This window comes from Telopea speciosissima, chromosome 10 (genome assembly GCF_018873765.1).
Source record: "Telopea speciosissima isolate NSW1024214 ecotype Mountain lineage chromosome 10, Tspe_v1, whole genome shotgun sequence".
In the NCBI taxonomy this organism is placed as follows: Eukaryota; Viridiplantae; Streptophyta; class Magnoliopsida; order Proteales; family Proteaceae; genus Telopea; species Telopea speciosissima.
This window is the reverse complement of record NC_057925.1, coordinates 59,561,607-59,687,244: the sequence shown is the minus strand read 5'-3', so window position 1 is coordinate 59,687,244 and position 125,638 is coordinate 59,561,607. Positions and strand designations below refer to the sequence as shown.

The window sequence follows — 125,638 nt, the reverse complement described above, 5'->3', positions numbered from 1 at the left end:
TCTTGTCTTTTCTGCCGACACCGTGGGGTTGTCTGTAGGTTACATTTGGATGCTCCCTGGCTGGCGGTTGTCGATCTTAGTAAGAATTGTATTTCTTGATTCTATTTTCTTAGTGTGAGAAGTAACATTTGGTTAAGTAACAACATTTGAAAATTCGAGCACTACATTTATTAACTATAAAAAGGATTAAGTTTCCCGCCATTCATAGAGGACGGTTCATCCATTATTATAGGGTTCACAAACCCCTTTCAGGGTTTTTGTGCATCATTCTATATTTATATATTGGAGAAAGAATGTTAGTTGGTCCGGTGCAGTGTGCAACTCTGTATCCAGACATAAAGACCACATGAAATGACCACCGCATCCCATAAAAACGTGAAAAAGTGAAAATGTGCACCGCATACAATCAAGTAGCATGCTCTTTCCCTAACTTTATATATAATTAATGTAGTTTTGATCATGTCCTTGAGAAGGCTGATTAGACCTCTGCGGCGTATGAATTATGATTTTTCAGGATGTCTTCAAGAAACGAAAGGAAGGGAATTACAGCAAGACCAACAAGACACATAGGAGATTGGATGGCAGGAAATAGAGATTTGGATTTATTGCAAACCATTGGTTGATTGGCTGGTTCTGGATCCTCAAATCTCAAACAAAGTTGTTCTTGGGAGTTAGGCTGGTTCATGATCTATCCTCAAATAACAAACATGTGGTCCTGGGAGTTAGTTGGTTTATTATTATACTTGTCTAAACTAATCTGTGTTTGGCTATGTCACTTTTATAAAAAAAAATTTAAAATATAGAACTATAATCTCACTGGCTCATAACTTATTTCTCATAAATAAATAAATAAATGAAGCTCAAAAGCAAATAATAAGATATTGTATGGATATATGTAGAATGTTGTGACATTTGTAAATAGAATTTCAAGGGGATGTGGATGGTAAGAACCGACATAAGCAGTCTATGGACTCCGTCCTAGCTAGTGGGTTTACCTGGCCGGTGAAGGTGTATTGTTTCTTGTATTTTTTTTTTTCTTTTCTTGACATCCAAACATATCCCGAGTCAAGAAGAACCTAACAAATTTAAGAAAGAATGGGTCAAGTCAGAATCTGGTAAACGTTTTATATAAAAAAATGGACATACATGGGAAACCCAGCCTGGACAGTGGACTGGACACCATTAATGACTGCTTTATACTAACCACCTCGACCTCAAATAATGTTAACAACTAACTAACCAGTGCGAATGCTGACGTCATTGATGATCGATCTGCTTTCTGGGTTTGACATTTCGGAGATCAGATCCTATCGGATTATTGGCAGTTTTTGACTTCTAAGTTGTATTTGCTTTGCCCTCTCATTCCTCAATATTCCATGGGAGTCAATCTTAATCAGAATTGATAAATATCTCTTAATTTTGTTATTCTAAGATCAACTTTTTGGAACATATAAAAATCAGGAACGGCAATATGGGAACATCTTTTACAGAATTAATTCGAGAACTCCATTTACATTATGGCTTATGAAACTACCTAATATTTACAGAAATATCTATATTATGATTTATAAAATTATACCGCACAAGGATAAAAGAAAGACTAGTGGGAGCTGGGCAATTGAATTGACTTCTTTATACAGAACATAGATTTTTAGGTAGAGATTGCTTTGTTTGATCAATTTGAAAGATAATAATAGGGTTGGATTTAAGGGGTCAGGTTCAAGAGGATGGATCAAGTGAATTTGATTCTGTAGGTCAACATTGAAATTTTGTCACCCTTGAAGACACTCCAGGGTCCTCAAGGAAATGTAATGAGAAAATGGAATCTGATTGGCATTTATTTCTATCTTATTAGTTTTCTAAACGTATACAGGTTGCAGGACCTTTAGGATTATATTAATATTCAACACTTACAATCGCAATCCCTTTTGCACCTATTTGAAACCTTCATAATGACCTATCCTTGTCTAAGTCTCAACAAGTTACCATTCTTTTTGTTATCGTTATTACTTGTTATTTCATTTGCTTGGCTAGGAATCAAATTACTTTTCTTCTTCAGTCTCCATTTAAACCCAACACTACTACTTCATAATATAAGTAGTTGGGTGATTGAATCTAAATATATTTCCCTCGCTTACTTATTCTTCCATTGATAATAAATTTCTTTTATCCCATTATGACAATTGGTGATTAATTTCTATGGATCATCTAATATTTATATGTGATATAGTTTTGATTTAGTCATTGAGGAGACTGGTTGTGCATCTGTGTTACTAAGTCACAAACAGTTTGTTTTGTTAAATAGGAATTTTGATTTTTTAAGATATCCAAGGGATTGCAGCAAGGCCAATAAGACACACAAGACTACAAGAGATGAGATGATAGGAATTAAAGATTTGGACTTGTTGTAAGGCATTGGTTGATTGGCTGGTTCTAGATTCTCAATCATATCTCACACATGTGGATCCCGGGAGTTATTTTGGTTTATTATTGGACTTGTCTAAACTAATCTATGTGTTTGGCTATGTTACTTTTATTAAACCATTGTAGAACTCTAATCTCAGTGGCCCATAACTTATTTCTCTTTAAAAAAAAAAAAAAAAACTGACGCTTAAAAAGCAAATCATAAGACTCACGTGTATTGCATGGATATATATAGAATGTTGGGACATTTGTAAAGAGAATTTCAATTTTAATTCTCTAATAGTTGGTAGGCCAGCGATAGGGAGATGATACTTATTAGATCTCTCTCTCGGAATTGGATTCTCTAGGGTTTGGGGTTGAGCTGTCGTCATGTTGCGCTTAACTCACAAGCCGTCAAGTGAAGTAGATGTCAACTTAATAAATGGTTAGCATTTTTGAATTTTGAGTGATAATTTGGAATTGTGTTTGTCTAGCAATTATTGAATTTACATCAAATCCATGTGACAATCCGAACACTGCATGATAGCGGCTCATCCCTAGGCCACAAAGGTTCCATCTCTCTCTCTCTCTTTCTCTCTCTCTCTCTCACAGATGGGATAAGGCTATAGTAAAGGGTCGTTATCAGCACTTTGGCTGCATGCATGGTAAGAAGTAAGAACTAAAGAACCGACAAGAGCAGCTAGTCTAGGGGATTCCGTCCTACTGGGTTTACCTGGTGAAGGTGTGTCCCTCATTTTTTTTTTTGTTTTTTTGGTAAGAAGGTGTCTCCCTCATCAGACTATCAGATTCAAGAAAGAACCTTAACTAACTAAATTTAGAATGGGTTAAGTAAGAACCTGGTTCACGTACGTTTTGTATAAAAATTTGGACATTTATGGGAAGCCCAACCAGGACACCATTACACACTAATCACCTCTCAAATAAAGTAACAACTAAATAACACAAGTTCTAATGCTAAAGCCGCCATTGTTTTGATTTCTGGATTTGACATTTTAGATTATCAAATCATATCGGGATTTTGGCAGTTTTTTTGACTTTTTATCCACCCAAACAATTTTATAAAAAATTTAAAAAAAAAAAAAAAAAAATCTAATGGTGGACTAGTCAAAGTAAAATCGAAGACTTTTGACTACCTAAGTAACGTAGCGAACCACCATACTCCCTCTATGACTAAAACCCTATACCCGACAAAACTAATGGCTTCCAGACCAGAATGAGCTGATAAGTTCGGATACATCCCATCCAACTGTCCCCACCAAGTTGCTCCTTCTATAAACTATAAATTCAGAAGCTCTCTTACAACTCTGAAAATACTCACACATCAGTCTCCACGTAAAAACTGAAAGAACCCCCCAAAAAGGAAAAGAATAAACACAATGGACACCCGATTCTTCTCTTTTCTCATCCTCACTCTCTTCCTCCTCTCCTTTCTCCCAACGCCTTCTTTTTGTTCTAGATCTTTGGCCACAACTGTTCGCTGCAACAAAAACGACTACACAGCACTGATGAAGATCAAAGCAGCACTTAACAACCCATACCACTTAGCTTCATGGGTTGCCAACACCGATTGCTGTGATTGGTACGACGTCGAATGCGATTCCAACACTAATCGTATCATCCAGCTTACCATCTTCCAAGCAAACATCTCTGGCCAAATCCCTGACGCTGTCGGTGACCTTCCATACCTCAACACCCTCGTTTTCCGACACATTACTAACCTCACCGGAACCATTCCTTCCACCATCACAAACCTCAAATACCTCACAATGGTCCGCCTCAGTTATACCAATCTCTCCGGTTCAATCCCTCCCTTCCTAAGCAAACTCACCAACCTCGACTACCTTGACCTCTCTTTTAACCAATTCACCGGTTCCATCCCTTCCTCCCTTTCCTCCCTCCCCAATTTAACAGTTCTCCACCTCGATCGAAACAGTCTCACCGGAACAATCCCCAAATCATTCGGGAATTTCAAACAGTCTTTAAACCTCTACCTCTCTCACAACCAGATCTCCGGTGAGATTCCCACAACGTTAGGGAAAGTGGATTTCGTCACGATCGATTTAGGTCGGAACAAGCTTCAAGGTGACGCTTCGATGTTGTTCAAGGCAAATGGGTCGACGACTCAGACGATTGATCTGTCGAGGAACATGTTTGCCTTTAATCTATCAAAGGTGGAATTCGCTACGAACTTGCAGTATTTGGACATTTCACACAACAAGATCTATGGGAGTATACCAGAGGCGATAACTGGATTGGATTTGCAGTACTTGAATGTGAGTTATAATCAGTTGTGTGGGAAAATCCCTCAAGGTGGGAAAGTTCAGAATTTCGATTCCTACTCTTTCTACCATAACAAGTGCCTCTGTGGTTCACCTCTCGCCGCTTGTACGTAATATGGTATTTAGGTATTGTATTTATTGGGTGTTACAAGAGACATAGAAATGTGTAACAACCATTGGTTAGCCACCGTCAGTTCTTTTTGGTGGGACCGTGGGGTCAGAACTCAGATGGGTTCTACTATTATAGATAAGGTTGTGGTGATAGGGTTTCTTGATCCAATAAATTAATTAGTTACGAGTATTAATGTAATGTATACATACGTGCGGTGCACGAGAGTTTGTGGAAAATAGGTGAATAAAGGAAGTTGCATGGTTTATGATAATATGAAGTCTTTCTCTTTTGCTTCTAATGCTTTTCTTCTGTAATGTTTTAACTCCGATTTGCTTGAAGGATTACTTCGGGAGAAAAAAAACAAAAATGTTACCTAGGAGCCACCAGACACAGAAGTGTGTAAAAGTACCATTCTTTCTCCCATGAAAACAAAATATGGCATCTGTGTTGATGTCTTTGTTTGTGCTCTCATTGGCATGCATTGGTGCACAAGCGCTATAGACCTAGACACCGATGTCCTACCCATATTTTATATGAGAGACCGTTCTCTATGGAGGAGTGTGACCCTTACATGTGTGTGTGGACCAATGAGAATACGCACGAAAGTATCATGACAGGTGGTATTTCCACCTTTCATTGGGGGTGAGTCAATCATTTCACCCCCAGTGTGTATATAGGTGTGGACACTACACTACCTCTCAGATAACTTTTCTTCATTATTTTATATATATATATGTAACGTATATATAAATGTAACGTGTGCCTTATTGGTTCTGACCCATTTTCAAAAGTCTGATGGCTCTGATCTGGTGAAGGTACCACCTTTACGAGGTAAACCCAATAGGACAGAGTCTAGAGTCAAAGTGCTAACCACCCTTATGGCCTTATCGCATTGATGTGAGAGAGAAAGGGATAAAGAATTGGAGAGGATCTTTATCCTACTCCTCCCCATGCTTGTATTGAAACATATGCCTAATCAATGGTAAGTGGAAATTGAAGGCAACCTACTGTTCCCTGTTTTTTCTCCCCCTAGGTTCCATCGAGAGGATTAAAGAGATGCTTTGGTTCATTATTTAAAGATTTCAAATGAAGCCCGAGTTGATGAAGAACGGGAGTTTTGTTCAGGGAAGAACGGCAAATTTTTCTTTAGTTTTGAGAAACATTGGTAGTCAAGAACAGCCGCAATGCAATCTTTGCCATGCCATCAAAACAGCCATGCCTGATGGAGCCACCTTAAGGCTTGAACTTATCATTGTCTGATTGAATCTATAGGAAAACAAATTGAGGTGGACGTATACACTGTTCATGGTTTTTCAAATTCTAAGAGAACAACTATGTCCAGATTCATATTTGTGTTCAAAATCTAAACAAGAAAAAGTTAAACATTGTTTCCAATTTTGATACCATCCAAATGCTCTTTTTAGTTGCCAATTTCGTTTCGTTTCAGTCGAACAACCCACAAAACGAACTAGATGCTTTACGTGGAAATTTTCAGTTCTATGTAACACATACTTCGGTCCATTTCAGTCAGTGATTTCAACTGAGATGCATACACCGGGATTTGACCAATTCCGATCCAGACCAGATTAGATTCGGTACACAATCAATATATTATTGAAGGGAAAAAGATCTCTACTTGGTGGTTTTTTTTAGAGGGCACTGTGAGATGACACCTATGCCCCATGGGTAGATTCCAATACATGCTCACCCATTGGCCCAGACGCTTGTGTAGAGACCATGCAACCAAGTAGAGATCTTTTGCCCATTATTGAAATATAGCTTTTTTTCTATACAAGGATTTGATATTTAGATGAGCCCGATCAACCGGAATCCAGATTGGCAATCCAATCCCAATTCTTGAAACCTTACGATAACAAAAATAACTCCAGTGAGACAAACATTAGTAATTATTCTCAAATAAATAGATTGACAGAGAAGCCCTTGATTGAAATCAAATTCTATTAAAGATTGAGAATTATAGTCAAACAATGACTGGCGGTAAAGCATACAACTATGACTAGGTATACTAGCTGGATGGAGATTATTATTAATAAACTTCCACCTATGCAAGCAACAATTTACCTTCTTGCACAGGAAATTTACTGGATCCCTTTTGGACCCAAAGCATTTGAACTTGAGGGTAAAGATCATAAAGAAAATGAAATACAAGATGGACATGGACACCTTCCCATACATAATGCAACAGTTAAGGATCACCGAAAGTCGAAAAAATATAGTTGATTACTGCTCTATTTGACGAAGAATGGTAGCTGGATGGAAAAAAATGGCAGAATAAATACCAAACTCACCTAACGAACCAAAACTTGAACCAGGATGCTTGTGCAATAGACTCCACAGATTTCAATTTGTATCTTTTGGTTTGGTCTTCTGCTTCTTGGAATCCAATGTAGCTAACCCCGTGCCTAATCCAATTGGAGCCCCATCTTGTTGGACTGCAATGGAGCCATTTCCTACAGCATCTCCCTCGCCATTTTCCTTGGGGCTATCAACCTCTGGCTTTGGCTCTTCTGATTGTCCACTGTTTGGAACTTCAGGGGTCATCCCTGAATTGATTATGTTGAGGAGTTGTGTAAGTGGTGGTAAAGCTTGTACAGGGACACCATGTGGACGCACAAGGAGACCCCTAGCTGCAGCTTTCTTCCTCACCTCTGCAGCTGCGCGGGCAGCCCGCTCATCAACTCCCCTTCCTCGAGGAAGGTTCTCACCAATAATTGCTGCACTAAGGGATTTATTGACTGATGCACCAGCATTTCCAGACCCTGCAGTGGTAGCAGACTGGAATGCCTGTATGAGGTCAGGATGGGCCTGTCATGGAAAATATTACGGAGGATATCCTGGATCAATACCAAGATAGAAAGAGACGTCCACAAAACAAAATAATATCATTTGGATAAGTTGAAAACTTTTTCCTGGATCTTATAAGCAGAGCTCATCTACAAATATCTAGCCATCCCTTCCCCCCCCCCCCCCTTCCCCTCTAAAAAAATAAAAAATAAAATTCCCGTAAAAGCAGAAGGCAAAACACCTTCAGATAAGAATGCATTGACGGATAGAGTTAATATAAGTTCTTATGCTTGTGGGAAATCTTTATGGGTTTACATTAATGAGGTTTAACAAGGGAAAAATTAAACCTAATATTTCCATTAAATGGTTCCAGAAATACCTTTAAGATATCAAGAGCCTTCTGAGCAGAGGCAGCATTCACTGCTTGCCCTTTCTGTTTCTGCGCATTAACCTACCAGAAGAAAGCTCCATCAGATTAGAGTTTAAAAACATTTGAGGGAAAATATGAAGCCCAAGCACTTCAGTTCCAGCACTCATTACCACAACCAGCATTTACCTGAAGTTCACGCATTTTAAAGGTTTTTATCCAGTTCTGTGAGTCACGTGTCCTTGAATCTTCCTCCCCTAGTTGCTTAACAAGTATATCGTATGTCTTTTTTTCATGCTGTCACACCAAAGGGTTGTTTCCGCAAAAAAAAAATATCATTTTTCTGGCTTCATAAATAAATCCCACCTGATACACCACCAAATACAGTAACAAGGACATGATACATGCCTGGAGTGAGAGTTTGTAGGCACCCATACAGTTGAATGCAATGGCAAGAGCATGGTAGCATACAGCAGTTTGAATGTGTTCCTCGCCTAGAAGCCGCTCATTCTTTTTTAAAGCTTCTTGCAAATAACGAAGAGCTATATTCATCTTTCCAATGTCCTGGTACATCATTGCAACATTTATGAAGGTAGCAGCAACATCGGGATGGTCTGGGCCACAGGATAAACTTAGCAAGAGCAATGTTCGGGACATGTGCCTCAGAGCAAGCTCCGTTTGGTTGAGGCCATGGTAGAAAAGAGCCATGTTGCCATAGCTGCAATCAGGCAATCATGGATAAAGTAAGCCACTGAGCAATCAAAAAAGGAGCAGAAGAAAATGGTAATCAGTTGAGTGCCTGTGAGCTGTATCAGGGTGATCCAAACCAAGGCAACGCTCATTAATGATAAGCTCTTTATGCTGCTGCATGATTGCTCCTGCCATGTCTCCAGCATGATAAAGAACCATTGCAAGGTACCTGAAAATTTAAACATAAAACATCATGACCAACTTTTTCATGTAGATCTTTCAACACCCTTTACGTTTGATTAAACCCTCAAAGGCCATGGTATCAGAATAATACCAGGAGCCTCCATTCTCTCCCCCTACACATCCCTCCTTTTGCATGTTCTTTAAACACACTCTCAAATTACCAATTAGACAACATTTCAGATTGGTCAATTTTACTCCCATTCAGGGTTTAATAACCCAGAATCAGGATCCAGATTGGAATCGGCCAAAATCGGTCTGGCAAACCCTAGAATCGGCCTGTAGATGATCTACCCTACTGATTCAGTTGGGATCGGTTCGATCCCTCTCCCATCCCTTTTCTAATATGTCCATGCATTCAACACCCCAGCCCCCACATTATTTTGTACTCCAATGAAACTCCAAAGTCCAAACATTTGGAGTTTTAGAAATTTAGCACAGGCAGTTCAATTCTTTGCCGTACTCCTAGTTCATTACATGGTTCAGTCATTACGATTTCATCACACGGTTCAGTCATTACGATATCATCACATGGTTCAGTCATAAAGTTACAGCCTAACTAGTTTCCCAGTCCTTACTTCATAACACTTTTGCAATTTTAATGTTTCACATGGCAAAATACAGACTTGTTAGTTAAATATTAAATTACTGTAACAATATGAAATTCATTGTTTTCAATAGTTAAATATGTGTAATCATGATTGAAGAATTTTATAGTCAGGTTTCCCCAGTGTCTCCATGACGAGAATACAGATTCTAAAGTATCAAGACACAGGAATCATGAGAAATTCATTGTTTTTCCATAGTTGATTATGTATAAATACCAAGCATAAACTGCAGCAATTATCTTGAGCTTATTTCTGGAATATCTATCTGAAAAAGAACATTTATGATTTATACACCGTAGATGTCATTCACAAAGATCGCAAATTGAGATTAAGGAGGAAAGAGCTGGCTGAGGAAATGACTATTACCGACAGCAGTTAGCCACCTCTCGATGCATGGGACCAGTAACCTGCAACCAATAATTAAGCAAACATCAAAACTCAAAATCAAGGGCAAGAAAAATAATAAACACATTGAAAAATCCAATAGTGTACATAAATGGAAAAGATCATACTTGCTGAAGTATAGAAAAAGCTTCAGAAAATAATGCGAAAGCTTCGGTAAGCAGTCCCTGGAAAACAATAAAAATGAAACTGCTTAGGGAGAGAATTTGTATTTTTCTTCTAATTATTTGATAAAAGAAATATATAACACATGCAGTTCAAATATCATATACGTTTAGGCTTGAATAATGTGAAGCAGATTGCATACCTCAGCCAATCGGATCTTTCCTGTTTCCACAAGATCCCTGGCTTCTGAACATACTGGAACTGAATGCTTTACTACAGGTTGGAGATTCAAGATATCTGATACTTGAAAGGGTGTTGCTGAATCAAGATCATATTTGCGAGCTGCAATTGTTATGCCTACCTGTTTAGGAAGATCAAGTTCAAGTTCAATACAGAACATAATACAGCACCACAGCTAAACATAATAACAGTGAGGCTACTACCATTTCAAGACAGCTCCTCACAATCTCAATCATTTATAACATTGTCTATAAAAAATGAAAAACTAATACTCAAGGAACATAAGCCCAAATATTCAACTTAGTTGGCAGAATACGAGGGAATAAACTTCATACCAACAGAAATACTTCTATAAGTTTGGACATGTCTCTTTCTTTTGGAAAAAAAAACTCAAAACCGGCTCATTGGTAAACCAATGGACTGCCAAAGGACTTTCTTAACTTACTTACAACGACTATTCAACCAATGAATTTCTTAAATTTTTAACCAAAAGTTCATTGACAAATCAGGATGCCCATGACAAGAAACTAATGATATAATGTCCATATACTTCTATAAACTGCAGTTCTTTGGAGAATCCAAACACTTCAACTATTTTCTTTTAAGATACATCAAACCATATACATCACTCTTACAAGCTTGACCGGGTCTCTTTTGGTATTCATAAAGTAAGGAATCCATGGCATTGTTAAAATGTTAAACAAAAATAGAGACTGAAGTATATTCATGAGAATTTGTTACTTGAATCATGTAAAGAATTGAAGATATACATGTTTACTCCCTCCAGCCCCTCAACTATCTTTCTAAGATCACATGAGATTAAATCCTTGAGAAACGAGCAGTGAGATATGAACTTCACTCATGATACAAATTTAGTGGAGAGCATCTTTCATTGTGTATTAATGCAGGGCAGCTTCTAGAAGATCTAATTTTACCTCCTCATAAGAGAAGTAGGAGCTCTTCACCAATCTCTTATTCACCATGGAGTAGGAGCTCTTCACCTTATCTCTTATTCATCATGGAGTCAATACAAGAGAGAAGCAAGTGTACCAAATAATTAACCTATTTGGGCTGTGAGAATTTCCCTTTTTTTCTGTTATTCAGAATCATAATTCAAGTTAGAAGGCTGGCCCAGTTGTCAAAATAGCCCGGCCGTCCCTTATGAGGCAAATATAAACTATGATGCCTGTTATAATCTTTTTGACAACAGACATGCATTAAAACCCTAGCCTTGTCACAACCCTAACCTGAATAATCCAACATGCATTAAACCCTAGCCTGTCACATCCCTAAACTGAATAATCCAGCATACAGAATCACTTGTACCATCTCATAAAATTTGAACTCTCTATAACATCCCCTCTTAGTAGGCTATGAAGCAAATGAAGCATTGCCTTGCAGCCTAAATCAGTGTGACAAATACATAGCATTCATAGATGGCCTTTCCAACATAACTGCAGAAGTTAGCATCAAGGTACATAATTTTATCTATAGATTGCGAGATTAGCATCAAGCTACATAATATTACGTATAGAATGGTAGACACAATATAGCTTTTAATGCATCTGCAATTAGTCAGGAAATAGGTAACAGTTTGAAACCAATGCTGGCACATAAACACCATATTTAAGATGGAAATATATCAAGATAGCAGAATACCCAAATAACTTTCGTTTTTTTGGGGGGTGTGGAGGGGAAAATCAATGTCAAAGATCAAGTGTTCACTTCATTACATATTGGTAGAAGTATCATCAGATGACAGTTGACAGCCTGCTGACATGAGGAAATTAAACTCACCTTTTGGCACAGATTGCGAAAAACTGAGACTTTTTTCACGCGCAATCTTGCATCCTCTGGCAATTCAAACTACATGAATGAAATTTTTATTAAAAGACAGCATAAAGTATGAATAGATAATTCGGACAATGATTCCATCGTGCTTGATGATACCTGATATTTAAATTTTGCAAAATCCACAATATCAGTCCATAGACCATCTGAGTTAATATGCAAATATGGTGATTGATTTTTCCTCGCATATGCTGCACTTTTCAACCTTGCATGCCCTTTAGAAGACTTGCTCGAAGCTTGCTGGCTTGCTTGGTCCTAATATAGTTATAGCCAGAGGTTAACCGCTAGGACAATTTTAAATTAGGGAAGAGGGGATGGGAACAAGGACAATTTTAAATTAGGGAGAAGGGGAGGGGAACAATGACCAATACATAGACAGCACAACCTTTGCACTAATCATCATATGACAATGTATTTATCATTTCACAAATTAGAAAAATATGCTACAAACATCACCAATTCTTTCCATAAAAAACAGTGGTAAACAAATTCAGAACTTGTTTTCCTTACATTATGTAGGATTGAAGTTTTTCTAGAGCTAAATGTTCCAAGAGTAGCTTTTTTCCCACATCCAATCATGAATCTACCTGGCCCTTCCTAAGAGGGCCTACGCAGTATTATATATATATATAGTCATTCCGGAAGTAGGAGCAGACCAAGTCATGTAAGAGTACCAGACCGGTGCTTGTAAGTCTGACCATTCCAGGGTCGATAGAGTCTACGAACGATGAGCACCAAGTGAGAGTTCACAAATTAAAAAAAAATAATTGCTGACCGAGACCATACGTGACTCTACGAAATAAATATCTCTATGCTGCTTTTACCACTTCAGCTCTACTTCATAGCCTGCCTTTGTATCTGCTATGAGTGAATTTATATATATAGAGAGAGAGAGAGAGTCTACGAACGGTGAGCACCAAGTGAGAGTTCACGAATTAAAAAAAAATAAATTTGCTGAACGAGACTATAAGTGAGTCTACAAAATAAATATCTCTATGCTGCTTTTACCACTTTAGCTCTACTTCATAGCCTGCCTTTGTATCTGCTATGGGTGAATCTATATATATTACATTGATCAAGGAAACAAGCAACTAAAACGGAAAAGCTGCTCAGAACAACATGACACTCAATTTGTAATCATGCAGTTAAATTCATACGATGTCAAAAAAAAAAGAGAGAGAAATGGGATAACAATTCAAAACTACCTATAATCACAAATATGGAACGACTAAATAAAACAAGGTAACATCAGATATTTGTCTCACATACCTTCTTTTGAGTTCTGGATTGCATACTGTTAGCACTACCTTTTGTCCCCCCAGATTGACAGTTTCCAAAGAAACAATTTAAGAAATGTGAGATTGCCGATCCAAGATCTTGATCTTGAGATTCCCGCAAAATATCCTGCAAAACCATGAAATAGACACAAACTTATCAGTCACCTATCATTACAACAAACATGAAATTATGGTTTTGCTCTCTCCATTTAGGGTGAAAGTCTCAAAATCATACTTTGTTCCAATGTACTCATAAAGTTCAAGAGTTCAGAAAAGATAAACTCTGTTCTTTCTTCGTCAACGATAAAATTTCAATGACATAAATACGCATGTTTATACAGTTCACTGTGCCTCGACCAAGATTATTTTTGACAGGTGCAAGGTGACTTCATTAGCGAGAAACAAAAGATTTTTTTGGGGGGGGATGAATACAGAAACCAAAAAAAAAACAAAATATTAAAATATAAAATTTGTTAGATGACGAGCTGTGCAGAATATATCGCCAAAAAAAAAATAGAAATGCTAAAGCCTTGAGTAACAGAAATGCAAGAAATTAAAATATGGCAAATAATGGAGACTATTAAAAATGCTCATGGAACTCAACTCCAGTGCTAGGCGAGCATTTTCCTCCACCCATTCCCAAATATCAAAGTCAGCTTCATTCACAAGTGTATGTAGTCAGAAAAATGTATATGCTTGTAGCCAAGCAATCTGACACAGCAATAGATTCAAATGCAGCTTCAAAGAAGACAAGCAATGTTGCGCACACGGTCAAGTTCGGCTGGGTAACCTGAACCAAAACTGATCCAACAGGAGGTTTCGCTTGGGTTGGATGGCCTGAATGTACTTCAGGTTGGTCCTGGATTTAGGCCTCTGGTAATCCACCCTTCATCCAGTCTCTTCTATGCATACAAACACTAGTGTGTTTATTTATGCAATTGAGCCCTCCCAAGCCTCGGCCAAGGCAGCAGGCCAACTTACCTTGGGATGGGCAATAGCTAACTGGAGAACTGCAACCCCCCCCCCCGGCTGGCCCCCATCCAAACCCCCCCCCCCCAAAAAGTCACAGCCCTAGCAGTAGCTTATAAACTAAGTGTGAGAGAAAGAGAGGGGTAGCTTCCATACTATAAGATCCGCATAGAAGAAAGAAGAAAGAAGAGAATCGTCTGGTATCCAGCATCAGAAACCAGAATGCAGGTTCACTCTCTCTGCTGCCACCAAGGGGGTGTTTAGCATGTCCACATAATGGAGAGGGTTGGGCCAAAAGGAAGGAATATCAAAGACTGACTCAGCTGCAACTCATGCATCAGGTACAAAGTGCTTCATTGTTGAAGTAGCATGCATAAAGCAGCAGGATCAATGTCACCAGAGGCTAGTACAAAATTGCTAGCAGACATCTAGGCAGTGTACCAAGTATAGATATGCATCGGTCATATCAGGCCGATACACATCGTGTTACAGGTTATGGAGACTATACAATCCGATAGGCCACATTTCTTCTTTTTTTTGTCTGCCTTGGACAATACGACCCAAGACTGAGATACACAGCTTAAGACACAAGCAAAGCCGCCACCGGCCCTTAAACACCGCCACAGCAACCATAGCAGCGCCAACGGCAGTTGAATGGACAGAAGAAAGGAAGAATATTGCAAAAGGTTTCCTTTTTTTTCATATGCATAACAACATTTATGTTTTGTTACTTCAAAAGTCAAATAAACAAGTAACTGTAAAAATTCAAGCCAATACATCACTATCTGCTAAAAAAATAAAAAAAATAAAAAAGAACATAAGATGTAAAAGTAGGTCAGGCTGATCACCTTGACAATATGTTTTGCAGACCTAACAATGATCTCACCAACACAGAGATCCCATATATGTGGTAAATGTTTGGTCATATTAGACACCTGGAACAAGATACAATAATGAGAGGAAGACAAGAAATCTTTTATAGATTATATTATATTATCACCAAATATATTTTTATAGTATTAAGTGTGAGAAAAAGAGAACATTCCAATGAGAAATAGATTATCTACAGACACCATCTTCAGATATGCTTACCTTTCCAATATACCGGACATTAATTCCATGAGCATGGAGTGCTTCTGTCAAAGTCTGGCCATCCATGGGTGAAACCTCAAGCGTGCAAAGATCTTGCACAAACTTAGGTAGCACAACATCTGTAAGATACAAACCAACCTTCCTCACATTCTCTTCATCTGCAGCTGTCTCCTGATGAACAGAGAGGCGAAATATAAGAATAAAGTAAGACTCACTAAGGACCTAGAGAAAAGTTGTGAAGACTCACCTCTTGACTTCCAGCCAACTTAAACTCAGTGAAAACATTAGGATTTAAAAGTACTTCTTCACATAATGCACCACTCTCAGCAGGTGAAGAATTGCTTTCTTTGGCATCCTTAATATTCTCTTCACCTTTTGTACTCTATGGAAAAAAATACACAAGCAACTTAATTTAAGAGCAAACAGTGGAGTACAAAGCCACTACCTGATTCATTACATGAGTGAGATGACGCACAAGATCGTGTGTCAAACATTATAACAAAAGCAAGAACAAAGACATTCACACAATTGAATAATAACATCGCAATGATAAAAAGAATAATAAAGTATTGGAGAAAAAGCTAAGAGCATTTCTGACTAGAAATAGATCAAAACTATATACCAGGTACATCACACTACTATGTCAACAAGTATTCTACCACACCTGTAACTGAGCCTAATGCAGAAACATTCAGGAAATTGGAACGCCCTTCTCATACAGAATTATACACAGGAGATTTACACTCAGCAACTTCTTTCCGGACCTCACCCTTGTTGAAGTTTCACTAAAACATTCGCAAAGGCATCTTCTGTCTTTACTGTAACAAGGAACCCTATGATTTTATCAAAATGCATGGACAGAGAGGGGATCTACTGCTATGGTCATCCCGTGTAACTGGGAATGGTTCAGACCATCTAATAGACCAGAATAACCAATATGGTTCTATTAAAATCCATAGTCGGAGCCTTATGTCATGTTCATCCTTTGGAACGGGAATTCCTCACACCACCTATGAGACCACAACAAGGAGGACCACAAATACATTGAACCACCTTTTTCCGATTTGTGCATTTGAAGGACCATAGCAAGGGCCACATGCCTGAGGGATGATGAGGAGCAATTACAGAGCAAAATGGCAACAAAACGAAAGTACTAGTGATAACGAATAAGAGATCATGTGAAACTAAAAAAAGCTGAAGTTTTTAAATATATACTGTAAGTGTTGTGCATGTGAAAAGCTGAATGAGAAAAACATGTACCTTAAACATAATAAGGTCACTCAACGTTATACGCAAGAATACATGCAGTCACCCACACAACAAATACGAGTGATTACGAGGCACGATGAGAAAAGATGGTTTAGGATACAAGATGTTTAAATAATCCACTAAAAATCTTGATGGAATTAGAAAGCAGTACAATAGAAAATAGACAAAAAATGCATCAACTATAAATCACCATGGCAAGTCAGAAACAACTAGGGATGACAATGTGGTGAGTTCAGAAAGGGATTCACCAAACCCTACTCCAAGCCTATCCTAATTTCTCAAAACCAAGACCCACCACAACCCATCAGGGTGCACCAAATGAGAATCCATTCCCCACCAATTCTGGAAAATAAAAAACCCACCCCCTGGCCCACACTGCTTCACTCTATCCTAACTTTTACATGATCTTTTATTTACTGTTTCCTGAAGCCTTTGAAAGGAGCTGCAAAGACATCATTAGATTAATATAAAATGTTAATGAAGTCCCTGTCCCCTTTCTCTCTCCAGCCTCTTCATTGATAATGCACTTCTTTGAAAAAGAAGTTAATTCCGTCCTCAACTAACTCAGAGTATATTGATATCTTAATTGCTTTAATCGTTTATTAGGGATCTTCTATAATATCACGACGGTGAGCCTCCTCCTTCATAAAAGATTGCTTACATTACATTGACATAGGACAACACATAATACTTAGGTGCAAGTACACCCTGGTAGGAGGGAATAAAACCCAACCCCATCCTAAACTTGCAACGCATTATGGGTACCAAACCTGGTACTGATACCCTAAGTTAACAATAGCAATATTCAGGATCAGAGTTCAGGTTGATCCCAATCAATACTGATGGGAATCAATCTGAATTGGCTTATCCTAGTGACTCATATATACATTCATAGATCCATATACACATGGAGCAATCCAGACAAGGATTGGCTGATCCTTAAATCCTTGGAGTCAACATAACATAGAATCACATTTACACCGAATTTGGCCAACTCGGTATTAGTCAATCTCGGCATCTAGTGGAATGAATTGATCAGATCCGCGACGAGGTCTAGTGCCTCATAAAAAGATGATCTACCTTCCAAGGCCTGAATTTCTAGCAGATCACCACCCATGAAGGGGCAAACTTGAGACCAAAAACGAGGGATTTGTTCTCAAACTAATGCCAAAAGAACACAGATTCCTCCAGAACATCCACAAAAAATGATAAATAAAAAAGAAACTGAAAGTTCAAAACAAAATGAACAGTAACAGTTCAACATTTATCTTTTTATTTTATTACCACAAATAAGAAAAATTATGATGCCAGTGGCAAGATATCAGTAGTTTACTTTCTCTGATAACGGATATCATAATCATATCATAAACAGAATCTTCACCTGAGGGTTTGAAGCTGCTGCATCTGCGTCTGTGCTTACCTCCAAACCACCATTAATAGCAGGAGAATCACTGTCTGCAGGGATCTGAACCTGAAAGTCTGAAGCTGCTGCATCTGCCTTATTGCTCACCTCAACACCACCATTCACAGCTGGAGAATCAGTGGTTGCAGGGGACTCACCATCAGTTGTAGATCTACCTTTCGACTTCTCTGCAGCTTCAGCCTTGCTTAGATTAAGCCATGCTAAAATTAGAAAGGGAACATAAGAATCTGGTCTCGAATATTATTAACATGTGAATAAATCTCAAATCACCTGGCAAAAGGCAGCAACAAGTTCGGGTCTCAACACACAAAATCGAGATCCAGGCCCAGTGTAATTTGCATCCCGAGGCGTTACTCTCATCAGGTCCAAAAGGTAATGCCTGCAAAAAAAAAATGTTTCGATCAGTTGGGGGGGAAGGGAAGAGGAGTAAGAATAGCTAGTCAAGAATAACATATTTTAACTTACAAGGTAAGAATGACGTTGATGATGGTTCAACTAAATAGCATGAAACATCGGATCATGCACAGAGTCGGTCTTTAACAATTTACATTGAAGCACTGCTTAAAACCTTCATTAGGTATTATATATAGGTTAGGTGGGAAAATATCTGAAGAAGAGGGTACTTCAAGAGGTTTTACTTTCATGAAACTGTTCATCTTCTAAAATGTAACTCTATAATTGTTAGTTTGTAACACGTACTCTAGGCCACGACTATGAGGGTATTTTCTTTTCCAATCTTGCCGGAATATATGGGAATTACAAAATATTAGGAATTCTGATGATTGATAATTAATTAAATCCTCATAGCTATATTATGTGCCTACGATAGTTCTTTATTGGTTGATAAGAGCGTGCAGCTGCAGGAAATTTTTAGCTACCAGGCTACCAGCAGGGTGAACTTCAAATATGAATGAAAATCCATCAATGGCAGGTTGTCGTCACATAAATGCAGGAATTAACTCAATGTATCTTGTTTTTAAATTTCTTTCACAGGGCATAAGTCAGGCTATAATACAGCCGGAAACCCTACCAGCTATGTTGGTTTATCTGCCACATGGATGTGTCTATTGGCACTCAAATTAAGCAGAAATGCTGTACACATATCATCTAATCACAGGACGAGATTCAGCCCTTACGACTGCCATGCATCAATATAATGCTGTGAAAATTGTTTGAGAAGTTAATTATATTTGGATGACAGGATCCATTGAAAAACAAGAGAACTATACATGGTAGCCATATGACTGAGATAGACCACTAAATTTGACACTGGCATATCCATTCACCACCCATCCACAGTCAAAATGACCAAATCATTAGTCCACAACACATAGCAGAATAGGAAACACAGCCAGAATGTCACGGTAGTGACATTTAAACATCCCAACATTTTGAATTTTAATATTTAAATGCACTCTATTAAGTAAGTTGTGACAAAATAAAATAATAAAAACACAACCCAAAAAAGATTCCAAGCATAACCAGCAATTCACTAAACTCAGCTAAGCTTTTTCCCAAGTCCCAACTGAATTTTGCTCCACAATTCAACTCTATTTAAGGTCATGTTAGTTGTCAAGCTTACGATATTCATGTTAACCAGCAGCATATCATAAATGAACTGCATGAAATATCATATGAAAAACAAAATAGGTGAAATTGGTGATACCTGTCATCACTACCAACAATTCCCTTGCACTCCACAGGAGCAGCTAGTTTGACAACATTTCCAGATCCATCAAGAACCGAATGTTCCTTTAAATGAAGGCGTTTAGCAGCTTCTAGTACCTAAAGAAGTATAAAATTAAACATTATAACAAGGAAAACAGTACCTAAGGAAGTATAAAAGTTAAAAACGATACCTAAGGAAGCATAAAATTACATTACAACAAGGAAAACACATAAGGAATAGTATAAGAAGAAAAGTTTTATGATTATTGCAAACACATCAAGTTCCATACTAAAGAAACATTAAATTTAGATAACAATCCCCAGTTCAATCAGAAGTATATCCATCAAAAAGGAGTGGGGGGAGGAGACTGTAATAAGCTTGCAAAATTCAGCTTATGAGAAATAATGCATCCTTACCTCGATATGGATGCATTCATATAACTGACCATATAATGACACAAACGAGGTAAACTTGGCAGTATTATGACAAGTCATAACTTCAGCCACTCCTAGATGTTTGTTTATGCTCACATTATTTCAACCAACTTGGCAGTATTGTGCCTAATTTCGAATCTTGTACGGGTCCATCTCAACTATAAGATCCATCATGTATTTGACTTTTCGCACTTGTAATTTCAACCATCAAAATATTGAAATTTATAGCTCAACAAAAAAGTGGTCTTTAATTGGCCACAGGGCTTAATGCTTTTATGCTGAAACATTCAACATGAGTAGAAGGTGAGTAGGTGACGTAGGCTACATGTGGAGTTGTGGACCTTCTGCCCAGATGCCAAAAATACCAAAGATGTATTCCAGCTGACTAGATAAGATGGGCCAAGCTGTGACCTAGCACGCCAGTTTGGTTAACCAATTTCCCCCCGCCCTTGACGCAACTTTTAGTATTATCCCAATAGGAAAAGGATGCATGCAAGAATGGAGAGGAAGAAAATATACAAGAAATGGATAAAAGTACTAAAAAAAAGGAACACTTCATGTGCAGGTTAAAAGCCCAATCATTAACTGATGCAGAATTTTAATAAAGAAGAGAATACGGGCCCATTGTTTTGGGCTTGGTTTAGTTTTTTGGGTCCAACTGAACCCATGGTTCATGTTTGGTTTAAGTTAGGCTTACTTTGAGTGCCCAATGGATTGTATGGGACACGGGATTAAATATTTTGGGTTTACAATTGTAATGGACTCATTCCATAAGCCTATTAGGGATTTAAGTCATATATGGGATTAAGTAGTTAATTTATATTTTGTACTGTTTTCTCTATGTGGGACATTGCTTGACCTGCGGCTCTAAAGTCTAGATCCTTGCTGGTTATTTATTGCAATCCTACCCATCAGCTAATTAGATGACCACCATTAACATATTAACCATACACCACGTGGTAAACATAAATAATTGAACAGCAACTTGATGTCATCTGAGAATCCAAACGAGTTGAGTAAAAGAAATTAGCACCACAAACAGTGTGTAAAGATGATTGTCTAGTAGTTAACACACCATTCATGGACTGCATGTATTTGATCCCAAACTTATGAGAGTGCAGGATATGTTGTAAAGAAATGAATAATGTCACTTTATTCACCTTTCAACAACCTTGGATGGTTACTACTTTCTTTTAAACCCTGCCCCCCACCCCCCAAAAAAAGCAACATATATAAATGAACTTCCTATAACACAAAAGGAGCAGGAGAGTTTTGGAATACAATAAAAGGAAAAAAAAACACAAACGATGATTAAAAAAAAAAAATTCCAAATGTGTCCTCACCTTGGAATGAAATGCTTCATTCCAGCAAATTTTCTTTCCATTGTCAACAGAACCATATAGAAGGGAATCCGACTTATCTCCCTGCAGGATGCCAGGTATAATACTCTGCACAAAATATATATAACAAATATGCATAAGAATAGAATATAAATATGACAAGAAGTACAAGGGGGAAAAAGAAAAGAAAAGAAAAGCTAGGGCATGAAGTTAACAAGGGTTATGAATATAATTGGAAGAAAAGATTTTTTGTGGGCTCATATCAAGTGTAGATTTTGGTATCTGTCATTGTGAGGGGAATCCCAAACCCATCAGAGATTCCCAGAGGAGGAGACAGAAGAGGGGAAATTTGGAAGATACCAAGCCTCCATTACAACTTAAGTTTATTATATTGCAATGCCGCGGCACCTTCCACTTTATCTTCATCTGCATTATCTACCTCTTCAAAATCCAAAGGGCTGTAAACCTCCCCCACTCGAGCCTCTCTCTTTCTAATCACAGCCCAAATTATACATACAACCACCATCAAACCAATCATATATGAATCAAAACATCAATGAGGATGCTAGGAACTTCTCCAGAGGATTTTCCTTTTTCTCTTTTAAGGAAAATATGTAGACAAAAGAGAGGGCAGGCCTTGGTGCATCGGTTAAGGTTGCTCCATTGTGACCTAAATGACACGGGTTCAAATCTGAAAACAGCCGCTCTGCGAAAGCAGGGGGTAAGGCTGCGTACATTATGACCCTCTCCAGATCCCACAGTGGTGGGAGCCTCGTGCACTGGGTACACCCTTTTTTTTATGTAGACAAAAGAAGGCTTGGCAACGTGCCAAAACCAAAAAAAGAAAGGGTCAAGAAACACATTGAAGAACTCAAAATTTAAAAAATAATACTAATAAGAAGGATAAGAATAATAATAACAATAGCAATAAAAGAAAATTTGAACCTGTGCTACTACTCTATGACCCCTGTAATCAATTATGGCCATAGCAAGATTGTACAGTCCAGGAACATTAGCTTCTTGGTATGCCTTGGTGCCTCTCAGATCATTATTTGCAGAAGCATAGGTTGCTTGCTCACTGTCAGCCAGCTGAGTGTCGGCAGATACATCAGGAGAAACATCTATGACATCATGCACCTCTGAATTTGAGCCATCTGATCTGTCTGAATTAGAAATACCACCAACACCAAGGGACACATCACTGGAAGCCTTTTCAGGAGAATCCAGTGAAGAGCCCGTGCTGTCAATGCTAACTTTAACATTTGATGAATGATTTTTTGACAATTGCCCAACGTCCGCGTCTACAGCAAAACTGAAGAATATATTGTTGTGCACATACCTACAATAAACACAAGACTAGACATCTTAATTCAAAGTGCTAAGGGTTCCTCAGGATTTGTAAGTAAAAAAAGCGTCAACAACAATGATGTGATCATGCTGAGCAAGAAACCAAATATATGGCATGCAACATGAAGATGAGATACATTACGACTATAAAGAACCAAAGGAGGTTAAAGTGAAAACTCTCTTTTCCTGGTAACTCTGAAATTATCAGTGACAAGTATTGTTGTTAAAAACAAAATGATTCCTGGACCGCCTGGGCCCATGCTGGCAGTACAGTTGACTGTCTGTGCCATGACATGGCAATCAATTAATAATAAACCTTGAGGAAATAACTCTGTGAGAAGTGAATACATTAATGAAAAGAAAATCATACGTATATATATTAGAGATTAACAGACAAAAGGAAGGCCTTTAATAATAACTACACCTACAAACATACATATGTACAATGATAATCCACTTTTTCTTTCAACATAAAAATTGTGTACTCCATTTAACAACAAACCATTTGAACACAAAGCAGCCTAACATTAAAGCCTCCTTCAAACCGCCTATGAAAACAATTACATAGTTTTCAAGCAGGAAAAACATAAAAAATCAAGTGATCCACAACTGCTATTCATAAAGATTATCCACACACTCAATTTACCAATTTTAGACATGTACCCTATATCTTATCATCATATCTTCTAGTTTTATTGTCTGCCCCAACATTAACCAAACAAAGGCCACAAAGCAAGAACAAGACATTTCAAATATCTAAGTATCTAACTCGAAATTTCAATGAAATATAAAAGAATCTGGCACGAAGCATTTGAAGCATCTAATTAGCACATCTAACCCATCAAGATCCCTATTTTCCAAGTATCCCTGCTATTCAACCCACTAGGCATTCTCACTCTTTGGAAATAGTCTCTTCACCCTAATGATGCACTGCATCACTTCCAATTGATGGTCTGGCTAACCGATGGCTAGGGAAACCTTATTTTAGGCCATGGATGGGTTCTATAGGCCTTTGGCTATTTGTTTATGGGGTTGATTTTGTAACAGGGCTTATATAAGCCTACAAGTGGGGGTGAATTCAGTACATGAGAGTAGTAATTAAGTTTGAGTTTGCGCTAGATTGGGAAACTTATTGATGCAGATCCATCACCAAATAGGGCTTGTTTCATTAGAAATAAGTCTAGCGTTGGGTTACATACATGTTGGGCCTTTGATCCCATGGGTTTCTAATGTAATAAGCCACTTTTCTGGGCCTAAAATAGGGTTACATAGGTTGCATACGGGATTAGCCCAATACTTAGTATTTATTGTGTGTTTTTAATTGAGCCGGTTTAAATTGGTTGCATCCAATTGGTTCAATTGGTCTAATTTAAGTGAAGTGATCCTATTGGCTAAGAGGTTCTTATATCCTATTGGCTACTGGGGAATCTTCTTTATTTTAAGTAGTTTAAGTTGTTTTAAGTCATTAGGACTCTATTTTGAGTCTATTTGAGTTTCCTAGTCAGTTTAAGTTGCCTAATAGGTTAGGGATAAGGTTAGGCCATTCCTTTTTAGTGTCTAAGTCTATTTTTTGAGTCTTCTATATAAGTTTGTAAGGGAGGCCAGCATTGTAGACGAATTTGATTAATAAAAATTAGCTTTATGCTTGCTGCCTTTGTTGCTGCCTTTGCTCCATCGTGAGTGTGCCTTGTGAGTAATATCAAGGTTGCCTTGTGAGTAATATCAAGGTTGAAGGGATTGGTGGATCTCCAATCGACTCCTTGCATTGTGAAGATCGGGAGGGTTGCTACTTATCTCCTTGCATTGTGAAGATCGGGAGACCCCATTGTTCATCTTCAAAGTTGTTGCCATTGAAGACCTGTAACAAGTAAGAAATTCTGCAACTATTCTTGTTCCTTCTAGAAGGTCACATACAAGGTGATTTTCGTGAGAATTCTGCCCAGCCAAATCTAACCATTAGAATCTGCTAAAAATTTGATCAAGTCTTTCTCAAACCCTATGAGAGACTCGACTTAAATTTCAGCACCATCCACCCAGCCGATTGTCTGAAATTACAGTTTTACCCCTCTCTCCTACTTCTACTAGGAAACCTCCATAACTCCAAATCTGTCCATCAGTTTCAAACCAAACTTTCAGCATACATCCCTTACATCATTGTTGACACTCCATCCAAGTTTCAGCCCCAAACTCCCACTTTATCCTCTCCATTCCTTCACTCCATTAAAACCCAAAACCTGCAACACAATTCTATCCAGAACTGCAGAATTTTAAAACCTTCCCAAATCCTATTATTTTTATACCATATTGACCCCCTAGACCTGCCCATTAATACCCTATAAACCCCTTTCCCAATATCCAACCCTAACCCTAGGAATTGACCAAAATCCTAGTGCTGTCCATTCGAACCAGCAACCCCTTTTGTTATTTGATCCTGTTGTTTGGCTCCTAGTAGGCCTCCTACCTATCTAGGACTACATTACTTATTAGTTAGATAAAGTTATGTTTTGATTCTATTAAGTTATAGTGAGAGTAAATATGAGTCATTTCATTAGACAGTTTATGAATTTCAAAACGCCCCCATCAATTGGACATGATTTGAGTAAAGAATTTTGAGTGTTCTTGAAGAGTTTAGGAGCCATTGAGCTGTGCATATGGGATTGGTATTCCAGATCTGTTTTCTTCCTTCTCCTACTTCTAGTTCTGTTCATCTCCGTGACCAGGTTTGATTGTTCATATCTGTTCTTTTATTCTCAAATTATGATATTTTCTTCTAGCCCCTCTACTTTCTTCTCTGATTTATGCTAATTCTCTTATCTCTATATATCGATTTCTAGTTCTAGCTATATAACTGTGAAACTGTATTTCTTCTCGCAAATATGAGTTTCCATGATCAATCAAAGTACTTCTAGATCTGCATATGAGATCTGATCATTGATTTCTGGCTTATTTTCTTAGTCTTGCTTTAGCTTGGAAAATATGCAGCCTGGAATACTACGCCCTGACCTGCTTTTCAAGAATTTTACGTCGAATGCTCAATCAGAGTTAATCCAGATCTAATCGTTGGATAATGAGATATTGAATTTTTCTTGCTTTCAGTCAATTATTTCTGTAACCTGAATCTATCGACTTCTATGGTGACTTGGTTGTTGTTCTTTCTTCTAGATTCCTTTCTAGAACCCAGAACTGCATCACTAAACCTTCTTCAGTTTTCACAAAAATCAGCTTATAATGCAGCTGTGGGGCTTCCAAGAAATGCCCAACAATAAGGTAGAAACAAAGAATTTACAGGATTCAACACCTAAAAAGTTTGAAGAGAGGTTTTCAGCCAACTAACCAACCTCTTTTATCTGGGTTCAGGAGCAACAAAATCCCACATCCACATATTTAAAACATATTGGGGGAAGAGAGGTGAAGGGTAGGGAGGGAGATAACATAAAATTACCAGCACTCTAATAATACTGATAAACCGAAAGTCAACGAAGTGCCATGTAATTCAATTAGGTGATGTTAGACACAGCAAATTTAATTATCTCATGCTTTAACCATTTTACAACAAACAAAATAATTAAAAAAAAAGGGGTTGCTTTGGAACTTTTTCATCCACAACTCACATGTGAAAACACTCTGGATCAGTTGGATTAATTGGTGGTATGCATCTGTTAATGACTCCAATTGCACCGCTAATTGCTGCATCTACAAAGTCTGAAGTCACCTTATAAAGCGCCCTATCACGCAAAATTCTGCAACAAGATCTTATCCATGATTAGAACAACCAAATTGCCAATAATTGATGGAGGCTTGTTATAGTAATTATAATTTTCAAATGAAAAATAACAATTGAAATTCGATCCTAAAAATCAGAAAAATGAGTAACATAAAGGATGACCAAGATACACCTTTCCTGAGGAGTTGAATGAGGAAATTCCCGACAAGACTGCAATTCCTCATTCCAGTCTCTCTGCATGCCTATTAGCTCACTGCCAAAAGTTAGATTCAGAGCATCCTCCGCTCTGGCTGCATCACGTTTATGATCTGCCAATGAAAGAAGCATAAAAGTTCATCCAAAACAGACAGGAAAGTAAATGACATCAAGTTAATCTCGATAGCTCCATGAATGAAATATCAACCAATAGGCACTTCGTTTTTTATCAGAAAAAAACAAATCAAGCAACTTCAACATTCTGATACGTTCACAAATTCCTTATTTGTAGCAGTTATTTAACATGTATTAGGTTCCTTATTAATAGTAGTTATTTCATAGTGATTACCGTATGAGGTGGTTACTTATCTGTAGGGAGTGAGTTTTACGGTTATCTAGTAGTAAACACGTAGTGGGGGTAGTTTTAACCACGTGTAATTACTATATATATTAAATAAGTAATGGAATTGAAGATATGAAGAGAATTGGATTCCTAAAATTACTCCGTTGAGTAGCAAAGGACAGCTTCCTATGTAAAGCCACGAGGTCCGGCTTCCTCCATAAAGCTGAATACCTCATTTTTATTTCTTGTTTTTCCACTCTATTTTATCTTTTCCCTATTGTCTCTCCCCTCATCTTCCGTGTGCCTAACATTTGGTATCAGAGCTCAGGCACAGCACCCATCGGTGGATTCCCTACATTTTCTCTTTTGACAAACAAGGTCATGGCTTCATCAATTAAGCCAAGAGAATACCATATGGGAGGATCTAGATGCCTTGATGATTCAATTTCCAACAAGTGGTCTTGAGGACAAGACCAAATTCAAGGAGGATGGAGATGATACGTGCACAAATTCCTTATTTGTAGCAGTTATTTAGTATGTATTAGGTTCTTACCAAAAACATAAAAAATTTAGTATGTATTAGGTTCCTTATTAATAGTAGTTATTTAATAGTGATTACCCATATGAGGTGGTTACTTATATGTAGGGAGAGAGTTGTACGGTTATCTAGTAGTTAACACATAGTGGGAGTAGTTTTAACTACTTGTAATTGCTATATATATTAGATAAGTAATGGAATGGAAGCATGGAACTAAATCTCGGGCGAAACCCGAGACAATTCGGTTCAGCAGCTAACCGAGACGAAACCTTGGGGGAGTTTAAAAAATACCAAGTTTCGACTAGTTTCAACAATATTTTTGAAATTTAGACCAGTTTCGACCAGCCCATCACATGTCAAGTTTTAGCCATAAAATACCAAGTTTCAACCAAATTTTGGTTTCTGGCTGGTGGAAACCTAGATTGGCACTGAAATCTTTATCCTTGAATGGAACATATGAAGTGATTTGGATTCCTAAAATTACTCTGTTGAGTAGCGAGGCATGGATTCCTATGTAAAGCCAGGTCCAGCTTCCTCGATATATCCAAGTACCTTATTTTTATTTCTTGTTTCTCCACCCTATTTTATCTTTCCCAATTGTCTCTCCCTCATCTTCCCGGTGCCTAACATTTGGTATCAGAGCTCAAGCACGGCACCCACTAGTGGATTCCCTACATTTTCTCTTTTGAGAAACAAGGTCATGGCTTCATCAATTAAGCCAAGAGAATACCATATGGGAGGATCTAGATGCCCTGATAATTCAATTTCCAACAAGTGGTCTTGAGGACAAGACCAAATTCAAGGAGGATGGAGATGATATGTGCAAATTCCTTATTTGAGAAGTTATTTAGTATGTATTAGGTTCCTTATTAATAGTAGTTATTTAATAGTGATTACCCATATGAGGTGGTTACTTATACGTAGGGAGAAAGTTGTACGATTATCTAGTAGTTAACACATAGCGGGAGTAGTTTTAACTACTTGTAATTGCTATTTATATTAGATAAGTAATGGAATGGAAGATATGAAGACACTTTGATTCCTAAAATTACTCTGCTGAGTAGCGAGGCATGGCTTCTTGTGTAAGCCACGAGGTCTGGTTTCCTCATTAAAGCCACATACCTTATGTTTATTTCTTGTTTCTCCACCCTATTTTATCTTCCCCTACTGTCTCCCTCATCTTTTGTGTCCCTAACACATTCCCATGGAACAAAATTAACACTCGCACAAAAAAGTTTCTCGATCATCGAGACATGACAAGAGTAATCTCAACCAGGAAGATTGAATATCTTGCAATGAACATATTGAGACAAAGACAATAATCCCATGGAGTGAGGAAGCTAAAACAAACAACATTAATTTATGAGAAGGGGTTCTTAGTTCCTAAATTAATAAATGTCGACCCCATTTAGTAGGGGCAAGGCTATGTTGTTGTTGGTTCTTAGTTCTTAAATGGTTTTAACATATTTCAAATGATCATAATAGAAATTTGCTACATTCTATTATTAAGAAAATCTTTCCAATCAGTAATGAGCATTCCAATCTCATCATACAGTTTGAAGACAGCATGTTAGATGAAATATTTTTCAAGTTACAGTTTCTGATATACATGCTATATACTCACACAAGTTATAAAGAGCAGAGAGCTAGGTGCTCAAGGTAAGCACAACATACTCTCAACCCTAAGAGCCATGTGCAACGAATACAATTTTTTTTTGGTAAAGGAATACAATTACTTATCATGGACCAAGACAAGGCTGGAGCCTAGACAACAACCAAACCATTAAACTCAGGCTAGATATATTCTTATTATCACAAATGGATATTTAGGGCTATTTGAGGATAGAAGCACATCTAATGTCCTTAGAAAGGTTAATTAGCTAATATCATTTCAATGCATTGAAGAAAAAGTTGAAATCTACACCTACAAATGCCCATACAAGCGATAGAAGTTTTTTACAGGCAAAGATACCTCATGTATTTTCACCATAGTTCAACAACTTGGTGAAATTTCGGATATTTTGGTACACAATGTTTCGACCCGAAATCCGAAATTTTGGTCATTTCGTTTCAGAATCTCGCTCATTTCAATCTAAAAAATGCACTATTTCGTCAAAATTTTGGTTATTTAGGTCGTTTTGTTTTGCTATTCTGCTCATTTCAATCATTTCGACTTTTTGAACCCCGAAATGGCCAACCAAAACTCAGAAAAAAATACAATGTTTTGGCATTGGAATTTCAGAAACTCTGAAATTTCGGTCCGGCCGAAATGGCCCTCTCCAAGACAGGATTTCAAAATATGATTTTCACAGGGGCAATGATGAAAAATAAAGTACGGCCAGATAAACGGTTGAGTCACAGCAGAATACCACTTTACTTTATAATGCTACAGAATATCCAATTTACTTATGTAGTGCACAAAACAAATGAAATAGAGCTCTGCACAAGTACCCATTGTCTTGCCAGATCATGTACCCACCCCCAATATCAAGTGTCAAAGAAAACCCTACTAGTCTGGAACAAAAAAGACAAAGATAAAAATAAGAAAGACATAGAACACCCCATTGCAATTCTAACCATTGGATAGAAAAGAAACCATGTGGATAATATTGATGATGATGATGATCAAATCTATGTTTTGGTAAGTAAAAGTTAGTGGGTCGCTCTATGCACCTCAATAAGCAAAAGACATGACCTGATTTCACAAAATCCAAGTTCACATACTATTCAATTAGAACACAGCATGACCAACTCTGCAGTTTTGGACATCTATATGAAGCATTCAGTTCTTTTTTCAGTGGAGGAAAGCACAAGAAGATATCAAATCCAACTCTAATACTAAAAACATAACTTCAGAGAACAAGACCCACCGATGATTTGGATCTAACTCAACTTTAGTGTCAAAGGAGACAATATTATGCTTAAGTAATACATCCTTGTTCCAGAAAGGAATCAAAAGAGAATTAACTTCAGAAAGGACCATGTTTCCACAAACCCAAAGATGATGGCTCCGTAAAGAAAAGAAAAAATTTCTACTGTATCTATTAAGAATTGGAAGTTACCAGGAACTGGATACTCTTCTAGCCATGAATTTGGAGGCAACAGAGACTGAACATTTTCAAAAGGGTGTGCAGAAGCTTTCCGCTCCAAAAGTTCACGAAAAGCTGCAAAAAAAAAAAAGATTAATCTGGAGGTTAATTGATGACTGTAACATTTAGTTAAAAACAATACTTCAGAACCAGAACAAATAATGATGCAACAAAGTACTATTACCTTTTTTAAATTTAGAACTAATCTTTTGCAGGAGGCCAATAAGGGTGGTTGCTTCAGATGAAGTTTTAGCTGGTCTTGGATCCAGGGTATTTCCTGTGCTTGAGTTCACATAAAATGTCCTTGTCGTTCCTGTGATACAAACTTTCTGTCCCTCCAAAGTTACCACATCCAGGTAGATTAGATCTCCAAGAAGCCTAGATATAACATACACACAGATGCCAAACATGAACTGGAGTAAGTGCTCCACTAAGGAACAAAATCTCAAAATTCAACTCATTTACATCATAAGCATATCATATAAGTAAGGATCACATGGGAAAGAAAAGAAAAAATCAAATAGGGATCAGGAAAAGATCTATATGAACATAGGAAAGGAGCAAAGATATTTACCTCCTATAACTTGGGGGAGGATTGAAAGAAGAAAACACAATACTCTCCACACATTTGATCTCCTTCGAGGAGGATGATAGCAAATTACCAAGCGAACCAGTAACATCCTCCATGAAACCCAAGCCATCAAGCTCTGGGACTACGATTTTTGCCGAATCTGGAGTTCAAAGTTCAGAATAAAGAAACATGTTAACAAGAGAGATGAAAGTGATGGGAAAATATTCATATAAATATGACATGACCCACGCACCCGAAAGCTACAATAACAAGAAGAGGAAGGAAATAGATTACAAAAAACAGGAACCCAAGCATACAGAACCTGCAGTTGTGTTTTGCGTTGTCTCATGCTGTAATGCAAGAGATGTTGATAGTGAGGAATGAAGTGTAGAGAGAGAAAGCAATTCTCTGGCACGGTGCACATGAGCCCGTATAGATCTATCATCATACAACCCTGTGGCACATGGATCCATATTAGGGGCCAAATTTACTTAAGAGTTACCTCCATTACAATAAATCAAACAACAACAATAAAGAAAAAGGTTGAAGTTGAAATAGCTTCAACATACCAGCAACCATCTCCAAGGAGCAGCCTCCCATAGTAATGTCAGCAACTTCAGAAATTTCATTGTAATCTTCTAGATGATGAACTGAGCCATCCTTTGTGTGCAGCATCAAATCATAGCAAGTAAAGAAACAAGTCTCTGGTGCATCAAGAAGGAACTGCCTCAAATCCATTACAGAATCACCTGGATTTAACTGCATATACAGAACCGATATCAACAGCATCATTAAGAGTGGCTTCATCCCTTAAGAGTAAGGAATAAGAAGGTCCTTCTAAAGCTTGAGCCTATTCAATTCAAGATAATGATCAAAGATGTATAGGAACAAAACAGACGGATCAAGATAGTTTCACAAGACAGCAACATTAAGAGCCATAAAATAAGGATGAGGATACCAAGGAAACTCATTTCAAGAATTATTGAGCTTCCACTTGTTATTTATACTCTTCATTCTTATTAATAATGTAGCAAATTATAATACTGTGAGCTAAAGTAACATAGTTCCAACCCATGGTAGTAGAAACAACTATTAGTCAATAAATCACTTTAGGTAGCCAAGAAATCTAGATGATAAAAGAAAGATCTAAATCTTGGATTTGCGGCCTCCATGTTCTGCTACCAACCACTAAGAGAAATTAAAGGCCATTTTAATAATGGCAGTGTCCTGAATTGAATTAACTCACCTGAAGCTCAAGCTTTTCACCAGATTGTGTTTTGACTGAAACGGGATAGAGATGAAGGTCACCTGTTACCCATAAATAAAATAACACAACAAAAAGGAGAAGGAAGAAAAGCAGTCAAATCATCTATTTTAAAAAAAAAAAAGAGCTTTTACCTAACAAAAGATTCATACTGTCAAAAAAAATATCAGCAATGTAATGCTTCTATAAGACAATATCAAAAAATTGATGAACTTTAACGTTGGTTTTGAAAGCTTAAGTAGTTTTGAAAGACAAAAAAACTGTTGAAAACATACAAGGGAAGTCAATAAACTGCAATCTATATTTGGATATTTGTTAAAAGAAAAGTTACATGGTCATCAATTAGCACAAATTTATCAAAAATACAAGGTGATTAATAAGTAAAAAAAGTTAATCATCCTCAATTGTCAAAAAGTAACAAACGGTAAAAGAGAAATACAAATGTCCACTAAATAACCCACAGGAGAATGAATAAGTGCACAGGTTTGTTAATTAATTTTTTACTATTTTTCAGTGGATCCATTATAAAGCTGGCAATGTGTGCCACAGCCATCTCTTTTAGGTTTTACTCTTAACAGTTCCTTCAAGCCCCAAATTATTTAATTACTTAAAAAGTAATGCATCCCCACCACATCACTTTGAAAAACATCATCCAGTTCCCAAAATAAATGAATACAGACACACACATGAAGGTGAACACAACTCAAAATCCACTTTGTGCTAAAAACACGAAGTACAATATGGCTCAGTTCTCAAAAGCTTTCCTTTATAGAACACCCAAAATCTTTCTCTGTTTCTTCCTTTGTTTTCTATTTTTAACCCCAATATATATTTCACTATCAAGTATATGGTAAAGTCACTATCAGAGCGTGGGGAAAAAACATGTGGTACAGGCTGTAAATTTTCTTTATGGCTTTGAGAGTATATGTACATGTTTATCAGGATTAGTTTTCTATCTAAAGAGGGTATAAATGTAAGAGTATGAATTGAAGCCACATAAATGTATAAGAAAAAAAATTCACAATCTGGGATAACTGAGTAATTACCTTCTCCCTGTTTTGAAGGGTTAGCTGTTGATGTGGCATTTGTTGCATCCAACTTCGTATCCACTGACTCTTCCTTTGAAGAAACTCCATTGGCATCAGCCTTGGAAGAGTCTAAAGTGCTTGAGTTATCTTTCAATGGAGCATCAGATGGAACCGCTGCTTCCAAAGAACTCGCAGAGTTCGCAGACCCTTTTCTGTTTCTCGCTTTGTTAGATTTCCCCGCCATTTCCGCTGCTCTAATTTAAAAAGGAAAATCGAGTTATGTTCGTTTCAGAAACATAAATCCAACCCTAAGACCTCTATTAATGCCTCTTAATATGTGGTAGTGAAAGGGGAGAGGGAAGAAAAAGAAGAAAGAAGAAAGAAGAAGGAACAAAACAAAGAGTAAACAAGAAAGGAAAATGATGAACATTCTAAAAACTACTACCGATGCTTCAAGGGTATATAGCGGAAAAATTACACTTCTCTCAAGGCCCCACCTATATTAACTGGAATAGGTGAGATTGTACCCTATTTTGTGAGAAATAAGATAAAATAACATTAGACAAATGATTGGAAGGAAAAACCAAAAAATCCAGAAACTGAAAATATTGCAAGCATTGAGCATGCTAAGAACTCCAATAATCTTGATCGAAACGGGAAGCCCATTTCACCACCAAATGAGAAATTCAGAAAACAACGATATGGTTTAAAAAAAATGTTGTCAATAACCTGGAGTTCATGCCCCCTCATTAGCATTATCTACCATCTACTCCACAACCAAATAAGTTAAGAAATTGAGGGGTTAGGGGAAAAGTTTTTTCTATTTTCTATCTACTCCATGAGAACTAGGTGAGTTTTTACCGAAAACCATTAAATTATGGAAAACATAATTCACAGGGCGGCAGGCGACAAAACAAAAGCGCACAACAATCAATCGGCAACTACGAATTATCAACAACAACGAATATTTGATTCACAGAGAATACCATATGAAGTGCAAACCCAAAAACAAAAATTACCAGATACAAAGGAATCAAAAAAGCTAAGATAAAGAACGACCTGATAAGTAATAGGGTGGCTTATTGAGAATTGATCGATGGCACACCAATCACTTCAATTCAATTGAAATACTTTTGTATCAGAGATCATCCATAGACGGCAGTAGCTCAGCCTCCATGCCCAGTTGTTTCAAGTTTTGGATGCGACGGGTGGAGGAGACTATATATTTGAAGATGGGAAATGGTGGTGGTAGAGTTAAATATGGCTGACTTCGTAGCTTAAACCCTGAAAAGATAATACACAACAATACCGAATGAGTGACATCATGCTATAAAGTATTTTCTCTCTTTTAGGGTTTCAGGGTTTTAGGGTTTACGGTACTGGGGTTTTCGTTGGCCATCATCAATGGGTTGGGGACTTGGGGTTCAGCTTTCTGTACGTGAATCAAAATCGTTGCTCTAGGAACCAATCCAAGGTTTAAAAAGGGTACGGAACCTCGATTCTGATTGGAATCGTACCAAAATTGATCAAAACGGTAGAAATCAGTACGACTCAATCGGATTGGAGTTAAATAAGATCAAATAGACTAATCCCGTCCCAATTTTATGAATCCCCATTCTAAGTTTCAAGTTCGAGGCCTATCCATGATTTGAGGTATCGGTAGTGGTATTGTATCATCCGATATGTATTAGTTTTGCTAGTCATTGATCGTGATACAATGCCAATACTGTATTAGTGAAACAGTACAGACAAGAAGTTAAATAGTCCAAAAAACCCATTTTTTTAGAAAAATTAAAGGTAGGGGTATGTCCGATGTAGTCGAACCATGCCGATACAATATGATATCATATCAGTTTTACAAGTGATCGATACCACCCATTTGTCTACATCTACGTTCGAGGATCGTGCTCCTCTCCAACGCACCCTCAAGCTAGTCGATGTCTAGTGCACCCCCAGAGGTCAACATGTGGTCGAGGTGCCATTCGAACTACAAGCACGAATGCGCACATCTGAGCATGGTGCACATGCGATGGAGAGAACAATTTCCAATTGGATTGGGGAAATCCATCCTCATCGTTCGAACAACATCTTGGCCATGTGTCGACCCTTGGGGGTGCACCGAAGATCTTCCAATAGGGTTGCAACAGGGTCGGGTTGGGCCGGGCCTTTTAAAACCACAGCCCAACCCTGAGTCCCCTTAGGTCGGGCCTGGCTAACCCTAATTGGCCCTAGCCATGGGGAGGGGGGGGAATGGAGATGCATGGGTTGGCCAAGCTAAGAAAGGGAGATGTATGGGCTAGCCAAACTAGGAAAGGGAGATGAATGGGCTGGTTAGGCTGGGAAAGGAAGATGCATGGGCTTGCCAAGTTGGCAAGAAGAAGAAAAGAAAGAAGAACGAATAAAGAACAAGAACAAAAACAAAAAATAGAAGACCGGGTCAGGTTGGGCTAGGCCTGAACCCTGACCCAGCTCAACCTTGACTCAAGGTTAGAAATTCCTGACCCTTCCCGCCCTCAAGGTCAAAGTATCTCAACCCAGGTCCTATTCGGGCTCAGGGCAGGTTCAGGCCGTCAGGGCCAAACTTGCACCCCGATCTTCCAACACCGCCCGCGCTATAGAGGAGCTCCATCCTACGTTCCTCCTACATGAACAAACCAGATCTTAGCCATTGTCGTCATCAACATCGACAGTGAGAACCACTTCCATTTTTTGGTTATCAAGTTATCAAAATGGAATATATTTTTTTGGAAAATGGAAAAATATTCCATTTTGAATTTGATAGATCGGCCACGAATCGGCTGATTCTCCCCAATGGGACCCGTTTAATTGGATTTTTTTTTTTGAGTATAATTTAATTGGATCAATAATAGAGATATGAATCAGCCATAAGAATAATAAAAAAACGAAAAACGATTAAGAGAAAAGTGGGTGGGCGCAAGATGTACGTGTTGCCAACTCTTTCTCGGGTTTTAATTGTAAAAGTAGATCTGGCATCATATTAATTTTAATGTAATCAAAAGCAAAAATAAAAAATAGTTATAGAGGACTACCTTTTATGGGACTTTGTTGTAACCTCTTATTTGGGTGCCGGAGGGAGATGCAGAGCAGTCGGGTGGGGCGAGGAGAGAGAGATGCAGAAGTCTAGATGTTAAAAGAGGTGGGACAAAGGGGGTTGTATAGAGGTGGGGCCGTGGGGGAAGGGGGATTCAAAGGCAGTGTGGGTCGGAGATGGGAATGCATAGGCCAGAATGGGAGAAACAGGGCAGGGCAGGGCAGGAGGGAGATGTTGAGAGGTGCGGCGGGGGCACGGATGAGGAGGAGGAGAAAGGGGTGTTGATTGTGTGGGAACCCAAGAAGGGTGAATTTTAAAATTTATAAGGGTAAATTACATGTCACCCCCTGGTTTTCAAACGAAACTTAAATCACCCCCGATTTTTGAAAATACTCAAATCACCCCTTGTATTAAACCCCAATATAACAAATTAGTCCTTATCGTTAGTTTTATGCTGTTAAGTGATGATGTCAGCCAGTTAAATAAATTTAAATTCCTAAAGTACCCTTGACATCTAAACATAGATTTTAAAAGATAGTATTGTAAATTTAATTCTAATGTTTTAGTACAAGGGTAAAGTAGTCCTTTCACACCAATGACTAACAACAGACTACCACAATTACTGTAGAGAGGGACGGATGAGTATTTTCAAAAATCAGGAGATGATTTGAGTTTCGTTTGAGAACCAGGGGTGATGTGTAATTTACCCAATTTATATTAATTTGACAAATTAAATATTTTTCCCAAAACAAAATAATGAAAGCAATGTTGTAAAATGAAATGCTAATAACTAAAGAGATACTCACAATTTTATATTGGTTCAGGAACTTACCTACATCCACTTCAAAAAGATACATTTGCTTTCCAAGTAACAATTAAACCCTTACAGCAATTTTCCTATTGGCTCACTCTCAACATTCAATTGTTTCCCGTAACACAACAAATTAGAGTTGTTTAGTTAATAAATAAAAGTGCACAACAAAGATCTCTTGAAAGGTAGATAAGCAATGGTTCTGATGGTGTTGTTAGTGGTCGTGGTTGTGCATTTGGGGAGAGTTTTAGCAGGTATTCTCATTCGGGTTCAACCGCATTGAATATTCCGCTAGTCGAAAAGAATCAACATTTTAGTCTAGCAGAGCTTTATTCTGGTCCTATACGGAGGCGGAGCCAGAGTCGGTATGAGTGCAGGTGCCAGAGCTCAAAAGATCGGGGAGGGATTTGGTATAGTAATATTTTAAGTTGATTTTACAAGAATTATGCCTTCAGTCTAACTCGGTAAAAGAATTGATAAGGGTGAAAAGATCGTAGTGAAATAAATTATTTCAAGGTCTTAGAAGATCTGCCTCCCATATCCAACATCCATTTCACCAAATATATATATATATATATATATATATATACAAGTGAAGTCTTCTTCAATACTAATGTTCTTCAACCTTCACTTCGTAAGACCTTGTGCGATGCTCTCCACATTACTGAGATGAAGAATTCATCCTTGTATCTGGGTACCAAACTCTGCCCCTGAAGACCCAAATATACGGACCTTTGATTCATTGTTGAGAGGATCAGATCCAAACTTGCCACCTGGAAAGCCCATCACCTCGTGTTTGCTGGTCGACAGGTTTTAATACAATCTGTGTTGGCCTCTACACCCTCTCACCTAATGACTTGTTTTTTATTTCGCAAAAAGACTTGTGCTGAGCTGGACTCTATCTCTAGCAGATTCTGGCATGCCCAGACCTCTGATCATAGAAAATTACAGCTTATCTGCTGGAACAAAATTTGTCAGCCCAAGGTCAATGGTGGTTTAGGCATTAGGAAAGCTGAGACACATAATGCTGCCTTAATCCTCAAGTTGGGGTGGCACCTTATCTCGGAACCTTCTGCCTTGTGGGCACGGGTAATTAAGGTTAAGTATTTTCCCCATCGCTCTGTTTTCCATCCCACAACCATAGCTAAGAGGGGATCATGGACTTGGAACAGCATTTGCTCCCCCGGCTTAAGACCATGGTCTCCAGGACAATTGGTAATGGTAAGTCAACATCTTGTTGGTTTGATCCTTGGATACCAGGGGTGACAGGTAATTCTCCATCTCTTCACCCCCCCAGACAATCAAATCTATCTCTGGTTAGTGATTTCATGAGTAATATTACTTGGAATAGGCACTTATTAACCTCTTACTTTGATGCTCAATCTGTTAATAACATACTTAGAATCAATATATCCAGTAATACTGATACATGGACTTGTACTTTGTCTAACAATGGCAGATTTTCCATTAGATTAGCTGCTAAACGACTTGCAACCTCTATTTTGCCAAATCCTCTGATTAGTCAATGGTGAAATTTTTTTTGGAAACTTACTTTACATCCACGATTTGAGATCCTCTTTTGGCGTGTCTTAAATGCAAGGTTTCCTGTCAGAGATTCGCTTTTGAAATGGAGACATGTTGAGCCTTCATGTGTATTTTGTGGCTTTCACAAGGAATCACTGTGACATATTTTTCTATCTTGTGATTGGACTAAGCAAATCTGGGCTTCTAGCCCACTTGGATTGAGAACTGAGCACTTATCTGCTCCCTCGCTCTTATGTCTGTGTGCTTCCCTCTTTAACTCCAGGGCCATGTAAAAACAATCTTTCCGTTGGTTTTTTTCTATTTTTATAATTACTTGTTATTCTGTCTGGTCTGTACGAAACAAAGTTTTATATGATGATTTTAAGGCTAACCCTATCCAGGTCATCCATTTTGTTAATAGGTGGATCACTGATCTACATTTAATTCCCCCTTCAACGTCTATTTTACTTCCTCCTGCACAACATACACTCCACCACACACCATGTCCACAACTTACTGATGATTCTATCATTAACCTTACTATGGGCTTGTCTGGTTTGCTTGTCGCAGGAGTTTTTAATCCCGAACTTGGAATAGCCAAGTGGACATCTTCGATGTTCCATAAAGGGAAAAGGTTTAAAACCAGTTATGGTCGAACGACTCCTAAGGATGAACTAGTGGCAGAGCTCTGTGGCATTCTACGTGGATGGAGGGCAGTGGTTGCAAATCATATCATTTTAAGGGAGATATGGTACTGCAACAAGTCTCTTTTTGACCTTTTGTCTAGACAAACTTTCTCTTCTATTCCTTGGGGTCGCGTACCTTAGTTTTTTGAATTGGCTGACTTGATGCATACCTTTTCAAACATCTCCTTTGGGTGGGGTGATACTATAAACACTACTGTATAAAGACTCTCTCTTTCTAACTAATATATATGTGTGTGTCCTTTTTCATCAAAAAATAAATAAAAAATCCATATTATAAAGTGGATATTCCTCGACGGAAGAAGGAGAAAAAGATGAAGTTGACTCAATAGGCCCAACTGATTCTCATATGTACACGAATCTTTCGGTACTTCAAACTCCACAACCTTTTAAGATTAATAAGACCTTTTTTTTTTTTTTTTTGATGGTATTAAGAAGAGCTTTTTGAGTGAAGAATTTAAATCAGATGCTAATAGCAAGAACAGAGATGATGTCTTTGCCCCCTATGATTATCCTACTCGAAAATTATTCCATACCCAATGGTGTGAATATATGATAACACATCATATTAATATTTCTTTCTTTACCTAGTTTCATTCCTTTTGTTCCCAAATTAATATTGTTGAAACCAATAAACAAACCACCAAAATAGAAACCACCCCTAAATCTAAGTTAGATTTAGAGAAACACAAAGAAAAAATGGTTTTATTTAAACCACACCCTAATTTAGGGTCATCTGCTACAATAGCCACCCCTCAAAAAATTGACTCAAAATTCGTCGATGCTTTGATCTTTAGGATTTTAGAATTAAACATAGAAACCTCAGCAGAAAAGGGAAACTAAAAGGAAACCTCAAGTGTTGGTACTATCGTCTAACAAGCACAATAATGAATTTTCGAATGATGAAATCTCCAAAATTAAGCAAGATTTGAAATCGATAAATCAGGTTTTGGAAGAATTTTGGATCAATAAATTAATGTATTGAAGGAAAACAATTCCTATTGCTCCCACAAACATCTATTATCCTAGATCTATAAAGATGTCTTTTTTGCCAAGATATTTACTCCTGTAGATTGCAATGCTGAATTTAGGAAGGAAATTTTTATATCTGACTTACCACCATTAATTGCCCTAAAGGTAATATATCGCCTTTATGCCAAACATGATGGGCAAATGCCTTATGACCAATATACTTATGGTGAACTTGTTGCATAAGTTTGTCTAGAAGGATTTAAAACTAAAACATTGTAAACTTGAAGAAAATAAAATTCATAATAGGTTTTTATGTACTTCTTTATACATATTGATCGATTACAAGTGATATTTTCATGAAAAAATGAACTTTGTTTGGGAGTGTACTGTACATTAACGCCCCCTAAATCTATCTCTATCCCTCTCCTATGAAATGACATATCTTCTCCTTTATTGTGGGAGGAGAGGGATAGACTCAGAGAGCACTCATACAATAGGCTCCTAGACAGATAACTCAATCCCTATTTTCATTTATTAGGAAATATCGATTACCACTTAGATTACATAATACATCCATATTGTTTGAGAAAAATATATTTACAATATCTAGAAAAAGAAGGTTTTTTGTTTGATATAGCCAGACACATGGGTGGCAAAATGACCACCCTGCCCCCCATATTGAATGCTTGGGCATGCACTCCCATTGGTCTCTGCATTGGCACAGGGGCCACATGACTAAGTAGTCTTCCCTCTCCCTTTTGTTTATTTTATCTATTTTATTACATATTTAAGTATGATCGATATTCAATATGAAATATTTCAATAATTTTAGAGTATTTAAATATATAAATATATGTTATTTTCAAATTTTTTTATTAAAGTTATCTCTTCCATTCATGGTGCCTTGTATACATTTGATTACTTGTTTAAATTATCTATTTAATGTCAATTATCCATGGTCAAAATTCATACTTGATTAATAATAAGATCACATCTATCTGGATGTTTCTAATACCAATTTTGTTAGATCCTCATGCATATTTAGGCATCGAAATATACAAAAAATTAAGGGGAGAAAATCCCCGCAATGCTGAAGTGGGAATTCCTTCGCAATCCCTCTCCCATAATGAGCTATGGGGTCAATTGACACTTTCTCTCCTCATAGAAAATTTGAGCCCATACTTAATGAATTCATGTCTCACTCTGGTGTCATGGTAACCAAATTGGTGAACTAAGAATTTATAACATTACTTTTGTACCCTATTAAGAATATATATATATAGTGAAATGTCAGGATACAACCTTTTTAAAAAATATATTTATATATATATATATTTCTTGGTTCAACATTATGATTACAATAAGTTGCACTTAAAAATTTTCTTATCGATTAAATAATTTATTTTTTCACCAATTAAAACCTAATCTATACGTTGTATTTACGAAACTTAAATGTCTTTGATCAATATTCACATACCAAATCAATTTTTGTAGTATATTAGTTTCCTCCAATGCCTTAGTCTTGTCGCTTTGAACTTCCATCATCATAATTTTTTCTCATATTTTAACAATATACATCTATGTTGAGAAGGAAAGTGAAAAAAAAAAAAAATGATGGTAATGAGAATAGTGAATACTTCTAGAGTAATGAGTTATCATAAACAAATATTATGCTAATAAGGTATGATGATTGTTTGCATCTTCTACTCACAATATATGCATGCCTTCTAAGTTCTAATACCGCTTCACACTTAACATGCATCCTATCAAGGTAGTGAAAACTTCTATTTATATTAATTTTTTTTAATTTATTACAATATAGTTTTAGTAAAGAATTCTTTAGAAGTACATGTTTCATTTTCATGATAATTTCATTATTTACCTTTTTGGGAAAAAAGTTTTTTAGATGGGTCTCAACGAATCTCCTTGTTGGTTATCTTAATATGTTAGAAGATAAATTATGTTATATGCGGTTATATTAATCATTCTTTTGTTGTTTGTTTTGATAATTTACTTATTGATTTTGAATAGTTAGATTTAATACAAAAGAGAAGATCAATGGGTCGGGAATGAATTACTTGTTGATGAGAACTTAAATTATCCATCAAAACATGTCAAATTATGGGATTTTCATTCTCTATTCCTCTCAAGTGGGGTTGACTGCCCAGTGCACCTCACTTGTGCATTTGACATTGGCCACTGCACTTGAAAGGATAAAAATCCGAGCACATGTTTTTGGCCATCGTCGGATACACAAGTGAGTGCTTCTTACTTGAGAGGATAAAAATTCCACATTATGACATTAGCAACTTGGGTCATGACTCATATCTCATGCTATATAAACTTATTAATGTCGATTGGACCTAATAAGTCTCTCATCAATTTAAGGCTCTACAATGTTCTGACCATTTAAGAAAACGGGCCTTGTAGGCTAGGGCATGGATACTCTTCTATTTGATCAGTCAATTACATAATCAAGCTCAAGGTATCATGCTAGTTGGGTTTTAAATGGTGTAATTGATTAATCGGGTAATAAAAATGGTCCTTAGATGGTTTATAATTGAGTCAAATGGGCTTAAAAGGTTTAATCAGGCTATAAATGGTCAGTCACAATTAGGCAACCATCAGACCACTTTGCACCATGAACGCACAATTATTAGTTGGTCAATGCTTGAGTCCGACACATTGAATAAATGATAGAGCCAGTTTCAGTTCTTAAACGACCAATTCAAGTAGGGCCTACAGGTGCATTCCAATTTTTGACATCCCTAACACCATGAATGTAAATAACGGTGTTAATCGATTCAATTATGGTTTAAACGCTTCGATCGGGTTTGATTCTTGTAGCAATTGACAAAAACTGAAAGTGAATGTTAATTGGTTTGGTTATTTAGTCTAATCAGTTTTATTGCTTCGTAAATAATTTTATTCGATATAACAGTTTGGTTATTATTCGATCCATCGATTTTAGATGATTCTAAATGATTTAGAATAAACAGTTTATTGGTTCATATCCGAAACCAAATTGATTTAAGTTGTTTGATTTGATTTCGATAAATAGTTATGCTTTGAAATTTAACACCCTTAAATGGTAGGACACATTCACACAAAAAAAAAAAAAAATCCGTGGTGGACTTTTGAGTTTAGATTTTTTGGTAACATACTTTTGAGTTTAGGCTCACCCGCAAGACCTGGATTTAATTGGTCTACCGGGAGGACGTTTAGTTGCGTACGTCACTGGGCAATCCGTTGGGATTTGGGAACGGACTGGATGGTTTCTTTCCTCTATTTAGGGGTGTCAACGGGCCGGTTCGGGCAGGTTTCGGTTCGGGCTTTTCGGTTTCGGTGTGACTTTTATACAAACTGAAACCAAACCATTAAGAAATGTTCGGTTTTGATGCGGTTTCGGTTTCGGTGCGGTTTGGTTTCGGGCTGGTTTCGATTTATGACAACGGTTTGGATTCGGTTTGGTACCGGTTTTATATGACTACTAAGATCCGATAAGTGCTTATTTTTTTTTCTTTCTCTTATAAGAACAACATTTGAATATTAGATAAAAGTTCATATCATATGGAAGTGGAACCCAAGAAGATTTTCAAATGCAATTACAAGATGTGACCCACTTAAAAGTCCATACAACATCTACTTAAAAATTCATGCAACATTTACTTAAAAGTCCATACAACATTGAACATCCACTTAAAAGTTTTAAAAGTTCAACATTTAAAAATTCATGCAACATTTATTTAAAAGTCCATACAACATTGAACATCCACTTAAAAGTCTTAAAAGTTCAACATTAAGAATTAATGTTCCCTTAAAATAATTATGTTCTTCATTCCTCAAGAACGATAACACAACATAAGACTTGAGAGTTGAGACCAAAAGTGAAATAACATGTCCTGCACACACAAGAATAAAAAATATATATATATTTAACTCCAAAGATCAACAATTGTTATATTTTCTTAAGAATCAAATAATAAATAGTGAAATGTGTGCAAATGCAAACTACCTTTTCAACAGGCTCGAGCAAATCCTTCTCTATCTATTATAACCTGAAGGCTCACCAGTCTCCGGTCTCCCTTTCAATCTGCAACCGTCCAAGCACATTTCCTAGCGCGTTGTCCAGATCAACGGGATCATCAACATGTTCAGCTACATACATAAGAATATAAGATAGTAATTTAGCAACTAAAGTAAGCAAAAATGAAAAATAACTTAATGGAAATTGAAAAATTACATCCGAAATCTATGTCAAACATCCAGTCTCGAAGACATATCAGTGCTTCAGCGCTGGTAGGTAGTAGTTTGCTCCTATATTTGTCAATAACACGACCCCCAGCGCTAAAAACTGACTCAGATGCAACCGTTGAAACTGGTATAGCTAAGACATCACGAGCCATCCGAGCCACATCTGGATACCTTGACCCATTCGCCTTCCAAAAAGCCAACACATCATACTCATCATCATGATCACTAAATGGAATCTTGGGTTCATCTAGATACACATCTAGCTGAGATTTAGTTCCATTATCGCCTCGAAGAATCACAGTTGCATAAATTCCTATAGAAATTGAAAAATATGAGTCATTAATAAGATTAGCAATGAATATGGAAACTTGCAACTTAAAAAATAAATCAAAATTACAAGAAATGTAAAATTTACTTACATTCTGGTTCTAGATTTCTCGGGGCGAGTGAACAGATTGGAATCTCATAATCACTTGCATTCATACTCTTGTATTCATTAAAAGCTGATACAAAGCAGATTTCACATTGTTTCTCATATCAATTCCAGTTGGGTCCAAAGGAGCAAGCTTAGCAAATGCCCAAGTCACAGAACTAAGTTTGTAACGAGGATCGAACACCAAGGCAATGGCCAAAATTGGACTATAGTTCCTCCAATATTTGTCAAATTTCTTTTTCATTTCAATTGCCATTGGCCTCATAAAACTAAGCCCATGTGATACCTCTTCTAACAAACTTTTGTGAATCTCCCAAACATTTTCAAAATACAAATTTGATGTAGGATACTTAGAACCTGAAAGCAAAACAGTGATTTCATAGAAGGGATGCAAAAAACCCATCAATTTTTCAATCTTTAACCATCAATCAGAATCTGGACAAGTTTTATAATTGTCCTCCACTAGTCCAAGGTTCTCAAATGCTTTCCGATAAAATAAAGCAGAATTAAGCATGATATAAGTTGAGTTCCACCTTGTGGTGACATCTCCATGCAACCCCTTACTACTTGGTAATGACAATTGCTTACAAATATCCAAGAATTTCATTTTCCTTGTTTGTGATCCTTTCACATAGGCTATACTAGATCGAATCAATGCCACAGACTCGTCTATGTGCTTTAGTCCATCTTGTACAATGAGATTGAGAATATGAGCACAACACCTATTATGAAAGAATTCTCCTTTACATAAAAGAGCATTCTTCAAATTCAGATTTCTCTTCAACAACTCAACAAAGCTGAAATTAGAAGTAGCATTATCCAAAGTAATTGAAAATAATTTCCGATCAATACCCCACTCAGACAAGATCTTTGAAACCATTTCACAAATATTGATGCCAGTATGCGGAGGTGGCATGATACAAAACTTCAATAATTTCATATGCAACACCCAATCCTTATCAATATAATGGCCAGTCAAAGATAAGTATCCATCATTGGTGATGGATGTCCATAGATCACTTGTCAAAGAAATCTTCCCATTAAATGACTTGAGTAGATTATGGATTCTACTGGACTCCAAATTGTAAAACTTCAAAATCTCCGCCATTTGTGTGTTGCGGGTAATATAGGTGTAGTCAGGAAAAATGTATGTGATTAATTCCCTAAACTCCTCATACTCAACAAAGATTAAAGGTAACTCATGTCTCATAATAAGCCTCGTGACCTTATCACGCACCCAGACTTGGTCAACCTTTTTATCTCTTAACATTAATTTCCCATCATTAACACCCAGAGTCATTTGGGTTGGTCCTTTGTTTTCCCGTTTTGGACAATGTAAAATATGTCTCCTAAGGGTTCCAGTTCCATTAGTAGTACTATCAGCCTTATAGATTTGCCTACACCTATTGCATTTCGCTCGTTCCTTCCCATCACTAAAACCCTTCCCCTCAAGAATTTCAAACTCCTCTCAAACAATACTCCTTCTTTTCCTCTTGGTAACATCTATTTCAACAGATTGTTGTGCCAAGAGGTTACGTTGCTGAAATTCCCGGGAATGTAAAGTCCATCATCGGACATCACATCGGCATCCCGAGCCACAATCGGGCTCATCTTCCATGTTGACTTGTGTGTTGGACATTTCTATAACTATAATTAATAGAAAAACATATAACAAAAAGAAAGATTTTAACAACAATATTTGTGAATTTGTGACAAGTGCTGTCATATAATGACTCAGAACTTGAACTTAAGGCTTAGCAAATAAAAATCTAAGATTCTAAGTAGGAAAAGAAAGTGTTGAAGTATCAAAATCAGAAGTTCAAGAAAGTTCCTATTGCTCCCCAATTCAACAAATAAAAGTGTGAAATAACAATAAAACTGCAATGTCCTCCAATCTGACTCAAGTCACTTGGAAGGGTATGAGATGGGACGAACTTGAGCTATGATTAGTTGATTACCCATAGGTCATAGGACTTTAAAAAGCCAGGCTATGCAAGGGAATTCAAAACTTTACCACTTTGAGTTTATTATCCAATGATGCACTCCCTTTGATCAACAAATGCTTAGTGATACAATCATTCCAGTTATGGGAGAGTAAGAGAGTATATAACCCACAAGACTAGAAGACACTTCATGAAATGTGGAGGTGTAGAGTATTTAACTGGACAACTTTAACCATCATTTTAAAATTAAATTAAAACATCTCTTTTCTTCAATTACATGATATCAGTAATCAACAGTTGAGGAAATAAGCATGTGGCTATTTATAACACCAACTAATTAATATGTGGACTAAGACATGTATGCAATACAGTCAATGGATTTTGCCAGGCTGGGAGTGTTTAGATCATTTACCTAATTTCCATTTTAACTCACAAATTGGTTCCTAGCAAACCAATCCCAAGTTGAACCTTCAAAGAGGTGAGTATATATTTCTAGAACAAGAGTAGTGCGAAACTCACACTCAAAAACCTAGAAAGACTGGCAAGGTTGGGGGGGGTGGATGAAAAGGGACAGAGGATAGAATCCAGATAAACAAAAGGAATCCAAAATAATTATTTCCGTAGACCTGCCAAATGCTATCCATCAAATATCATTCAAATCTCATGAAAAAGCAACATAACTACTCAACAGTACCAATAAATCCAATTTCTCGTAAAACAAAGATCACTGAGAATTAAAGAACAATCTTAAGTATAACTGTATGAGTATCACAAAATTTCAGAACCTCAACAGTCAGTTTGAATCTGAAGATCCAAAAAAATAAAAAAAAAAAGAAGTTCAAAAGAAACTAATTCCAAAAATGAAACAAAGCAGTGACACAGAAATTAGAAATGAAGAATCAGGAGTTGAGATTGGAAAAAAGAAGAAGGGATAATCAAAACCTAACTCCGGTGCTGCCAAGTGACCTTGAGCCCTTGAGCCTTGAGGCTTGATTGCTTGAACAGTTTAACTCTTGAAGCTTGAGTGTCGTTGAGGGACTGAGGAGTGAGGAGTGAGGACTGAGGACTGAGGAAGTGAGGAGTGCCGCTGCCGCTGCTGCCGCTGCCACTGAGAGTCGAGAATAGAGAACTCGAGATGAGAGAGGAGAGACTGAGAGAGTGAAAGAGATTAGGCCATTAGGGCATTTAGGGGGGAGTAAGTGATTTTTGGGTCTAACGGTTCGGGTTGGGTTCGGGCCTAACAGTTCGGGTTTGCGGTGCACCGTTGGTCTAGCCCGGACCGAACCGAACCCTGTTGATCTCTGGATCCACAAACCGAACCCAAACCACTAAGGGATCGGTCCGGTGTGGTCCGGGCTCATTCGGGTCGGTTCGGGCCGGTTTCAGCGGGTCGGGCTGGGTATTGACATCCCTACCTCTATTAATGGTGTACATGTTGACATCAATTTGAATTATTTATGGTTAAAAAAATGCTAACCCGTCGTGTAACCCCTGTATCAGTGTTGGGCCAATGAGTGTACATACAGATGGGGTGTGTCATTCATCAAATTCATCTTTCATCCGTGGGTAGGGATATAAATAGATTGGATTCGGCTCGGATAGTGCTATATCCGCATCCACATCCGATTAGTTTTCGGACGGATTCGGATAGTGCTAAACGGATACGGACACGGATTCGGATCGGATATTTTATTCGTTTACATGTAAATATAGCTTTTCGGATAGCAATAGCCTACCCGCATCCGCATCTGTTTAGCTTTCGGATGGATTCGGATAGTGGGTTTTCTCAAGGGATAGGTCGAAATTACGTTTTGGTCGCAGAAGTCTTAGCAGTCCTCATCGTGGAAAGCAATAATCTCCTTGTGATTAACATTCTAAATAATCACGTCCTAGATATCCCTTGGAAGATTTATCTCATCATTGAGGACTGTAGGGTGCTTGCAACGAACTTTACTCACATCAACTTTGTTCACACTCTTCGCCAAGCAAATTCAGTAGCGGATTCATTGGCCACCCTTGGAGCCTCATCCCAGATTAATCGTGTTTGGATTGATCCCCCTCCCCCTGATTGTATTCTCCTCCCTTTGTATTCTGACTCTTCTGGAACCTTGTTCCAGCGTTAATAAAACTTTCTTATCAAAAAAAAAAAAAAAAGTGTACATACAGATACATCGATTTGGATGGGGTTGAACCGTCTTTTAGCATGCTCTTGTGTCTAGACTCTGGACTCTAAACGCAATAACCGTGCGATCGATTAGCATTCTTTTTCCTATTATTTTTTAGGGGGGAGGGGGTCGGTTGTAAAATTTACATGAAGTTGAACCAATATGTCATCCTCTTCCCAAGTGGTAACCTCCTCACTCCAATCCCACATAGTCTCAGGCTTCAATCGATTGGTTCAAGTCAGGCCTATCGGTATGGGCTAACTTTTGACATCCCTACCCATCTACCATCCACTACCTTTTAAGACACAAGATGGGCATTCTTAGAAGCTAAAAGGACATGTTTCTACTGCTAAGCATAAGTGCAACGTTACGTACATGCAATGGAGGCACGCTCGTCAAAGAAACAGAAATGGATCACCTACCCGTATGTGTAAGCTTCATGGCTAAGAAGGGAGCCTTAGCTAGATCACCTACACATGTCTTTTTTCTTCGATAAGTATCCTTCCATTTTTTAAGGAGCATTTATGGAAACAAATGGACATGTGTCATCACCTAATTGTGCTTGTGCATGATGTAAACAATAAGGGTAGGTGATCTATCCCACCTGGAAGGAGGAACTCGACTGGTTGGTGGTGCACTTTAAAGGGGACAACTATATCACCGTGATCAGGAAATTTAGTCTCCAGTCGATGATCTCCCGTATTTGGGCATAGAGGAACAGAAGGGTCTTCCCGTAGAAAAGCTTGCCACCAGAGACTGTTCTGCACCAGGTTATTCAAGAAACAATGGCTAGGTTCTCGGAGGAAAAGGTCACCATCCCTGATTCCCCGATTCCGGGAGTAACAGGGACTTCTTTCACAGGTGGCGGTTAAAAGTGGACTTCTCCCTGCGCACGCCAACAACTTATAGATGGCCTCTACCTCCTCATGGTTGGTTAGCTCTCAACTGCGATGGGTCCATCAGAGGTGACCTATGTGGCTACGGCGCTCTTGGACGCAATGAGAGAGGAAGGGCTCTTTTCGCAATTGTTGGTGCTACTCGGGGCCTGAATATTATTGACTCAGAACTCTCTGCTATCAAGGCTGGCCTTGTGAAAACCCAATCTCTATGGGCTAGTCGGGTTCAAGTGCGGACCGATTCATTAGTGGCAGTGCAAATGATAAAGGGTCAGTTCCAGATTCCATGGTGTTCATGGGGACTGGTCGACGACATTTGAGATCTGCGGGCTTCTTTTCGTTGTAGTGATTTCGTGTTTCATGTCCGAGAAATCAAAGCCTGTGCCGATTTCTTGGCAGGGTTGCTAAATTCATGCCAGGAACTTCATCTGTGTATACATAGTCTCCTAGAGGCTCTTTCCAAATTAACACAAGAAGACGCAAATGGGAAGAAATTCTTTCGTTTGTAATTTTTACCCTTAACTACTATATATAAAAGCTCCTTTTAAACCCCCCCCCCCCCAAAAAAAAATAAGGGTAGGTGATCTAGGCTCGGTGTCACAATTGATGAATTGATTGTGATGTTACATAGATGTCTTCATAAATATTTTATTTTATTTAATTTTTTGTTTTTTCATTTAGTTTATTAATTACATATAATTTGTCGTAAATTGATAGAAATATTTAGTATTATAAAATATTATTAATAAAATAATATTTTTATAATCATATCAGATAATTTACCTTCCTAGCTAACAAATTTAGATAATTTTCAAAAAGATCAAACTTCTCTCCACCCACGGTGAATAAGGGATCCTATTTATCACGGAGTGAGAGCCTGGGAGAGGATGGAAAAGGATATCAAGAAGGTATTTTAGAACATACAAAAACCCCAGAAGAGTGGGTAAATGGTACTCAACGACGGGGAGGGAAACTTATTCCATTCTCAAATGGCCATATCGAATTTTCAAATATAAATTTCTTTAAACAGAAACGATTACGAATCGAATGCGACCATCTATTCATCTCCTTGCCTATAACTAGACAACCCAACCCCTCCATGGCTGCATCCCCACTCTTCCCCCAGCGGCCCCCCTCTTTAATTAGCTTGACCTTTTCTTGGGTTGTTGGATGGAGGATGAGCTCCTCATCTCTACTCTGTTCGACCAATAATTATATGTACTTCAATGTGAAAAAGGAATTTCCTCCAATAAAGGAGCTTCTCACAAAGATGTAATCTTCTAGAAGAGAATTCAAGTGTTGTTTATAGAGTGGAGCGGAGAGGGTTGATGTGTGTTCCACTCAATATTTTAGCAAAGCTTTTTTTTAAGATAGTTTTCCTCCACTAACGTGAAAGAAACACCCAGGTCATTATTACTTTGTTTTATTTTTTTCAGTAAAAAATATTTATATTAACCCGGAAAAAGGAATCTAAATACAATCAAGGAGACAAAAACTTGGGGTGAGTGACGAAAGGTCATTCTTATTTTTTCTATATCAATTCAATGTCCGAAATATTGTTTTTCGAAAAAGAGTTTTCTGTCCATGAGCATGGACGAAAACACGTGAGAAATTTGAGATTTTTATTTTTCTTAGGGAGTAGGTAGTCATTTCGAATCATCATATGTCTGGGGCACAGGAACTGCACTCCTCCTGGAGAGAGATCTTATGCCCTAATTTTCCCTACCAGTTGAATGTTTCAAATACCTCTTACTTTTAACACCCAGCCAATGACAATGATGGGTTTTGAGAAAGGAATCACTGAAGGTAAGGGTGTTAGAGTTCAGTTCGAACCAGTTGGATCGATTGAAATTGACCAGTTCAATCCAAACCAAATTGAATCAAATCCATATTGATTTGTTATTTTTTTTTGGGGGGGGGGGTGGTTTGATAGAAGCCAAAACCAAAATGTATCGGCCAAATGAATCGACACCGAAAAACAAATCGAATCTAATAAAAAATCGAGACCAAAGCGGTAGTAATCCAAAAAGATCCCAACCCCCCCCCCCCCTCCTCCAAAAAAATAATTCTTATTGATTTCTTTATGTATACTTATACATATAAAACTGACATCATATCGAATTGAACCCCATTACAAACCAATAATAAAAAACTGCAAGAAATCAGATTGAACCTGATCAAAACCAATCGAAATCAAAGATACTTAAACGGTTTGATTTCAAGTTGGTAGAGTAACAAACCAAAACAGCTTCAGCCCGATCAAAACTGGACCAAATCAACCAATAGATACCTTTATGTGAAGGGACTGCATCTTTTTTCTTTTTCTTGTAGGCTATGTTTGGTTGCAAGGGGAATTGAAGGGAAATGAAGTGAAAATTTTCAAACCTTAAAAAAGAATTTAATTACCCCATGTGATTGTAGAAACTACTTAAATTTCATATCATATTTAGAAATGATACATTTTATATGTAATTTTCATTTTACTTTTTAAATCAAAGGGAAATGTATGCAAAGTAAAGTGGAATTTAATAACCAAATATGGAATGATTTAGAGCAAGTGATATAATCAAATGGGGTAATCATTACAAAAGTTTCTTATTTAAGTTTTAAAATTTCACTTCCTTTCTCTTTAATTCCCCTTGCAACCAAATGGAGGCGGAGGGGAAAGTTTCCTTCATCATTTAGAAGGAAGAATTCTTTCTCCACCAATGAAATGACCATGTGCTTCAACTCTTGGATCATCATTAGCTCCCACATCTTGACGAATTTGATACCACCCTTCCCTAATGTAATCCCACCGTACCTGGCTATGGTTATGTGTTCTTCCTAATGAAGAAAGGGCTGTAGAAGTAACTTCCTTTCTTTGGTGGGTGTAGGTCTATTGATCTATCAATTTGAGGCCTACGGCAATGCCCTTAATTAGACTGGGGAAGGGTATTTCGAACTATTGTAGGAATGGGAGTAAATCATAAACCTATAGTCCAATCATATAACGCTTCATCACCATCGGTAAAGAAACTCTCTCTTCATCTTTGGTGAAAAACTTAAAAAAAAAAAAAAAAGCATAATTTGGAAAACGTGCGCTGTCATCTGATGATTTTCATCTGGTCCTCATTTGGTTAACATCAACTTGGATAACCGTTCCTTCAGTCCTTGCAACATTTTTAGCAATTTAGCCCTGAAAGTTAGAAGTAGGTGGTGGTCCAACAACAACAGATGAGGACAAAGAAATGAATGGCCTTCAGTAGGCAATGTACTTGTAGATAACCTTACACCTTAGTAATCTCTATTCAGGCCTCCCCATGACCTTAACCAGATCAGTTCTTGTGGTCTCTCCCCTCCTCAATAAGAATTTCCTCCATGTAGATGGGATGGGACCCAAGAACTCAAGAAGCTTTTGTTCTCTTGAACCGTTCCATATTCCAATGAAAATGAAAATGCAAGAATCCATAAAACCCAGACCAAGTTTGTTTTATCTCTCTCTCTTTCTCTCTCTCACACACACACATGCTAACAGAGGTCCCTTCTACTAAGTAGTGAATCTTTCACTGATTTGAAAGAAATGGCCAGATTAGGATGATTCATTTGAATTGGCTGAATTGGGTGGAAGCCAATTCCATTTCCTCCATATCAGAAAGATTTTAAGAGGATGGAAAGTGGGTATCCTTAAATTCATAGTTTGAATCCCATAACCAACCATTATTATTTTGAAATCAACACCCAGGATTCAAAATGACAACACTTCTCTTAAGTCTTAACAACCCCCACTGGCAACCCAGATCTCCATCTTAGTGTTTGTTACTTGGCAATCACTGAATAATTCCCTAACACTAGTCGTTGGTGATCAATCCAAAAGCTTTAATTTAAAAAATGAACCTAAATAATATATCTGAACACAGGGATGTGGAAATTATCAGATGTACTAATCTGCAGATTTAGATTTGGTTGGGGGGGGGGGGGGAGGGGAGAGGGAGGGGAAGTAATGCTGTCCAAGAATTATGAGTTGCAGGTGATTTTGAAGTCCAAATACATATAAAGATTAGCATCTAGAAATCAACATGCATGACACATCAAGTAGATTAATAATGTAATGACAAATGGATAAATTAGTTGAGTCTGGTCATTGACAATGAGAATATCCTAATTCCTAAAGCTGTTTGCTTAGCAGGCTAAGCATACCAATTTTCATCACCTACCATCATCCTACCTATGATACATGAAATTTTGATCCATTCATTTCTATGAAAACCAAGGGAAATCTCCTTTAAACATTAATCAATTTAAATCTGAGAGTTACAAGAAGTTGGTCCAACCAAGAAACATAGATGATGGAACAAAATAACAAATGAATGGTTTAGGGTACAGTTTTATACTTACAGATAACCTTACATTTGAGTACTCTATCCTGAACATAAAATCCTGGCATCACCATGACCTTAACACGAGCAGGAGTTTGGTGTCTTTGTTTCTCTGCAAAAATATCCTCCATGTAGATGGGATCAAAGTTTCTGTTCGCTTCAACCCTTAAGATCCCAAGCGGCGGATTGAATGAGAATGCAAGTAAATGTAGCAACCAGATGCACTTTGTAGCAACAAAGAAAGATTGAAGTAACTGTTCAGGCCATGGTCTTGTCCAATTCAGTGTAGAAATAATGCTACTCATCTTCTGATCACAGAACCTACTGAATTCTTCACTGTAATACTTGGTTCCCTTCCTCAGTACTTCATTCCAGCTCAAATTTCTCAGCGCAATAAACGATGAGAACTGTGCTTGGCGATCTTCGTTAGGGTCCAAAATTTTTGGTGAGCCATTCCTCTGGAACACACAGTTCTCAAAGTCCTGGTAGAGGGATTGGTTTATGAGAGCTTCTAAATGATACAGTAGTGCTTTTGAGTACTTGGAGTTTAGAGTCAAGTTATATGGCTGAAGAATCAAATTTAGCTTCTCCATCAAATTGTTATCAGTTTCTTCAATCTGGTTAACAAGAGTCTTGCAGAATTGTTTTACTGACAATCTTGCTTCTGATACTATCTGCAAGAAACCCTCAATCATGAATTCATGGCTTACAAGCATGGCGCTTTCACTGTTCCCATCAATCGATTTCCCTCCCTTCGGCAGATTACCAGACCTTTCGAGAACTTGGGTATCCCTTCCCTGCACTGTTTGTTTGACAGTCTTCTTTAACTCTTCACAATAGGTCTCTAAGTACTCCAGCTTCTGTTTCAACTGCCCCAAGGAAGATTTCATCTCTGCAACCTCCATTAAAGCTGCATCTCTGTTCTCATTGGCCTCAAGTAGTTCCTTCTTCAAGGATTCAATGGACATTATCCCTAAGTCCTTGAAAATCTGAGGAACTTCTTCGGCTTCTGATCTGTTTGGGGAGGTTTCGTTCTTGTGCTTCTTCTTTAACCGAGGAAACAACCATGAGAACATGGGTCCTCTTTGTTTTGATTGTGGCTGAGCTGGTAAGTGAGAATCTGTTAAAGGCATCACCGTATTAGAATTCTTGGTGTTCTTGGTTCCACTATCGGTTTCAGAACTGATAACCGCAGGTTTGCATTCATTGCAAGTCGTCACTGTCTTGAAGTCCTCCGAACCAGTTCTCCTGCTAGACTTGAAGAAATCGGTTCCGGGTGATGCTTGAAGGATTGCAAAGTGGTTTGCACAAGAACTGGTAACAGATTTAAGATCTTCAGATGGACAGATTTGGGGGTCTCTACCAAATGGACCAGGACTAAACCCCTTTATGCATGAGGAAGTTTCCTTTTTAATGTCGGAGGGATCAGCATCATCGTCTTCTTCCCCTTCTAGCCTGTAAGCATCCCAGTTTTCAGACAGTGTTCGGTTCTCTAATCGGATTTGTTGATACCCAGGTAATGGTTCTTCTCCATAACTCTGTTTAGAATTTGCCAAACTCAGTGAAACATGAAAAAACACAAGGGTCGTGAATCATGACCACTGCCATTAATGAGATTAAATTTTGCGGGTTCCATTAAATCATATGCTCAAAACATTAAAAGCTTCCATCAGTGGCAATAGTTAGCCGCCACAATTACAGTTCATTAAAGCTACCAGTATAGAAAACCAAATCAAAATTAAGTTTAACAATCAAAAGTAGGGACAGAGTTCAGAGAAATTCAAACTCACCGGAGTGAAAACAGGGTAATCTTGAGCGGAGAATTGAGAAGAAGGTCGTGAAATGGTAGGAGAGACACAGCCAGGCAATCTTAGATTTGCAGGGCTGCTCCCTTGCATCAAAGCAGCATGGAGAGCTCTCAGCTCGACGGCTTTCGCAATGGCAGCTTGAATTTCTTGCCGGCTTACTCCATTGTTGTTGTTTTGAAAAGTTTGAGCAGTAGAAGCAGCCATTAAAGAACAGAAAAGTTAAACTAAAACATAAAAATTCTGACTCAGAAGAGAAAACCAGATTTATTTGAAGAAATCATCAAGAGTAAAGGACAAGTGTAGGAGAAGATGGAAATGGGTATCTAACGGTTGGACTTGATTCGCAGAGAGAATTATCATATCCATTGAAGAATTTGGGGAACCAGAAAAAATGATCTGGAAGGAGAAGATTCTGAAATCTAACAAGTTTTTGTCTTTGCTCTCTAAAAGATGGGTTAATGGTAATTGGAATGAGAAGATGGATAGAAAAAAAATGAGAGCAGAGTGAGAAACAGAAGAGTAGTAACTTTTACTCCATGGAAGCGTGGTTGGATTCGATTTGCCAAAATACCCCTCAGTGCGTAAATTAATTATACGAAGACATCATGTGAATATGTGATGGCGTTCGCCCCTTTTTACGTTATATACACGTGGTGGCAATCAAACCAAAGTTGGTCCACGTTGAATCAGGACTAATTTCATGGGTCTATCCGGATTATGGATTGAGGAATCGGTATCGGATCGGCACGGTATCAGCCTCCTTGGCCGATCATAGGATGGATATCGGTATTGGTATCAGCCATTGGATCAATATCAGATCCGGATCAGCCGATCTATCCTGATTCAGATCACACGTACATTGCTTTTTGGGGGATTTTACCAAATTGGTACTTTTCTACTTTTTGACCAATCCAGGTCGATCCCGATACCTCAATCCCTAATCGGATTCAAAACCCTTTTTTATTATTCTAACAGGAATTACTAAGGGTATCAGTTGGTTTGGTTTATTTATTTATTTTGATATTGGTTCAATTTTAGGATACAATATTGACAAAAATGAAATTGAACTAAAACAAAATAACTTTCACTATCTCAAATCAAAACCGAACACTTTGATTCGATTTTATTGGATTTATTTTTTTCAGCTCGTATGAGATTTGAAAATGCAAGGTACAAAAGAGAAAACAAGTGTGCAAAATAATAGAAAAGAAGTGAGGAGTAAGAGATGAAGTGAACTAGAACTCGTGATTGATATTTTTGGGGTTTAATATGATTTAGATCTGGTTCATATTCGGTTAATGCTGTTTATACTTTATTCGATTTGATTAAGTTCAAATTGATAATTTTTAACCTAAAATTGAAACTGAACCAAACCAAATAAAAATTTACAGTTTCCAAAAACCAACAGAAAAAAGTTAGTTCGGTTTAAACGGCCGGTTTCAGTTCTTCTAATTTGATATGTAATTTAGGACATATCAGGGGTATTTATGTCCATAGAAAAGCCAACAGAATAATCACCAAAAGTGGTGGTTGTTCGGGTGGGGTGGACGGAAAAATCCAAGAGCTTCAAAACAGTGGCGGGCCACGCGGCATCGCTACTTTTCTCTGGACCTGAAGTGAAAAGTGAGTCGCGTGAAACTGTTGGAGGGGACCAAATAGTCCTTCTTCAAGTTACGAAATTGCCCCCTCACCTGAACATTATAATCTCTGAAGTCTGGAGACTAGGATAGGAGTCGTAGAGATTTTTACCCGCACCAGTTGAGGGTAGTTTGGAGAGAGAGAGAGAGAGAGAGAGAGAGATAAAGCAAAAGGTCCTCCCATCATGGGAGGATACCCTCTTTATATGAAATGACTTCATTGCCTTTTTATGGATTAAATCATTCATTGATTTACTATCAAAAAACATATCTCTTGCGATTCCCTGATCGGTACAGTTCCCTAGTGCCTCTAATATGAGGGGGTGGATCCCATCCAGGTAAAGTGTTCGATCAGAGGTGGAATGGTCATTGTGCCCCCCTTGTTAAGGAACCGTAGGAACTATACCAAGTAGGGAATTGCAGGGGATAAAGATCTATGCACTATTATCCTACATCGCTTACTCAGAAAATACTTTCCCCAAAGTGGTAGAGAAAGAATGCCACTTTAGGGTTCATATTTTGTGGGAATGATAAAAAAGGCTTAGAATTTTCATAATAGAATTTTGGGAAAAATTAATGTCCGAGAGTGCAGCACTTGTGCTCAAACACATGATAGCATAAAATGATTACTCTGCCGCCCATGAAAAAATAAAAATCCTACCCCTATTGATGTTTCCTCACGCAATTTTATTGACTTGTGGTAATGCAAGGCCACACTCCGAATAGAAAACTTTTCCCCTATAATTTTTTAGGGTTTCAAGAGTCCCATCCCATAGTCGGAAGGCGATAGTGAAAGAGATAAACTCCAATCAATTGATGTTTCCACTTTCTATCAATACTTGTTTTTTATATATATAATTATTTCTTTCTTACTTTTTAAATTTTTTAAACCAACCACCCCAAAAGGGGGAGAGCGGAGAGGTTTGTCAATGCTCATCTGCACAAAAAAAGCGTTCTCTTGTTCATTAAGACCACTCTTAGTGCATAAAGAAGACCAAAATGATACTAAACTTGACTATCCAAGTTACAACAGTCGCCATTGTTTAGTTATTGTGTGATAGTAGTATGTCTTAGAAGAAAAGAAGAAAAATAAAAAGAAAGACTATTGTTAGACCGGTTCTAAAATTGATGATTCCACGGCTTTGAAGGAATTGGAAAAAAGTTCAAGATAAGGTTAGAGCATAGTCCCCCACCCTCCCCACTTTAAAAAAACAAAAAATTGAAAAAGGGAAAAAGGAGAAAATTCATTTGGCAAAAAGTTTAGAGAAGAATCTCTTTAATAGGCACATTAAGTTTTACCATGTGAAAGATGTATTAAAGAAATTTGATCGGTGGATATCTAGGAAATAATCAAGGTTGAATAGACAATAATCAAGTGTTAATCCACAATGCGTTTAATCAGTACTAAACATAATCTCTTGTTGAAGGAACAAAAAACATGTATAATCTTTTGTAAGATTAGATGATTTAAATATAAAAAAAAAAAAAAAAAAAAAAAAACGACATGGTCGTATAGAGCATGCATCTAGATATAGGAGTGCGTTAAATTACTAACTTACCCTTCATGAAATAAAAAATTTAATTCATATCGATGTCCCTATGCACGCTCTCATTGATCCATTTCTAATGCAGGAACTAAAGGACCAAATAGTGATATCTTGCCCATACTTAAAAAACTTCATTTTATTGTTGCTACAAATGTTCTACACTATTACAATAATTTTTAGAACAAGATAAACTAAAAGCCACATGAAGATCAGTCAAAGTGTTAAAGAAGCTACCTATGTACCTCAGTTTACGGCCTACTCCACATCTTCATTATTACCATAATTATATGGCTAGAGTCCATTTTAAGTAATTTTACTTTACTTGAGCAAAAGCCTTAAACTAAAGTGGCCCTCATCCAACTATGTGGAAAGACATGTGGACAGGGTGGCAACGGGTCAGCTCGGGTCAATGTGGTCCGGTCTGGATGAACCAAACCAATTAAGGATTAAATATAGACAATCTGGACCCAAAAGGGGAAGAACAACAATAAATAGAAAGCACACTGATATTGAGTAGGTCAGCAGGGTGCTTCTTTCCTTCAAAAGCTTTGGGAGGGGGAAATATTAAATAAGGCTGATGTTCTCCGTGCAGCAGCGCAACCTGCGCCACATGGGCTGGGTATTCTTATCATTCAAGGGACAAGGTGGTCATTTTGCCCACCCCCATGTGTTTGGGTGCACCTTGCGCCCCCGGGACAGAATATTTGACCATAATTCTAAAAAGGCTGCCAGGTCACGTGGCCCTTGTATTTACAAGGACCTATGAGTCAGCACGGTGGGTTCACAGGAGTGGGGTGGTCATTTAACCTTTTTTTCTCTGGCACAACAGCCACATGACCTGGCAGCGATGTTCCCACCTTTGAAAAAAAAAAAAAAAAGATTCCATATTGTTGTGCTATTCAAAGCTTATCTAATTAGCTTAGATTTTCAGACTAGCCACCTATAGCAATTAGCATTATTGAGGTTAGTTTGGGTTGCCAAATCATATCTTGATTTAGTTTTAAACTATTTTTAAGTAGTTTGATGCAGATAATCCAATTTTTCTGAATAGGCTTACTTTTGAATACCCAATGGGTAATATTGGATTATGGGTCAAGTAATCTTAGGTTTTTATTGAAAATAGGCCAATGTAATAAACCTACATTGTGAGGTTAGAACCTAAACCGGATCAGGTGTCAATCTTAGTTTATCTTTTATGCTTTTATATGGTTTGAATTAGTACATAGTGAAAATGTAGAACACAATTTCAAACCTGTCTTGGTCTGGTCGACCTAGTTGATGAAGAATGGATCGCTACAACAGTTAGCACCAAACTATAGAGGGAAAAGTACAATAAAAAAAACCCCTATGGTTAGAAAAAATTACACTGATTCCCCTCAAAATTACATTCACCTCCCCTTTAGAGGGAGGTAGATGTAATTTTGAGAGGGATCGGTGTAATTTTTTCAAATTACAGGAATGGTAAACGTAATTTTCCCAACTATAAAAAGTGTAGAGGATATAATAGTCCATGTAATCCTCTAAGAGAAGGATGCATGTAGCAAACATCTTTGTATTGTAATCTAAGACCATAGAAAGAAGGACTAAGTTTCCCGAGGACGGTTCATCCACCATTCTAGGGTTTACAAACCCCTCCTAGGATTTTGGTATATTTTAAAATATCCTTTCGATACCCTCTGCTCCACCGTGGATGGGATCCCATTCACCATGGGTGGAGGGAAACTCGATCCTCAAAACATTGTTCACAAAATCCTAATGTTGTTAGATTTCTCCAATCGGTGGACTTTGTTACTTTTTTTTTCTTCATCATGAAAGTATGTTAAAAAAAAATTTCATATAAAAATCATTTTTTTCGGTAGTGATTGTATATGAATATTTTCTTTACATGAATTTTATCTATAAGAACGATAGTTAGTAAAAGCACGTTTAAAGCAGTGTTGCCGTTTTTACTAATTAAAACATCACTATTGGTTGTGTTGACAACAATGAGCAGCATCATAGCCAAGCCACAATGCTCAACAAGACTATGAACATTATGGTGCATGAACTAGGAATTAATATTGGATGATATGTCTTGGAACTTACAATAGGTTGTAGAATATATATATGGATTATTTTTTGATGTTATATATTTTTTTTGGTTAAAAGGAGCTTATAATTAGTAAAAATATAGAGATTACATCCTGTAGTAAAAATTAATATTGGATTATATTGTTTTGAACATTAGAAGCAAGTATTCTAGTAAAAATTCCTCAATTTATATGAGAAATGCTTCTTTTTTTTTTGAGGGGGGAGAGGTAATATATACATTTAAAACCCATACAAACAAGCTTAAGATCACATCATATCATTATATTATTAAAAAATAAAAACAAGAATAAAATATATAATACATCATTTGTAAGCTGGGTATGAACATATCACATTTGTACAAAAAATTATTGCTTATTAATTTTATTTAAAAACAAACAAAACCATATAAAGTCGAATTCCTAACTAAAAAAAGGTTAGAGATCCCCTCTCTATCTCTCTTTAGAACACACATACACACATCATATCTTCTATTTTGGTGCGAAAGAAAACAATAATAAAAGGACAAACAAGCTTAGGATCACATCATATCATTAAGTTATTAAAAATTACAAACAAAAATAGATATATAATACATCATTTGTAAGGTGCCTATGAACATGTCACATTTGTACACAAAATTATTGCTTGTGTATAAATATAATTTTATGTAAGGATAGGGTTAAATGGACATATCAGTCACATTATCCATTCCAAATTTAGACTTCTATAAGTTTCAAAATGTATTTAAAAAACTTTCCTCTACTGCATGTTCTGTGGCTCCAAGACTTGAAGTTTTAAATCCATGATCACCCTATAGTTTGCTTTGATAAAGTAAATGCAATAATATCATTTAGTCCCACATTGCCAATGAAATAGTAAAAAGATCAGATTAAATGTTTTACTTATGAGAATATAAGCGTAGTGTTTCTTGAAGAAAGGTATCTCTCCTTTATTATTTTTTTGGTGTTGACACCTGAGGTGCACTTCACATGCAATCCGAGCTGGAATGATACGGTGTATACTTGGGCCTAGGTGTGGTGCCTCTCCCAAGATTTCAAGCATAAGGAGAGTGACCATTTGGCGTGGCTCAACCCCATAGCAATCAATAGTTGCAGAAATCTAGAATTTTATTTCTAGATTAAATTACACCTTCAGGCAAACATTTCAAGAACGGCAAAACTTCGGAAACTGGAAAATGGGATACGTCAATATATGCGTATAAATTAATGATAGGGGAAAAATATATATATCTATAACTTATCCCAAACTCCAAAAATTAAGCACAAAAAATTTAATCTTGGCCCTAATTGTTTGCTTGAAAAAAATGGGATGACAAAAAAAAAGGGTGAGAGAATTTTATATGTTTCCATAAAATTCCAAAATTTGTTGTTCTTTGGATACCGGGGGTGGGAGAATTGCCCAGACAATGGGGAAGGTGAGGAGAAGGCTTGTTACTTAATGTTTGCCGTCTTTGTCATATTTATATCATATTTGGATGGACAAAAACAATGTTTTAGTTGAAAATAGATCTTTGAAACCATGATTCATTATACAGTGTAATTGATTGCTTTTGCAGAGAAGTTGTTTCTTGACTTGAAAGTCGTGACCACTTGGTTTCAATGGAACAATCTTACCGTTGCATCAATGCCTGCTACAGAGATGGAAAAGTTCAAAAAAGTTATAATATGGGTGTAATTGGCCGAGCCTAAGCAATTCTCATCAATTTAAGGCTCCACACTATTTTCTGTTTGTTTAGGTAATCAAGCCTTATAGGGCAAGGTATTGAGATATTCCTAATTAGTCGATCGGTTATCGCTCCATAATTTGGCTCAAGGTAATCAAATTAATTGGCTATAACCAGGCTTTAAACGGGTTAAATGACTATGCAGGCTATAAATGGCCCTTATTTATTTATTTTTTTTTGGTAAACTATAAATGGCCCTTATACAACCCATAAATGAGTTAAATGGTTGATTATCAGTATGTTACAGTATTTGACAGTACTTGAACTTGACACGTTTAATAATCGATCAGGTCAGTCTCAAGCTTCAACCAATTAGTTCAGGTCAAATCCAATAAACCAACTTTCTATACTTTATCCTCTTAGGTTCCCTGTCTGATACAGTGCATCCGATTCCTCTTATAAGAGGTGGAAATGACCACCTTACATCCTGCCCGGGTGAGGTCTACCCCCCTTCTTATTAGAGGCACTCAAAAAGAGGAGAATCTTATATACGGTCTTCCTCATCCAACAACACGAGGAAGGTTGGGTTTGTACGACACTCACCAAATGACAAAATGTGGGTTTGAGTGACTTGTTATACTTTACAAGTCACGCCCACCATATACTTGAGTTGAGAAATGTGTCCCAAAGCCTATGCGTCCAAACGAAGCAACGAACAAGATTTTGATGCTAAACAATAAACATTTATTAATCCCTAACATCATATGGACTAAAATTAGGAAGTCTTCCGTAAGCAACACTTGGCCTTTTGGCTAAGATCAAATGTAGTCAATTTAAAATATAGTATGATATGATACTAAATTAATTTTTATTGAGAGATGACCCACCATGGTAGTTTGGTTATTAGGATTCCCCATTAGCAAATTTAAATCGAATCGTTTAAATTAGAACCAATAACTCGTTTACTAATCGGTTGGTTTTTAGTTTTAAAAATGAAATTGTTTATTAAACAATTAGGTTTGGTATTGAATCGATTATAACTCATATTTTCTTTTGGCATTTTACATATACTCTTTAATATTTTATAGTGGGATTGACATTATGTACATTAATTTAAAATATTTTATTTCTTAAGTCATAATTTGGGCTTAGATGCTTTGTTCAAGTCTAACAATATTAGACTTTTCTTTTATTGAGATTAAAAATAAATTTATTCCCAAATAGCCTTAACTCAAACTAGCAACATAAACAAAATCGAAATTGAAACGATCAAAACTTTTTAGTAATTCGTTTGGATTTGGGATATTGAAATCGTATAATAAATGATTCAAGTTTAATTTTTATTTTTAATACTTCAAACATAATCGATTACTCATATTTGACCATACATTGCATCAATACCAAGGTTCATAATCTTAATATCGAGATTGGATTGAAGACCAATATCAACTAATCCAATTCGAGCCTACAAACCGTGATTTTTTTTATCTGAATCTATAATTTTATTACGGATCATTGTCGCTCGCGGGGAAAATCCTAGACCAAAAGGATTACAAACCATGATCACTACAACACGGAAACGTGTTTTGAAAACAATTGATTAGAAAAAATCCATTTTTATGCCGTATCTTAAGACGTATTAAACAAGAAATACGGGAACGAAGTTTTAAACGTGCACACAAGAAAATCACAGCTTTTCAAAAAGCGTTCCACTGTGCTAATATGCGCCATCGGCCCAAATAGTACAAAATTCTCCCGCCATCAAAAGTTGCGCTACCTAGGAAATTAAACTGGTTGCAGTACATAAAGGGCTATTTGATTTGTGCTATCGTTATTTACTTCAACAATGGAGCTTCCCGTCATCGATCTATCTCCATACTTGGAGCTCTCTGCTAAATCTGGCCGATCGTCGGCAAATCTAGAGAACCAATCCGATCCCCAATTGAAGGACTTATGCTCCGAGGTCAGTCGAATCCTGCGGGAAACTGGAGCTTTACTCGTTAAGGATCCCAGATGTTCTGCAGCCGACAACGATCGGTTCCTTGACATGATGGAGAAGTACTTCGAGAAGCCCGGCGAATTCAAGCGCCTCCAAGAACGCCCTCATCTGCATTACCAGGTTTCGATCAACACCCACAAAATTCCCTCTTTTTTCTTCTTCTGCATTTTTAATCTTTAAATCTACATCGTTGGTTTCAATTTTTTTCTGTTTCGTAATTTTAATCGAAACATGAGTGATAGTGAACTAGGGTTTCGGTGTTATTGAAGTTGATTACTTTATTAACTTTTTTATGGAATTCACGAGTTAGTTGCTTCTAGGAAGGCGGGTTGCCTTCTATTCAATAATTTCTTCCCTGTACCCGCCTCCTCCCCAGAAGAAGAAGAAGAAGAAGAAATCCAACTACTGTTCTTTCCCTTTTTAATGTATTAATTAATATCAATTTGATGTGAATCTCACCCTAATGATCATCGATTTTAACATTATTTTTTCGCTGTATGCTGTTTTTTGAAGTTAATCTCCATGAGTCAAATTTACTATATGCTAGTTGTGGATAATTCTCCTTTTGAAAGTGTCCAAGCCAAATGTATTGTGGTAGTGATATCACATATGCTGCATGTAGGTCGTAAAATCAATCATTGCTCAAATTGTTAAGAAAAGTAATCCACGTCCTTGTGGTTTCCGCTCCACTCTTTGCACCCTCTAACCTAGCTACTGAAATGCTTGACTAAGCAAGATAATTGCAGACTCTTCTTATCTGTATGACTTAATTGAAGATTCTTTCTTGCTGTGGTTGATTATCATTTTGTCAGTCAAATAGCCAAATCAACTGGTTCACTTATGAATTTTTGGTTGATTGCACTCTAATTTAACATCTTATTTGTAAGATCACCAAATGGGACCCATGCCAAGATTTTTTGCCCATATCTTGCTTGATTCAACAATCTGTCAAATTCGCAGCAATCCTCTCAAACCTTAGTCTTCTCAAGCTTTTATAGTTTCTTATGCACACCCCCCTATGGGCTTGGTGATCATCCTCCTGATAGAGTACAAGACATTAGTTCCTACCAATTGACTACAAGACCAAATTTGTGTGAGAAACACCGATTCTTAACAATATGTTTTTTCCCATCCTTGGGGGGATATGTCTTAAGCATAGGAGGCTTCTGAAGCTGTCTCGTGCAATAAAATTTGCTTCATCTATTCAAATGCCACACTGGGTATACAATTATACATGTTTATGAGGAGTCTTTTCCAGCACAAAATTCAGTTAGTTGAGTAAAAAACGTATATATATGGATGAATTAACTATATTTTTCAATTACCAGAAAACCGCATTTCTGAAATAATAGTTACAATCTTATTTAAGTACCTAAAATAGGGCCGGCTCATACTTATTAAGTCTACACTCTATATTACTTGTGCTTCGTCTTAATTATGTTTTCTTACTTTAGAGCCTGATTTTTCCATTTGAATGAACACACCTTTATCTGTTTATTATTCCCTTTATTTTTATTGGTTCCTGCCCCGCACCCTCGTAAAAAACCCTGTTTAGTACTAATTGATGAACGATAATGAAAACGAAGATAACCTTGTCCCCATGAGTGCTAACAGAAGCAAGGTTTCTTTATTTTCATCACTTGTTAGAGAGTACATATAAATGTTATGTAAAGAATTTTATTATGATCCTCCCCAGACCCTGCGGTGTCAGAAGCCTCGTGCACTGAATTCGCCCTTTTAAAGAATTTTATTTTATTGTGATATGAAATAACAGGTTGGTGTAACCCCCGAAGGAGTGGAGGTTCCACGAAGTTTGGTAGATGAGGAAATGCAGCAAGAATTAAAAGCAATGCCTAAGGAATCTCAGCCAGCTACTCCTGTGGGACCTGACCCTAAATGGAGATACATGTGGAGAGTTGGCCCTCGGCCATCTAATACCCGTTTTAAGGTATTTCTCTTTCTCTCCCTCCCCCCCCCCCCCTCCAAATTTAGTTTGGTTTAAATGGTTTGAATAATTCTGGTTGTTCCTTTTATGCAGGAACTTAATTCTGAACCTGTTATACCTGAAGGTTTTCTTGAATGGAAAGAAACCATGGATTCATGGGGCTACAAGATGATTTCTGCAATTGAGGTGAAAAACCACTATCCCTTCTACCTCCCCCACAATGATAATTTTCTCTTCCCTTCCTGTTTATGCACTTGGTCTACTTAAATTACTGCTTCAATTTCTGTTCAGACTGTTGCTGAAATGGCAGCAATTGGCTTTGAGCTGCCAAGTGATGCATTCTCCTCTCTTATGAACCAGGTAAGTAAATATAACAATTGAGGTAATCTGATTTCCTGTATGTCTCTCCATCTTCTTGTGTTATTTGTTTTTTTTTTTTATGAATGACAACAAAGTTAGCTCAAGAGAAGTATGTCAAATCTTTCAAGTATGATTGAACTTTTAAAATTTTCAATGAATTTACAGAAATTATTGTTTTGATGCTAATCCACCCAAACATTTCACACTGCAGATATACTCGTATTCTCAAACCAAACAAAATCTCAAACTGTATTCTTCATGCTTTATGATTTTGTACGATTTTTTTTTTTAGGTTTAACCACCTTTTCTTTAGGTCCTGCAGTAGTCTTTGTTCTTGCATGTGATTTGTGGGTTTAATACCTCAAAAACATGAAGGGAAATACACTCCCTCTCTTTCTCAGACAATGTCATTCTTAATGTTATCTAGCTTCTCTAATATCTCTGCAACAATGGGCAACAATATGATTGGAATAAGATTTATGCTGATTTTAATGAATGATGGTTAGTGTTCTTTGTCTAAATATATAAGAGTTGGAAGAGGAAATATTTTCAAAGCACAGTCAAATTAGCATACATTGTCTCTCAAAATTTATCAGCTTTAGTTTCATTGAAATGATTATTCCAAGGTGCATTGCAATTATCATTTCAATTAGGGAGAAAAAGGCATGGTTTTTCTTACAATGTTCATTCTTTTCATATAATACCAGGGACCTCATCTGCTTGCTCCTACAGGAAGTGACCTTCAACGTTATGGCCAAGTGGGAAAGGTGTTTGCTGGATATCACTATGACCTCAACTTTTTAACCATCCATGGCAGGAGCAGATTTCCTGGTCTCAACATTTGGTTAAGAAATGGGCAAAAAGTTGAAGTTAAGGTTCCTGTTGGGTGTCTACTCATCCAGACAGGAAAGCAGGTAAGGCTATAACAAACTTGTATTTAGTGGTTGGTCCCTAATGAGGAAATTGTAGTTCTGGTATAGTGGTAAATAGTAAGCCAAATACACTGGATTGATAACCAAGGAGGAAATTCAGAATACAGTAGATTATAGAAATGGGATATATGTGTATGCATGGAGGTGGGATTTCTGATTCCTAGGGAAGAATCACTGCTGTTCAAAGTCACAGGAGTGTGTTTCAGACAGTTAAATTGGAAATTGCAGCTAGAAGACCCTAAGATTCACACTAAAATTGTCATACAAATCCCCCTCTAAGGGAGAAAAGGGGGAAGAAAGAACAAAGTTCACCACAGCATGTTGTTAAAGTTATCAAATCATAGCAGGATTGCTATAGTAGTCCGTTTACATGCGGCTATCATATCATAGAGCACTTTATTTTCTTCATTTGTACAGCTGACTAGATAATCTATTGTCATGCTTTATTTGATCTTTTTGCTCGAGCTAAGAATTGTGTCCACTACATATGTGGTACTTGTCTCAATAATTTTGCTGCGGTTCTTCACAAAATTCTATTTCTGCTAGTTTCACTGAAATCAACTCACATTATTTAAAATCTTAGAAATTTACAGGGCAAAACGAATTTGCCTTTAGTTCCATTTAACTCTGAAGCCATGAAAGGAAGGTGCAAGTGTGTGACTCTAACTTGGAGTCAGCTGGTGAAAAAAAAAAGAAATTGGAGACCGTTAGTCAGCTGGGATCTTGACTGTTATTGAGGAAGAGATACCTCGATAGAAGGTTCACACCTTGGCTGATCATGTTTGTGCAGAAGTATTACTACACATAAACCTGATTTTATGTGATAAGGAATCATATCTTCTCAATGGTGCCTATGCTAGTTTCTTATCTATCTCTTAATATGTTTCTTTGACCTTTCAAGGTGTAATCATGTTATTTTTTCCCTTAAAAATTTTACATGTGAGGTTTAATGGAAACTTTTATGTCTTTTTAAACATTACCTGAATATTTCTGTAATTTCCTTAAAAATCCATTATTTTGTATTAGTGTAGCGAAACTTTAAAATTTCTATAGTTCCCTGTGGTGAATATCCATCAACATCAAAATGTTGAACCGTGGTGATGATAACTACATTGTTTTTGTGTCATGTGCGTAATTCAATTTCTTGAATCCTATTTTTGATTAATTGATTCTGTTCTATTCAGTGGCTGGTTATGATTTTGGAATTTAGATAATTTTTTGTTATGATTAATCCTCCCTCTGAAACTGTGTGCAGCTAGAATGGCTGACTGCAGGAGAGTGTAGAGCTGGCATGCATGAGGTTGTTGTGACTGACAGGACGATGGAGGCAATCAGACTAGCACAACAACAAAATAGGAGCCTGTGGAGAGTTTCTTCAACAGTGAGTGAAATCAACTATCTATTCCTTAAGAAAAGGGCATGGCTTTCTTGGATGGCACATCCAGGAAGGAATCTCTTGGCTGGCCACTTGAGAGCCATCCAATTGACTTGACAGCTCCCCTTCTCCTCCTTCATGACTCTGGCGTCTGCAACTCTAGTGTCTTCATCTTCTCCCACGACCTTCTACTCCCACATTTTCTTCTCTGGAAAAATCATTGGAAATGATTCCACGGGATCATGAAATCTTAAGACTCCATTAAAGCCACTGAGTCAGCAAAAATCTCCATGAAACCATGATGAACTTTAAACCTTTGACCCTGAAATCTGGTTGTAAATGATGCAAGCATTAAACCCAACTCTGAAATTGGTTGCTGGAGGAGCTGCCAATGACTAAGGAGGTTGCTGGAGTTTAGAGAGCCATCAGATTAAATCAGATGTCTGTCAGGCTGTCAGTTTAGTAATACCTTTCTGTGTTGCCATCCAGTAAATCTTTTGCCTTAAAACAGTTAAAATTAAAAAAACATAACCTTTAGTTTTAAGAGTTCCAAGTACACTATTTTTGTTGGAACACTATTATTGACTTACTGTCAAGTTCACTATGTTTTTTTACTATTATTGACTTACTGTCTCTCCTGGGTAACCAGTTGTTTGCACATATTGCATCTGATGCTGTGCTTAAGCCATTGGGCCACTTTGCTGATTCCCCACTAGCTGGACAGTATCCTCTCATATGTGCGGGCGAGTCTGTTGAGAAAGAGCTTGCGGTGATAAATCTGAAAGGAAAGAAAGAATAACATTGATAAACTGTATCAGAGGAAGCAGGTTTCAAGGTCACAAAATGAATCTAATGGAACACAAGTGAGATAAATGAGGTCTCTCTGTCGATTGACCAGGAAAAAAAAGGGAATAAGGAGATAATTATGTTAGTGATTTTGCTTCTGATTATTCATCTGGGATATTCCTAGATTGTCATAATATGTATTCTGAAGTATGGGAATATCCTTAAAAGATACAGTTTTTACCTACAACAGTTATCATATATTGAGATGTAATTGCAAGGAATGGTCTTTGGAAATAATGGAGTGAAATTCTAATCACATTCCTCGTGTGAAATTATGTGTATTTAGAAAATACTCCCGATTCTAGTTTCATGTAATTATCAGATCCTTTCTATTTCTGCATGGTTGAAGTTTATGAAAGGTACTTTTGAACTTCAGATTTACCAATTTATGAAAATATCGTAGAAAGACATTTTTATGGACTTTAAACAACAAGTTCAACTTGGTAAAGTTGTTTCTTTGACCTGGTACTGTTTAAAGGAACTAGCCAAGTTATGTTCAACACCAATGCAGTAAATGCAGATTTATCAAGATTTTATCCCATGTTCCTTGCCCACTTTGCTTCTATTATCATCTTATTGAATTTCACTGGAGTTCATATTTGTTTAATGAATTGGCCAGTTTATGCAAATCTGAATTCGTAATATGTAGAATGCTTTAATGTAAAATTTATATATGCAGTGTGCCACATGATTTATCCCCTGGAAGGAAAGAAGTCATGACATTTGATTGAACAATGGTTTTTGTTGGCATGCTTAATGTATTTCCTGTTACTTTCTTGTGATAATCAGCTCTGAAGTAGAGCTAGCATGAAAACAGCATGAGTCTGTAATGTGGACTAGGTGAAGGTGAAGGACTTCGTATGAAACCTCACCTATCTATAAATAAAACCTCACCGAGGACCATCCCTGGAGATGTTAACGTTTATAAAGGATAAAACAATAGAAGGGGAGCAGCTTAGACATGAAGGTTGGTGCTAGGAAGCTGGTGGCATGTTTGTTGTTCATGGTGGCTATGGGAAGCATGGTGGAGCATGGAATGGCCCAGAGATGTGGTAGCACATTCTTCTCAGTTCTTGTTAAGCTGATACCTTGTAGGCCTGCTGTTGCCCCATACAGCTCCATTCCACCTAGTGAGGCCTGCTGCAATTCTGTCAAGATGCTTGGACAGTCATGCCTGTGTGGTCTTGTAAACGGACCATCAATAACGGGTGTCGACCGCAACATGGCCATGCAGCTCCCAGAAAAATGCATTGCCAACTTTGAACCATGTAAATATTTATATTTCATTGCCTTTCTTCTTTCAATGTCCTTTTCATTTTCTCTCCTGGTTCAGCCAAATTTTAGCATATAAAGAGTTACTATGGATCTCAAAACCACCATTGGGTGCCTGAAGGTGTTCACTGCACTAATGCTAACCCATGCCCTTCTTTGCTGTAACATTGATAGTTCTTAAAACTTTTCTGTAATGCAGGCGATCTTCGGGTGTAGCGGATGGGTGCCAACTCTGTTTCTTAATAAAGTGCATAGAGAGCTATAGGAGATGTTTTCTATGTACCATGGTACTAAGGCAGCTAATAATAAGAGTGTATATTTGGGTGCTTCTCAAATATATGACAGCTTGTTTCTCTTCCCTAGGGGTAATTTCTTAGTGCGTAAAAGGTTTAGGGCTTGAGTCTTGAGGGTGGCCACTTTGTATAAAAATACCGAAGGTTAGGAACTACTCCAAACTCACCCCTCCCTAGATCCTACATAGAGGGGACCAACATTGGGTAATGGCCCTTTTTGTTTCTCTTGCTTGTTATTTCTAATCTGCTAAGTGTTTTTAGATCCATTTTTACCTTCACGTTTATTTTGAGAGCAATTTACAGTCTTTTGTATCAGAATATGGTAATTCAGCAATAAGAGAGAATCAATGGCTTTTATGTTACATCAAAGAGCATGGAAGTTTGGAACCGGTCCATGTCAACAAGAATTGAAATCCTTCTTTCTACACAGATGAATTTTTATCCAAAAGATGAAAAATATTTACCACTATTTTTTGGAATTGGGAGCTTTTTTTTGGGGGTAGAAGCCTTAGTTAGTAAGTTCGGGAACGGCAATTGAACGGGAACGGATACGTACGGCAATTAAACGGACTAGACGGTAATAATACTTTTTAAAAATTCGGCTTCATAAAACGCATACTGTTATACCCGTACCCCGGGATATAATTAAATATCATTTCTTCTCGTGACGTGTAGATACCGCTGCCATGTATGCTGGTGACCTGTTCTCCATGATGGTCAAACCTAGCTACAAAATCGTTGACCACGACGACGGTTTGCTGTGGAGGAAAGATTCCTCAACCGCCGATGGGGAAAGTTCGTTGTGGCGACTTCGTCGACTACCCTCCAAGTACCGGGCCGGGAAGCGAGGAGTTCGGGAGAGAGCATCCTGGACCGTCACCTCACGATATTTCGTTCGGTGATGAGCTTAGCATTGCCGTGGCGAAGCTGTTCGGGGTCATGGGTAATAAACCATGACAGGGGAAAAGGTAAGTTCTAGCCTCAAGTCTTACTAATTATTTTTCCTTTGGTAACCTCGAAGTGCGGGTCCGGGCTGGAACCGCTCGAGCTATTTCATGAGAGAAGGGAATAATTTAAGTTCGGGTCCCGCGTACCTTTAGGAAGTACATTGGGGACTTAAACCCATCTCATATGAACCCATCTAAGAATGGGCTTTTCCCTAATTAAGGTTGTGGGCAGGCCCATTTAACCTATTGGCCCAATGATGGGTTATTCCATCCACTTACCCACATAGGACTAATGGGTTGACCCATTAGGCCTCATGACCCATTTGACTAAGGGTACCCATAGACCCATTTATTATAAATGAGTCCATGAGGGAGAGAGAGAACATCACTTCTTCTTCAACATCCTCTTCTACCCTAAATCGTGGAGGAGAGAAAGAGGAGAGAAAGAGGAGAGGAAGAGAAAGAGGAAGGAGAGAGAGGCTTGGAGGAAGGTAGAGACCCCATCTCTTGGGCCAGAAATCGTGGAGCTCTCATCTTGGGGGTAGGTAAGCTTCTTCCTTCTTCTATTTTTTGGATTTCAAAAAGGGGTTGGGTAATGGGAGAGATTGACCTAGATCTCTCTTGGAACCTAGGGAGTAGATGGAGCTTTAAAGCCAAGCTATGGTGGAGTTAGTTCACTCCATTATGAGGTCTAATGTGAGGGTTCTCATTGCCATTTGGGAGATTTAAGGTTGGACCCTAAGGAGCTTAGGATAGAGTTTTCTAGAAGTCCTTGTGCCTTAAAAATCACTTGAAATGGGGTCCTTGGAGGGAATCCTTCGGTTTGGGACTGAAGGTGTGAGGTTACATGTGATTTCGACTGCAAGAAACCCCCGAAATTACCTTCCGAGAAGGATTCTGTGAAGGTCGGATTTACACTCGGATTGATTTTTCGAAACCACATCTCGCATCCGACCTTGACAAAAATTGTCCTGAGCCTCGTGAAGCTCGGATTTACACTTGGATTCAGATTTTCAAACCACATCTGCATCCGACCTTGACTAAAACTGTCCCGAACCCCGGTTTCCTAGGATTTACATGTGGTTGCGAGAATTTGGGCATGAAACCACTCCCGCAACCACTTCGTCTCGAAACCTTATACTTAAGTGTTTATGGGAGATCTTTTGGGGATCCGTTCCTTTCGCTCGTGTAACCTTATTCCACTCTTTGTATAGGTTAAAATATTCACTTTTGTGGCTTATTGCCCGATCGAGGAGACAATCGATAAACTGGGTGCTTGGCATATACGTGGTGAGTGGGTTTGGTTGTATGGGCTTGTTATTATTATTGCATTATATATTATGTACTCATTATAATTAATAAGCATGATTGCATATTGCATAATTTTATATCTATTTGTTATAATGTTGATTGGTAATGTTGTATCTTGATGGGTCTCGGTCTGGTGGAGTGCAGGTCTAAACTCCGAACTCTATAAACATTTATGAAGAAATTATGTTGAATGTCATGTTGAATGTACGCGCCGTCGTCTTGTGTAACGGGCACTAAACCGGATGAAAAGTTGATGCGCCGGATTACCTCTCGGGGCGATAGGACTTGCATGTAGTATATTTGTGGCTAGGATTTCACACCCTTATGCTACGACCCTTACCAACAGGGGTTTAGGTGTTGGGTAATCAGATCACGGATTACGTGGAGGTGGGAGAGGCCGATCATGGTAGTATTGGTTATCGAGGGTGCCTTGAGTGGTCTTGGAGGCTTCGATCGGCGTAGGTCCCACGTGACAATTGAGGTTTCATTGTGGCGATAAGTTAAGTGACCCACAGTGTCTCCGAGTTGTCACGATAGCATATGCCATTGACTTAGTTGTTTGTTAGGTGGAAAAATGGACTTAACATGTGCATGCATCATTGGACTATGTGAATTGTGTGTTGTGCATTCCCATCCCCTCACCGCTCGTGGAGCTAACCCCCTCGTGCGCACATTTTTTAGATTATGGTGCGGTGACGGATATCTCGCGGGACTTGGAGTTCAGCCCTCGGGATACGATGAGATCGGTGAGGAGGAACCGGAGGCCGTGTTTGAGAACATGGCGGCGGTGTCCTTGCGATGATTGTGCCTACGGGCCGTGAGGATATTCGGGACTCGATCCCCTTTTGATTACTTTTGAGGCTAAGGCCAATGGTGAAATACTTCTTGTAATACCATTTTTGATAGTTATTAGATGATCATTGGAAATGTAACTAATTCTGTATTTATCATCTAGCTTTGAACATCTTGTAACTATTCGATTTATACGCTTCGCAATACTACGATCCTTGGAATGTAATATTCCTCTTTTACGCATTCTAATGTTACATTGTGTTAATATTGGATATGATCGTGCGTTGGGACACTGTGTCGGTGATCCGGGCGGTTTAGTAGGATGACACGCGTCGTCCTAGTCACCCTTTATATGATATTATATTCCTTATGCTGAATAGGGCGTGACGGTGGTATCGGGCGAGATGCTCTGCACTACCACGATCTAGCGGATTTGTGATTTACTCTCCACAATAGGTTGCTAAGTTAAAAGCTTCCAACAATGCATAATTGGAATGTGTGTGAATGCTTAGGGAGAAGACTAGCTTAGGGAGAAAGCGAAGACAATAGCAAATAATAGGCACAACAGTGGAAGGAAAAGACATGTGTTTATATTTATATATATATTCCTTAATTCATGTGAAACATTTCCATAAGCCAAGCGAGTGATTACAACAAAATTCAAATTTGAATGTAGACTTCAAATTCTTACAACCAAGAAAAAGAAAAATAAATTTCTTTGCATGGTAAGACAAAAAGCTAGGGGTCCATTGAGAGCATGGTGGGAATGGACGGAGGTCTCTTGCTCCATCTCATCATCACTCTTGGGCTCGTCCTCTCGTGCCCTCATCATGGAGGTAGGAATGCAAGTCCTCCATCTCACTGCTCGAGGCTCTCCATGCGTGCTCGATGCATCGAGCCTAGTGTTCACTCCTTCAAACCCCGAGCCATCTTGGTGCTCATCGGCCCGAGTTGCAAGAATCCTGTCGATGTCGGACCCACTAGGAGCGATCTTGGGATGAAGAGGCCGCATGCATGGCGAGGAGGAGGCTCCACGTGCCGAGGCTCGGGCCCATGACCCTCTGCTGGGACCAATGGCTCCCCATCACTATATGCATCCATCGCATGCATCCTCGCCATCAAGCGTTACGATCTAGAGGTGGATCTTCGGTTAAGTCTTGATCCTCCTCACTCAAGTCAACTCCAAAATGCTTGGAAAATAGTAGTGAGCAACCTCCCATAGGGTAAATCTAAGTTCCTCCCGGGATTTCACCCCGCATGATCCATGGTCCGCATGATAATGTAGGGCGGCGGATGGGGATACCTTTGTAGAGGTGATAGGCCACTAGCCTACGAAGATGGAAGGCATGGTGCGGTGGCCGGCTATAGGCACGATGTTGTCTTTGCCGCACAATCCGGCTCAATATCCTGGAGAATTGGCAAAAGAAGTCTCGGGCACTTTCTTCTCGAATGCCCCACGTGTAAGCTCCACGTATAATTCCCCTGTATGCCTCTCTCGAGAAAGGAGTAGGGATTCTTCCATGGTGCGCATGAGGTCTTCTCTCCCAGGATAGCTACATTGAGGATGCCCGCAACTGTGCCCTGTGAAGGATATGGTGACTCCCTTGACATAAGAGAGGATCCAGGTAATCTCGCGTGCCTAGGTTCTCGGTGCAGCGGTTGGCGTAGAAGTGACGAACGAGCTTGGGATAGAATGGCTGGGAAGGTTGAGGAGGTTGGACCACCCCAGTTGCTTCAAATCTCGGCCCTACTTTGTAGGCCTTGAGGTCTTCCATACCACATCTCTCCCCTCCAAGATACTCTTAAAGCGAAAGTGGTCTTGGTACATCTCCTGCTTCTCTAGGTCTTGGAACCATAGTGCATCCAAAGCAGTGGGCAGCTTGTTCGCCCGTGCGCGCTTGTTCTAGGAGCCATTTAGATTCCCTAACCTGCAACCAAAGAAGGCCGAGAATACAGAAACATATTAAGTCCATGCTTGGATATTAAGGTCTAAGTAGATATACAATGAAAGGAGACAAGGAATTAGAACCTAGAACTTGATTCCTACAACAGATTAACCACATTACAGTAGGAAATGTACTAGGACAATTTTGTTGTGAATGGTCTAAGGAGTTAGGGAAAAGGGGAAAGCATGGCCAACATGTAGATGCAATCATAGAGGATAAATGTACATGGCCACATTTATGCTTGGAGAAGCATTATATCATACAAGCATTTAGTTCAAATAAAATTGGACTGAATTGATAAATAATATGCGAAGAAATCCAAAGAGGAAATTTTCAGAATTTGGTTGGAAGTTGAATGACATGGTAAACAATATACATACATGGCCATAGTACACCTAACACATGAAGTTTATACTAAATACCTAGTTCAAGCAATATATGGAGCTAAATTGTGGTAAATAATGCTTGAATCTCTAAAAGAAAATTCAGATGTGATTCTTGAAGTTCCAATTTGCAAGAAATAAATAAGTAATGGCTTGAGACAACCCCAAATTATATACACCAAGCCTACCTAGCAAAACCGAACTTGAATTGGGCAAAAAAAGACATAGAATTTCGGTTAGGGTTTGGGGATTTCTCCAAAATCCAACCCAAACCCTTGGTGATGGTGCAAGATTGGGGGAAATGCCCCAACTAGGTTGCATATGAAGGGAAACGAAGGTAGGATGGACAAAAATCCATCTAAATAGCTAGGAGAAAACAAAAAAACCCAAATCTTGTAAACCCGAAATGGATTTTGGGGTTTCTCCATAATAGAAGTCGAAAGGAGAAAGAGATAGATCGATAGAGAGGGAAGAGGGCATACCTGAACTCGATCGGATCTGTTGTGCGTGGATTGAGTGCCAAAAATCCACCTAGAAGGGAGAGGGAGCAAGGAACGAGTGCGGTTTTGGGTTCTCCAGAGCGAGGAGGAGCACGCAGACCATCTTCGCCTAGTATTGCAACGCCTAAGGGAGAAACAGTTGTACGCCAAATTCAGTAAGTGTGAGTTTTGGCTACAACAGTGGCATTCCGGGACACCTTGTTTCTCGGTAAGGGTATAGAGGTTGACCCTGGCAAGGTGAAGTCGAGAGTTGATCGGGCGATACCCAAGAATGTGGCGTACATTCGTAGTTTCCTGGGACTAGCGGCTATTACAGGAGATTTATTGAGAACTTCTCAAGGCTCTCCGCTCCTATGACACGACCTGACCCGAAAGGGAGTGAAGTTCGAGTGGTCCGATAGGCGTGAAAAGAGCTTCCAAGAGCTCAGCGAGGTTGGTTTCCGCTCCAAGATTTACCATTCCTAATGGTACTGGAGGGATGGTAGTCTATAGTGATGCATCTAAAATGGGCTTGGGTTGTGTTCTAATGCAAGATGGGAAGGTAGTGGCCTATGCTTCTGGCAATTGAAGGACTATGAGAAGAACTACCCGACCCATGATTTGGAGCTTGCTTATGTGGTTTTCGCTCTAAAGATCCGGAGACATTATTTATATGGTGAGAAGTGCGAAATATACAAGTGATCACAAGAGCCTCAAATACTTCTTTACAGAATGAGCTCAATATGAGGCAAAGACGGTGGTTGGAGTTGTTGAAAGATTATGATTGTACTATCCATTACCACCTGTGCAAGGCAAATGTAGTAGCGGATGCGCTGAGCCAAAAATCTCGGTCCTTGTCACTGGCATCACTAGCGACGTGAGAAACTCATCGAGGAAGCTAGAAGGATGGACCGAATTATTGGTTGATGGTGTTACCTTATCTCTATCGGCTTTATCAATACAATCCACACCGGTAGGGCGAATTCAATCAGCCCAGGCTTCATGAGGAGATTCAAAAGGTTATTGAGGCTATCAAGGGGGACACGCAGTGAACTGGATTTTACTTTAACAGAGTGGTGTTCTCATGTTCGACAACGGCTATGTGTTCCTAGTAACCCTCGGTTGAGGAAGGAAGTGTTAGCGAGGCCCATGACTCTCCCTATTCTATTCATCCAGGTAGCACGAAGATGTATAGAGATCTGAAGGAATATTACTGGTGGAGTGGAATGAAGAGGGATGTGGCTGAGTATGTGGCAAAATGTCTTACTTGTCGCAGTGAAGGCGGATAGACAATGACCTCATGGCCTCTTACAGTCATTGCCTGTTCCAGAGTGGAAGTGGGAGCATGTTACCATGGATTTTGTCACCGGGTTGCCCCGCACGCCTAGAGGTGTCGATACCATATGGGTTGTCGTGATGATTGACAAAGACGGCTCACTTCATCCCCATGAAGATTACCTATTCGATGGACAAGCTGGCTCGCTTGTACATTGATAATGTAGTTCGTCTACACGGAGTTCCCACAAGATCATCTCCGATCGGGATCCCGATTTACATCTAAGTTCGGGGGAGGGTTTCGAAGGCAATGGGTACACTGTTGAGTTTTAGTACAGCCTTCCACCCTCAAACCGACGGACGATCGGAGAGGACTATTCGGACATTAGAAGATATGCTCCGAGCCTGTGCCATTGATATGCAAGGCACACCGGACGAGCATCTCTCACTTATTGAGTTTGCTTACAATAACAGCTACTGTGCTACTATAGGCATGGCACCGTTTGAGGCTCGTATGGGAAGAAGTGTCGGACACCGTTATATTGGGACGAAGTAGGTGAACGGCGCATTCTTGGACCCGAGTTGATTCAGGCAACATGCGAGAAGGTGGACTTGATTCGTGAGCGGATCAAGGCGGCTCACCCAGCAGTAAGGGTTATGCAGACTTGAGACGGAAGGACCTTGAGTTCACTATTGGCGATAAAGTGTTCCTTAAGGTATCACCCTCCAAAGGGGTGATGAGTTTCAGCAAGAAGGGCAAGTCGAGTCCGAGATTTATAGGACCTTTTGAGATCCTTGCACGGATTGGACCGGTGGCATATCGGTTAGCACTCCCTCCATCTTTAGAAGGTGTGCACGACGCTTCCACGTGTCCATGTTGAGGAAGTATGTCCATGATCCAAGCCATGTATTGACGCATGAACCACCGTAACTTGCGGCCGACATGTCCTATAAAGAGCGCCTAAAAGATTTTGGACAAGAAGGTTGTTCATCTTCGCAACCGGCCCATTCATTATGTGAAGATAAAATGGTGCAACCATCCAAGAGGAAGCTTCTTGGGAGGCGAGGTAGAGATGCGGGCGAAATACCCTTTTCTTGCCTATCTACAAGGTACGTCAAATTTCGAGGACGAAATTTCTTATAAGGTGGGGGGATGTTATACCGCATCCCGGATATAATTAAATATCATTTCTTCTCGTGACGTGTAGATACCGCCATGTATGCGGTGACCTGTTCTCCATGATGGTCAAACCTAGCTACAAAATCGTTGACCACAAGACGGGTTTGCCTGTGGAGGAAAGATTCCTCAACCGCCGGGGGAAAGTTCGCTTGACGGCGACTTCGTCGACTACCCTCCAAGTACCAGTGCCGGAAGCGAGGAGTTCAGGAGAGAGCATCCTGGACCGTCACCTCACTTGGATATTTCGTTCGGTGATGAGCTTAGCATTGCCGTGCATGGTGTCGGGTCATGGGTAATAAACCATGACAGGGAAAAGGTAAGTTCTAGCCTCAAGTCTTACTAATTATTTTTCCTTTGGTAACCTCGGTGCGGGTCCGGCCGGAACCGCCGAGCTATTTCATGAGAGAAGGGAATAATTTAAGTTCGGGTCCCGCTGCCTTTAGGAAGTACATTGGGGACTTAAACCCATCTCATATGAACCCATCTAAGAATGGGCTTTTCCCTAATTAAGGTTGTGGGCAGGCCCATTTAACCTATTGGCCCAATGATGGGTTATTCCATCCACTTACCCACATAGGACTAATGGGTTGACCCATTAGGCCTCATGACCCATTTGACTAAGGGTACCCATAGACCCATTTATTATAAATGAGTCCATGAGGGAGAGAGAGAACATCACTTCTTCTTCAACATCCTCTTCTACCCTAAATCGTGGAGGAGAGAAAGAGGAGAGAAAGAGGAGAGGAAGAGAAAGAGGAAGGAGAGAGAGGCTTGGAGGAAGGTAGAGACCCCATCTCTTGGGCCGTAAATCGTGGAGCTCTCATCTTGGGGTAGGTAAGCTTCTTCCTTCTTCTATTTTTTGGATTTCAAAAAGGGGTTGGGTAATGGGAGAGATTGACCTAGATCTCTCTTGGAACCTAGGGAGTAGATGGAGCTTTAAAGCCAAGCTATGGTGGAGTTAGTTCACTCCATTATGAGGTCTAATGTGAGGGTTCTCATTGCCATTTGGGAGATTTAAGGTTGGACCCTAAGGAGCTTAGGATAGAGTTTTCTAGAAGTCCTTGTGCCTTAAAAACCACTTGAAATGGGGTCCTTGAGGGGAATCCTTCGGATTTGGGACCCGAAGGTGTGAGGGTTACATGTGATTTCGAGACTGCAAGAAACCCCCAAATTACCTTCCCGAAGGATTCTGTGAAGGTCGGATTTACACTGGATTCGCTTTTCTCAAACCACATCTCGCATCCGACCTTGACAAAAATTGTCCGAGCCCCGTGAAGCTCGGATTTACACTTGGATTCAGTTTTTCAAACCACATCTCGCATCCGACCTTGACTAAAATCGTCCCGAACCCCTGGTTTCCTAGGATTTACATGTGGTTGCGAATTTGGGCATGAAACCACTCCCGCAACCACTTCGTCTCTGAAACCTTATACTTAAGTGTTTATGGGAGATCTTTTGGGGATCCGTTCCTTTCGCTCGTGTAACCTTATTCCACTCTTTGTATAGGTTAAAATATTCACTTTTGTGGCTTATTGCCCGATCGAGGCGACAACCGATAAACCGGGTGCTTGGCATATACGTGGTGAGTGGGTTTGGTTGTATGGGCTTGTTATTATTATTGCATTATATATTATGTACTCATTATAATTAATAAGCATGATTACGCATATTGCATAATTTTATATCTATTTGTTATAATGTTGATTGGTAATGTTGTATCTTGATGGGTCTCGGTGCTCGTGGGTACCGTGTTTAACCCCGAACTCTATAAACATTTATGAAGAAATTATGTTGAATGTCATGTTGAATCAGATCGCCGTGCCGTCTGCGTAACCGGGCACTAAACCGAGATGAAAAGTTGATGCGCCTGATTACCTCTCGGGACGATAGGACTTGCATGTAGTATATTTGTGGCTAGGATTTCACACCCTTATGCTACGACCCTTACCAACAGGGGTTTAGGTGTTGGGTAATCAAGACACCGGATTCTCGTGGAGGTGGGAGAGGCCATCATGGTAGTATTGGTTATCGTGGGTCCGCCACCGAGTGGTCTTGGAGGCTTCGATCGGCGTAGGTCCCACGTGACAATTGAGGTTTCATTGTGGCGATAAGTTAAGTGACCCACAGTGTCTCCCGAGTTGTCACAGTAGCATATGCCATTGACTTAGTTGTTTGTTAGGTGGAAAAATGGACTTAACATGTGCATGCATCATTGGACTATGTGAATTGTGTGTTGTGCATTCCCATCCCCTCACTGGCTCAGTGGAGCTAACCCCCTCGTGCGCACATTTTTTAGATTATGGTGCAGGTGACGGATATCTCGCGGGACTTGGAGTTCAGCCCTCGGGATACGATGAGATCGGTGAGGAGGAACCGGAGGCCGTGTTTGAGGAACATGGCGACGGGTGTCCTTGCGATGATTGTGCCTACGGGCCGTGAGGATATTCGGGACTCGATCCCCTTTTGATTACTTTTGAGGCTAAGGCCTATGGTGAAATACTTATCGTAATACCATTTTTGATAGTTATTAGATGATCATTGGAAATGTAACTAATTATCGTATTTATCATCTAGCTTTGAACATCTTGTAACTATTCGATTTATACGCTCCGCAATACTACGATCCTTGGAATGTAATATTCCTCTTTTCGCATTCTAATGTTACATTGTGTTAATATTGATATGATCAGTAGCGTTGGGACACTGTGTCAGTGATCCGGGCGGTTTAGTAGGATGACACGCGTCGTCCTAGTCACCCTTTATATGATATTATATTCCTTGTCTGGAATAGGGGCGTGACACATACGGTAATAATACGATACGCGTTTAATACGTGTATAATATGGCATAGACGGCAATAATACTTTTAAAAAAACGGGCATATATTCATTATATAACATGCATTCACCACCTAATAAACAAAATAATATCATGATTTTATAAACTAAAATAAACACAATAATATAATATCTTATATTACATCTCTAAGATTAGCACTTAAAATATCAAAATATCAATAAAGTAGTCTCTAAACGAGAGAGACCACACCCCATAGTGGAGAAGGTTTTTTTTTTTTTTGGTTGAACCATAGTGGAAAATGTGAGAATTTTCAACCAAAAGTGAAGTTGAGGTTAGATTTCCACAAAATTCCAATTTCGTGACAATGAGAATAAGAATAAAACAGAATAAGGAGACTGCAAGGCATCTTAAAACGAGAACACAACAATCAAGCTAAAAAAAAAAGGAAAAATTATGTGATTAACTACAAATGAGAATAGGGAAAAAATAGGAAACTTGCTGCTTACCAAATTAATTAATCCTTGTAGATAAGAGTGAAACAGAGGATAGGTGAACGTGGATTGTGGTGAGAAACCGAAAATAAAAAGGTTTCCCGTTTCTATTTTCCATGGAGATGCAATTGAACTTGTGATTTTTCGCTTGATTAGCAAACAATACGAAATAGAGAAAGGGATACTAACCACGGTGGAAGAAGTTCTTCCGAAGAACAACAAGTGGAAGAAGAAATAAACAAGGAGAAACGCCGCGGCCGCCACGCCGCCGCCATCGCCTCTGCTGCCGCCGCTGCCGCCGCCGCCGTCGCTGCCGCTGCCGCTGCCGCATCGCTGTCGCCGATGTTGTTGCCGTCGAGCTTTGACGATAGCAGGTGTTGAACGGAGATGGAGGGGCTGCCGCCGTTGCCTTCTAGGGTTGGACTTTGGAGTGAAACGCAAATCACAAAAGAAGAGAAAGTGAAATCGTGAAAAATTCTAATCTTTGGGGTTTTTTTTTTTTTTTTTTTTTTAAAAACATTAGAGTAAAATTTAAAAAGTATAAAACGTATAAATACCCGAATTATACGAGTATAATACGCGATCGATTAAAAAACGCGTTTTTTATAAAAATACGGGAAAGTGCGGGACGGGAGTATTATGCGTCAAAAATTCGGCACGTGTATAATACGCGTATTATACGCGTACTTACTAACTAAGGTAGAAGCAGTGGCTATTCATTTATGCGGCCAACGCCAAAAGAAAAAAAACAAGAAACATAATGCAGATAGTTGGCATGTGATACACAAGGTTTCAAAACTGACAGGGTTTAGAAACCAGTGAGAGACATATGGTCTTGACATACATGTCATAGGTGGGACCGGTCGGGGGAGGGAATGGGTAACAACCACATCCCAAGGAAATTCGCTATATACACAGCTTACATAATGAAGCGCATGCATGAACGTACCATAAAAAAGGAATACATCAGCAATAAACAAAAAGAAGGCAACCCGCATGCCAGACACGACCCTGGGAGACAGGGAAAGTCACAGTATGCACGTGGCCTAATGAAGTTCTTGATGGTCATTGCATCGATTTCAGGGTGCACATTCCGAGTAGCTTCACCATCGCCGGCGACGGTGACTACCCAATAGGAAGGGGGAAGGGCTTCGATTTCGGCCAAATCCAAGGCGCCACTAACGCCAGAACCTGCAAAAACTGCACAGCCACACGCAAAAAAAGAAAAAGAAAAACGGAACCAAGCGGATGCATAGGGGTGAAAAGGGGTGAGCTGGGAACAGGAAATCAGAGCAGGAGTTTGGATGGGAGTGAGAGAGGAGGTCTTTGGGTTAGGGTGAACAAGGGGGTGTGGCGAGGGTGAATAGGGGGGAGAGGGTGAGCCGTGGGGTATGGCGAGAGTGAGGGTAAACAGGGGGGAGAGGGTGAGCCATGGGGTATGGGGAGTGTGAGGGTGAGCAGGGGGATGAGGTGAGGGCGGTGAGGGTGAGCGATGGGGTGGAGGATGGAGGCGTCGGTGAGGGTGAGGGAGGTGGCGATGAGGGCGATGGCGAGGCGGATGGGAGCAGTGAGGGCGGTGGCGTGGAGGATGGGGGCAGTGAGCAGGGGGGTGTCGGTGAGGGCGATGGAGGTGGTAGTGAGGGGGGTGGGGGGGTGAGGGCAATGTGGAGGATCATCGCCGTCGGCGTTGGCGGCGGCGGCAGCAACACCCAGGGTCATGGCTGGTGTACTGATACTGAACCTCATAAGGAGGAGACACGCCACTGGGGCAGAGAGATAGCACACCAACAAGGGCAGAGGGAGTGCATGCGGCGGCAGGGGAGCTTTTATATATATTTTACTTTTTAGGGGGGAGGGGGGGGGGAGAAAGGTACCAGCTAGGAGACTTGAACTCGAGACCTCCTGTTGATCATGGGCATGAAGCGAACCATGGCTCACCAACTGCACTAGGCAGCTGTTGGTAATATTTACCATAATTAATCTCCAGAAAATGCAAAACCGACTCTAAGAACATAGGAGAATCAAACAAGCCACAATGCTTTTGAAACCCAATTCTTTTCTATTTTTTTGCTTTAAAATTGTGTTCTAAACTTAGAATCTATTCCGAGAATGCATACTAAACACAACTATAATCTTCGCCAAAAATCATTCCAAAGAATGAAAAATCCCTCCAAGTTCAAGATTAAAGTTATCAAATGCAGTAACATAAATGTCTCTTAGAGGGACTAGAGTCCCACAAAAACTATGGTTGGCCATAGATGTATACGATTCGATCCTTGTGTTGGAAATATAATTGCGACAAGCTCTTTGCAGTCCCCAAGTAGATCACAATGAGGGTCCAAATTACCAAAGCCAGGAGCTCCTTCCAGTCATGGGTTAATATCACTTTGGCTCTGTTTTGTTGCAGGGAAATGCAAATATTTCCTTTGAAAGAGAAATATATTTTACAGGAAAAGTCGTTTTTTGGTGTTTGATTGCAAGGAACCGCAAATATTTCTTTAGAAAATTAATATTTTACTAAAATTACAAAGAATCGGGTTTTCCTTCAGCCACGGTCGGGGGCTTCAGATCCATGCGAGAGGGTATTTAGGGTAACATATTAAAACCCTATACGGTTTGTGAACCCTAGGATAGTGTGGTATACCTTCACTGTGTGGTGAAGGAAAAATTTTCTGCAAATATCAATATTTTTTCTTCACTTCCCTTTCTTATTTCCATTGCATCGAAACGGAGCCTTCACACCTTCATCTTTCACCCTCTCCTGTTATTAAAAAGAAGGGGCAGGGGTGAGCTTTGGACCATAGAAACTTACTCTAGAACCAGCAGTAACAGGAGTGAAGATGGCTGTGTTCATAAAAATAGGCTGGGCCTAGATTATTTAAGCCCATTTTTCTCATCCAATCGGTGATGAACTCCACAAAATGACCATTGTTCAGGAAATTTGGGTTGATGTCTCATTGTGTATGGTCTGTACTTGTTAAACCAACGATCCCAAAATAGGGTTAATTAGTTCAATAAAAATGGTCAGAAGATAAAACATCTATAGAAGAATCGGGATCCGGCGTTCCGGCCTATCCCGATTCCTGCTTATTCGGAATGGCACTAAAGCCGATTCTAACGTGACTTTTGACCCATTTTAGGGGGTTTAACCGGAATGGAATCGGACTGGTCCTGATTGCATCTCTTGAACCCTGATTCTATCTCACTGTATCAGATTGGACATATCAGACCGATCTTGTATCGGTGAAAAGATTCTAAATGCGGTAAAATCTAGGGGTATCAAAACAAAGCAAGCTAGCCCTAATCCACTTGAGCCCAGACCGGCCCAATCAGAGTCAATCAGGGCTGGGTTGAGGGTATGCTTGGCCCTGGCAGGGCTGGTCTGGGTTCGGGTTTGTCAAAGCTCCTAGGCCCAGCCCAGCCCGTTGACACACCAAGTAAAATGTCTTACAAATATTTTTTAATCTAAATTAATTTGTCTGATTCGACCCGATACGGCAGATCCGATCCAATATACTGGTCCCAAACTCCTAGTTCCAATACCGCTTTATAAAACCATGATCCCACCTAGGGATGTAAATGAATAGCCGAAATCCGTTTCCGTATCTGTGTTCGTATCCGTTTGGCACTATCTGAATCCGTTCGAAAGCTAAACGGATGCGGATATGGATAGACTGTAGCTATCCGAAAAACTATATTTACATGTAAACGGATAAAATATCCGTATCCGTATCCGTGTCCGTATCCATTTAGCACTATCCGAAACTGTCCGAAAGCTAATTGGATGCGGATGTGGATATGGCACTATCCGAGCCGAATCCGATCGGTTTACGGGCTAAGTTTGGAAGCTTGGTTGGTCATAAAACACAAAGGCGGGAAACCCTTGAATAATGACGCCAAGTCACTAACGATAAAAAATCGTCTCTCAGATCACTCCCTCCACTCAAATCCCAGTATCGGTCTTCGGAGCTCAGAGAAGCCTTTTGATCTCTCCATTGTTGTTGTTCTACATCCATTGAACTGCTTTTGCTGTACACCATCGGCTATCCTCGCTAACCCTAGCTAAGCCTTGTCCATGGACAAATTTGTCGTTCTTCGTTCTACTTCACCAGAAGGCCATAAACCCATCCGAAGGTAATTACTCTTCTGTAATCAATTTTCTTCGAGGATCATGTATGCAGATGAAGTTGATGTGTTCTCTAGTTTTAAGAGTCACTAAATTGAGGTTGTCTTTAATTCAAGGCCTCGATGGAGGAGGAGCATTGCCGAGTTGGATGGCAGGCTATCTTCCAAGTATCGCCATGAAATGTCTAGTTTGTTGCTTGAATCCTATTCTGAGGTATGTCCTTTTCTTATGTTTACCCTTTAATTTTATTTTCTATGGTTTTTGTTCGCCATTTATGTATTGCGGGCTTTTGTAGTGAAAAAGAGGGAAGGGGGGGGGGGGGAAGAAAAACTTATCAGCTGACTTATTTGCAGTTGATGTTGCCGGCACACTAAATTTCGTACTGTTTCATTCTGTGAAGATAGGAGCTTTCAGTCATTCGTACCACATTGGTGGCAGGAGATGTCCGAGTCATGTATGGGCCTTCATTAGTCGGTGCTCCTTCATTTGCTTCCTTAGCTTAACATTTTGTTTTTTTAAACTTTTAAATGCATTATGCAGTCATGGATTGTAAAACTCAAGCTCTACTGTGCAGATGCATCGAATTGGCAACATTATTGACCCAAATCATCTGGCACCTCTTAGTCTTAGAAGGTTAGTGCATTATTTTTGTATCATCCAAGTTCTATGATGTTGCATAGCTGCAAAAGATCCTCTTGTCATGGCCCTGCTTTGTCATCTTCTCCCGTTTACTGCTGATCCTTTACCCAGTTGCTAAATTTATGAAACTAAATAGAGCAAACGACACCTAGTCCTTGTTTTTGTGGAATAAACATTAGTGTTAGCTTGATTCCTTATAGGTAATATGACTAATCAAACCGTGTTCCACTAGCCATCATTAAAAAGCTGATGTCAATTCAATTGAAACTTTCATCAACGTTTCACAATCATATCCTTTATTTCAACCTTAAAAATTCCAATTCTGAACAGACACAAGTTGTCTGATCTAAGAGAATGTCCAGACTTCTACTATGTTCCATGTTTTCCAATAACTATTTTCACTACTCTCTATAGAGAACTAAATTATTGTTCTACCAACTAACTTTTTTCTTCTGAAGAGATTTATGAATTCTTTGTACATACAACCTCTTTTCTTTTGCTTACCCTTAAAATTGTTGGTTCAGTAATTGTAATGAAAATTTTGTTTCTTCCTTTTGTTACTCTTAATTTCAGATTGATTATGATTTATAATTTTAGTATTGCTTTATGTTCCTACATTGGTTATTTAGTGTCCCAGTTTATGTTTTCTCTCTCCCTCTTCTTTATTGCCCTGACCTGTGGTGTGGTTGCGAAAAGTATCATTTGGTTTGACTGTGATTTATGGAAACTATTTCTTCACATTCAATGGCTTAATGGTCTTGTGATATTAATTAATGAATGGGACCATGTCCTTCCTTTATGCATGAATTATTTCTATGTTTTTACCTGTTCATGTCTTTATCTATTGGCTATTGTCTATAATTTTTTGTCCATGTGTTCACGCTGTCTTTTTTCACTTGTAATTTGTTCATTTGACTGACAAGATGTATATATATATCTTCATGATCTATTCCAGAGAGGGCGTTTCTGGACTGGAATTTGACACCAAGGTGATTCTAGATCTCTATTTGCATCGATAATTTTTCAAATGAAGAAATGTATTGATTATTGCAGAGTGGTCAATTTTTGGCGTTATTTGTGTAGGGATGAAAAAAACTGTCATTATTGCATGAAATAAGACGAAACAACATCTGATAACCCTGGTTACAGATTTGCAAGCTTTAAATTAGAGAAGGTAGGAAGCAATTGTTAGTAGTTCTTATAGAAATACAATAGTAAACATAGTCGTCAAGGTGTCGCCTTGGTTTTTTTCCCCCTTGACCGCCTTGGGTCACTTAGCCACATTGACGACTATGATAGTAAATTAAGACAAGTTTCATATAAAGAGCTAGCCAAGAAATTCAGAGCAACATAATCCTAAGGAGATAATTGAGAAACTTTTACATGACTTAATTGAGAGAGTTTTTCAGGTATCTTTTAAAGGAAAGAATTCTAAGACACTGGATCATAATATGTAGGCCAGGATGGAAGCTTATTTTTGAAGTAAAGCGTATGAAAAGTCCATCTGTTATTGTTAGAATGCATGGGCCAGAATACCGTGGGGGTATTCTGGACCTTTCATCCATTTATTTTCTTCTTTTTTTTTGTTCAGCTTATGTCGGCTATGTAAGGGCATATATGTCCATGTAATATTGTTTCTCTTTATTATAAAGAGTTTGAGGGATCACATCGATTCACTCAAGCATTATTCCCCAAACTGTTTTGTTAACATGGTATCAGAGCCAACTTTGATGTAGGTTTTCAAAACCCCCACCCTGCCATGGCTGCTGCCCAGCCTCCCATGGTTGCTGCCTAGCCTCTTTTGATTGCTGTCCCTTCACCCGAGGAGAATCCATTCCAGGGAGAGATCATGGAAACAAGTGGTGGTGATGTTCCTATTTAGGGTAGCTGACTCCAGTATAGAGAACTATTAGTAAATTTCAGAAGGCCATTGACAACTCCAACATTCTCACTTATAAAAAGAGATGTTCTAGCAAAGGGCAGCTTTAGTCCACTGTAGCACCAATACCTATCCAGTTGCCGACTCAGGATCCAGATCCTCCTCTTGGTAAGCCTTCCTCTTCCTATCTTCCCATTGCTCATCGCAAAGGCACTAGGAGTTGCACTCTACATCCCATTTCTCGTTTTGTTTCTTATAGTTCTCTTTCTCCTTCTTTGCGTGCATTTGTATCCTCTCTTTCTTTTGTTTCCATTCCTAAAAATTAGCAGGAAGCATCTACAGATGGAACGTGGAAGGCAACAATGTTGGAAGAAATGAGAGCATTGAACAAAAATAATACGTGGGATCTTGTAGCTCTTCCTCTAGGGAAAAAACCAGTGGGATGTAAATGGGTGTTTGTGGTCAAACAAAAGGCTGATGGTACAGTGGAACAGTACGTCTGGTTGCAAAAGGCTTCACTCAGACATATGGAGTTGACTACCAGGAGACATTCACACCAGTAGCAAAACTCAACTCTGTAAGGGTATTGCTATCTTGTGTTGTGAACCTTGGATGGGATCTTCAGCAGTTGGATGTGAAGAATGCCTTCCTCCATGGTGAACTGGAGGAAGAGGTATATATGGACAATCCTCCAGGTTTTTCTAGTGGTGCTACCAAGGGCAAGGTGTGTAAACTGAAGCGTGTCCTCTATGGATTGAAGCAGTCACCTAGAGCTTGGTTCAGTAGATTTCACAAGGCTATGCTTTCAGTGGGATACAAGCAAAGCAATGCTGATCATACCTTGTTCATCAAACGAGTGGGTGATAAGGTAACTATCCTCATAGTCTATGTTGATGATATTGTAGTGACCGACAATGATGGTAATGAGATGAAAAACTTTAAGCTGTTCCTTGGCTGTGAGTTTGAAATAAAGGTTCTAGGGACTCTAAAATATTATTTTAGGGATAGAGGTTGTTCGTTCTTTTAAGGGCATTTTCCTGTCTCAAAGAAAGTATGTCTTAGATCTACTGTCAGAAACTGGGCTGCTAGGGTGTCATCCTTCAGACACTCCTAGTGAAGCTACTACAAAAATCAAAGAAAAGGGAGGCGAACCAGTTGACAAAGGTCATTATTAGAGATTAGTGGGCAAACTTATCTACCTCTCTCACACTCGACCAGACATAGCCATTGCAGTTAGTATGGTCAGCCAGTTTATCTCATTCCTCTCATATGGAGGCAATCTTTCGCATTTTACGATATTTGAAGCCTGCTCTGGGAAAAGGAATACTTTTATCTCTCCATGGTCATCTTAAGGTTGAAGCGTACACTGATGCAGATTGGGCTGGTTCAAGTGATAGGAAATCCATCTCTGGATATTGCTCGTTCGTAGGTGGGAACCTTGTCACTTGGCGTAGTAAAAAACAGAATGTGGTGGCAAGATCCAGTGCTGAAGCAGAGTTCCTTGCGATGGCTCATGGAATTTATGAATTGTTGTGGCTTAAGGGGTTGTTGCAAGACATTGGGGTTGCTGTCCAACTTCCAATGATGTTATATTGTGATAATAAGGCTGCCATTAGCATCGCTCATAATTCTGTCCAGCATGACCGAATTAAACATGTGGAGGTGGACAAACATTTCATCAAGGAGAAGCTTGAAGCTGGGCTAATCTGTGTTCCCTATGTGATGTCTACTGATGAGCTGGCTGAAGTGTTCACAAAGGGGCTGAGTGGCAAAGTATTTCATCCTATTTTAGTCAAGTTGGGCATGTGTGATATCTACGCACCAACTTGAGGGGGGGTGTTAGAATGTATGGGCCAGAATACCGTGGGGGTATTCTGGACCTTTCATCCATTTATTTTCTGTTCAGCCTATGTCGGCAATGTAAGGGCCTATATGTCCATATAATATTGTTTCTCTTTATTATAAATAAAGAGCTTGAGGGATCACATCGATTCACTCAAGCATTATTCCCCAAACTGTTTTGTTAACAGTTATGATGATATGTCTTGACATTATACAAAGATTATTTTGACTTGGGATTGTAAAATGACTTATCTAGGTAAAACTCTAGAAACATTTCTTTAATAAGATAAATTTTAGAAGTTATATATTTATCCTTTGCTTTATGCTGCCTCATGTTCTTTGGATTTATGATGAATTTTCAAGTTGAGTCTTGTTGAGAAATTTTAATAAACTGTGCCATCAAACTTGTACTGGAATTTGTTTAAATGTTTCGGTTTAGTAGAAGTAAGTCACCTTTGATTACAGGAAGAGTGACATTCTTAGAAACACCAGATTGGCGTTTGGCATTTGGTTATGCGTTTAAGCAATTGTATTGCTAATGACAGCATAACTTCCTATTTGAACTCTCTTGGCATTCTGCTTCAGCAGTTGAAGTTAACACATCATTCCTTGCTTTTTGTTTTAATTTTTCCATTTCTTTTTGGTGACTCGTTCAATTTTTTTGGCTGATTTCTACTCTTGAATCTTTCAGGGAATATACTTGGCATCAGTAACAAAATCGGGGTGTTTAACAATTCATGACTTTGAAACTCTTTATTGCCTGAGTAGTGGTCTATCACCATGTAAGTGTCATCGACTTGAGCATATTGTGTTGTTAGCATGTAGTAGTGAATGATCTCATTTATTAAACCCAAATACTTGCTTAGATGCAAGATGCCCCTGCAATATATATATAGGGAAAAAGAATTCTGTCTGGGAGCGTGGCGCCTGCACCCAGACACAGGATGGGGCAAAATGACCGCCTCGCCCTCATGAAAGGCAGAAATCCTGCCCCAGTTGATGCTTCCGTGCGTGCTTCCATTGGTCCCCGCGCTGGCGCAGGGGCCATGCTCCCGGACAGAAAACTCTTCTCCATATTTATTTATATAATATATATATATATATATTCTTTTTAAAGTTAAGCTTCAAAATATGTTATAGGATTTTATTTTTCGCTTCGGCAATTTCACTTTCATGGTTTGCGTTAATCAGATGTTTTGAATCTTTCAATACCAATGGACTGATACCCCAAGAAACACGAGATGTAAACAGAACGTAAAGTTTGTACACATATACATTTTTGTCAATTACCCAGCTGAACTGAATTGAAGAAGTCAAAAGTCTCAACTAGCGTTGCATGGAAAATCAACTGTACATTTCCTATGTATTTTCTTTCTCAATTAATCCAGAAACCTCTCTTGTGATTTATTTTCCTGCAAAATGAAAGTCAGTCCTAATATTCTTTTCACAGTAGATAAAATCTCCTAAGAACACTTTGATTCAAAATACGTCAAATAGTCTAAGGCCATTTCACTGCTTTTCCTTTCAGGGAAGATTTATAAGGAAACGACCGAATGCTGATCAGCATTTGGAGATACCAATCTGACTTTCAAACAGTTGTAGTATCACTACCTTCCATAAGTCAACAATTCAGTCTTAGTTTTGCAATCTTTTGGAAAAGAAACAAATCTTTCACCAGTGTATATAACCCCACCAACGGCAAAGGCATCTTGGCAAGGATGTCATGTGCTATGGTTGACCTCTTTGGAAAGATCCAATCCCTATAAATCAAGAGTTCCTGATCCATTCACCCCTCTCGGATAATTTATTAATTTATTTCTTCCTTGATACCCTGCTGAAAGATGAGACTTTTCCCCTCTGCCTGTCAACTTTAACCCAATGCTCCCTCACTACTCAATATGGTAGGATTCAATAATGGAAGATTTTCTTACAGATTACTTACAAAACTATGCTGCAACAATCAAGCTTATGTCGACATCTCATTGAGTCATGTTTATCAGTCATTAGCATATCAAACTATCTAGTGACTTTCCACTTAATTTGCAAGATTCATGTGAAGAAAATCCTACTAAAAGTCTAAAAGGCATTCGGCCAATATTTTCATCAGTGCCTTGGAATGAGTAAATCCCCTATACTTTTCATTATGAGGACAATAACCAATAGTTTCCCTGAAGCCCTGGGACAGAGTATGTTGCAGGAGATTGTCAGCTTGCCAGGAATAAAATTATCTACGGACCAGTTGAGTGGAAATGTTGACAATATTATGGTTTTAGGCGTTATTATCTTTCCTTGACACATTATTCTTCCTTCTTTTGATGTGACATCTAACTCTCAACTTCTCATTTCGTTTTCCTCTGACTTGCATGATGTATCTTTAGAGACTCAGAGAGGTTGGCTACCCTGTTTGGAGCAACATGCTTGGATTACTCTTAGTAGATAGCAGTTGAAGTGATGGGACAAACAGGTCCATGTATTCCACTGCCCACCCTGTCTTAGCTTTGCACATTTCATGAATAATGATATCTGCCATGTGGTGGAAAGAGTGCCATTTCTTTTTGTCCCTTTCATGTAGAAACTTGATGATTCATTGGCTGCCATTACCTAGCAAAAGTTCAACTAATGGCTGGGTCCATGGCTGGATGATGCCAAGATATATAGCCAATCCAAATATGCTTGTCCATCTGGATTGGACATACAAGAAACTATAGTGGTAGAAAACCTGCCTATCAAACTGAAGATTAAGCCTTTTGTGTCCGAATAAATCCTCTTCCAATTTGTTGAACCGAACACGATGTAGTGAAGAATGGAAACGCAAACAACAATCACACAATACGCACAAGAATTTACGTGGTTCGGCAAGATTGCCTACGTCCACGGTGAGATGAGATCTGTTCCACTATCAATGGAGAATAGGGTTACAGTTGCTCGTCCTCACACCTCTCTCAGATTTTTCGTTATACAGTTGCGAAACCCTATGCAGGAAATTTACTGAAATACTCATATAGTCCTTACAAAATTTTCCTCGGGGACTGCTGCCCCGAACCCCCTCCATACCCCGCAATAGTCCAAAGCGGGTCCAACGCGTGAAACATGCAAGAGCCTCCGGGTCGCGTTGCGTCTCATGGAGGCTCCACACAGCAGTCCAATCATCAAAAGTCAAGACACCAAACCTCAACAATCTGGATTGGACATACAAGAAACTATAGTGGTAGAAAACCTGCCTATCAAACTGAAGATTAAGCCTTTTGTGTCCGAATAATCCTCTTCCAGAATTTTGATTCCTTTTCATATGAATTCAGAGAGATGGTGAAACTTGTATATGGTCATTACTATACTGCACCTTACATGAACAATAATAGGACATCCTTGAAACAAACATATTACGTTGACTGTATGGATGCATTCTGGGTCTTGTGGGTTCTCTGAAGTTGCATGTGAGACCATATTTGAACAAGGTTTCAAAGATTAGGATCGGACTGGCTGGATCACCTGATTTGGATTGGGAACAGCAACATAGTTGAGCATGGTTCCACGGACTGGGATTGGTGGTCGCCAATACTAGCCTACACTAGCTGATATCTCTAGAAATTGGTCAGGAATCGGGCCAGAATGGCCAATCTAGGTTGGGATTGGTGGTCTCCGATATGCTCTTTAAACTCTTTTATTTGAGTACCGCACATGATTTGTTCTTGTTACATAGTGGTTTCTTTATACTTTATTATGAATATAGTGACAACCACGATATGCAGCTTCTAATTGAAATGTTTGCCTTCCATAATTTGCATGTTCTAGTAGTTTAATTTAACTTGTTTTCTTATGTTCCTGTTCTGCATCTAGGATTCTTAGCTCTCAGTTACCATGATTGTGTCATGTGCCGCTGGTTCTATGGTATTGGGAATATGCTAGTACTTTCTATTCTTATTTTCTACTTGAAGTCCAGCTTGGAATAAAAGTGTTTACTGCATTAGGTTGATTTAGTGTGATTGTTTGTAGGTTTGGAAGAAGATGAAACTAAACATTTGCTGCACCTTTCTACTCATCAACTTGATGTCGTTCGATGGAATCCAGTTAACCAAGATGAGGTTCAGAAGATTTCACCACCTCTCATGGTTCATATTGATACATATGGATTATGTTCATACTTCATAATATATGTGCTGTTATATTGAGTCTGCTACATGTTCCTGTTGAAGTTTGTGCCATGAAAATGATTGTTCCTCAGATCATGGCAGTGTTGTTCTTTAGTAAATTTAGATCATCTTGACACCAGTTTTTTCTAGAGTGAAATAAACTCTATGTTGGTAAACTAGTTTACAACGGTCTCATGTTGTACTGAGAGATCTGTTCTGATTTAAAGCAGAGGTTGGATTGATAGGTGAGTGTTTCTTGTCATCCAATCTGCGACTTTTTTTCTTTCTTCCGTTTTTGGGGTGGGGGAGGGGGGAGTACTAAGCTCTGCAATTTCCTGCCAGCAATTTCTGACAAATAGCTGCATAAAGAGGAGTTTTAAATTTGGATAATGACAAGGACATTCTTGCTGGTTGCCACTAAAGCTTCCAGTTAATGACACATAAATTCATCTTTAACTTCACTAATTTTTGGAGTTAAAAAGAAGAAACTTGGTATTATCAAAAGTGATTGTAATTTTAAGTGGCGTAAGCTTGTGACCTGAGGGAAGGAACTATAGTGGTTGAAAAGGATTGTTTGTTTAGAAAATATCATGTCGAATAAAAAAAAGAAAAGAAAAAGAAAATGAAACTTGTGAACTTAGTAAACTTATATGGGGTTATCCTCAAATGGTGCCCCTTTCCTGCTCATTTATTTATTTGTTATGATCTTTAAGTTATTGGAGAATAGTAGTTAACTGATGTAGATACACCCTTACATTACATTCATGGAGGAAGGGTGGTGATGTGCATTACCTGATTTTTATTTTTTGCCAAAGAGCTTGGGTTCAAGGATGGTGCATGTTAGCTCTCATACTTGCAGGTGATGTGTGTTAATATAATCTCCATGAAGAAATGTAGGTTTATTTGCTGTTGTTGTAATCTTTCTTGCTACTGTCAGATTTGATCTCATGGTCTTTCCAGCTGCCACAACGAAATATGCACGTGTATGCATTTCTATGTTTTTACTTTTGGACATACATTTACTTTGGACCTCTACTGTTGTGTATTCTTGATTTATGCCAGTCTACAATTCACATGCATTCTCTTATGTTAATAACTGTCCAAGTCAAATTATAAGCTCTAAGCACTTAATTTCAGACAATAATCAGATGCTCATGGCTTGCATTTGCTAGTTTTATCTAGAAGATTTTCTATTTCCAACCAAATGCTTTATATTCTTGACCTTTATCCCTAACTCGTGACATGGTTGTGTACTTCTGCAGGTTGCTTGCACATCAATGCAGAGTAATGAAGTTCTTCTTTTTGATATTGGTTACGTCTCTTCTGAACCAACAGAGGTCAGTTTCTTCCTTTATTTTCTCTGCGCCTGTAGTCTGGGGCTTATTGACAGTGTGCTTTGATGGATGCTTGCTCTTCTCAGAGCTGCTACTTGCCAAGAACACTAGGTTGACCTAGGTCCATGCCCAGAATGGTAGTTTGGTCCATCTAACATGCTCTTATATATATATTTTCTGGTGTGTCCACTCATTAGTTGTCACGGCGTCTAAGCGACCCAAGGCGTTGAATGGGCCTGGACGCAAGGCGATCAAGGCGACACTAGTTGTCAAGGCGTCTGGATGCCAAGGTAGTCACCTAGGCGACACCTTGACAACTATGGTCTACACCTATCTTGTGTGAGGCTGGTTGCAAGTTGTAACATTGGGCCTTTTTTTTTTTTTTTTTTTTTTTTTTTGCGTTCTTTGGTATGGTATAAGCAATTTTTTTTTGGATGAATAAGTATAAGTATTTTAAGAAATGGTTGCATGTGGGATTCTAATTAGTTGATTATTTTGGACAAAGTTATCTCTTATTATTATCAGCTGTCTTGTGGTCTGGTCTTGACTCTAATGTTCATGTTTATCAACAATACAGGTGCTAAGAAAGAGGCCTACCGTCACGGTGCATGGTTGTGAAACCCTCAAGGGTTTATCTGATATTTCTTTTACTTCCATTGACAAATCAAGGTCAGTAGGACCAGAACTAAATTGGAGTATCTATTCCAGACTTACATACCTGATCATTGGATGAACTTGATATTTCCTTTGTTTATCAGCAGTGGATTTCCCTTTATTGTGTTTCCACCTCTTGTAATTAATTGAGTCTTATGGAGGATGAAGGAAAACTTCTAAAATTCTAATGGATGCTTAGGTCTAAGAACTCTTAAGCAGATATGCTAACCAAATGAAGGATGTACTGGAGATCTATGTTAAATGGCTTAGAGAACCTTGCCGATATCTTTTTTGGTGACTATGGCACTATGCTCTTTTAGATTTCTGGGTTCTCTTGAACTCCATGCATTTACCCCGCTAGTTCTTGTTTAAGTTCTCACTTTCTTTTCTTTTAGTGTTTCAAAAACATGCAGTCCATTCGAGGACATAATCCATCGAAAAGTATCATTGTTGCTGTGTAGCACCCTTCCCTCCCAATAGCTGTTGGCATCATTTAACACTTGTATGAAAGAGAAATCTAGAAACAAAATCCAGGTGCTGCATAAATTTGTATGTGGGATGGCGAGCATCTTTGAATATTCTTCTATTTTCCCTCTGTAGTTCTCAAGAATTGTGAATGGTGTGATATTCTGTTAATGTGAGCTCAAGATCGAAAGGGAACCCAAGGTGGAGACATAAGCACCTGCTGGGGCCTTTTGTGTCCACCAACTCCAACCAAAGAAGGAATAGGAGCTCCAAATATCTATTGCAATGTCGAGGTAAAGAGAAATATGACAGACCATCCTATTAGGATCATTGTGCTCTAGACTAAAATGAGTCCATATGGCTGTCCTTTTAAAACTTAGCAGGCATCTCATGAGGCCGTACTCCCCTTTTCAATTCACCCATGAAATCAGGCTCTTAATACACAAAATCCTCCAATAGTCTTGATTTATCTAATATCTAAACGTAAAATGTTTTCACAGCCCTGTATATAAATGTTTCCCTAAAAGGCAAAAACCCATTTTATTAGTCCCGTTCATCTATGCTACAAACCTACAACGACCTATTTGTCATTTTCTGGCTATGTCCATGTGTCTTTTGTGTCTGGTACTAACAAGCATCTCACACTACTGGGATGCTTCATATATATATATATATATATATATTTAAATTTAAATAAAATACAGGGAGTACAAGTGTGGAGGGGGAAGTCTGTTGCAGAAAGAAAACAAATTATGGGTAGAAGAATGAAGAAGAAAAATAATTACAATCACCTGGCTAACTAGGTGATTGTCTAGAACAACATTATGATTACATACTTACAGATATTTCAGTGTGTTGAGCATTTGGGGTGCTACGTTGGACACCAACTGTTGTCCTTATTATGCTGCTGTCCGCTATTATTTTTAGTTTTTGATGCTTGTGCCCCAGCTGTCTGACATCATTTTTTTATATTTTCTAATATAATGTTTTTTCTTCAAAATTTCAGAGATATTCCTTATTTTGCACACATCTCAATTCCAAAAGCAAGTCAGCTGATGTTAAACTAGAACCCTCACAGTGTTGTTACCCAAATGCGATAAAGCTTTTATGGTTGGGTGTGGGTCTGGGAGATTGGGATTCTTGGCTATTGAGAAACACTTCTATATGACTAAGATTCGTTAAATATTCTATCATGTATATTGTTTTCTAATTTAAATATTTTCTATGCACTGTTCAAGAAAAGTTGACCTTAAAAATTGGCAGAGCCAGTCGTAGCCTACATGCATCATATAGATCCATGTCATATGGTGTTGCTTTAAATTCATTGGGGATTGGAAGGGAATCTATATGGTATTTAGTGATAAATAGAATAAACAGGCAGTTTTACTATGCTGACTTTTAAAATCTCTTATACTTTCTGCTAATCTTATCTGTTTTTTTTTGTCGAGCCTTTGATTTATTAGTGGAATTTCCACATTGTGCTTCTTATGGTAATTGTTCGGCTAAATGATTTATCTCCATTTTAACCTTTCCTTCAGGTTGCTTGCATCTGATGTTTACGGCATCATCAATGTATGGGACAGGAGAGCGAGTAATCTTCCATGTCTTGAGCTGACCACCAATTCCCGTAGCACTATTAATAGTATCCAGTTAAATGTGGAAAATCGGGTTAGTGATGTAATTCACAATTTAAATTAAATTATAACATGTGAAGGGGTGATGTAGCTATTGTGACTGTAAGATAGATGCCCTATGGATTGGCCACATCAAATTTTGTGCCTCACCATGTATTAAAATTCCTCTTGTTTTGAGTTAGTATTGCTGATCTTAAGAGAGTCCTTACTGAAAATATGATTATTTTTTGAATTTGTGGTTCATCATGTTTCCCCCCCCCCCCCCACCCCCAAATTAGTTGGTGTTCCATTTTATGCTTCTTTTTCATGCTGTTTGTTTTTACAAAAAGTAGCCTTTGTTTACACAAATCATAATGCTGGTTTAGCAAATGAATATTATGACTAGGTCTTCTTCTATATGTTGCCATCATCTTAAGAGTGTTCTATGAGTTATTTGAAATTCCTTTGCTAGAAGGAAATATACAGGTGAAGCTCATCATTTTCAATTTTTGTAGGATTCTTTTAAGTTCATAGAATTTATAAGAATCTTCCTTCGTATTTTTAGGTCTGTTGTTTTCGAGCTTGTCAATTAACCTACTAATCTCATATTTTCCATATAGATTGTTTTTGGGGCAAGTAAACATGGCATCATCTATGTTTGGGATATTCGTGGAGGAAGAACATCTGTGGCTTTTCAAAGTCATAAAGAGGTAAAGGGCAGGGGCACCTTTCAGGTTCTGCTTATTTGATCTTTATTGCTTGATTCTAGCATGGAAAGATGGCATGAACTGTGGTCTATGATAGCTTTGAAATGGAAACCGGGTTTTAGAAGGAAAATTTACTCTCGTCTCCCTTCTTAAAAGAAGTAATGAGCAAAGTCTCCTCACTTCATAAGTAATTAACTAGGGCTCTTACGAGGGATGAAATAATCAGGCATCTTCCCCTTCTAGTGGCAGTGAAAACATGGTGTGAGTTTTGGAAAGATTCATCTTTTACTCATAAGTTATATCCAATTACTAGCCAAAGGATCAACATATGTTGCTCTCTCTCTCTCTCTCTCGTGAATAATGCAGCCTAGCTTCCAAAACCCTGATTTATGTCGCTAACAAGTGACAGAAATTCAATAAGATAGTGGCAATTTTCTGTAATTTCTAGTAAGTCTAGGACCCTTTTGGAAAGGCAAACAAAAGCTAGGTATGAACCGTAAATAAATTTGAATGGAAATGATGTTTTTGGAATTGCAGAAAAGTGTGTGAATGTAACAGAACAAACTCAAAATAAATTTGAATGGAAATGACATTTTTGGAATTTTCTGTAATTTATGTGTAATTTGTAAACAAGTCACCTTCAACCTCTCGACTGATTTAGAAATTAGCAGTAACCTAGCACTTGTATGGTCTCCCACCTACCTGAAATTTTAAGGTTTTGAATCCTAACTTGCAACCCTCTTGAATCCAGCTAATGATAACCCGAAAATGCTACTAAGGGATCAATATCAAAATAATGAAGTTGTGCATAGCGGAAGACAAGGGATCAGATCTGAAATTTGATTTGGAACTCTTGAGTTCAGGCAGCCTTCTGGCCTCAAACTTTGCAATCTGAGTCACCTTAGGGTAGGAAAGTAAACACTCTAATCTCAGCCCAAAGCATGAAGGTTCAATTGAGTTCTAGAAAGTTTCCCTCAACCCTATGATAATGTGAGACATGGGGAAGGAAGGGGAAAAAACGCAATAGAGGAAGAGAATAAAGCAAAGGATAGTAGGAGTGATTGGACCTGAGGAGAAGATGTTGGAAGTGTGTCCATCAAATCCAATAATTAATTATTTAATTCATTTTATTACACATGATATTAATGGGCTATGGTTGTCCTTAGGTTTTTACCTCAAAGTGTTCACGACTAGCGACAGAATTGGGCATTTCATTCATACGGTTGTCACATTGTGTCTTATGGAATGATGATTCCAAGAAGAGTGTGAGTGTATATACGTGTGTACACTGGACAGGAGCACATGAGAATCTTAAGTGGTGTACTGTTGGATGTTTAAGCAACAAGATTCTCATATGTAGCTTTTGATTGGTCCCCTGACCTAAGAGGTCCTTATTGTAGCACGTAGGCATTATGGGTTTTGATGTACCAATGTTGATGTCTCTTGGACTATATATCGGTGTGCTGGATTCATGGTGTCAAACTAAGTACAAAAGAGAGGCTCAGCACGGAATCCACTTCATGTAATGAAGAATATCAGAGAGTGTCTGTACATGATTGAACGAATCTGGATCCGATGGCATGATTTGTAAATAGTTTACAGAAGTTTTTTTAAAAAAAATTACATATTAGTATATATAATTAATTTCTAAATGTATTGGAATTTTTTTATTGGTCCAATCAATGGTATAGATTCTCTGTGCACGTTATTACAACGGTCTGGGTGGTGGCAATAATTTTTGCCATGCCTTGAGGATTGTTATGCGCTATTGTTTAAGTGGAGGGACCTGAGTGATTAACTGTTGTATTGGGAGAAATAAGAGTTATTTTGATGTACATATTGGTAAATATCTTTAATTAGAAATAAAGACATTATCCAATATTATATCAGAGGTGGATATTCCAATTGGATACTACCTCTTCCCAATTTAAGCAACCAAGGGACTCTTTAGTAGTGTTATTTCTAAATAAGAGTTATTGATTCAATATGACTCAATTGGATTAAGAGATAAATTAGAGTGAGAGATCAAATTTTATTGGCAGAAGTTTTCATGCATGGTGTGCACGGCCTGCATGGAGGCCAGCTCTACCCCCTATGGGACAAGCTCGATGGAAGGAATCTCCCGTGTACAAGTCCTGGCCCCAATTTTATTAGAGTTTGTTTTTAACATGTTTTTTCAGTGGTAGGATCCATTCCACCCCCCAATATGACAAATTAGTCCCTACCGTTAATTTTATGCTGTTAAGTGATGATGTCAGCATTAAATCCCTAAACTACCCTTGACCAATGTTGAAGATGAAAGAAGGGTAGTATTGTAAATTTAATTCTATTGTTTTAGTACAAGGGTAAAGTAGTCCTTTCACACCAATAACTAACAGCAGACTAACACTGTTACTGTAGAGGGGGTGATTTGAGTTTTTCCAAAAACCAGGGGGTGATCTGAGTTTCCTTTGAAAACCAGGGGGTGACATGTAATTTACCCTTTATAAATAATGAAGATAAAGCCCAAAAGTGAAGTGTGACTCACTCCTCTACCTCCTCTCTTCTCTCTCTCTCTCTAAAATCTTCTCTTGCCTTTTCTATCACCTGATTAGCCATTATCAAGAGAAGTGAAGCTAGGAGAACCCGAGCAGTCAGTGAGCAAAAGGAGTGAGTGATTCATCGTTTGTGCAAGCATTGTCGAGTGGATTTGCTACAAGGAAGTCCATTTTCGGAGGTTGCGCTCCATCTTTCGCAACAAAGCAACGGAGGGATGAAAGAATCTGGCTTTTGAAGTCCATCTTCTAAGGTTACGCTCCATTCAGATATGGTAGATGGTGGCCCCAAAGGCTAGCTTACCCACGATGATACAATTGGAATTGCCAGAAAAGGACATATCCACTGAATTCTATTCTCTACATATGGCATGATCTTTCTCCTTTGAGGCCAAAATTTGGCTAGGAATAACAACAACAACAACAACCATAACCTTATCTCAACTAAATGGGGTCGACTACATGGATCCGATAGAGGTTTAAAAAAAAAAAAGAAAAAAAAAAGGGAAGAAGTCAAAGCAGTAGTCAAAGCAGCATCCTAGAGACATCCTCCTACAAGGGTGGGTCGGCTACACCCCCCTTGTCCTCCAAACAACTCTATTTGCAGTTATAGTAGGATTGAGCTCTCTCAGACGCATATCCTTTTTTGCCACTTCTCCAGTAGTCATTTTAGGCCTGCCCCTACCTCTTTTAGCTCCGTCAAACTGAATTTGGTCACTCCTTACTGGTGCATCCATGGGTCTCCTTTGTACATGACCATACCACCTCAAGCGGCTCTCACGGAGTTTGTCCTGGATTGGTGCAACACCCAAATTGATTCTAATAACATCATTTCTTATTTTATCTCTCCTGGTCTTGCCGCACATCCTCCTCAACATCCTCATCTCCACTACACTCATCTTATCTACATTACTCTTCTTAGCTACCCAACACTCTGCTCCATATGTCATAGCTGGTCTGATTACTGTCCTGTAGAATTTCTCCTTGAGTTTAACAGGCATGTGTTTGTCACATAACACTCCCGATGCATCTCTCCACTTCATCCATCTGACCTTAATTCTGTGGGAAACATCATCTTCTATATCGCCCTCCTTGTTAAAGGTTGACCCTAGGTATCTAAAGCAATCACTTTGTGGTAGCTCTCGCTCCTCAAGTTTCACCACTTCATCTCCTCTACTGGTTTGACTGAAGTTACACATTATATATTCTGTCTTGGATCTGCTTAACTTAAAACCTCTTGATTCCAAGCTGGATCTCCATAACTCTAGTTTCGCATTAGTACCTTCCACTGTCTCATTTATCAAAACAATATCATCCGCGAAAAGCATATACCAAGGGACCTCATCTTGGACGTGCCTAGTTAGGTCATCCATGATGAGTGCAAACAAATAAGGGCTTAGAGCTGATCCTTGGTGCAACCAAATTGTAATTGGGAATTCATTACTTTGGCCCTCTGCAATTCTAACACTCGTCACCACGCCTTCATACATGTCCTTAATTATATCCACAAGGTTACTTGAGCTCCCTCTCTTCCTTAGGACATGCCTAATGAGTTCTCTAGGGACTCTATCATAGGCCTTTTCTAGGTTGATAAAGATCATGTGGAGGTTCCTTTTATAAGCTCTAAAAATTTCCATAAGTCTCCTTAGAAGGTAAATAGCTTCTGTCGTGGATCTCCCTGGCATAAAGCCAAATTGGTTCTCTGATATATCAGTATCCCTTCTTAGGTGTGCTTCAATGATATTTTCCCATAGTTTCATGGTATGACTCATTAGTTTTATACCTCTATAGTTATTGCAATCCTAGATATCACCTTTATTCTTATAAATTGGGACTACAGTGCTTCTCCCCCAATCATCTGGCATTTTCTTTGTACTCAAAATCTTGTTAAACAGCTTGGTTAGCCAAGATACCCCCCTTACTCCTAAGCTTTTCCACACTTCAATTGGGATCTCATCTGGTCCCAGTGTTTTGCCCACCTTCATCTTTCTTAGGGCCTCTTTAACTTTGGCCTCACCTACTCGTTGTAGATGTCCATGACGTGTGTTGACTCCAGGACTACTCCTTTCCACTTCCGAATCCATCCTATCAGTCATGGTAGCTCCATTTAGTAGATTGTAAAAGTATTCACCTCATCTCTCCATAATGTCTTCATCCCGTACTAGTACTCTACCATCCTCGTTCTTAATGCATCTAACATGGTCCAAATCTCTTCTCTTCCTTTCTCTCCGTCCAAAATTTGGCTAGGAGGCCTTTCCAAATTGAGGAGAAGGGGCAAGCGAAGAAGAGGTAGTCGACATCTTCATAGGAGTTCCAGCATAGGCAGCAAAAGGGAGAAGCTGAAATCTGCCTGGATGAGGAAGGACTGTGATGGCAATGAGCGGGAGAGGGCCCACCAAACAGTGAAGCTGTGGCGGGAATGTGATTCTTGAGCCAAACAATTTTAACCTAAGGATCACAAGGCCTCAAGCATGGATAAGGTCCCAAGCAGATTGGGAGAACTGATTAGAGGAGGAAGCTGTCCAGACAACAAACGTTACCACTCACTCTAGGCCTTCTAATGGTGGCTGGAAGAGCATCCCAGACTGCTGGGGGGGGGGGGGGAGGCAAAGGGGATCAGCCGTTGATGCGAAGAATATCCAAGACCATGGTGAGCCTGAGGATTTTTTTCCTTAATTTATTTAAGGTAGAAGTTGAAACAGTATGTGAACTGACATAGGTTTGTGTGGATTCAATCAACAAGCTCTCCATCCATATGTCACATATCACCAAAAAAAAAAAGCTTTGATCCTTGCTCGATCACATTTTTATATGCATGGAATACTCTGAAACATCAATGGGACTTCTCTACTAGTTCTCTATAGATAAGAACCTTACAGATAATTAAATTTCTGTGACAAAACCAAGGAGAAAGCAAACCATAATCTCTGTAGATGCCAGAGTCATCAGCAACACCACCTTTAACGCGCAATACAAGCACATTAGCCATCAACACAGCAGTGGGGAAAAACCTTTCTGTCGAATAAATCCAGACAATACTGACAAAATAAGCGGTAGAGAATATCAACTGCAAGCCAAAATATCATACCAGCAACCACAACATCATAAGCCCTTCTCAAGGAAGGAAAGTAGTAATTTTCACAAAGAAGACAGATAAAAGTATCACATAGGTCGTTGCAAACTGCTGGTAAAAGTGTAGTATAGGTTACTGCACACCACTGATAAAAATGCAGTATAGGTTACTACGGACCACTGATAAAAGTGCAGTATTGGCTACTGCGAACCACATAACACAACATAAGGTTGCTGGAAACTACTGATAATGCATAAGGTTGCTGCGAACCACAAGTAGCAGCATAAGGTTGCCGGGAACCACAAGTAGCAGCATAAAGTTGTTGAATACCACAAGTATAAGTGTATAACCATCTTCATAAGAAAATATTGTTGCTGAGGACACGAGCAAATAGCATGAACAAGCAAATAATAATAATGTTCAGCTGATGACTGGATAACAATAACTCCAATATGTCGAGGGCCTTGAGGCTTGGTGAGAAGGAGAGAACCAAAATACTGATGACGACGATCAAATGAAGATCCCGACACCACCGATAGTGATGAGGATCATGACATCAGGTGATGATAACTCAAATGGATAATAACTAGGGTATGCCAATCTTCAGTAAGTAGGGCTTCTAATTCTTTTCTTGACCCTGCAAGCCTCTCCCTGTCAAAGGCATCCACCAAGTACACCACAACATCAACCTTAGCATAATAATCCTTCCAAACTCTGCCGGTGTTCTGATGTCCGTGCAAATTTAAGGCCTTCAACTTGATTTTGAGGGTGCTCATAGCCTCATTGTGCCAGTGACGGCAAGAGAAGATCTTGTTGCAACAGGGAGCTCAAATCTTGCATTTCCTCCAGTAATGCTTGAAAACAACCAGAAGAATGATAGCCGCTGTGCTGAAACAACCAGAGAAAGAGCAACACAGCAAGGTATGACATAAACATCAGAAACCCTAATAGACAGACTCTAAGTAGGAATCCTACTAAGATTACAACTACAACTATAGTTACAAACTAATAAGGAAACTAAAACATAAACACATAAGGAGACTGAACCATAAACATATCATGACTTGGACACTTTCCGTATCATGATCAATAACAATGAACCCAACAGCCAATAAAGTCCCCTTCACATTATGCATTTAACAATTTCAAAAACATGATTTATTTTCCTGAATAATTTAAAGTTATTTATTAAAACATTCTTGTTATGGCTTGCTAAACACTGATAAAGTTGTAAAACAATAAATATGATTACTTTAGTTTCATAAATCAAAAACAAGATCTTGATCCCTCTCTCTCTCTCTCTCTCTATATATATATATATATATATGTATATATATGCTTCAGAGATGTGATGCCCAAGACTCTGGCATGTTGAATCCTTGGCTGTGCATGTCTTGAACCTAAATTATGTCATGTTAAACATGTTTTGTTGCCTGCATGAATGATTCAAGGTTATGCTCAGGATTTTTATCCAAACACATGGATAATATAAATAGATCTTACTTGATACCATTTTACAGTTATGCATTAATAATCTTTCTACTTTTAGGAATTGTCAAAATTCGTTCCTTGAAGCATGTCTATTTGCCCTTGCTTTTTCAACAAATAAGAGGGGGCCCAAAAAAAAAAGAAGGAAAAACTCAACATCATTAACCTTTAGATTGCCTTTTACGGTATTCTTGCAGTAAATTTTAGTTGAATCTCATGTAAATGAATGAAAGGTTTACCATATGTATTATTTGATTTCTCTTCTCATCCAGGTTAGTCATCCTCCTCTAGCATCTTTGAAGCTAGCATCACTGCTAGAGAAAATCAGGCCCTTGAAGGTATGCATAGTTATTATATAATTGCTCTCCATCCTTTTCAGTTAAAAAATAATGTTCTCTTGTTTCTTTTTGGTCTTGTACTTCATCCCAGCATCCATGATCCATGTAAAGAGACTAATCCCGAACCAGGAAATCCAGTAGGGGATTAGCTCAAACAAGATCGCATGTTGTAATTATAAAAACAGAAAACAGAGAAAATTTAATAACTTCAGCAATTTAGGTCAGATAGTTCTGGCACTGTAATTAATGGACTAATTCAGCAATTAGAATAAGACTGCAAAATTTGATTAAATTCTGGTAACAGATCAGTAGGTTTCTGAAGAATACTACTGTGAAAAGGACTTGCAAGTAGAATAAGACTGCAAAATTTGATTAAATCCTTCAAATAATTGGGATGGCCTGAAGGCCTTGCGTGTATTCATAGCTTCTCTGGAAGCCAGAAGCCTGTAATTGGCTTAGTAGAGAGCTTACATGATGCAAATAAATCACATAAATGGGCTTATTTTAGTTGGAAATAAGCATTGGGTTGCATTCTACACATGTTGGGCCTTTGGTCCGATGGGTTTTTATTGTAATAAACCACTTTAATGGGCCTAAACTATGGGTAAGAGGTAGGAATACGAGATTTACTTTATCAGTTAATCTAGTTAGAGTTTATTTCTTTATTTTAATTGTTATTAAAGTGTTTTATTTGGACTGGGTTAGGTCTATATGCGTCCAGTGTTTTTTTCAAGTTGTTTTCTTCATTTTTGTATGGCATCTAAAGCATAAAAAGCCATATGTAGAGACGGCTAATAACACCAGATCCCATGTGTGTATTCTTTTTCATGCCTTTCAAAGGCATTAGTAAACATGAGAAGGAACCAGCGTTAGCAGAGGATCTGTTCTCCTGTTAATTATATCAGAAACTTCCTCTGTGAGTGTAGTTCCAAATCTGTAAATACTTGACTCATACAAGTTACTGTTCAGCCTTAATAGTCTATAGACTCCTCAACAGCTTTTCTATATTTTGCATGCAGGCACAATCAGAAATTTTATCAAAGGAAATACACTCAATTGATCTCGACCCATCTTGTCCATATCAATTAGCATTCCATCTTGATGATGGTTGGTAGGTTTCGGAAATTGATCATTTTCCACATACAATATTTATTTCTTTTAAAGTTTTCATTGCTTTGTGTCGCGGTACTTCAAGTTGATCATGATCCTGCTATTAATAAGCCAGGATTTTTAATGATCTGTTATATTCCTTTACTATTGCATGTCATTATTTTACTCTTAGAGGAATTTTTGTTCATACCTATTTGTAAGAAAGCAGGTAATATTTCATGCCAAAACTATTTTTCAAATGGGATAAGCACCAACTTCAAAACTTGCCTTATGCCATGCAGGATAGCAGTGTTTAGTATCTATGGATGGTAGGCTAGGATAAGACACAGGGGTCAGGGAATGATTTAATGTTTTGCTTCATTTCATTGTTTGGAATTTCTTATAGGAGCCAATGGCAGTATGGCACACTATTTCTAAATCTTGTTAGTCTAGTGAGATTTTCCAAGGGGTAAACCAAAAATGACTTGGGAAGAGATATAAATGGCGTTGGGTTCACACAAAAATGGCTTTTAACAGAGTTCAATGGATAAACAGATGTGTGTAGATGACCCCATTTAGTTAGGGAAACACCTAGTTGAGATGAGATGAGTTGAGTTGAGTTCAGTTTATTGATGGCTAAGAAAGCACAATGGACATTGTAGGAATCAGTATTCAATATTTTCATAACTGTACTGTCTTCCATGACCGTAGAACAATGAGGGATGTGGATTAAATGAGGAAAGATTGGAAAATAGAATTGATGGAACAGGACGTGTGGCTACATAAAATTTTTGCTTAAGCATTAATGATGACCAATGAAAGCTGCTGCTTAAAAATTCAAGAGAGGACCCAAATAAGTAGGACTTTCGACTGTTCATTGTAGTAATGACTTGGAGAACATATAATAACTAGATAGATAATTTTTGTGTTTGTTTATTCAGACTGAAGAGTGGAGAGCGAGCTCCAAGTGGTATGATAGCCTGTTTGAGAAACTCTGTTATATTTGTTTGTGGATTTTATCGTCTACGGCTTGTTCTTAATAAATTGTGAACTTCTTATAGTCATGCTCGGATAAAGTTTCCAGATTTCATCTCGTGGAAAGAAACATGAGCTAGTATTCTGTTGCCCTCCTCTTTTTTTTTTTTTTTTAAATGCCAAATATCCGGAACAGCACCTTGAGTATCTACTTGGCCTGTGTTCCTGCAAAAATGTAAATACTCTAAATGACATTGTTGGGAGTGATTGGCTTCTATTTTAAGTTAAAATGTTTTTTACAGCATTCATTGATTTCTCAATAACAATATTCAAGTTGAACATGTAGAGCTTTATTGATCTGAAATCTGTACCAAAATGTGAAGCACCACAAACTTTCTCCTTGCTTGGTCTGTGTATAGACTAAGATCATTTTCTTTGTATTTTTATGAAATGTTGTGGCGGTGTTTGTCGACCATTTTTTTTTTGGTTGGCATGAAATATTAGCTGTTCGTTGTTTCAATGATCCAAGCTAATACTTTCAACTTTGAGGATCTCTAGTATAAGATGATGTGCTTCTGCCGGTACTTAATTGTAGTGAATTTGCTTCTTATAATCGTTTGTTGTTTGTGTAGGTCAGGTGTTCTGGATACCAATAATTTTGAAGTTACTCACATGCATTGCCCACCTCCTGCTTGGTTGTGAGTAAAAGTTTGGCAATTTTTTGATATCAAGCAGAATATCATTACTTCATCTCTATCTTTTCTCCTGCCACTAATTATCAATCTTGCTGTGACTTTTGGATTGTTAGGAATGGAGCAGACATATCATCTGGTTATTCATACTTGAGAAAACCATCATGGCTAACAACATGTTCAGTAGGATTTTTTCCCCCTGTCGTTGGATGTATCTGACCTTTACTACATTATTGCGTTGCTAGTGATACATGAATTTCTTATTCTGTGATCTTTCCACTGTAATAATAGGATTTGAAGGAAATAGTGTGTGATTAGCAGGTTCATCTCTTTGTTCAGTGAAACTATGTATGACATGGCATCTTTTATCACCAATGCTCAAACTAATCATGCTAGATAAGACAAAGTGAAAACTCATGACTCTTGAACTTTGTGGGCAAGATGAAACCTCAGAGTGAGCAATATGGTGAGAGCACTAGTTATTGGAGTATAAATGATCCTACTTTTTCTCCTTTTTTAGGTAATGTCAGACTATCTACCGAAGGCAACAGTCCCAAACAGTCCTCAAACTCCAAGGAACTGAGGAAGAACAAACCAGATTTTAACAGAAGAAGTAATCAACCTACAACTGAGAATTAGGGTTGAATGGAGAGAACTTTAGGTACTCACTAGGGGATTACAGAAGTAGCAGCAGCAGCAAGTAAAAGAAGCCCAAACTGAGATCGAGCAGCCCTTTTTGAAGGTTGAATAAAACCCTAAAATCCTTTAGAGAACAGAACATAGGAGAGTCACCAATAGTGGATCGATTTCTGCAGAAAACTCCAGGTTACAACAGAGCTCGATTGGACTGAAAAGAGGACCTTTGTTGTTTGATCTTCAGCAGTACTGATGACAATCTTCTAGCACCACAGTTGGGACTCAGCAGATGCAAAACTGATGGAGAAGTAGTCTTTGATAGGCAGCAATAGGGATCACAAACAAAGGAGAAAAGAGAGCTCGAGATGGAGGTGGGTAAGGGTTGGGCAGTCTCAGCCCTGGGTCTCTCACCCACAGCTATCCCAGCTGTTGAAAAAGGGATTCTCTCTCAGAATAGTGTGCAAACATTGCTTGTAAATTTCATTCATCAATTGGTAATCCTTCCATACAATGGGTGCCAATTTAATAGCTCAGGCAAGCTTACAAAAATGGAAGGTAGGAAATAGAAACTGACTGAAAATAGAAACTAATAAGGCTTTATAGAATCCAGCCTTCTAAACAAGCAATGATACTAAAAAGGAAGGAAAACATAACTAGCAACTAACTAAGCAGCAGCTGAAGTTTGACTGGTCAAAGACCAGCTGTACCAAAATCGGTGCAGCAGATTTTGGGGCTTCTAGAAGCCCTGATAGTCTGGCTTGACCTGGTCCAATTCTGGCCCATTAAACCTAGTTCAATGGGGCTGTTGCTGCTGGTCCTGGCCCTCAAGTTTGGTTCTTCTTCTTTCTTTGGTAGTGTAGGCCAGACATGGGATCTACATCACTAGGGCTTTCATTTACCCAGTTGCATAGAGAAAACATTTAGAAGGTTTCTATTTAGCCCTACAACCTGGCCAACTCTCTAATGTGACATTAGAAAACCTAAACTACTTGGCAGGGTGATATTATGCTATTTTAGATCACCACTGGAGCATTACTATATCAGGAATGGTCATGAAAAAGTAAACTTGGGTCCTTCTTGTATGGTCTAATGCCACATGGCTTATCAGTAAGTGGTGTTAAGGTTTTTGAGTGTGATAATGCTTCATTTGACATATTCGAGTTGGACATCTTTTGAAAATAAAAGCAGTATCTACTAAGAACCTTCATTTATTCAGAATGAGTTTTAACTTTGTATTGATAGATTGATTTAGTTCCTTATGTGTTATCTTTCAATACTCTAGTTTCTTATTTAGTCGTTGCTCAATCGCTCTCTCCCAAAGTTCCAATTGCAGCCATAAGCTTGATTCAGCTGTTACTGGTGCAGCTTTGAATATCTCTCATTCTCACAAACGGGTGGATGGTGTGCTTTGCCCGAATTCTTGCGGACCACTATGTTTTATTCAGCCTCTTGAACAACTTAGTTAACCACGATAAGCCATTATCTTGCTTATTTTTCTAATTCTAATAGGATACCATCTGTCATAAAACTTTCCTTGTATTCATATTTCTATGCAACTCCTAAAGACTAAAGTTTAGAAAGCCTAATTCTGCAGTCTTGGATCTCATTGGCAATAATGCTTCAAACTCCTAAGCTGGCATTCCATTCCCTACATCATCCTCATTTTTCAGTTCCTGAAATTTGCACGTACACCACTGATCTCATTTTCCTTCATTAAATTTTTTGGATCTCAAGGTCCATAAGCAATTCAGCCTTGACTACCTGGTGTTCCAATATACCCAAAGGATCATTCATTGAAATCATTTGCAATCCTTCCATATTTTCATTAGTAATGGCTGTCTTCTTTATAATATCTCAAGACTCAAATATCTGATTGAGTACTGTAAATAGGAAGCTTAATGTGCAAACAATTGTTTTATAATAAGAAGCTTCCTTTTGTCAATAGTAAATCATTTGTCAAAATTTGTAAGTATGCTACCTCAAGCTAGCTCAGGTGTGTATGTTTTTTTTTCTAAAATAAATTATGTCTTCTGGTGCAGATCTATGCAGTTGGGTCATCCTCTGATAGTGGGGTTCATCTTTTAGATTTTTATCCAGGCCCTAGCTCAGCTTGCCATGTGGATTTCAAGTGAGGAAGCCAGACCCATATTTATAAACCTAATTTGCATGGATTTGTTTTTTCCCTGGTGCAAATACTAATACTTCTAGAAGTTCATAGCTTGAAACATTTGACACAATTTTGGACTTCCTTAAATCTACCACTTTTCTTTTTCACATCAGAAAGGGTAAAATGTTATTCTTTCTTGACATTTTAGTTTACTGTATCTTGTTTATATTTGCCTTTTAGCATGCTTTCAAGTTTGTTATGAATACTGAAAGTAGCTGCTTACTCTTCTTTTTTTCCTTCTCCTTCCCCTCTAGTGAGGACACACAATGCATTTCTAAGGAAGAAAAGCAGAACAGTCGAAACAAATTTGTTCCTTTATCAGAAGGTGTTACTGCTTGTGCTGCTCACCCGATCAATTCTACCATCATAGCTGGAACGAAGGTTTGTATTGTAAACATTAATCCGTTTCTATTCCTGGTTAGAAACTAGATGGTATATGGATGCATTTATTCTTCCACTAGTTGATTACATGCATCTGTTGTTTCACTTATAATCTCCCTTGACATATAAGAACTACACCATGGATTTTGGTTGTTTCCTTAAAATACTTAGAATATGGTCTCATGTGGTTTATTATAAATCATCTAAACATCACACCTGGCAGCGAAAGAACATATTAATAGAAGCTAAAAAGTTAGTTCTTCAAAGTAATCAATCCTTATCAAATACGCATAGTCCTGAATTCATGTTAAGAAATAATTCTGAAGATTAACTAGAGTAATAATGATTGTTTGATTTCAGCGATCCTCTTTGTTAGTGATCTCTCAAAGGCGCCAGTGTCATCCTAGTAATTATAGCCCAAGCAATGATGGGTTCTCTTATTTAGTAGCTGTTGAGGAGTTCGAAAACTCACCAATTTGAGCAGGCATTACAAGGTGTGTGAAGCTTTAAAAATGGATATATTGCAGAAGTGGCAGGCATCTGTGGGACATCACTTCCAAGAAAAGTTCCATTCAGGTTCATTGTTTTCGAACCAGGTGATCCTACAAGCAATCTGATTGGGACAGTCAGTATTCCTTGACTTTTTTCCATGGTACTAGTACGCAATTTTGTAGGTCCTAAAGCAGTACGGTGATATGGTAACATGTTCCCGACCGTGGGGTGGTTGGGGTGGGGGGGGGGGGGGGACACCAATTGATAAAAGAACTGCTTGGAATACATTGCTCAGATTTTGATGGCTGTTTGAAGAAAGCTTCTGTATATATTTTGCAATAGTGATATTAATATTTGATCCATTGGAGAGAATCTTTTCCTATTCATCCATTGCACGAACTTCTAAGGAGGTATTTTAGTAACCAAGCCATTTAATGGCCTGAATCAATTGCATGGATGTGTTCTGCATTGTGCTTGATTCAGCAATCTTTTGTATTAGTGCACAGCCAATCATAATAGCCAATTTTGTGGTAATTATTTGGATAACCTTTTGTTCAATATCTTGGTCAAGTCAGGCTAATATGCTTTTCATCTGTGCTAATGGTAGCTGAAGTTTCAAGATATTTTTGAGGGAAATTTACATATACCCCCCTGAGGTTTAACGAAAGGATATTTTCACCCCCCAGGGTTGGAAAGTTCTACGTACCCCCCTGAGGTTTGCAAACGGTAACAGATAGGTCCATTCCGTCAATTCATGACTAACACTGTTAAAAAATAAACTTGAACTAACGGAATTGTCCTTCTAAGAAGAACCCCAAAAAAAAAAAAAAACCTGCAACTCACCTTCCCCAAAAGGGAAGATGAGTTGCAACCATCCTAGCCCCATTGATTCGTTAAAACGTTTGCCACTCAATCACTCCTCTTCAACCTCTTTGCCAGAATTGAATCTACCGAATCATCACCATCTTCACCATCACTCTCTACTCTCAACCATGGCAGAGGAAACCTAAACGAAAGCAGAGGAAGTCGTTGTAGTTGAGACAGAGAAAATTGCGATTGAGAAAGACGCACCACCACCACCATCGGTGCCGGAGGTCACGAGTCAACCAAACCCACCCTCATCGAAGAAGTTTCTGCTACTGCTACCGCGGAGGCTGAGAAGCCAAAGGTTGCTGAGGAGGAGACCATAGCTCAATCTGCTTCTTTTAAGGAGGTGAGTAACATTGTTTCCAATCTTCCTGACCCAGAGAAGAAAGCCCTCAAAGAGTTAAAGCAACTTATCTAGGAAGCACTTAACAAACATGAGTTCACTGCTCCTCTACCGGCGGCAAAGGAGGAAGAGAAGAAGGCTGAGATTCAAGAAGCCTTTGCCCCTGCAGAGGAAAAGCCAACTGCTATTGAAGAAACGTCGGTACCGACGATCATGGAAGAGCCCCCGAAGACGGAGGCTAGTAAAGTTGCAGAGTCGGTACTGGTCTCGGACATGGTGGAGGAGAAGAAAGAAGCACCATCAAAGAAGCCGGATGAAGTGACACCACTAGCATCGGCACCCGAAGCTGAGGAACCAGCAGTCGTGGTGGTTACAGAGGTGGTTGAGAAGATAACCTACGTTGATGACAATGGCGCTAAGACTGTTGAAGCCATTGAAGACACCATCATAGCCGTCTCTGCTCCTGTAGCACCGACTGAGGAAACTGCAGTGGCGGCTCCGGAAAAGGAAGGGGAGGTAGAGGCCGCCGCCGCACCTGCTGAAACAAAACAAGAAGAGATAACCGACGCTGTTGCGCTGCCACCACCACCACCAGAAGAGGTGTCAATATGGGGAATCCCTTTGCTTGCCGACGAGCGGAGCAATGTGGTCCTTCTGAAATTCCTTCGTGCCATGGATTTCAAGGTGAAGGACGCGTTCACCATGATCAAGAATACGATGGCATGGAGGAAAGAGCTTGGAATTGAGACCCTTCTTGAGGAAGACCTAGGTTTAGCTGCTCAGATTGATAGGCAAGCATTGGAGATTGATCGTTTTATTCTATTACAGGTAAAAAGGAACTGCATCTATTTTTTTATTGATTGTTCTGTATAGGATTGATTACAGTATCTTATTTTGATGTTTCAGTTCTGTTTATTTGGTGGGAAAAAACACAGAATGAGAGATTCATATCAGCTTTACATGAACAAAGGAATCAACAAATGGCTACCCTTCTAAAAAAGATGGAATCAAAGGCGTTGAGCTTACTGAAACGGAAGGATGAAGACATTGCAAGAGCGGCCAAAAGAACAATAGAGCTAATGCTTGAGAAGGGTAGAAATGGAGAACCAAACTTGGCAAAAAGTCGCTAAAGAGAACGAGGCCATGGTTGTGGCTTTGAATAATGCACTGGAACAGCTGAAAGAGAACGCTTGCTGCTTTCCTTCTACCGGAGCAGATGATTCGGTTCAAGCAAAGAGGTTGAAGAGAAGTGATTGAGTAGCAAATGTTTTAACGAATCAATGGGGCTGGGATGGTTGCAACTCATCTTCCCCAAAAGGGCAGATGAGTTGCAGGTTTTTTTTTTTTTGGGTTCTTCTTAGAAGGGCAATTCCGTCAGTTCAAGTCTATTTTTTAACAGTATTAGTCATGAACCGACGGAATGGACCTATCTGTTATCGTTTGCAAACCTCAGGGGGTACACAGAATTTTTCAAACCTGGGGGGTGAAAATATCCTTTAGTTAAACCTCAGGGGGGTATGTGTAAATTTGCCTATTTTTAATAATAAAAATGGTATAGTAGATAAAGCTTACAATGTGATGTAACCATGGTGTCCCCACCCCCACCCCCCCCCCCAACACCCAAAAAAAAGAAAAGAAGCCATGGTGCTTAGGCTGCTAGCTATAAGATCTCTAGTTTTTGCCCACTGAGTTCAACCGTGTTAGGCTGGGTCCAGCTGAATCTGGCAGGTTTAGGCTGAGTCAAACTGATTCTGGGACTATTCGAATCAGAATTAAATCCGAATCATTGAAGACCGGTCTCGTACTCAACAGTTTTAAACCTTTGTTTTTCCTTTCAAGGTCTTAGCTGCTGGTTTGTTTCCATTACACCAGGAGAAAGAAATACTAGACAAGCACTGTTCTACATATTTGCAATGGAAACTCAGTCTTTTGGGATTTCAAAACAGAACTTGACAATGATTGACTGAGTTTAATTTGGATCTTGAGTACTGATTCTTAAAACAGAATTTGACAATGATTGACTGAGTCTAAATCTGAAGTTCAAGATCAAGAAACAAAACCAACAGAATAACTTGAACTTCCAACAGAATTGAAAAAATATGCACATGAAGTAAAGGATCTAAGATCTGGAATTAATAAACAGAGAAGAACAGAATAAAGTTGAAGACTGAAATAAAAACTATTCTAATAACAGACGATTCTAATGAACTCAGAAACATTCCCTTCATCTAACTAACCCTAAGAATATTGCAAGTTGCTTCCGCAACTGAGCAACACGCAACTCAGCAACATTCCCTTCAACAACATTCGTTTCAACATTCTCGATCTGTAGTCCGTAGAAATCCAGCAGAAAAGTGACTTGTGGTGCATCAAGCTCAAACAAGGCTTGGGATTTTGTGACCTGAGGAAAGCGTGGAGTCTGCCCGTACTTGTTGCAAAGCCATTCAACCTTTACATCAAACGAAGCCCGAGAGTTGTTCAACAATGCTCGGCAATTAATTTATTCGATTGAGATTTTAGATTCATCAATTCCATCTATCTTCGTACTCAGGGCACCAATCTGGCCATTCATTGCAGCTATCTGCTCCTTCAGAAAGTTAAGTGTCTCTAAAAGGTTTGGTTGGTTAGCCATAACGCCTGTAGAGAGCGAAAGGGGAGATGGAAATAAAGGGTTTAGAAAAGCAAACAGGAAAAGCGAGACGTCGCATACCAGAGAACGTTCGCTGCAGGTTGCTTCTGCTCTTGCCCTGAATACCACGGTCACTATCTCTCCGTTTTCCTCTGTATCAAACATTCAAACCCAGTGTAGCAGCCCATTAATTCTCTAATTATATAAGCATTGGGACCGTCTCAAGCAGTCAAGCTTTCCCAAGAAGGAATGTTTCTTTTTTTTGGTTTGGAATGGGGGTGATGATAAGGAAACGGGAGGGAGAAGAGAGAATATTGGAGTGATAAGGATTTTTTGCGAAAAATACTCAAAACAAGGAAAGAAACGTGGAGAAGAGAGAGAGAGAGAGAGAGAGAGAGAGAGAGAGTGTGTGAGAATATTGGAGTTAGATATGCCTTTCCCTTCCAAAAAAAAAAAGGTCATTATCAAGTAACATTCAAAATCTTATTAAATTAAATTGATTAACACAATCTTTAATCTGTACAATCATTATTCAAGTAATATTTAAAATCTTATTAAATTAAATTAAATATTTTTTATTACTTAAATTGCATCAAAGGTCATTATCGTTTGATTCTAATCTGACGATTCACAGGTTGGTTGTGTGGAATATACACTACCCACGCAATCAAGTACAGTTCTTTTTCCCTAATAAAAAATGAAGTACATTATAATCTTGAGGGTTTTTGAAGATTCAACAGGTTCCAGAATACGAGGAAAAGAGAATCATGATCTAAGAGATATGGATTGAGAGTGACTTGTATAACTCTAAATAGTATACCCTAGACCCTAAACACTAAACCTGAAACCCTCGACTCTATTTCCTAAACCCTAAATTAAACGTTCGAATCCACGTATAATACGTGGATTTACTATGGAACAAACTACATGGCCCTTCTCATCAGCCCAAGTCTTGGGGCCTCACATTATGGTTGCATCTTCAGCTGCCATGGCTAAAGAAATCTTCTTCAAGATCCATGACTTTATCTCCTCACTTCGCCCCGAAGTGGCCGTTGAAGACAACAATAGATAGCATGAATGGCTGCAGCTTCATCATGGCACCATATTGTCTATTAGCTGTTCATGGGCTACATTATGACCCAAGGCCTGAAACCCCTCCCCTAGCCCAGAAAATTCCAGGCGGGTTCGTTCTTTGTGAGCCCAAATTGCATACTCTTAAGGTTCACTGTACTTCTCATTTCTATTTTATCCGATCAGAGAATCTAGTTTGTGTGGGAATTGGGATGCAGACCCGTGAAAATTGCCCCCAATTCCAATTCCAATTCTATTTGAATTTAAAGTGGGCATCTTATGGGTTCAGCGTTCTTCATAACCCATGGTAATCTATCAGCTCCATAGGTAACTGAAAATCTCAAAAATATTTTCAGAACTGGTAGTCGAAGAACCCATTATTCACGTTGGTCTGTAGCCCTTCGAGTGTTCGATGACTTTTTCAAACTTTTTGCCAAGCTTCATTCTACAGCATATATTATTTGGGCTGCAACTAAAGAGCAGAATATAAAGTCTGATCACCAGTAGAAGCTACCACAAGGCAAATACAGATAACTATGGAGAGAATTCCCTTAAAATTCAAATCTAACTGATATAATAGTCAGTACCACCTGCAGTCATTCTTACTAATTCACTTACCTTATCAGTAAATAAATATTTGGATGTATGCATTCAGATCATAGTACAACCGCATAATTCCAATCTTGCGTGAAAATGCCGCCCATGAACTTCACATTTTGGAGCCATGTACAGATACTAAGGTGGCATCGAACTGGCAAGAGACTGTTCTGTTTATTTTCTCAATCAAACTTGTAACAGAGAACTAACATCACTCGAGGGGGATCAACTCACATGATCTCATATGTACACTAACAGAAAGGTAAAGGGGGTGGGGGGATCAAACCCAGTTGTTGGAGAGTGAAAAGTTATGGAATCTAAATGACAGTTCCCCTGCCGTGTCTCTGTCTCCCATAATCTCAGGCCCATTGCCCTGGATGTGGCTCTCAGTTGGAGGCTGTGACAATTGAACTTCAGTAGGTAGAGGCAGGACTTGCCTCTCATTTGAAGGACGCCATGATAAACGGACTTCGGATGGTGGTGGCAATGCAGGTGGTGAGCTGGCCTTAAACTTGCCAATGCCATCATTTTCGGAAGCCAATGTGCAGTCCCACATGAACACATGGATGAAAATCGGACGCAAGGCATGGCGGTGCAATGACAACTTCTGGCTGAGCGAGACCGTGTCAAAACATCGGATTGCCCCAGTTGAAGAAACCATCCAAGGAAGGACTTTCTGGTTTGATACTCTTGAGATCACCAGGAACTTAGATGCACTCATTGCCTCTCTGTAAAGATCCCTAAGTCCTGATCGTGTTGATGCTAGCTCATTATTCTCATCATCAACAACGGAAGAAATGTAAATGAATCCCTGCCCATCATCATATGAGAAGCATAAGCAAAATCTTAACAAATGGAAGGCCAAAGTACACAAATCTTCAGTTAGAGGTCATATTTATTTTTCAATAGCCTACATTGTTCTAACGACGTTGAGCAGTTTCTTACTGATGAAGTATCACTTTTTATATATATATGTGACCCAATGCCCTATCTTGTCAATAAGAGAACATATTAAAGGGGGATAAGATCTCTTATATACCACAAACCTCTTCTGTACGACTAATTGCAAACCCAAGCTTTGTGTCACCTTCCTTAAGATCAATCTCCAATGCAAACTCTCCTCCAATAGGAGCATACCAGAGACGAACTGCTCTCACCACACCAATATCGACCCCATGGTAATCTTCAAACCCATAGAGGCTAACATTTGCAAGATTTGATAGGTCAGAAAATGACCCAGCATTGACAGTAGCTGAAGCAGTCTCCCCAGAGATCTGCCACAAAAGTAGTAGTATAAATATCATAGGCACTGTTGCAAATATTCCAGAAAGTGATACAAACTGAATTGTACAAGCATTTCAAATATGAGATATGCATGTAGTAAACCAAAGTTTTTGTCTACCAACACAGTAGCAACATATGATATATGCCTGGATATGCAACCCCCATTTGATGGGTCTCAACTTGGAGATCTACTACATGAATGATGTGCCCTCTGGATATCCTTCCTATTCAGTTAAGCTCCTTTCAGAATATCCTCTTATATTGTTAGGCACAATTGTTCAAAACAGTGTACATACTCAACATCAGTCCTTCAATCAGGCCAATCATTCTACTCAGAGAACTTGAAGGTAGAACCCAATGGATTGCAGATTCTACTTACCAGCCAGTTCCATTGCTTTGACACAGATACTATAAGAGGTCCAGAATGAGATGGTCTACATTTCCTATGTGGAAAATGCTAAAGGATTACAGTGAAGGGGGAAAAAGTAAGATTGTCATAATGGTTTTAAGGTACCGTGGATCATATCTGAGGAGGCCTAGCCCTGTGGGGGAGTTCAAAACTTTGGTTCAAGCTGATTAAAAGCTGGTATAAGAGTGTAATTATATGGCATAGAAAAAATTAATAAATGAATAAAAGGAGGGTTTAATTATAGCAACTTTTCCAAATTTACCTTCGTAAGGAGGGACTCAGTCTGGATATTCATAAATGATATAGGGACCCCATTGGCATGAGAAGCATTTAACCAGGCATTTGCCCTAGCAAGCGTGTCCTCAATGTCATTGTACCGTGAAGCAACTCGGTCTGATGCCTTTGGAAGAAACAGTATAGAAAGAAAGCAACTTGAATTGGGAACTGTAAGCAACTGCATCTTCCTCTCCCAGCGGTATGATACATAACCATCTTGAAGCTGTGCTTTGCTTAATGCAGAGACCACCCTAGATCTTCTTGAACCTGAATATCCAAAATATTGCCTTTTACATTGCTGAAAAAGTTAAATAGATATCCATATGGTCTGTCTCGGTTTATATTTCAATGAATTTTGTGAGGGAACAAATGTGGTTAAACCCAATAGTAACCCTACTTGAACAAACTTCAGATGCTACCAAACAACCCAGAAGGTAATGTAAGGACAGATTAGATTTGCAAACATCCCATCCAAGGTTTTCCACAAAAAATGTCAATAAAGCATGGTTTGGCAATAAAATTGGATTCGTACTGGTGTTGCACAGATAGTATAAATGCTTTGGAGGCTACTAGTCCATACGCTCACATGTCCTCAAACCAACAGTAACAAATCTCTGTAACATAAAAGGGTTAACCTTTGTGCTATAGCCATAAACCACTTCTAGTTCAGGATGTAGGTGCAATAGCACAAAAGCAAGAAAGTACGAACCAAAGCAAAGGATAAGTGATGTTCATGTTTCCATTTTCCTTTAGGATAGAAAGCACCCCCACTACATCATTTAGAATGCGAGTGCAGACTAGTCTATTGTAGTCTAGAGAAGAAAACAGATTAACAGCAAGCGAAGTTAGCTAAAACACCAGGATCAAGTACTTTATACCTAGAAAGTACAGTTAACTACTAACCTTCCATGCCCTGTGAAAAATGTTTGAAAAACAAAGTGAAGTGAGCTCCACAAGAGCACCTGGAAAACCAAGGGGGGGAAGCAGAAAACCCCATACGTGGTGGGTTTGATTCAAATTAATAAATATTTCAGCTTAATAGTCCACCCAAAAAACCACTTGATTCAAATTATTCAAAAGGAACCAAAAAGCATTTGATTCAAATTACCCAAAACTTTTGAACCCACTCCACTAGTTTAAGTTTGAGCAATGAGAGTACCTATATCAGGAAGGGAGAATCACATACCACTTTTAGTCTTAACCAATCGAAATGCTAGATCGGTTAAAAAAATATGTTAGATCAAGCCATGGAAAAGCTGTGAGATTTTATTTCTGATAAACCCAAAATTATGTATTGTACTTACAAACATTCCTTCCTTTGCAGGCCTTTGATTTGTCAAAATTATATTTACAACCAAACATTCACTTTGAATTTCATATAAACTCGTACGGAGAGAGAGAGAGAGAGAGAGAGAGAGAGAGAGAGAGCTTACCTTGAAAGGCAAGGCAATCGCTTTCCGTCCGATCAGCGAATCCAACAGCGTAGTTTGGATCATCAATAGATCTCAACATATACTGCTTCCTCCCGGCGGCCTCGTTGGGGACGATACAGGCCTGCAACTCAACGACCTCGTATCGGCCGCGTCTGACTCGGACCTTAATCAACGTCTCCCTCTTCTTGAACGACGTGTGGAGGAGTTTCTGCACCCCGTGCTTTCCGTTCTTGAACGGCGGTCGAACGGACAACACGTTTCCGATCTTCAGCTCCTCCACGATGTCGCCTGTCTGAAGCATGTTTCCGTTCCATTCGTCAGCTTTCGAGCTCCCTTTCAAGCATTCAATCGCCAATACATATCCTCCCTTATTACTTCCCTCGTGGATTTCCCCTGACAAGCTTCGCTCCATGGTCATCGTCCCTACTTCCTCAAGGATTATGGTGGGGAACCTCAAGCATCAAACTGAAAACTTGAAACCCACTCAAGTCTCCAAATTCCTTCTTCAGAGTAACGTGATTAATTGCATAAATCGAGCTCTTTGGTTCAGGCTGAGTACTGATCATTTCCACTGAAACCTGGAAACATAAAACATGTTTCTTCTTATTCAAATCCAAAGACCGACCTGAAATTTTTTCTGCTCAGGCGAGAATTCAAGTGGAGACAACAAAAATTGGAGAAGATAAAAAGGAAAAGAAGAATTGAATGAAAATTCGCACGGAACTCAGAAGCCCTGAAGCGAATCTTCACTGCCCAGAAGCGATAAAGTAGAAAAGAGAAAAAACGTTATCTCGGCTCGGATATGAGATACCGAGTGAAGCAGCACCTGGGCTTTTAGGAGATTCTTCTGAGAGGGAGAATCCGAAATCTCTCGGATTAAGAAAAAAAAATCTGTGTGTCTGTCACCGATAAAAAAAGAGAAAGGAAGAGAGAGAGAGAGAGGGGGTGTGGAGGGACTTAATAAGAATATAAAATGATGCTTGAAAGCCATTGAAGAAGAAGGGGTTGTAGGCTCAGCTGTGTGGGTCCCCGTGGGGCAGCTGCAAGCTTCCCCGCCACTGCCTCACATCACATGATACAGTGTTTGGCGACTTGGAGATTTCTGAGTGAATGAATGAGAACAAGGAAGACGCATTCAAATGGGTTGTTTTTTGGGGGGAGGGTCTTTTTTTTCCGTTATTGCGTGGTACAGTGTTTCACAATCCATTGCATATATGTATCTGTCCACACGCTACCACAGCAAAACGTTGACGTTGAGACTGAAGAAAAGCAGAATTTCTTGGAGTTACTGACG

General features: G+C 38.7%; 7 protein-coding genes across 11 annotated transcripts; 4 read left to right on the top strand and 3 right to left on the bottom strand.

Moving 5' to 3' along the window:
• The first annotated feature begins 3,800 nt into the window (after nt 1-3,800).
• On the top strand, nt 3,801-6,275 carry LOC122642108 (polygalacturonase inhibitor-like). The gene is made up of 3 exons (XM_043835525.1): nt 3,801-4,813; nt 4,951-4,961; nt 6,263-6,275. The coding sequence occupies exons 1-2, from the start codon at nt 3,801-3,803 to the stop codon at nt 4,952-4,954; spliced, it is 1,017 nt and encodes a 338-aa protein (XP_043691460.1). The 3' UTR covers nt 4,955-4,961; nt 6,263-6,275.
• Nucleotides 6,276-6,761: 486 nt separating this feature from the next.
• Nucleotides 6,762-33,949, bottom strand: LOC122642105 (clustered mitochondria protein). Of its 2 annotated transcripts, none has more exons than XM_043835520.1 (28): nt 33,714-33,949; nt 32,650-32,711; nt 31,973-32,162; nt 31,726-31,857; nt 31,407-31,563; nt 31,017-31,210; nt 30,806-30,907; nt 26,840-26,975; nt 26,555-26,683; nt 22,542-22,935; nt 21,600-21,704; nt 19,820-19,938; nt 18,424-18,532; nt 18,112-18,333; nt 15,709-15,843; nt 15,462-15,632; nt 15,218-15,304; nt 13,393-13,527; nt 12,223-12,378; nt 12,070-12,138; nt 10,235-10,393; nt 10,038-10,094; nt 9,892-9,932; nt 8,787-8,906; nt 8,396-8,705; nt 8,177-8,284; nt 8,000-8,071; nt 6,762-7,641 (listed from the first exon to the last, which is right to left on the bottom strand). In XM_043835520.1, exons 1-28 carry the CDS (start codon nt 33,937-33,939, stop codon nt 7,177-7,179), a joined length of 4,362 nt encoding a protein of 1,453 aa, XP_043691455.1. In that variant the 5' UTR covers nt 33,940-33,949; the 3' UTR covers nt 6,762-7,176. The 2 variants fall into 2 exon arrangements, with proteins under 2 accessions (XP_043691455.1, XP_043691456.1); XM_043835521.1 differs by having other exon boundaries at nt 6,762-7,620.
• Nucleotides 33,950-54,699: 20,750 nt separating this feature from the next.
• Nucleotides 54,700-57,152, bottom strand: LOC122642545 (IRK-interacting protein-like). The gene is made up of 2 exons (XM_043836050.1): nt 56,598-57,152; nt 54,700-56,345 (listed from the first exon to the last, which is right to left on the bottom strand). Exons 1-2 carry the CDS (start codon nt 56,817-56,819, stop codon nt 54,804-54,806), a joined length of 1,764 nt encoding a protein of 587 aa, XP_043691985.1. The 5' UTR covers nt 56,820-57,152; the 3' UTR covers nt 54,700-54,803.
• Nucleotides 57,153-65,333: 8,181 nt separating this feature from the next.
• LOC122644058 lies at nt 65,334-71,282 on the top strand. The gene is made up of 7 exons (XM_043837658.1): nt 65,334-65,675; nt 67,330-67,503; nt 67,594-67,686; nt 67,792-67,860; nt 68,568-68,774; nt 70,048-70,173; nt 70,817-71,282. The coding sequence occupies exons 1-7, from the start codon at nt 65,403-65,405 to the stop codon at nt 70,964-70,966; spliced, it is 1,092 nt and encodes a 363-aa protein (XP_043693593.1). The 5' UTR covers nt 65,334-65,402; the 3' UTR covers nt 70,967-71,282.
• Nucleotides 71,283-71,904: 622 nt separating this feature from the next.
• LOC122644060 (protein LIM3-like) lies at nt 71,905-72,645 on the top strand. Its single transcript, XM_043837659.1, has 2 exons — nt 71,905-72,281; nt 72,485-72,645. The coding sequence occupies exons 1-2, from the start codon at nt 71,975-71,977 to the stop codon at nt 72,499-72,501; spliced, it is 324 nt and encodes a 107-aa protein (XP_043693594.1). The 5' UTR covers nt 71,905-71,974; the 3' UTR covers nt 72,502-72,645.
• A 15,563-nt stretch (nt 72,646-88,208) lies between these two features.
• On the top strand, nt 88,209-115,644 carry LOC122641381. 4 transcript variants are annotated; one of them, XM_043834589.1, is made up of 18 exons: nt 88,209-88,315; nt 88,424-88,520; nt 88,708-88,761; nt 88,882-88,940; nt 89,902-89,935; nt 93,359-93,449; nt 96,661-96,749; nt 98,060-98,134; nt 98,709-98,800; nt 100,789-100,918; nt 101,484-101,573; nt 108,938-109,003; nt 110,023-110,114; nt 111,700-111,765; nt 111,876-111,942; nt 114,435-114,523; nt 114,817-114,943; nt 115,304-115,644. In XM_043834589.1, the coding sequence occupies exons 1-18, from the start codon at nt 88,257-88,259 to the stop codon at nt 115,421-115,423; spliced, it is 1,497 nt and encodes a 498-aa protein (XP_043690524.1). In that variant the 5' UTR covers nt 88,209-88,256; the 3' UTR covers nt 115,424-115,644. The 4 variants fall into 4 exon arrangements, with proteins under 4 accessions (XP_043690524.1, XP_043690525.1, XP_043690526.1 ...); XM_043834590.1 differs by having other exon boundaries at nt 88,297-88,315; nt 88,661-88,761; XM_043834591.1 differs by having other exon boundaries at nt 88,297-88,315; nt 88,661-88,761; nt 88,848-88,940.
• A 3,120-nt stretch (nt 115,645-118,764) lies between these two features.
• LOC122643825 lies at nt 118,765-125,190 on the bottom strand. The gene is made up of 7 exons (XM_043837401.1): nt 124,345-125,190; nt 122,898-123,178; nt 121,989-122,216; nt 121,269-121,753; nt 119,333-119,426; nt 118,883-119,094; nt 118,765-118,771 (listed from the first exon to the last, which is right to left on the bottom strand). Exons 1-7 carry the CDS (start codon nt 124,760-124,762, stop codon nt 118,765-118,767), a joined length of 1,725 nt encoding a protein of 574 aa, XP_043693336.1. The 5' UTR covers nt 124,763-125,190.
• Nucleotides 125,191-125,638: the final 448 nt, after the last annotated feature.

Coding starts and splice junctions, on each gene's coding strand:
- LOC122642108 (XM_043835525.1), top strand. CDS start 3,801: ATGGACACCCGATTCTTCTCTTTTCTCATCCTCACTCTCTTCCTCCTC.
- LOC122642105 (XM_043835520.1), bottom strand. CDS start 33,939: ATGGCGGGGAAATCTAACAAAGCGAGAAACAGAAAAGGGTCTGCGAAC. Junction 12,139..12,222: donor TTGCAAAATTTAAATATCAG/GTATCATCAAGC, acceptor TCATTCATGTAG/TTTGAATTGCCAGAGGATGC. Junction 7,642..7,999: donor AGGCTCTTGATATCTTAAAG/GTATTTCTGGAA, acceptor TTTCCATGACAG/GCCCATCCTGACCTCATACA.
- LOC122642545 (XM_043836050.1), bottom strand. CDS start 56,819: ATGGCTGCTTCTACTGCTCAAACTTTTCAAAACAACAACAATGGAGTA. Junction 56,346..56,597: donor ATTACCCTGTTTTCACTCCG/GTGAGTTTGAAT, acceptor AATTCTAAACAG/AGTTATGGAGAAGAACCATT.
- LOC122644058 (XM_043837658.1), top strand. CDS start 65,403: ATGGAGCTTCCCGTCATCGATCTATCTCCATACTTGGAGCTCTCTGCT. Junction 65,676..67,329: donor GCCCTCATCTGCATTACCAG/GTTTCGATCAAC, acceptor ATGAAATAACAG/GTTGGTGTAACCCCCGAAGG. Junction 70,174..70,816: donor TGTGGAGAGTTTCTTCAACA/GTGAGTGAAATC, acceptor CTGGGTAACCAG/TTGTTTGCACATATTGCATC.
- LOC122644060 (XM_043837659.1), top strand. CDS start 71,975: ATGAAGGTTGGTGCTAGGAAGCTGGTGGCATGTTTGTTGTTCATGGTG.
- LOC122641381 (XM_043834589.1), top strand. CDS start 88,257: ATGGACAAATTTGTCGTTCTTCGTTCTACTTCACCAGAAGGCCATAAA. Junction 88,762..88,881: donor GCAGGAGATGTCCGAGTCAT/GTATGGGCCTTC, acceptor TCTACTGTGCAG/ATGCATCGAATTGGCAACAT. Junction 110,115..111,699: donor TTCCATCTTGATGATGGTTG/GTAGGTTTCGGA, acceptor TTGTTTGTGTAG/GTCAGGTGTTCTGGATACCA.
- LOC122643825 (XM_043837401.1), bottom strand. CDS start 124,762: ATGACCATGGAGCGAAGCTTGTCAGGGGAAATCCACGAGGGAAGTAAT. Junction 121,754..121,988: donor CAATTAGTCGTACAGAAGAG/GTTTGTGGTATA, acceptor GATGATGGGCAG/GGATTCATTTACATTTCTTC. Junction 119,095..119,332: donor TGCGACGTCTCGCTTTTCCT/GTTTGCTTTTCT, acceptor TTTGATGTAAAG/GTTGAATGGCTTTGCAACAA.